We start from the raw sequence: 144,179 nt of genomic DNA on the forward strand, positions 1-144,179 counted from the left end.
TATATGGGAGAGGTCTTCTCATTCTTATTTATAGTTAATATTATTAAATCTTTATTTCCCTCTGGTATCTTTCCCCATTTGATCTTTTCTCTTTCCTTTCCTCTTGTTCCTGCTCACCAAAATTTTGCTCCCCTTCCCCTTTAACTTTTCTATTAAATTTTAACTTTATATACTTTTACATATACTTTTGACTTCTCATTCATCAGTCCCTTCTTCCTTTTTCTTTCCCTTAACCTCCTCCCCACCACCACCACCACTCTGTAGGGTTGAACATATTTTTAATCCCAATCTGGAATTTATGTTATTCACACTCTGGGTCAAATATATTGAGAAGTATTTACTCAAGGGTCATTCTTTCCCTGTACTATAATAAGACTTTGTGCCTCTTCACTTTGTGTCATTTATCCATTAATGCCTATCCTTCTCTTTGTTTTGTCCTCCTTTTTACTTAAGGCCACTTTGTCAAAAAATACTCCCTTTATCTGACCTAAAAGAAGTACTATAATTAAAGGCTGATTGATTGGTTGCTTAATTGCTTCTGTTCCATTATAAATACACTTCTCACCCTCCAGCCAAGATTACAGAGAGAAGACAGCCACTGTGCTAAGGTCTCCTGATCTTCCCTCATATATAATATGAAACAAGCCTCTTAACAGAAGTTTGATCAACAAAACACAGAAAAATAAGCTTGGAGAAAAACATTTATGAACAAAGTTAGTCTTTGGGGATTGTGAGTGAGTCTGAGAGCAGAGAGCAGAGGAGCCAGCAGAGCGGTGTGAAATCCAGACTAACCTAGGATCAGCCATGGAGGCATTGACTGTGGGAGCCATGGTCCAAGAGCCAACTGGTATATGGAGGCTTAGAATGTAGGATTGATGGTATTGGGTGTTTGGGTAGGACTGGAGGACAAGTTGCAACTCATAGAGTTACAGAGTATGCCTGGAAATCGATCTGCTAGGCTCCTCTGGAGGACCTCAGACTCTCTACCTTCATTTCAGTTGAACTCTCCTCCCAGAACAAACACAGTAATAGACAACCCACCTCCACCCCCAGGCTCATGCCTGGGCAGAGTTCCCTCAGCTGAATAGAGAGATTAATTACCTTGCCCTAGGGCACAGCCCACATTGTTAAAGGATAAAAGTATCCATCAGTGTTACCCAGCCCCTCCAGGCCAAGGGAGAGGGTCTCAAATTAAGGTATGGACACTCCAAAGAAAGCAACCATCATCCTCTACTGTCCTGCCCACTTGGAGTTATTAAACTCAGTGAACAAAGCCTCTAGAGATCTCAGCACCAAACCTCTGTGAACCAGCCCCTTACCAACATAAGGTCTTAGGAAAATGAAAGTGAAAAGGGATGTCCTAGAAGTTAAAGACCTTAATTCAAAGACATCTACAACCTCTGAGAACAATATTATTTGGTTTCTAGACCAAAAAGACTTACTTGAAGAAATCAGGAAGCAGTTTAAAAATCAATTGGAAAATGGGGGAGAGAAAATTAACACCTTGCAACAAGAAAACAAATACTTACAAAATGTAATTGGACAAATTCAAAAAGGAAATAACTCTCAAAACCTTAGTTGGTCAAATAGAAAACTCCTTCCAGGGGTGGCTAGGTGGCATAAAGGATAAAGCACAGGCTTTGGATTCTGGAGTACCTGGGTTCAAATCCAGTCTCAGACACTTAATAATTACCTATCTGTGTGACCTTGGGCAAGCCATGTAATCCCATTTGCCTTGCAAAAACCTAAAAAAAACTCCTTCAAAAATAGAATTGATCAATTGTAAAAGGGGTTAACAAAGATAAATGAAGAAAATTCTTCTCTAAATTAAAGAATGAAGTCTGTGGAAACTAATGACTTCATGAGACAACAAGAATCTGTTAAAGAAAACCAAAAAAAAATTGAAAAAATGGAATTAAATGTAAAATACCTCATTGGCAAAACCACTGACTTCAGGAATAGAACCAGAAGTGGCCTTCTAAGTCAATAAGATGAAACTGGCTATATCTCCAGCTGGGAGAAAGAATTAATTAATTCATCATAGATATTGACAATAATGGAAAAACATTCCAAAACCTATAGGATACATTCAAGGAGGTGGTCAATGAATATATTATGTCTTTAAATGCTAATGTGAATAAATTAGGGAAAGAGGAACCCAATGAATTAAATATGCAACTAGAAAAATTGGAGAAAGAAGAAATTAAAATCCTCAAATTATATACCACATTACAAATTTAAAAATTAAAGGAGAAATTTAAAAAATCAGAAGCAATAAAACTTTGAAATTATAAATAAATGCAAGAGTTAATTTTATGAAAAATAAATAAAATTGAAAAAGCTCTGGTCAATTTTATTAAAAAAAAAAGAAAGAAGAAAACCAGATGGCTAGTATAATAAATAAAAAAAGTTAAGATCACCCACAATAAAGGGGAAAATAAAGTAATAATTCCAAATTATTTTCCCCAACTCTATAAATTTGATAATCTATGTGAAATGGAAAATATTTACAAAAATATATGTTGCTCAGATTAAATGAAGAGGAATTTAAGTACCTTTAATAATGCTGTCTCAGAAAAAAATAATTTTACAAGCCATTATTGAACTCCTTAAGAAAAAATCTCCAGGGCCAGATGGATTCAAAAGTGAATTCTTATGCTTTTATTATGCTGTCTGGACCTGGATTTCACTGTGACTAAAAGACTCCTGCTGGCTTTCCCTGCTCTCCCCCCCTCATGGACTACTTTCCCCCTTTTACCCCAAAGAGACAGATCTTTACTGAAGATCCTCCATGATGTCTGCATTTGCAAACATCTTTGAATTTTTGCTTTTTCTTGGTGGGATGTGTAGTATGAGTGTCAAATTATAGGCTTCATGTAACTTTGATAGGGAAAGGCTCTGGGAATTTGTTCACTTTGAGCCACCATCTTGACTCCTGGATATAGTACTCTTTCTAATTTTCATTTTTCTCCCGAAGGTATCACCATCTGTCCAGCCATTCTTCCTCTGCTCTTAATTATTTTATTGATCATAAAGCTCTCCTTCTAATCAGTCAGGTTAAGAATTTTGAAATGGTCAAATAAATATAAAAGATCTAGTTTCAAACTTTGGTTCTTTATTCAAACTACCTGTGACCATGTCTCCTTGGTTTTTGATTTTATTTTTTTTTATTTCTCTGGATTTTATTTTCCTCATCTTTAAAATGAAGATATTAAATGAGATGACTTCTAGATTTCCTTCGGTGCTAAATATATCCTCTTATCTCAGCTATCCTTTTCATATTTTACTCATAAGAAAGCAAGCTTTGAATCATATGTGCTTTTTACTTACATAACTTGTACCTTCATTTAGCACTCCTTCACCTGTTTCCTGAACAATTGACAGAATTCTAAATGTTTCCTCTTCTGCTTAACCAATGAATCTTCCATCAAAGATTGCCAAAGAATAGGATTAATTACCTCTTCTCTTTCCTCATCAGCCTTCATTGGCTTTCAAAATCCTCTAGGATAAAATACATTTGGCATTTAAACTATTCACTATCTGATAACATTGTCTCTCCCACCCAGACTAATTTTAAACTATTCTGCTATTTGTTTTATAGTCTCCAAACCAAGTTACTTATTTTTCTCCTAATTTGGCAATACATTATGTGCTTCTCTGCCTTTTTACAATCGTTTTCCTATATTAGAAAAGTATATCTTCTTCTCATCTCAAGGGTATCCTTCAAGACTCCTTCAAGGTTCAGCTACTTGTCACCTTTTTTGGGAAATCTTCTATGATACCATTAAGGTTTAGGATACTCTTCCTTCTTAAATTATTTTTGATTATTTCATTTTGTATCTTCCATTAGAATGGAAAGTGTTGAGGGCAAGTGTTAGGGACTGTTGTATGTGGGGGCACTGTAAATTATCATCACCAGTCTTGAGCACCAGTCTTGTTTTACTATGTGCCATGGGAGTGGGAGTGGATTAGAGACTGGGAAGGATATTTTATCAATGGTATTTGTTTCAATAATTGGAGTACTTGGGGATATTGGAGAACTTGCCATCATTGTCTTCCTTTTCTCTGGCCCTTTCAATGCTTGCCTGGGGAAGATTGATGGAATCCAGAAGGGAACTTAACATAAAACATCTAAATGGGGATTCAACATATGGCACCTCTACAGGGACAGGAAGGTGGAGTGATCTGACTGAAGTTTGAGATAAGGACCAGCAGATAAAAGTAAGGAAAAATTACAGGTCCAATGACTTGGGAGAAGTTTACCATGGGGCTGATGTTAAGGAATTTGGTATAAGAAGGTGTGGAGGAAAGGGAAGGTAAAAGGAAAATGTATTCACATCCATGGCCTGAGGAAGAAGACATAAAGAAATATTATCAAGAAAAAGGCTAAGATCAGCCCTACAGCACCTAGGGAAGAGAAGTCAGCAGTACAAAAGACTATCAGAAAAGCAAATGATCAGGTATAAAGTTTGATGGAACTTACTAGGAACTCAGTTTCAATCATATCCTATATTGAGGAGCCAGATTGTTTTAATCCAGGAAATGTTAGGCAAAAACATAATCCACTAGATATAAAAGCAGTCAGAGATTTAAAGAAGGCAGTGGGGGAATACCGGTCAAGGTCATTTTGGGTCCAGCTACAATTGGATATTCTTGCATACTCCATATTAACACCTAATGATTGAAGCAGATAGTGAGAGCATGTTTCTCACCTGGCCAATCTGCTGTCTGGATGATGGAGTGTATAGAATAATGTAGACAGTACCAGGGGGTTGTGAATTGAACACTACTGCACTTCCTCTGTTGAGAACAAAAATGTTGCATGCTATCAGAAAATTTTAATGGTGTTGGCTACTGTTTAGAAAAATGCAACAACTCCGAATTATACTGTTGTAAACAACTCAAGTGATTACAAATGCTGTCTCTCATTTTCTGTCAGCCCTACCCTTTGCAGAGGGAGGGGGCAGGGAGAAAGGAAATCTTCCGTTTTGGAACTTTGAAACTCAAGCTTATGTCTTGGATGGAATGCAGGCTTAGCTACAAGGACAAGACTGCTCCAAAAACTTATTCCAGAAATAAAGGGACCCCCATGCCTTCTTTCTGGTTTGGGGAGGAAGGGGGCTGGGGAATGACTATGTGTTTCAATAGGTTATTGATTGGGAAGCTTCAAGGTTCAATTAGTTATGAGATAAGGGGAAGATAATTTTATTCTGGGACTGAGAAATTTAGATTTTGTCTTTTGAATGAAACCTGTAATTATGGCTAATATTTTGGTGTGTTATGTGTGTAAATGCATAGTTGAACATCTAGAGGGGAGCACCTAGGTGGCACAGTGGATAGAAAACTGGCCCTGCTGTCAGGAGTACCTGAGTTCTAAGCCGCCCTAAGACACTTAGTAATTACATAGCTGTGGGGCCTTGGGCAAGCCAAGTAACCCCACTTGACCTGCAAAAAATCTAAAAAAAAACATCTATAGGGCATTTTACATCTCTCTCTCTCTCTCTCTCTCTCTCTCTCTCTCTCTCTCTCTCTCTCTCCTGGTCTGGAGAGGTGGGAAAATGTTTCTATATTCTGAGATCTGGTACTAGCCAGGTTATCAAACTCAGTTTGGTGAATGTGATACAAGAGAGTTCTGTGTGTAATTCAGATCTGTAATAGTTAAATGTTACCTGAGTTCAAAGTTAACCTTTTTAGTTTGGAATTTGAATCTGATTGCTTTGAAAGATTTTTTGTTGGCAAAAGAAAAACTTTGTTATCTTTGTCTGTAAGTTTTGGATAAAATGTATTTCAAGGAATTTGGAAATATTGGTTTTTGCTATTTTTTAATTGATATTTTTTATACTATTTTGAACTTTTGTTTATAACTTATAGCATTCATTATGTAATAATTTTCTTTCAAAAAAAGACAAGAAAGGGAATATGTTAGGAACTCTTGTGTGTGGTAGCATTGTAAACTATCATTACCTTTGTCCTTAAGCACCAATGCCTTGTTTTACTAAGTGCCACTGGAGTGGTAGTGGATTAGAGACTGGGAAGGATATTTAAGCACTGGCATTTGCTTCAATAAATAGAATACTTGAGGATCTTGAAGAACTTCTCATCCTTGTCTTCCTTGTCTCCAGCTTCTTCAGTGCTTGCCTGGGGAAGATTGAAGGAGTCTAGAAGGGGACACAGCATATGACATCCAAACAGGGACACAACAGGCAAGGACTGTTTTTCAGTTTTGAATTCATGCCCCCTGTAACATTTATTGTTATTAATATGTAGTGGGTACTAGACTCATTGGTATTCATGTGAAAAGAAACTGTTAAATGATATGAAGAAAATTGGAATAAGAATAAAGGCTTACTTAAGTATTATAGGAAACAGAAGGAATTATTTTCCAGGGGGAATAGGGAGGTCAACAAAGAGAATAAGGAAAATAACTATATAATGAGGTAACCCCTGATCCAGATTGTATAGAAAGAGAAATATCTTAGTATGGAGAGAGAGAGAATTTCATACCAGATTTTTAATATGGATAACAGGAAGGTTAATGGTCATAAAGAGAAATAAGAAAGATAATATGAGAGGTAATTTCACAGTTTTGTTTGGTTTGTAGAAAGAGAATCAAATCACACCTATATTTGAATATGGTGAATTTCAGATAGGTTATTTGGGTTAATTTTTTTCCCCAGAAGGTAATTGGAAATGCAGTCATAGTTTCCATTGTGGAGACATATATAATATGGAGCTGGAGTCATACATAATTTCTAATGTATGTCCTAACTAAGGGAACATCTTAGGAGAGATGAGGGAAATAGAGTCTTGAGGAGAAGAATCTTGGGAACTAGAAAGATAAGTCAACAAAAAAGACAAGGAAGAAGCACTTAAGAGCAGTTCCACAAGAGATTAGGGTCATAAAAATCAATGGTAGATGCAACAGCAATAAAAAGGTGATAGGGAAGAGTAGCAAATGAATCAGGGTCACGGAAAATAAGTCATAGGATTAGTTTTTATCAGAGATGGAAGGGACATTAGATAATTTTGAATGCTCTTGTCATATAGATTTAGAACATAAAGTACCATTGTCAAATGAGTTGTCAAATATAATTAGTAAAATCGTAGGCAATAAACCAAGTAAGTTAAATGTGACAAATTAGGTATCTCTCAGAGAGTAGTCTAAGCAAATTGGGTCAATAATATATAAACAAGTGGAAAGAGATAAGACTCTAGAAAGATGAGAAGCAAAAATAGAATAACTTCAAGGGATATTAGTTATTGGTTTTGTGTGAATATTGATATAACTGAAGAAATTTAAGATGAGAGAAACATTATTAAATTTTATTAGCAGAGCTTGGTTAAAGATATTTTGGAAAACATGATATAAATCCTTATTAGACATTCTAGTTCAATTTGTCTGCATAAACACAAGAAATTAATAAGATATTTGGCCATCCAGTAGTCATAATCTTAATTCCTACTTGGGATAATTTATGTATCATCAATGGTCCTAATTTAAGTATGATTAGCAAAGTGAATTTGAGACTTTTTAGGACTGCCATTGACTTTACAACAAATAGATATGTTTTTGATTTAATTTTTTATTGTTTACTTTTCCTTTCAGATTTGTAGAGTATTTGCATGAGAACTGAGTTTGGCTTTACTCACATCAGGAAAAGAAAGAGGGCAACTTTAATGTCTTATGAGTAACTTATGGTTACCTGTGCCAAAAATTAGAACTATATATTTAAAAAAAAAACATAAAATTTGAATTCTATTGGTTAAATAAGTTCTTTAGAAGGGTGACTATAGTGTGTGGAAATGTGAGGTTTGATCATAACAATGTTCTCTGAGTTATTATCACTGTCATTTTCCAAGATGGATTTTCTATTGACTGCCATTATTCTGAGTCCCTATTTCTTATCTAAATTTGAGCTGTTGCCTGATGGAAATCATGCATAGACTGAAAAATTATCTGCTTGGATCCCAATACACTTGGAATAGAGAGGGATTACTTCTGTTTAGTTTCACATTCTGGAGTCTAGACAGGGCAAGTATATTGCCACAATACTAATATTAAAAATTCATTACCCTTGGAGAGTTGTTATAGTACTTTGTCATAAAATAACCACCTGGATCAGATAAAATAAATTAAGATCTTGAGGAGGACAGGGATATATGTCAGAAGAGTACGAACAGGTAAAATTCTAATCCAATGTAACTCATTAGAAAATTCAATTGAATTACTTTAAATGCAACAAACTAATATGAAATAACCACAAAATGCAGATACTATGCTAGGCAATGAGAATATAAAGACAAATTCCACTCTGATAGCTTACAAACTCTCCCTCCCCAAAAATTAAACAGATGACAGAAAAACAGATATGTTATTTTAAAATATATTTATATCAGTATCTTTATAATAAGATATATTTATAACTATATATACATATATAAATACAAGTATACCTCTAGCACTTTTTTAATGCTCTGGTGAATGACTCATAAAATGATATTTTGTTATTCTGGTTACAGTTAAATGTGGATAAAAATACATGTAAAAGTATTTTAGTTTATACAACAATAGTTACCAATCTCAATAAAAGACCAAAGTGATTTTTTTTGCAAATTTAAGCAAAACTATAGCTAAAATGAAATATGAGATCACTTTTATTCATTATTTTCTGCCACTGATTAGGAAACATTTTTCATTCCTTACCATTTCATACATGAGAAGAAGCTAAATAAAACTCAATTGAATCCTAAATAAAAGCAAAAGAAAAATCCAGGAGAAATAAAGAGGAAAGGGATGGAGGAATATTTTATAGTATATTGTATTATATATTATATTATATTGTATATATGTATATACATATGTATATGTATATACTATAGTAATTCCTTTGTTTAAGCTTAGTTGTTAGGTTCAAATGTTTTTTTGCCACTTAGTAATATTAATATAATAATAATAGGAACAATATGTGTAGTCTTCAAAATTTTTAAAGCAATTTACAGATAATATCCCATTTTTTTAGATCATCTCAACAACACCTGTATATTTCCTCGGGGGGGGGGGGAGGAAGATTTAATGAGAAAATAATCCCTAGAATGTTTTTTTTCATGGATTCAGCTAGCACTCAGCATGCTAAAGACATGAAGAACTTCCTTGCAGATACAAGAATAGATCAAATAATGAGTCCTGCAGCAATGACTGCCTGTTTCCAGATTCTTGATTTTGCAATAAACAAGTTATTCAAGGACCATTTGCTCATGGAAATCAATGATGACATTAAAACTAGAATGGCGAGAAATCAGCACGAAAATTTTGTAAAGTCAAACCTGGAAGAGGTTGTGACTTGGGTGAAGAATTCATGGCATAAAACAATTGACGGATATTTTGACAATGTAATATGAGTAGGCTAACTGGACAAGAAGTATTCATTTAAGGAGAGGTTTATTGCTAAACATGAGACATTGGTGCCAATGGTAATGGTTCTATAGGAAGCAGTCACAAGAAATTCAAGTTGGATTTTAGGGTTTGAAAAATTGCAATGAGGTTCCAGAAGAAGATGACATGATTATATTTGAATAAATGTAGCCTATAATACAAGAATTAATGTACACTTTTGTATATGAATATAGCTCATCATACGTAAAAAAGACATCCCATGAAAATAAGCCCTAATGCTTTTGGAGCAAAAACTAATATAAGAACCAATCTTTCTTTTTTTAATACTGCATTATTATCTCCATTTTTTAGATGGGAGAAAGATTAATGGAGATTATGTAATTTTCCCAGAGATCTGTGGTTAGGAAATATCTGAGGCTGAATTTGAAATATCTTCCTGATTGAGATCCAGTATTTAATGCTCTGCTGCACTTAGTTTCTCTACTTTTTCTGTATCACCTCTATTTTACCTTTAGATCCAATGCATAGTAAATAAAAAATAAGTATTAAATAATTACTTAAGTTGTCTTCTAAATTGAGATGGGGATTTTGATTTCCATTTTCCTTCTTTCTAAATTTTCCAGGACCCAAAAGTATAATGCCCAAAGTAGACATTTATTCTCATTATAAGCAATAGTAAGCTAGATCCAAGCAGGAAGCACTTTGAAAGTTGATCCTGGAAATAGGTAGAGACTACAAAAAAGGTTTGATTTATTCTTTTATTCTTTTTTAGGTTTAAGAAAGTCATGAAGAAAATATTAATTATGAATATTATGCTTAAAATTATGTCATTCAAAGAGAACAAGATAGTTTAGTTCATAGAGCACTGGGTCTGGAGTCAGAAAGACTCTAAATCTGATTTTAAATCAGTCCTACTACTTAATAGTTGTTTGTCCCTAAGGAATACATTTCACTTCTTTTAGCCTTTATCCATTGAAAAAGGAAATAGTAAACCATTCCAACATTTTTGCCAAGAAACCTTATGAATAGGATGTTCTATAGGGTCATGAGGAGTCTTAGCATGACTGAACAACAACCTATTCTTATAGCATTATTTTTTTTAGGAAAACTTAATTTTTTTTAACCAAGGTGAAATAACAGACATAGGCAATAGGAAGTAAAAGAAAAACTTGACCTTCAACAAATCATTACATTTTACACATCTATATTTTATGAAGTTGATTTCCTTATTGCTACATTTATATTTAAATTGAACAAGAATAATGATAATTATAAAACAATACTCCTTGGTTCCACTTAAATTTCTGCTGCTTATGAACATAAAAGCTTAATGTTATCCTGTAGATGTTTTGTATGAAATACTTGGTTTCTTGTGAATTTATTTTATTCTTAATGTCATTATCAATAAATGAAATTTTCATATTTACTTATTCACCAAATATATAAAATGAAGATAATTTAGAATACATATGCATAGAAACTGATAGAGAGTTAAATATTAAAATAGTGGATAGAAAAATAGTGGATAGAAAAATAGTGGATAGGGGTGGCTAGGTAGCTCAGTGGATAAAGCACGGGCCCTGGAGTCAGGAGTATCTGGGTTCAAATCCGGTCTAAGACACTTAACAATTTTGCGTGGCCTTGGGCAAGCCACTTAACCCCATTTGCCTTGCAAACAAACCTATAAAAAAGAAAAAAAAAGAAAAAAGAAAAATAGTGGATAGAAAAAAGATATTGAGTTGAAGACTAGAATTATAATTTCTTTTGTGTATGGCAGAACTGTAAAATAGAAACACAGCCTAAAATTGCCTGGATAGGGTCCTTGTTGAAATCGAAATTTTATTTTAGGGTCTAGATTATTAGTTTGTTACATTCATGGATACTTTTTTTTTAAGCATCTGATAAGAGTCTATGATGAATTTAGTTTGTGAAAAAATAACAAGCGTTGTTTTAGAAATGAGTTTCCCCAGTTCCATTTATATTTAGATGAGGAGAATAGGGCTTAAGGAAAATTATGAAAATAATGGTTATGCTACTCATTATTTTATTGATAATTGAGCTAGGTACTCAGAAAACTAGACCTAGATGTTTCTTAGGTCTTAAAATAAGATATTATTTTAACTGGAAAAAAATGACTTAGTTGTTGACCTTCAGAAAGAGAAAACTATTATTCACAATTGACAACTACTCTGCCATATGAGGTTTATTTTTATTTTATATAGATTATTCTTATTTTGTTTGTTTGTTTGTAGACTGGAAAGAATAAGAAAACACCAGCAGCATTGTTTAACTTTAATGAAGTATTTGGTATACACAAATAATGAACATCATTCTTGCTATTACATTCAAGTAAAATCATTATTCATATTTTATTTATGAATAATTTCATTTTTCCTAAATTTCATTTTTATCTATCTTTTTTTCATGTATTTTCTGCATTGATATGTTAAGGATATAATGTAAATCTCAACACTAACCAGCACAAGTAATATATACTCAACTTTAAGTCAAATTGAACTTATTATCATAATGCATGTGACTCTTAGAAAAACAGCTAAAGTAGCATTAGGTAAAGAAGGGGGCTTAACCCCACCCGATCTTAAATTATATAATAAATCATCAGTCATCAAAACTGTCTGCTATTGCCTAAGAAACAGAGTGGTGGACCAGTGGAATAGACTAAGTACAATAGCAGGAAAATATTATAGTAATCTTCTGTTTGATAAATCCAAAGAGTCCAGCTATTGGGATGAAAACTCTCTCTTTGATAAAAAAAAAAAAAAAAAAACTACTAGGAAAATTGTAAGGTAATATGGAAGAAACTTAGATTACACCAACACCTCACACCCTTTACCAAGAAAAGATCCAAATGGATACAGGATTTAGACATAAAAAACACTACTGTGAGCAAATTAGAAGATCAAGGACTAGTTTACCTGTCAGATGTATAGAAAGGGATGCAGTTTATGACTAAGGAAGAGATGAAGAACATCACTAAAAACAAACTAGATGATTTTAATTATATTAAATTAAAAAGCTTTTAAATAGGTAAAACCACTGTTTTATCAAGATCAAAATAAATGTAGTAAACTGGGAAACAATCTTTGCAACTAATGTTTCTGACAAAGGACTCATTTCTGAAATATACAGAGTACTGAGTCATATTTTTTTAAAAAAAGGTCATTCCCCAATTGACAAATGGTCAAAGGATATGCAAAGGCAATTTACAGATGAGGAGACCAAAGCAATCCGCAGTCATATGAAAAATTGATCTAAGTCATTACTTATTAGAGAAATGCAAATTAATGCTTCTCTGAGGTACCACCACACATCTCTCAGACCGGCCAATATAACCAGAAAGTATAATGATCATTGTTGGAAGGGTTGTAGGAAATCTGGGACACTATTACATTGTTGGTGAAGCTGTGAACTCATCCAACCTTTCCAGAGAGAAATTTGGAACTATGCCCAAAGGACAACAAAAATGTTCATATCCTTTGATCTAGCAATACCACTACTGGGTCTATACCCTGAAGAGATGATGAAAAAGGGTAAAAACATCTCATGTTCAAAAATATTCATAGCAGGGGTGGCTAGGTGGCACAGTAGATAGAACACTGGCCCTGGAGTCAGGAGTACCTGAATTCAAAGCCAGCCTCAGACACTTAATAATTACTTAGCTGTGTGGCTTTGGGCAAGCCACTTAACCCCATTGCCTTGCAAAAAGTAAAATAAATAAATAAAATATTCATAGCAGTCCTGTTTGTGGTTGCAAAGAATTGGAAATCAAGCACATGTCCTTCAGTTGGGGAATGGCTTAGCCAACTGTGTTATATGTATGTCATGGAACACTATTGTTCTCTTAGGACACCAGGAGGGATGGGAATTCAGGGAAGTCTGTAGGGACTTGCATGAACTAATGCTTAGTGAGATGAGTAGAACCAGAAAAACACTGTACACTGTTAACAGCAACATGGGGGTGATGATTAACCTTGATGGACTTGCTCATTCCATCAGTGCAACAATCAGGGACAATTTGGGGCTGTCTGCAATGGAGAATACCATCTGAATCCAGAGAAAGACCTGTGGAGTATGAATAAAGTCCAAGGACTATTTTATTTAATTTAGGAAAAAACCTGATATCTTATTGTGTAATCTTGTTATTTCTTATACTTTATGTTTCTTCCTTAAGGCTATGATTTCTCTCTCATCACACACTGAAACAATGTAAAGACTGACAAATTGCTTCCTGTGAGGGGTGGGGGGTGGGAAGTAAGATTGGGGGAAAATTGTAAAATTCAAAATAAATAAAATCTTTAAAAAAAAGATGGAAGCAGAAGAAATATTCAGAATAAAAATTAGCATGGCTACAGCCCTGCTTAAATTAAATATACACTTAAAAACAAACAAACAAAAAAAGACTATTAAGAAGCCATGCAATAATTTTCTGAAGAAGATCAACATTGTGTAATTTATAAATAGTAGACTAATTGCTATATAATTGGCATTATTTCTTTTGCGGGGGATGGCTAGGAGGAATAGTGAATGGACTACTGATATTATGGTCAGGAAGATCTTAGTTCAAATTTGACCTCAGACACTTACTTGCCATATGGCCCTGGGTATGCCACTTAATCTCAGTGTCCCTTAATTTCTTCAACTGTAGAGTGGGGTTAATAATAATGTCCACCTCTCAAGAATTTTGTGAGAATCAAATGATATAATAATTTAAAATGCTTAGCTAAGTACTTGGAATATTGTATTATATATATTAGATATAATTTATATTTAATAATACATATTATGTCTAAGTAGTAACTCAACGAAAATGACCATTGTTTTGTCCAAAATCTCCCTATTTTTCTCTTCTGATTCTATTTAGAAGTATTTAGAAACCTTTCTTAAGAACATAGCCTTCAAATATTTCAGAAGGAAGAACTTGCTATTTACTTAGAGGAACTCACATGAACTTATTTGAACATTTCCTATATTGGTATTTTTTTCAATATTTTCATAACTTGATTTAACTTCCTGATACTCCTTTTCAGTTTATTAAAATTTATCATTTTCCTGCTAACTTCTTCCTTGCTAACATGTAGACTTTTAATAAATATATTGATCTACATTTTAATCATGGATAATTTTATAAAGAACTAAGTTATTTTAAAATAAAACTTATCTTTCTCTGAAATATCTTTCACAGATTGTTAGGACATAAGTAAATTCTCTAATAAAATAATAGTTTTAGTGAATTGATGAATTAATTAAATTTCTATAAAATAACAATTTAATTAAATATATTTATAATAATATAAAATAATATTTCTTATGGATCATATATTTAATGTGATATTATTGGTTCCTGTAAATTATGCCACACGCTTTTCTGGACAACTATGTTTTCTGTATCTATTATCAGAGGTTTTTACTGGTAGAAAAGGAGAAATGGATGGGTTGGTGATTTTTCCATTCCACTTTGTTTGTATTTAGAAGTTGACTGAGTTCTGGTAATTTATTTTAATTAGTATTGCTTCAGTACATTTCTCTAGAATCTTGGAAGAAGAAAGTATGTGACAAATAGTGTTCTTTATCACATTAAAGAAGATAAAGTGAAATGAACCCCAGCTTCATTGCTATATCAGATTAAGTGCAGTCTTTGGAACCAGTAGTCTGAAAACTTGACATAACTACAAAAAATAATAGATACAATAAAAACTGTGTAATTGATTATAAATATTTTAATTCTTATGACTAATGATAAGGAAAACAATTAACCAAGATGAAATAACAGACAGAGGCAATAGGAAAATAATGAAAAACTTGACTTTCAACAAATTTAAATGTCTATATTTTATAAAGTTGCTGGTGGGGTAGAATTGGTGTACTCTGGTACTTGAATTTCCTCATTGCTATCCTGTAGATGTTTTGTATGAAATATTTGGTTTCTTGCAAATTTTTTTGTATTCATGATGATGTCATTCTCAATAAATGAAATATGCATATTTACTCATTCACCAAATATATAAAAAAGAATATAATTTAAATATATATATATATATATATATATATATATACACACACATAGAAACTGTGATAGTGAGTTAAATAAATATTAAAATTGGGGAGGCTAGGTGGCACAGTGGATAGAGCACTGGCCTGGGGGTCAGGAGTACCTGAGTTCAAATCCAGCCTCAGACACTGAATAATTACCTAGCGGTGTGGCCTTGGGCAAGCCACTTAACTCCATTGCCTTGCAAAAGCCAAAAACAAACAAACAAACAAACAAATAAATAAATATTAAAATAGTGGATATAAAAAGATATTGAGTTGGAGACTAGAATTATTTCTTTTGTGTATGGCAGAACTGTAAAATAGAAGCAGAGCTTAACAGCACTATGGCTTAGAAAATCATAAATTAATATTATCTAACTTTTATTGTATTTTTAAAATTTTGCTAAACATTTCCCAACTACATTTTTTTACAGTATGCAAAAGTTTGGCACCTTTGTAATAGAGTATTTCCTAAATGTGGAAATTTTCTATACCAATGCATGTCAGAAACATTTCCACAACTTTATAGGTGCCTAGAGGATTGAGAGATTGGTTAATTAATTTTCGTAGGGTCATAAGAGCAATGTGTGTATGTTCGCACATTAACATTTATTAAGTGGCAAGCAGTTTGCTATGCATTGTATATATAATGGGAATAAAAGCTGTTCCTGTCCACAAGTAAATCAAAATTTAATGGGGAGGATAGCAAACTAACCCATTTATAAGACTAAATTTCAAAACACATATGCAAATGTATCTATATTCAAAATCACATATGAATTCTTTACATACATAAGACATGCATGGGATGCTTATTTTTCATTTTGTTTTTTTGTTTTTTGATGCTTATTTTTCAATTTAATAATTTATTGTTTTGATGAAATTTATTTTTACCTAAATGCATCTTTCCTTCTCATTAGCAGGTGACCTAAATCTGAATTTCATAGACAAATAACTTTTAGCTATATTTTTACCCCTTAAAAATTCCAAAATGAAAATTCACAATGTTCCTTCTTCCCTGTTAAAATGAGGAACTATTATTTGATGGGTGGCTTTGAAGACATTTTATTTTCTTATGTTTGGTACAAATAGATATAAAATCTATGTAGAAAAATAAACCAACTATGCTACATGTTCAATTTCATCTATTACATGACCAAGAAAAAGAAAAGAACTACCATTATTTTCTCTAAATAGTTATTATTCTCCACATAATACCTTTAAAATTATAGCATTGCTTACGGTGTCTCATTTTATAAAATTGTTTTAAAAATTTTTTTACCATTATTTATTATTCCTCCACTGATATAGATTGCGGCTTTCTCCAGTTTCTATCAGCTATTCTTCACAAATTATATTTTCTGCTTGGAGCAGGTCAGACTGCGAAGAATTTAGTGGAGTTTATACTCTTTAGTCACAAATATATGTATAGAGTCAACTCCATTACTATGAGTCTTAAGATACATACATACATACAAATGCTCACTCATGCACACACACAGACACATAAACACCAGAAAACCAACTATAAACATTAATCTTAATGCTACAGTTATAAAATTAAAATCTTAGGATCATAGGAGAAAGAAGTAAATGAAAGAAATGATATAATTCATTGATTTGGAGAAATTTCTGTGATTCAGAATGCTTCAGTATATCATACCAGAACTTTGATGTAAAATAATGTAGGTATTTTCCTATTTCAACTACAGTCAATTCTCAGCATTTATAATTGCATTCAATATTGTGATTTTATTAGTAACCTCATTTTCACTATCATGTTGATAATGAAACACATTCACAGTCACCATCACAATCTCAGTCTCAAAGTTAAATGTGTACTTGTACTTGCTATGCTTGATATTTAAAGCATAGAAAGCAGAAATCACTGATGGTTTATGTAAGCAGGTGCATCATCTATGATATCCAATACCATTTATCATGAAGAACAGAGTGTTGGAGTTAATGATGACACCCTATAAGTCTTGGCATCTTCTGACAGCAGTTACTAAAATTCCCAAAATCCTCTCCTTTGGTTTGTAGAGGGTATCAAGTTATAGAGTGTTACAATAATAAATAGTATAAAACACTCATTGCTATTTGCCATAGAATAAGATAATAATCAGGTTAAAAATGTTAAGAATTATAACTGTCTTTAGTATATATGATGCTATATATTATAAAAATGAATATTTCCTGAATTTATTGTTGTCATTTTTATCATTGAGACAGCATTATTAAAGGTCATGGAATTCCAGGTAATTGCTACTAAGGAAACAAATGTTTTGCATGTTACCAATTTTATTTTGTGTATTGAATCTATAGGGTGTTTATGTCACTGTGGTGGAAATAATTGATATTGTCACATTCAGTGTTTTCTTTTAAAGAATTGCCTGTAACAGAATGTATTTTCATTGAAATTGTTTTCAAGTACCTGACCACTTATTTCTCAAAGGTATAATGTGTGAAGCTTAGCATTTTTGATTCTTCCACCATATTCTAGAAATATTGCCTTAAAAACATTGAACATTAACTACACACACACACACACACACACACACACACACACACACATATATATTTATAATATATATATATATATAAATCTTTTTTCCAATTTTTATATTAGAATCGAAAAGACCATACAGTATTCTTCATCACAAATGAAGAATTTAGCAGCAGAGAAAAAGGACAAACCAATCAATCAACAAAAAAAAAGTGGAAATAATGAATGTTTAGGATTAGAAGAACAATTTACCAGTTAAATGAATCTTCAATGGAAGCTTTAGATAGTTGCATTTCTCTTGTGGTAACCACAATTTATTTTAGTATCCTTTAAAAACAGATTTTTTTTTATATAGGATCTTTTTTTTCCCTGGGGAGGTGCAGGGAGAAAAATAAAGGATGTGACAAAATAAAAAAAATTAACAAAAACTATCCTTAAATGTAATTAATTCATGCTCTCCTTATTTGGTAGTTAACCATCTACATATTATCTCAAAGACAAAATTTACCTAAAACAGAAAGCATAAAGAAAGAGAAACAAGAGAGGGTACCATGTTTTGTGTATTATAAAAATGAATATATATATATATATATATAATTTCTTAAAATTGTATTATTATATAATTAAATATTTAAATTGAAGGGAAAACAGAAATGGAAAGGAATGGAATTTTGCATGAAAAATTATATATATAATAAATGACTGAGTTTGATTTCTTCATTATCAAATTATGATAAAAATAAGACATTTTAAGGAAGAAGTAACACATCATATTTAAAAATTTGATTTCTTAAAAGAATAAAAATAAATGAAGATACTATTATGACTTTTTCTGAGTGCTATGGAATACTTATATACTAAATTCTTAGTGATAGAGGAGTCAAGTACATCTAGAAGGGCATTTTTTTTATATATCACTGCATTAAAATAGAAAGAACACATAAACAAAGGAAAAAGAGACACACAACCTGGTTAGATAAATGGAAATGTTTAGTTACAGTTTGATCATTAAAATAATCTATATGACAGAAATGCAGAGGTCACAAAACCACTGTCAAAACAAAAAATTTTGAAAATTCAATTTTTTTAAACTTAAGACTTAGAAATAATAGTAGATGGAGTTAAAACATATTAAGGCAGCATGAGAATTTTTCTTTAATAGTTTAATAATAGGATTCTAATCAGAATGTGTTATTTTAAGAAATTATATCAAAAATTCATGAAAATATTAAAACAGAAAACAAAATACAGAATTGAATTGACAAAGCACCATTAGAATATTACCCTAATTCAATGCAACCTAGAATGTTGACTTTTTATATCAGACTTCATAATTTTAGTGTCAGACATTAAAAAGCTCCTAAGAATAAATACATCCTATGTCAAAAAAATATCTAATCAAATCCATGCTCTATATTCCTTCTGAGGGTAAAGTATGTTATAAAATGAAATTCAGGGGATATTGGGTTTAAATCCTAAACTGCCCATCCATTGAAATGAAATATATGATTTAATGTGAAAAAAAGAAATTTTAGAGTGACAGGCATATAAGAAAACCACAATCCCTGACCTCATGGAGACCACTTTCTAAGACAAAGGTGGGGAGCCTTATTTTCTGCCCAGGACCATTTGAATATTTATGACAACATTTCTTGCTACAGTTTATCAAACATTTAATTAATTTATTCCTAAAAATTTCCTTGATTTGATGTATTGTAATTTCCACCTAGTTACCATGATGGCATCAGACCAAATGATTTTGGAGTTCCCCATTCTTGTTCTAAGGGAAATATATTACATACAAATATTTTATCTATGATAGCAAAAACCAATTATTCTAAAAGGGAAATACTTAAAAATATTGATTTAAATATAATTGTAAAAACCTTAAATAACAAATAAAGTATTCAAACAATAAATGGATACAACAATAAACAAAAAAGAATAAAACTATAAAAGAAAAAAGAAACAAAAAAGGAACAAAGTAATAAATAGTATACATAAAGTTCTTTACAAACCACTAAATACTATGTAAATACCACTTATTGTTGTTGTTACATTGAAAATTTATGCCAAGTAAACATATGTTTTAGGGTCAAAACTTTATTTTTGACCATATATTCAAATTCAAAACATGACCTGAACATGTCTTCATAAAAAGAACAAAAGTGCATGAATTTTAAATTTAAAGGAGAACTGACAGAAAAAAAACCTATTAAATGTTGAAGAAGAATAATAAGAAAAATGGAGAGTATGTTTTCATTTTTAGCTTTTTTGATTAGGATTCAAGAATAGCATAAAACTAAATATCCAAGCATAAAAATTAGAAGACAAACATGAGGGTGAATAATAAGAAATGAATATAAATGATAAACATTATAGGAAACTATTCTACCCCAGAATTACAATAATGAAATTTAAAGTGATCAAAAAAGCAGAGGGATGCTAATAAAATAAACAACATTTTAACACAACAGTAAATAAATGTACTCAATCTAATAAAGAGAAATTCAGTAAACATAATTCAATTCCACCAAGGTAAAACATATTCTTTTCATCTCCACATAAAGACATTTTGAGTATTATTATTATTGCATTTTTTGGCAAATGAATTTTGTAAGCTTTGGAATTATTACCACCTTAGATTATTTTAGTCATACATAGGATATGCCCCTATAATTACTGAATTTTTCCTGTATTTCTGTCACAAATGTCATAATATTGACTCTATAGAAAAATCATTTGTGAGTCATAGGCTGATGATCTACTTTTTTATTTTGATATTGTAAATAATATATATGTATATAATTTTGAAAGTAGCTTTATGGAAATATAAAAATAAAGAAATGTGATTCAAATTTTAGTGGTTGATATTGAAATAATTATTTTTTATTATTTTGTAAATCTTTTTTATTAGTACTATTTAAAAATACAAATGACTTTGGCTATTAACTCAAGTGTATACTAGCAAATAGTTAATATCCATATCTCTGGGGGGGGTGGATGTACACATGACACAATTTTAAGTTTAATCTGCACTAAATTTATCAAGTTTAGGCATTCAACAAAAAATAAATTAAGCCATGAATTTGAATTTTCTTCATAATTGACCCTATGGAATCAACTGCTGTGGCATACCCTTTTATTTACATTGCATTGCATTTCTATCCCGCTGCCTGATAATTGTTTACAAATAACTTTGTATTTTTTAAAGCTACAAAAGTAGCATATATATATGTATATATATATATATACACATATATATATATATGTGTATATATATATATATATATATATATATATATATATATATATATATATATATATATACTGGAAAGTTCTGCCAAAATAAAGAAAAGAATCATTATAGTTAAGTCTAAAGGTGAGCCATGTGTATATCTATTATCAGATGACCAGCTTATATATGTTCAAATGGATTCCTCACTAACTAGTTAAACAATAAGTACTTTTACTTCATAGCAAAAGAAAAATTTTAAATTTCACATAAATTATATGAGGGTTGTAATCTGTAGTGAAGGTAGGCATTCTCCCTGACTCTGCTAAAATATTAAAAAAATATACTATTTTCCCAATTCATTTGTCTCTTTATTTAACATTTTGGTTGAATTTCAGTACACACACACACACACACACACATATATATATCATACATTTTTCTGATTTATTCCTATTACTTGTATGTATAAAATTTTGTCTACAAAAGTTTGTCCAATATCTTAAATATCTACGATAGACATTGCTTGCTTGCACTTTATCTGCAAACACCTGTGATGATTTTTACTGTATATATGTCTTGACTTCAGATAAGTATTTTATTATATTATATATTATCCTATAAAATTATCTTCCTTTTCTTACATTTTAAGGTTTCATAATAAATTTTTCCTGTTTTTTACCAAATTATGACTTTATGTGGCATTTAATGGCATAATCTTATACTTCATATAATTTTTGTTTATGTTATTCATTGACTGTCTATCTCATATCAAGCCATCCTTAAGAGGTCTTGCTACATCTTTGTGAGATGATTACTTAATGGCCTTTGATTTCTCATTTGTCATGTTGATTATTTTACATTCTTGTAGGTTCTCACATTTATTAACATATATCTTTTATGTTTTAATTTCCTTTTTAATAATTTCATTTTCTGTTTCTTATCCTAGAAATTTGAGTTTTCTCCTTTGGAAATTTAATCTACTGATTTTAAACCATATATCTCTCCTTTGACTTTCCATTGGATATAATAATTCTTCATTCTTTTCTCAAATATTTTTAAGGTAATTTCAGCTTGCAGGGATTCAACTTTATAACACTGAGAGATAAAAGCTTAAGTTTTCATTCTATAAAATTATGTGTGAAGTTTTAATAGAGTAAATATAATTGGTTTTAAAGTGTCTTCTTTATTTTAAGAATAGTTTAATATAGCCAAGGTGAAGATGAAATAAATTGTCTAACATCATACAAGTAAGTGATAAGTAAACCAACTTGGATTTAAATCTAGTAATTCTATTCCCCAATGCAATGTTCTTTCCACAACTTTATTCCGAGTCCTTATTAAAAGGCCAAGATAATCCCAATAATACTTAGAAAATGTAAGAATTTCAATATTGGAAAGACCATCAAATGCTTTATAGTTCAACTTTCATTTAATAATAATACATTCAGCAACAGATTGTTTTGCATGACCTGTATTCTGAGAAAACACCCTATTTGCTGAAACAACAAACAAATTGGAAGGAAGCCTAAATAAACCTCCTGGCAACCTTTGCTAATTCTTCTAAGTTGTCCCTTTGTGTGACAATGCTTCAATTTTTTTCAATGAAGTGGGGATACCAGTACAAATAATGAAACATTTTCCACACTAAAGGAGGTTGCAGTATGAAGGCATTGTGGAATGCTTAGAGTTTGGTCAGATACTGCATCTCAATTCATGACCACTTGTCCTGACTTTTATCTTGCCACTGAATTCTGCCTCAATTAAATCCAAAGCAAAAGAGTCAATATGTCACTACAGTGTCATTGGATCCTCTTCAATAATGAAAATAAAACCAACATTTTTCTTGGAATGTCAAGATGTTTTGACAGACATGGGACCTCATTATGTCTGAAGCTCTCTGGTGTTATCTTTATTTGAAATCCTTCTCCACCCTTCCTATAGTCTCTTTAGAAGCATAGCTTGGCATTCTTGAAGTTAGATAGGTAGATGTTATATTTTGATGTTGTAGACTAATACCTACCAACTATAAAGTTTTTAAAATGTTTTTTGTCAACTGTGAGCAATGCTCATGTTACTGCATATATAAGTATGAGTGTGTGTGTTTGTGAAATCCTTACCTTTTCTTTCCCAATTAACTTTATTTATCCCTTTCTTATCTTCAGATAAGTCAAAAAAATATGCCATTTTTTTCAGCACTGATTGACTTGTCAAAATATTCTGTGAAATAGTGTTTATCAAATACCTTTATTTCCAGGCAATAGAACAAGTCACATATTAATTTCACTTGGTTTTCATTGGACACTGCTCAGAATTTAAAGCTGATGTAGATGGCAGAACACACTTCTTCAAAACCAGATTTATGATAAATATAGAAAGGAAATCCATCACTGATAAAATTAGTCCTATAAAATAATCATAGAAGCAAGCTGTTTGGCTTTACTTTTTTGAAAATGTATGCCAAATGAATACAATCCTTCAAAGATTAAAATCTAAATATACTCCTGTTCCTATTCCTATATCTCTTTAGGACAAAAGAACAATAACAATTTGAGGTTAGGATTAATGATCACTTGATACCCTAATCACCAGAAAAATCTCCATGTTTTGCACATTATTGTTTAATTTGTCAGAGAATTATAATTTAGATACTTCAAAAATCTCCTGGAGGTCTTGCCTCACACCATTTATTTATTTATTTATCATTCCCGTTGATTTATTTATTTATTTGTTTGTTTGTTTGTTTGTTTATTTATTTATCTAGCTGTTTATCTATTCATTTATTTATTTATCCATTTATCTATTTATTTATCCATCCACCCACCCATCCATCCATTTATTTATTTGTTTGTTTGTTTATTCATTCATTTGTTTGTTTATTTATCTGCAGTGTCAGGAGTGGATAACATTTTTTAACATTTTTTTTCTAGCAATATATTAGAAAAATCAAGCAAATCCATTTATAAATGTTATGTAATCTTAATGCTATTGTACCTCTTAGGTACCATCTAATTTACTCAAATCAATTAAAAAATTGTTTCATTAACCCTTTCAGCAACTCCTTTAAAATATTACCATTATATTCTTATAGGTAGGAGACATTTAATTAGATGAAATTACTTATACCCCTATCGCACTGCTAATACAATAAAACTCACTGCTACTAATCATTCAGTCCAGTGTACTTGTCAATGGAAAAAGAAACATCTTTTCTAATTTGGTAATTAAAATGTATAATTTTTCATTAAATAGGAAACAAAAAAAAAAAGAACATGACAATAGGGTATCATTAGATTCAGGTTTTATGATACTGTTTATCACAATTGCTGGATCTTCAATTTATCTTCCATTCAGTCTCCAAGATGTCTTTGCTAAGTGGAAGTCTTGACCATATATGGGTATATACCCTCTTCACATCTTATAATCAGTAATTTCAGTGACTGCCTCTCATTTCTTGGATCAAATACGAAATCCCCAGTTTAGCTTTTAAAGTCCTTCACATCCTACCATCTCTCCTTTTTCTTCACGTTTTAGTGTTCTTACATTTTATTCCCTGGTATATATTCTTTCATTCACCCACATGGACCTGATAGCTATTCTACAATATTCCATCCAGGCTTCAGAGATTTTCTACTGGCTATTCCCCATGCATGGAATACCTCTTCATCTCTACTTCCTAATTTTCCTGACTTTTTTCAAGTCTCAACTATAAATTCATCTTTTAATGAAAGACTCTCTGGACACTTGTTAATTCTAGTACTTTCCATGTATTTATGTTAATCCTATTTTTTCCTCTTTCATATGTTTATAAATATTAGTTTGATTGTTCTTTCCCTAGTAGACTGAGTTTCTTGAGAAAAGGGATTACTTTGTTCTTTTTTTGTCCTTAGCACATAGTAGGTGCTAATTAAACTTTTCACGATTAACTGTTAATGAATCCAAAATGTCAAATGTTTTGATAAATAGATTTTTACTCTAAAATATATCTCATCATCCACCCTTTTTCACCAAAGCATGCCAATTCAGATTATGTATATTTGTTACTTTTTCTTTGACTTGTATCCTGTTATGTCAGAATAAATTCTTATTCTTTATTTTAGTTAAAATACACCTATACCACATGTTTGACGAATATAATTTTATCTCTTTCTTCCTACCTGTAATACAAAACCCACAACCTAAGCCTTAACAAAAACAATCGAATCTTGAATTATGAACAGTCTTGGAATTCTTTCATAAGACTGAGATGGAAAACTCTATGTTAATGACATATTTTCAGGTAAATGAAATATTTGCACAGAAGTAAATCTATTATTTTCAAACATTACACACACACACACACACATATATATGTATATATATATATATATATATATATGCAAGTACATGCATACATACTACATTTTTATATCATCAACATCAACTCATTAAGTCTTTATTTTAAGTTATCCTCATCAGAAAAATGAATCTATTGAGATTTGTATTTCACATTTTAAAAGTGACATAATATTTTACTTCTCTATGTGTTACAGAGATGATCTAATAATTTTCAATAGTATACAATATTCATTCCACTTAAAATGAAAAGTTTCTTTGGCATTTTAGCATTTTTACAACTATGAGTATAGATATGTGCTTAGAGTTCCCCAGTAACACACAAAAGGATTATCTGCAGGCACAAGATAAGTACAACTGCCTCAAGTAATCTGAAGATATAAAATAAAGAATTGCCTGAGGAACAGTAACTACATACTTATATATGTTTCATTTTTATTCTTTTAACCAAAATTAGCTGTTCAGGTATGAGACCTCATGTAGTCATTTTTAATGGATAATATCATTTTCTGGTATTATTTTTTGGCTAATTCCTGAGAGATTTTTTTTCTTCCCTAGAAATTTGAAAGAATATTGTCAAATTTCTATCTGAGTAAAAAGCTGTCAATAAGGTGAATTGCATAATAGGCAAAACATTACATGGGAAATCAAAATAGAATGAAAGATTATAGAATGATGAATGAAAGCTTAACAGCAAAAAAGTACCCAACTAGACTGAGGGTAGGGAATTGGATTTCAATCTCTACTCTGCCATTACCAAACTGTGCCAAGCATTTTTGTTCTGAAAGTTAGCTTTCTTATAACTGAAACATGAAGAGATTCAAGTTCTTCATTATTCATTTCAAAAATGTTTATGTAACCATATATATCATGTATTACTTCCTCTCATCTTAATAAAATATCATCTCATAAGACAAGTAGTGGTTTTGAAGAAGGGAAAAAATCAGCACAACTGATTTATGAATTGAAAAAGTCTAAAAATGTTCATTGTATAATACCACAAGTACAAAAATGGTTAAGTTGTGATTATCTTTTCATATCTCTCAATTTGAGTTCCATTTGACTTTTATGATAATGCTACACTTATGTTTGATATTTTATGTGCTGTTCTTTCCATTCATTCTATATAATAAGGCTTTTTTGACTCATTTTTAAGAATATTAGGGAAATGAGGTGATGACATGACGAGCACATGAATTAGATTTGAGTGAGGGGTGTTGAGGGCCAGCTACCATAGGAATGGGGACACAGATGTCTCTGGAACTAAGGACAAGCCTGTATTCTTGTTCATCAATGGATTGATTGGCTCACCAATGAACCTTGACCTAAACATCAGAAAAGCTAGAGATGTGGGGGAAACTTTCTGATAAGGAAGTCTACAGGCTTAAAGGATAAATATCTCCAATTTAACCAGAGAAACTATGCAGCTGACTTGCCATGTATGAGATAAGCTTTGTTATAAAAGTCTGGACATTCAACAATAAAGTCAATACATTGTTTTTATGATATTAAGTGCGGGTGCTTTCATAACATCTAAGTAAGTGTTTGTGGGAGATCTCTTCAACCTGGCTCTAAAATCAATGTTCAGATGCATACCTGAGTTGTCACAGGTGTGGGGTGCTAGGCTAAGTCACCAAAATAATTTTCTCCTCTAGAATTATCTGGGTCTGGGGACAAGATATGAAAAGATGACTGGGAATGGTTTTGAATGCAAGGCAATCAGGGTTAAGTGACCTGCCCAAGGTCACACAGCTAGTAAGAGTCCAGTGTCTGAACTTGGATCCCTGTCCTCCTGACTCCAAGGACAGTGCTCTATACACTGTGTCACCTAGCTGTCAGTGATATGTGTGTGTGTGTGTGTGTGTGTGTGTGTCTGTAATTTTCTTGACTTACTTCAGTATGTATCAGTTCATGAATATCTTTCCATGTTTCTACATATTCATCATAGGAATCACTTCTTAAATCAAAATAATATATCATTACTTTTATATTCTACATCTATTTTGCCAGTCCCTGAGTTATAGATATCTATTTTATTTCCAAATTTTATCCATCACAAGAAAGGTTTTGCTACAAATATTTTGGAACACATCAAGAATCTGTTATTATCAATGGCTTCTTTCAGTATAAGTTCCATAATTAAATTTCTGATTACATTTAATATGTACATTTTAGTCACATTATTTTCATACTTCCCAATTGCTTTCCAGAATGAATGTACCATTTCACAGTTCCACCAATAATATATGAGTTCAAGTTGAAGATAAAATGAATGTCTTATATTCCAAGTTCTTCTCAACCTGGCCACTTCTTATTTTCCCAGTCTGTTTATGTCTTTATATACATACTGTGTTTCAGCTACAGTGACATACTTGTTCTATAAACACAATGTTCCATCTTCTGTGCCTTCGTCTTTGCTCTTTCACATCACTTGTATTTGAAGACTTCTCTCTTCATATTTTAAACTTGTTCATACTTCAAGGACAATCTTAAGTAGTATTTTCTGCATAAGGTTTTTTCTTATTCCTCACAGGATACAACAGAATCCGCTTCTAAAGTCACCTTTTATCTATTCTGTATATCTTTTATGTGCCTAGTGACGTTATTTTAACTTTACAATTAGAATTAAGTTCACCATGGTCAGGGGAAACTTTTTCATTTTCTTTGTAACTCTGGTGCTGGAAAATAATAAGTATTTAGTAAATGCTGAATGATTGATTAGTTCATTGAAAACAATGAGGGAGATAAAAATTGAATTAGAAAGATACCCTTTCTTCCATAATTTAGTGGGGGGAAAAGATGCCATCCATGTAAATAATGAAAGAAGGAAGAAAAGACATAATGAGTATTACATAACATAGACCAGGAATTGTATTCAGTATTTTCTTTGGTTGTGTGATGCAAAGGTGGTTAAGTGACTTGTCCGTATCACACAACTTTTACATGTGAAATGTCTGAGAACTTGACTGCAATGTCATTCTGATTGCAGGGTTAGTTCTCTATCCAATGCACCACCTTAACTGTCCACTAAACACTTTTTAAAAATACTATTTACATCTTGTAATATGCTTGGAATTAGGTGATATTATCATCTTCATTTTATAAAAGAGGAAACTGAGGGAAAAGAAGGATAAGTGACTTCCTTAGAGTAATATATACTAAGTCTGAAATAGGATCACAACTCATATTTTCTTGATGCTAGACTTAGTGTTCTATTCAAAGACCCATTTAACTGTACAAAATGGAAACAAAATATTTTACATAGTTTTTAAAACATTTTGCAAACATTTTCATATTTTATACCCTCCAATGCTATAAGGTATTTAAGCATTCTGCATTTGATTGTATTCATTTATAGGTTTATATTGTTATTATTCAGTAACTTTTATCCATGTGCAAATCTTAATGAGGAGTCATGACCCCCCCCCCCTTTTTTGGCAAAGATACTAGAATGGTTGCCATTTCCCTTTTCTGGGACATTTTACAGATGAAGAAGTTGAAGCAAAGAATATTAAATCAATTGCCCAGGTACATACAGCTGTTGTCTGAAGTCAAATTTGAAATCAGGAAAATGATGCAATGTGACTCAGTGCTCTATATACTGTGCTATCTAATTGCCCATTTTATAATTAAGGAAATATATACAACAGGATCAGGAGATTTGCCCAATGGTTATACTTCTAGTATTAATAAAAGAATCTAAACTTTCCCTAAATTTTAATTCCAGTATTATGGATGTGATTATTCATAAGATGATTTTCTTTTGCTAAATTAGTCACCTGCACTCCACAAACAATTTTCCCTAGATTTTATGATAGTGACAGATGGATTATAAATTAACTCAATGTAATATAAGATATGATTGCTGAGAAAATATATATCATCCAAGTGGGTGTCAACAAGAGTGAGAAAGATCAAAAGTCACCTTGATATTGATCAAAGTCTTCATATGTCATTCCACCTATAATGTTCAATCCTTAACTGCCCAAACTTTGTGGAGACGTGTGAGTTCATATTGTTATTGATCTGATTCAAAGGATGTCTGTAAGCTCATGAATATATAATTTCTAGTCATGCATTATTCTAGTCATGTTGATTTTGGTAGAAAGGAATTATATCATGATAGATTGGTAGATTTTCTATAAAACGTGTCTTTGAGGAGTGGCAGCACCACTTGAAACAAACGTTATGGTCTTAATAGCTCATTAGAACTTAGCTTGTTTTAAGTGATTTGAATTTAATTTGGATGTCAGAAACTGCGCGATAATATTTTTAGGTGTTTTTCTCACTGTGACTGAATCATGTGCTTGGAATAAGAAATATTTTCACAATATCTGGAATTTCATTAGAAGGAAGATAGATGGAGCCATTAGTTTCCTTGGAAGTATGCATATCAGTGGTTTAGCTTGTACAGGTATTCAAGAAGATGAGTACTTTTGATATGAGGGTTGCCAAATCTTTTGAAGCCTGCTTTCCAATTTGAAGTCTGTTGTCCTACTACTTCCTAACTCTGACACATAAATCTTAACAGAAGGGGCTGTAGGGGAAGCTGGGTGGCACAGTGAATATAGCACCAGCTCTGGAATCGGGAAGACCTGAGTCCAAATTCAGCCTCATTTAATAATTATATAGCTGTATGACCTTGGGAAAGCCATTTAACCCCATTGCCTTGCTAAAACAAAAGAGAAAAAAGAAGAATGCACAGAAGTCAAATCCTGGTTAACTGCTTGAAGAGATGGGTTAAACAAGGTTGAGCATAACTAACTAATTGTCCAAAAATCCATCAGTGAGTTAGGGGGATGTCTCCCTAAAACATGTGGAGACTTCCCTGACAGAATAGGCAGGTATGAACAATTTATTCCAAAGGGCCATTAATAGGCATTGACAACAGGCACTGTAGAAAGCCTAGATCTTGATTAAGTATTGAAAATGCTAAGATCTTCCACTACATCCTGAACCATCTCATTTCCCTCTCTTTTGCCTTGAGACTCCTCTTTAATGATTATGGAAAACAGGCGCTTACAATTTTTGGCAACTATGTCTCACTTAAATTCAATTTATGTGTGTGTCAAAAGATATCACCTATACCATTTTACCATTTTTACCATTAAAACCCTATAATAAAGACCAAGTAATGAATCAACAAGTGTTAATAAATTGGAATCCATAATCACAATCTTGTACAAAATGTTTGACACCCACTTGGAAGTGGCCTGTGGCATAGGATAGTTTTCTTATTGGATGAAACAGCAATACAATCTGGTAGCCATTGGTGCTTGATAAGCCTGTTTATGGATGTCCCTACTCACCTTCTGGCATAAATAATAGACTAATAAAAATACCCTAATTTTTTTTTTTATTTCACCTAACCTTCCCTTGAACTGTTTACCACAGCAGGTAATAGTAAATTTATATCCTAAACTTATAAAAAACAGTTGTGAACATGATTCTGTTCACATTGATACATGGAATATGTACAATATTATGTATATGCAAGCTTATGTATATGAAATATAGTAGTCCTGAAGGAAAAATAGCTCTTGTAAGAGAACTCATCCATTATCACATACAAAAAGCAGCCCTAGGTGAAACAAGGCTAACAAATGAAGGCCAAGCTTATTAAATTTGGAGCTCAAAATACATTCCCCCCCTTCTGGAGGGGCCACAAGGATGCTGAATGCTGAGAATTTGGCAGAGATTTTTCAATCAAAACTAATCTTGTCAGCAAGGCTGGAATGCTACTCAAAAAATAGTGAGCAATAGGCTTATGATAAGGCATTCCCAATTGCAAGAAAAATTATTCTATGATCAAAAATGTTTATTTCCTCCATCATGAACTCTGTTAACATTAAGGAAAAATTTTTATAAAGATCTGGAAATCCCCAAACAGTGAGCTGAAAGAGGTTAATCTTATAATTCTGGGTAATGTGTACTCCAGAGTTGTTACTATCATCCATAACAGGAGTCATAGGAAAGAATAAGTTAGAAACAGTAAGAAGAAGGCTCACATACTACTGAAGACTTATGAATTTCAAGATCTTCCTATAATCAACATTGTCTTCCATGTAAATGCAACAAAATTTTATGCAACATATAATTCCATGTTAATACAACAGCCAACACTAGCTTTTAAAAAGCTGTCATTTAAAGGATAAGAGACATAAAAGATCTGAGAATGACAAAGTCATTGTGTGGTGGAGAGTGTTGTATTGATTATACAATTATCCTCTCTAAGCCAAGCATTCAAAAAAGCAGTGGTCCCAATGTAAATCTACTTCCGGAAGATGGTATCAGCAAATTAGAGTACTTCTCCATGCATGAAGAGTTGTAACTTAGAAGGATAGCTGAACCAATAGCACTGGCAACATTGGAGCAGAAAATGAGATTTTAGAGATTTTGTGTATAGCACCACATTTACTCATCTGGAGTGGAGTGTTTGCAAACATTAAAATGGGTTTGATGAAAATAATGGAGGAATAAAAATGTTTCTAAAAGAAAAATAAGAATTATTCAGTTTTTAGCAGAAGGAAAATTTATTATTCTTTAAGAACCAGGGTTTAAATTTTTCAAAAGTAGGGGTGCCTAGGTGGTGCAGTGGATAAAGCACCAGCCTTGGAGTCAGGAGTACCTGGGTTCAAATCCAGTCTCAGACACTTAATAATTACCTAGCTGTGTGGCCTTGGGCAAGCCACTTAACCCCATTTGCCTTGCAAAAAACCTTAAAAAAATAAATTGTTCAAAAGTGAAAAGGTGAGATAGATGTAGGTATCTTAGGTCAATAAAACCGATGAAATTCAATTTTACATAAATAGTAACAAAACAATTGCATTTATGATGTCCTTAAGATTTTTTAGAGGCAAGATCTATGGTGTAACTCAGCTAATAAGTGGTGATACAGTCATAATCCTAAAGCGATAGTCTTAACACTTCCATAGCATTTTTTATTGATATTTTATTTTTCCAAATAGATACTATGAAAGCTTTTCAACATTCATCCATATGCATATGGATATTTTTAAGTTACAAAATTGCCTTCCATCCTCCTTTCCCACCCCCTCAATTCAGTGGTGAACAGTTAGGTTATTATTGGACATACAAATTTGTGTTAAACATATTTATAGATTATACATTTTTTGATATGAGGAAATAGGATTAAGGAAAAAGAAAGGAAAATGTGAGAGGAAAAAACAAGAGACATTTAAAAAAAAGTGAATGTAGTAATCATAAGATTCCGAAAATTTTTTCCTTCTTCTGGATGGAGATAGCATTATCCATAGGTGATCTAATAGGACTGTCCTAACTCTCTGAACTTCTGAAAGGAGTACAATGATTTTGTTAGTGTGTGCATTGATTCTGCTTCCTCCCTCAGCATCAGTTCATGTAAGTAATTCCATGCTTCTCTAGAATCTGGCCATTCACATTTTCTTAGACAACAGCAGTATTCCATAACATTCATTTAGCACAACTTGATCAGTCATTCCCCAGTTGATAGACATCCCCTCTGTTTCCAATTCTTTGCCACTACAAAAAGAGCTGCTGTGAATATTTTGGAACTTGTGGGTTTTTTTCCCATTTTTAATGATTTCTTCTGGATATAGGCTTAGTACTGGAATTACTGGGTCAAAGAATTTGAATAGTTTTCTTACTTTTGGGAATAGTTCCATATTGCCCTCCAGAATGGTTGAATCAATTCACAACTCCACCAGCAATGCATCAAAGTCCTCCCACAACCCCTCCAATATTAATCATTTTTCCTTTTTGTCATCTTAGTCAATCTGATGGGTATGAGGAGCAGTCAGGAACAATTCAAGAATAAATGTCAGGCTAGCACAAGATTTAGCACACTCTCCATTAAAAGATAATAGAGTTTGGAATATGATATTCTGTCCTGGAAAGGAAATTTTTGTATTACATAATTTACATGTAAACAATATCCCCACTCTTTTTCCTAGTCCAGAGTTATGTAATTAACACCTTATCAAGAATATGGCAGCATTCATAAAGGGAAATAATTCAATTTAGCAATGTGTTATTCCATTTTTGGAGAGGCTATTAAAATATGTAATCCAAAAAATATAGAAGTTTGGGAATGTGAACATCAAGCATGTAAATACTGCTCATCATTCTTATTTTTAGTTTTTGAATCCTGAGTCAAGTGACAATGATGTAGAGACAAACAGATAGGTAAAGTCATACTCATTTCATTTATCTTATTTGTATTTTATGTGTGTGCAATTCTTTTTCTTATTAGAATGTAAATTCATTGAAATTTTGTTTTAATCTTTGTACCTATATCTAGGGGACTTTGCAGTGTCTAACAAACTCTAAGCCTTTAATAAATATTTTTTGAAATATTAACACATTATTACCAATATACATGCCTATAATGTAGAAAGTCTTGTATTTATAATTTTATATATAGCATGCAGAATTAAAGTGTCCTCTATCAGAAGCATATAGTGCTCTTTAGGGGTCATATACATCTGATTTTAGGAAGAATGATAACATGTTCTCTCCATGTAATCTCATTCAGTGAAAATATCATATTTGATGGATGTTCTTCAGGTGAAAATAAATTTCTTCCTTTTGATCTTATATTGCTGGTAACTGTCTTTCATTCCCAAACACACTATGACACTTTCACATACAGGACAATCAACAATGTATAAGAAGACACCCTTAAACTCACAGTTTCCTGAAAAGCAGTTTTTTGAATTTAAGACCTTAGAAAAATGAGTGGATGTTACAGAACCATGTATGAATTATATTGCACATTATGTACAGAAGCTTGCAAGTTTTTTGATACTTTGTCAATACATTTTTTTCATAGTAACTATAACTTTAAAAATACATGCAGTAATTTTGGTGTGTTCAATTATTAGGCATAGAATTAGTATTGTAAATTTATTTGACCTGTGGTAGCTAGCATGGTGTCAGATAAGGCTCTTGAATTTTTTACTCTAGAACTTTTTCCCTTCCTTTTGGTTGGAGAAATCATGTTTCTTCTGCTTCTATGCTCTCATGTTTAGTTTTATCCCTTGTTGGCTGAGACTTGAAAGAGACTCTTCTTCATTTCTCATCCCTGAGAGATAAAACAATAGGATGCCAAAAAATTTCTTCAAATTTACAATAATATTGTAGAAAACAATAATTTTTCTTCTTTCTATTTAAGGTATTTGGAAGACCTTGTAATCTTTTTTTGTCCTTATGGACAGGAAAACCACTGGAGTCAATGTATCAATATATTAATAAAAGAATATCTTATATGAGTAGGATCATCATCAAGGATTCAATTCACTCTATGGGAGTCATTTTGAGTAATTATTAGAGTTGATTATTTTCCTCTATTTTCCCACTTAAATTCCTAGGTTTCATTGAATAAAAGGTATGCAAAATTTAGCACCGGTGGATATGAAGACAAGAGGGCAAAGCAGAGAAAGTAGCTAAGCTCTCCCAACATTCCTCTTTAAACAACTTTAAAATTATGATTCAAATGAAAATTATAGAGCATCAGAGTCAACAAAAAATCTAATTAAAGCATTTTATAGCTCATGACAATAAAGAATATCACAAGGAATATTTGATACTAGGGTGAAGCCTAAGGTAGAAGCCACTTAGCAGACATACCAGTGGTAGACCTTGGAGGTGGCAACAAGCATCAGCAGTTTGAGGAGTTCTTAAAGGTTTAAGGTAAAAGTATGGGCAACTGATCAGAAAATTACAGGGAATCCTTCTGCTAGTTCTGGATGAAAAATGAGGCACAGTTTAGCAAATGCATTGCCTACAATCATTTCCAGGCTGAAGAGTGCAGTTTCTGGTCTCCAGAAAGCAAGGTACCTTAGGAAAAATATCAGTTAGAATTACAAATGAGAAGTTATAAAATCACTCCCCAGATCACATCTCCTCTGAGGCACTGAAAACTTTCAAGTCCCCAGAACTAGTTCTGAAAACAACAGTATGAAAAGTCTAAAAGATGATATAGTGCCTCTGCACCCCTAATCTTAGAACAGAGATCTACTTTAAAACTATATTCAAAGTCATTAAAGAGGATAGTAATTAAGCAAGCAAACAACAGCAACAAAAAAAAAATATCCCAGAGCACAAAAAGCTTGGTGAAAGGGGATAAGGTGATAAGGAAGATCAAAAAAAGAAACTTCGAAGAAGACATAAATGTCAAAACAGCTACAACAAAGTATCAAAGAAAAAAATATGAATGGAACACAAATCCAACAGCAAACCTTGGAAGAGTTGAAAATGTTTTAAAAATCAAGTAAGAAGGCAATGGGAATAAATTGGGAAAAGAAATGATAGCAATGCCAGAACATGATGAAAAAAAGGATAACTTCGTGAAAGAAGTTTGATGAAAACAATTCTTAAATTGAATTAACCAAATGATAAAAGGGTACAAAATTTGGTGAAAAAACATATACTTCCTTAAAAATTAGAATATGACAAGTGAAACCTATTAAATTCTTGAGATATGATGAATGAGTAAAAAATAGAAACAAAAAATATCACATCAGCCAAACAATTGATCTGGAAAATAGATTGAAGGGAGATAATTATGGAATTATTTGATTAGCTAAAAAAGATGTTCAAAGAAAGAATCTAGACATCATTTGCCAAGAAATTAGCAATAAAAATTGCCTTGATATTACATAATCACTGGGTAGAATAGTAATTGAAATAATTTTTCCATCTCCAACAACAATAAAATTGAAAATAAAAAGTATTCAATGATATTATAGTCAAAAACTCTAGAGCTCCCAAGCCACTGAGAACATGCTGCAATTAATCAGAAAAAAAGCATTTAAATTTCATGGACCCATAGTCAAAACCAGCAAAAATTTAGGACCTGCCAGTTTAAGAATCAGAGTTCCTTAAATATGATACTTCAGAATACAAAAGAACTAAGATTACAACTACAATCTATCAGATCTATCAAAATCCTTCAATCTATCAAATCCATCAATCCATCAAAACAAAATTTTATGACTTCATATAGGTATGATCTGAAAAACATCCCTTATGAATAAGAAGAGGAAGTAATGGGTAGTTTAATTTATTAAATCTGGTAGATAGAAAGTGTGAAGAACTATGGACAGTGCCCACAGTATTCACAGTATCGTAAAAGAGGAAGCCATAACAGCAACAACAAAAAGTATTTCAATGAAAAGTAAAGAAAGAAAGCAATATGGTTATGATGAAGTTTTGCAAATAGTTGAGCAAAGAAAGAGAAAGGAAAAAGCAAAAGCAAAAGGTACTCCCAATTGAATTCAGAATTCCAGAAAATAGCAAGGATTCCTTAAATCAGCAAAGAAATTAATAAAAAAATTATAGAATGGGAAATAAATCAAAAGATTTTCCTGGAAATTTAGATGTAAAGGGAAAATTGAATTCATAAATTCAAATGATAAAAATTAAAAAGATAAGGACTTAGAAGTAGAAGAGATCAAGAAGACATGACAAGGGCAGCTAGGTGGCACAGTAGATAGAGCACTGACCCTGGAGTCAGAAATACCTGAGTTCAAATCTGGCCTCAGACACTTAATAAATACCTAGTTGTGTGGCCTTGGGCAAACAAGCCACTTAACCCCATTGCCTAGCAAAAAAAAAAAAAAAAAAAAAAAAAAAAAAAAAAAAAACAGAAACAAAAAGAGAAGAGATGACAAGAGTATCAGGAAGAAATATATAAGAAAGATCTAAATATCACTAATAACTGTGATGTTATGATTACTGAAAGAGTTTCCAAAATAAAAACTACAAGGAACAATTTAGCCAAATATCAGAATTCTCAGTTAAAAGAGAAAATATTACAAAAGGTCTAAAAAGGAGTAACTTAAATACAAAACTATTCTGCAACTTCAGCATATTTATTCAGGGCTAATAGGACTTTAAAAATTTTCTGATAAAATTACCAGAACTGATCAGAAAATTCAGTGTTCAAATGTAAGACTCAGAATTTGTGTCAAGGGGCAGCTAGGTGGTATAGTGGATAAAGCACCGGCCTTGGAGTCAGGAGTACCTGGGTTCAAATCCGGTCTCAGACACTTAATAATTACCTAACTGTGTGGCCTTGGGCAAGCCACTTAACCGCATTTGCCTTGCCAAAAAAAAAAAAAAAAAAGTTGCGTCAAAATTTAAATGGAAATGTGGGAAAACATTAGTCAATAACATTAAGTTGGAAATTTCCCTACAGGGGAGGGAAGTACTTGTAATTCTTGAGAAGTTTCTTTTTTTCAAATAGTTAAAAGAATAATATTTAGAGAGAGTATATGGAATGGGATGACCATGAAAGTGATGAGTCTTTAAGCCAATACTTTGTAATTAGGGTTGAATATAGTTGGAGGGATTGTATTTAGAGGGTACAGGCATAAATAGATCATGAAGTGATTTTACTTACAGGGAGGCCTTGTACTTAGAGGATCAGTATAGAAATAAATCAGGAAATCATCTTGCTTTACATGATATTTTAGTTAGCAAGGTCTGGATTACTCTAGCAGCAGAGAAGAGGATTATAGTACTATAGGGAGAGATATTTTCTTAGAAGAGCTGGTCATAAATAGATCTTGAAGTGATCTTGCATTAATCCATACTCTGACTAACAAAGAGGGAGAGATTTCACTTGATTCTTTAGTTAATAAGAACTTTAGCATTAAAGGGACAGAAGGAGAGAGTGAAATCCATATTTTAGTTAATGAGAGTTGTAGTGCCTTAGTGGCAGAGATTTATTTAGAGGGGGTGGACATAAATAAATCTTAAAGTGATTTTATTTTACTTGATACTTTATTTACAAGTTGACAGAGTATAATTAGAGGGGAGGGTATAAATGGGTCATAAACTGATTATGCTTCACATGATATTTTAGCCCATGAGGATTGTATGGCTACAGATGATACTTGAAAAGAAAGGTGGGCAATAAATTAATTATAATTTGATCTTATTTATGACACTTATGAAGTTTATTTCTAATAGAAGAGGGGAGGGAACTTAGAAATAGGTTGTGGCTATATAGTGAGTATGCAGAATTGTTTCTTAAATATCAATCAATTCATCAATCATACAATGAGAATTGCATTTTACTCCGAAAAGATTAAAGGAGTATATTTCAACAAAGGATGAGGATACTGGGTTAAAACAATACAGACATGAAAATAAGAATCATTTTATGTTAAGACTACACATTAGAGAATATATAATACCACATGAAGAGGAAAAAGACTTATTATATCAGAGGGATAGAAGAGAGGATGTGAGCACTGAGTAAATCCTACTCTCAACAGATAACAGCACAAAAAGGATATAGCATAGATTCACAAATGGTTTGAAAAATCTAGCCTACCCTGCATAGAAGTTTGGGAGTGAAAATAAAGAAAGGATGGATGCAAGGAATGGGAAAGGGAAAGTAAAAGCTAATATAAAAAAAAAGCTAAATGAGAAGGGGAGCAAAACATTAGTGAGAAGGTTTAAAGGGAAAGGAAAGAGAAAATTATCAGCAATGCAAGATACAATAGAGGGAAATACAGAATTAGTATCTTAACTGTAATTGTGAATAGGATAAACTCTCTCATAAAACCGAAGCAGATAACAAAATAGACTGAAAATCAGGATACTATAATAAAGCAAAGAGATGCAAAATAAAGTTAAAAAAACTAGATCAAAATATATTTTGCTATAGTGGTAGTAAAAAATGCAGGGTAACAGTCCTGATCTCATACAAAAGAAAAACTAAACTAGATCTCATTAAAGGAAATAAAGAATGAAACCACATCTTCTTAAAATATCACCATAATAATTGAAATAATATTATTATTAATAATATATGAATTAATTGGGATAGCATGCAAATTATTTTATTTAATTTTAACATTTTATTTGTTTACCAATTATATACAATAATAATATGTACCTATCATTTTTGTAATGTTTTGAATTTTACAGTTTTTCACCCACCCTCCCTTCCCTCCCCCTCCCACAGGCTATCTGATAGTCTCTGTATTGCTTCCATGCTATACATTGATTAAATTGAATGTGTTATAAGAGTAAATATAAGAGTAAACATAAACCCCCTCCCCATATGAAGATAAGAAAATTCAAGAATAGAGAGAGAAAAAAAATGTATTTCAGTCTGTTTTCATATTTCAATGGCTCCGTCTTTGGGATGATTTGCTTTCTTTATCATAAGTCCACCAGAGAAGTTGCTTCAATATTTTTCCCCCACTTGCTATTACTAGCTGTACCTCCACTCTATTCCTCCCCACTCATTTATTGTATTCTCTCTCTCTCTCCTTTCTTCCTGGTCCTGTCCAAAATTGTGTTGAATCTGAGTACCCTCTCCCTCAATCTTCCCTTTCTTCTATCACCTATTCCCCCTTCCATCCCCCCATTCCCCCTTATCCTGTCCATTTCTTCTTATTTTTCTTTAGGGTAAGATAGATTTCCTCACCCTTTTAAGTATGTTATTTCCTTTCTGAACCATTTCTTATGAGAATGAAGGCTTGCTCTTTTCCTCTTGCCTTCCCCCTTTCCACTCTATTGACTCCTATGTGAAATTTCTTAGCTTCTTCTTCTTCATCTCCTTTCCCTTCTTCCCAGTACTTTTCTTTATCACCCATTGCCTCCACCTCCATATTTTTACTATATTATACTCCACTACTTCCTTTGTCCTGTCTATATATGCTCCTTCTAACAGCTCTTATAAATGAGAAAGTTCATATGAGTAATCAGTATCTTCTTCCTGTACAAGAATAAAAACAATTCAATATCATTAAGTTCTTCATAGTTAGTCCTTCTCGTCTGCCCCCTTGATGGCTTGTTCACCTAAGTCCTGTGTTTGTAGATCAAACTTTCTGTTCAGCTCTGGTTGTTTCAATAGGAAAGTCTGAAATTTCTCTGTTTCATTGAAAGTTCATCTTTTCCCCTGAAAAAGGATGTTCAGTTTTCTTGGGTAGTTCATTCTCAGTTGTAAACCAAGATCTTTTGCCTTCTGGAATATCATATTTCAATCCCTATGAGCCCTTAATTTAGAAGCTTCCAGATCCTGTAAAATCCTGACTATAGATCCTCTGTAGTTGAATTATTTGTTTCTGGCAGCTTTTAGAATTTATCTTTGATTTGGGAATTTGAGGATTTGGCTATAATATTCCTGGAAGATTTTCTTTTGGGATCTCTTTTAGGAGATGACTGTTGAATTCTCTTGATTTCTATTTTACCCTCTGCTTCTAGGATCTCAGGGCAATTTTGCTGTATTATTTCTTGAAAAAGGGAGTCTAGGCTCTTCTCCTGATCATGGCTTTCAGATAGCCCAATAATTTTTAAATTATTTCTTCTGGATCTATTTTCAAAGTTGGTTGTTTTTCCAAAGAGATATTTCACATTTTCTTCTAATTTTTGGCTTTTTTGGTTTATTTCTTCCTGATTTCTTGAAAAGTCAACAGACTTTTGGAAAGTCATCAGTCTTCAGAGAGCTTTTTTATCTCCTTTTCCAGCTGGCCAATTCTTTTTTTAAGGCATTCTTCTCCTCATTTACCTTCTGTTTTGCTTTTTTTTCCATTAGGCTTAAACTGGTTTTTAACATATTTTCTTCATTGCATTTTGTATATCTTTCATCAAACTTTTGATTTGGTTTTCATGGTTTTTCTGCATTGCTCTCATTTCTCCTCCCAATTTTTCCTAATCCTCCCTTAATTGCTTTTCAAAGTCTTTTTTCGAACTCATCCATAGTCTCAGACAATTTTCTCTTTCTCTTGGAGGTTTTGGATGCAGAAGGTTCAATTTTTTCATCACCTCTAAGTATGTGTTTTGATCTTCCATGGGACTAAAGTAATTCTCTATGGTCAGATTCTTCTTTTTATGTTGTCTACTCATTTCCTCAGCACAAGACTAATTTACAACATTTCCATGGTTTGGGTTTTTTTTTTTACATGGGACACCCCACTGGGCCCTTTATTCCTCCAAGGTCTTATGCTCTCTTGCCTGTGCTTACAAGGAGGATCCTGCTATCTTAGTATGGAAGCCCAAACTGCAACCTGGATCTGAGTGTATGCTTGCAGCAGAGTCTTACCATGAGGGAGAGCAGAGAGATCTCTGCAGATTTCCCGTACCATCTCTGGGGGTGCAGGCTGCTTTCTCCAGATACTTTATGCAGATACTCTACACTCTACACTCATTCTGGTGAATTCTGATACAGAGTTCTCTCCACACCCTTCCAAGATGTTACTGGTGATCTCTGGACTGGGTTAGGCTGTGCTGGACTGTGCTGGCCTTGCTGTGGCCTCAGGTTTTTTCCAACCTCCAGTCCTCGTGAAACACACCTTTCCTGCAGAACTTCTAAGTTACCTTGTACTAGGAAAATGTATCACTTAGTCTTTCTGTGGGTTCTGCTCCTCCAAATTTTGGATAGAGTCATGATTTGGGTTTTTTTTGGAGTTTGTGGGGGAAGGAGTTCCCAGAAAATTCTGCCTTCATGTTGCAATCTTGGATATGCCCCCAGAATATTTATTTTTAATTAATATTTTTAATTTTTGTACAAGTGATGTTTTAAATACATTACTTAAATATTCTTGCTTAAGAGTAAACATAATAACCCTCCCCCAAAAAATATAGACCCTCATGAAAAATAAAGTAAAAGAAAGAAAAAAGGGTTTCAGTCTGTGTTCTGATACCATCAGCTCTATCTCAGGTGGATCACATTCTTTATGATAAGTCCATCACAAAAAATACTTCCATATTTTTTCCACTGTTGTTGCTGATTGTAAATCCCTCCATCCATACCTCCCCAGTAACTTCTATGATATTTTTTTTCTCTGTTTTCACTCTCTCCCTCTTCTAAAATGTGCTGTAGGGTAGCTGAATGGTGCTGCTGACTGATCACTGGCCCTGGGGCCAAGAGACCCTGAGCCCACATACCTCCCCTGAGACCCATCAAACACCCAGCCCCGTGGTCCCAAACAGGCCAGCTAATCCCAGCCCCTTGCAAGAAGTAAAAAAGAAAATGTGTTATATCTGACTATTCTCTTCTATGATCTACCTTCTCCTCTATCACCCACATTCTTCCCCTTCCCCCTTTCCCCTTATTCCTTTTTACTCTAGATATCCATACCCTATTGAGTGTATGCTGTTTCATCTCTGAGCCATTTCCAGTGAGAATGAAGGTTCCTTCAGTCCTCCTTGCCAACCCCCCTTCCATATCATTGCAAAAAGTCATACAATAAAATAAAAAAAAATATTTTATATGAAATCTTTTAGCGTATTCTACCTCCCCTTCTCTTATTCCCCATATGTTTCCTTTGTAGTCACTGACTCTATTTTTACAATATATTATATATTCAAATTCAGCTCTCTCCTGTGCTTCATCTATAAAAAGCTCCTTCTATCTGCTCTATTAAATGAGAAAGTTCATATGAGTATTATCAGCATCATTTCTCAATGCAGGAATGCATGCAGTTCATGATCATTAAGTTTTTCATATTTTACCATTCACTTCTGTTCTCTATCCTTTATCTGAGTCCTGTATTTGAAGATCAAACTTTCTGTTTGGCCCTGGTTGTTTCAACAGGGACATTTGAAATTCCCCTGGTGCATTGAAAGTCCATATTTTTCCCCCTGTAAAAGGTTGTTCACTTTTGCTGGTTAGTTGATTCTCCATTGCATTCCAAGCTCTTTTACCTTCAGGAATATTACATTCCAAGCCCTATGAACCCTTAATGTAGTTGTTGCTGAGGCCTATGTAATCCTGACTGCAGCTCCATGATATTTGCATTATGTCCTTCTGGCTGTTTGTAATATTCTCTCTTTGATTTGGGAGTTCTGGAAATTGGCTACAATATTCCTAGGGGTTGATTTTTTGGATCTCATTCTGAAAGAGATAGATGGATTTTTGCATTCCTATTTAGCCCTCTGCTTCTGGGATATCTGTGCAATTTTCCTGTAGGAATTGATTAAAAATGAAGTCAAGGTTCTGTTCCTAATCATTTCTTTCATCTATCCCAATAATTTTTAAATTATCTTTCCTGAATCTGTTTTCCAGATCAGTTGTTTTTACAATGAGATGTTTCACATTTTCTTCTAATTTTTCATTCTTTTGGTGTTGAAATACTGTGTCTACAGTTCTTGCAAAGTCATCAGCTTCCTTTAACACCATTCTACATTTGAGGGATTTGTTTTCATCAGAGAGCTTTCTTATCTCATTTTCCATCTGGGTAATTTCGCTTTTTATTTTTTATTTCATTTATTTTTTTGTTTGTTCATTTATTCTTATTTTTGTACAAATGATACTTTTTTATATATTACTAAAATATTCTTGTTTAAGAGTAAACATAATACCCCCTCTCCCCCAAAAATCATAGAATCGCATGAGCGATAAAGCAAAGGAAAGAGAAAAAATTAAAATTAATAATAATAACAAGAATAACAACAACATTAATAATAATAATAATAATAATAATAATAATAATGATAATAATAATAATAATAGGTGCAGCCAGGTGGCAGAGTGGACAGAGCATAGGCCCTGGAGCCAGGGGCATCCATGTCCAAATGCAGCCTCAGACACCCAACAATCATCCAGCTGTGTGGCCCCAGGCCCCGAGCCCACATACCACCCCTTAGGCCCAGCCTCCACCCAGCCCTATGGTCCCTGATAAGCCATCCAATCTCATCCCCTTGCAAGAAGTTAAAAAGAAAATGTGTTATATTTGACCAATTCCCGCCCCACCACAGTCCACCCTCTCCTTCATCATTCACATCCCCCCTTACCCTGTCCCCTTTCTCTCCTTACTCTAGATGTCTATACCCCAATGAGTATATATGTTCTTTCTACTCCTTGCCACCTCTAATGAGAGCAAAGGTTCCCTCATTCACCCTTATCTTCCTACCTTCCATATCACTGCAACAGCTCATTGTAATAAAAAAATCTTATTATATGAAATATCTTAGCCTATTCCACCTCTCCTTTTTCTTTCTCCCATTACATTTCCTTTTTATCCATTGACTCCATATTGACACTATAATATGTCTTTAACTTCACCTCTCTCCTATGCTTCATCTATAAAAGCTCCTTCTACCTGCTCTATTAAATGAGAAGTTTCTTATGAGTATTATCAGTGTCATTTTTCTATGCAGGAATACGCATAACTCATCATCATTAAGTCCCTCATAATTTAGCCTTCTCCTCCGCTCTCTATGCTTCACATGGAACCTGTATTTGAAGATCAAACTTTCTGTTCAGCTCTGGCCATTTCAACAGGAACATTTGAAATTCCCCTGGTTCACTGAAATTTCATCTTTTTCCCTGGAAGAGGATGTTCAATTTTGGTGAATCAACAAGTTGATTCTTGGTTGCATTCTGAGCTCCTTTGTCTTCCAGAATATTATATTCCAAGCCCTATGAGCCTTTATTGCAGTTGCTGCTAAGTCCTGTGTGATCCTGACTGTAGCTCCATGATATTTGGATTGTGTCCTTCTGGCTGCTTGTAATATTTTCTCTTTGACTTGGGAGTTCTGGAACTTGGCTATAATAATCCTGGGGCCTGGATTTCTTGGATCTCTTTCTCAGGGAGATCAGTGGATTCTCTCAATTTCTTTTTCTTCACCTCTGCTTCTAGGATATATTGGCAATTTTCCTTTGAAAATGATGTCAAGGCTCTTTTCCTGATCATGATATTCAGGTATTCCAATAATTTTACATTATCTTTCCTGAATGTTTTTTCCATATTAGTTGTTTTTTCAATGAGATGTTTCACATTTTCTTCTAATTTTTCATTCTTTTGGTGTTGAAGTATTGTCTTGATTTCTCATAAAATAAGCAGCTTTCCTCAGTTCTATTCTACATCTGAGGGATTTGTTTTCCTTAGAGAGCTTTTTTACCTCTTTTTTCATTGGGCCAATTCTGCTTTTTAAAGCATTCTTCTCCTCAATAACTTTTGCACTGTTTTACCCATTTGACCTAAGCTGGTTTTTAACATGTTGTTTTCTTCAGCATTTTTTTTGATCTCCTTGACTAAGCTGCTGACTTCCTTTACATGCTTTTCTTGCATCTCTCTCATTTTTTTCCAGTTTTTCTTCTATCTCCCTCACTTGGTTTTCAAAATATTTTTTGAGCTCTGTAATAGCCTGATCCCAATTTCCATTTTTCTTGGAGTCTTTTTGATGCAGGAGCTTGTACTTCCTCATTTCAGATTGAGTATTTTGATTTTCTTCGGATCATGGTCAAAGTATTTCTCAATGTGTTTCTCTTTTTTTCTCTGTTTACTCATTTCCCCTGTATGTGCCTGGTTTTGGGGTGCTTCTTGAGTACCCCAAAGGGGTGAAAAAGGGTGAAATCTACTCCATTCAGGAGGAAATTAAAATAAGTTTCACAACACTTTTGCCCTACTGTATGAAAAAAAATTGACAATCTAAGTGAAATGGATAAATATTTTAAAAATCTAAGGTACTGAGATTTACAAAATAGAAAATAAAACCTGTAATAATCCATTTTCATAGAAAGAAATTGATGAAACAAACAAGAAATTACTTAAGAAAAAATATCCAGGCCCAGATCAATTTGCAAGTGATTTCTATCAAATATTTAAGGAGTAATTAATTCCAATTTTATATAAGCAATTTAAAAAAAATTTGAAGTCTTTGGGGTTAAGTGGCTTGTCCAAAGACACACAGCTGGGTAATAATTAAGTGTCTGAGGCTGTATTTGCATTCAGGCACTCCTGACTCGAAGACCTGTGCTTTATCCACTATAGAAGCAGTTATTAAAATAGGAATAGATCTGTGAAATTCCATTTAAGATACCAATATGGTGCTAATAATACATAAACCAGAAGAGCCAAAACAAAAGAAATATAGCGCTATCTCCTTAATTAACATTGATACAAATTTTAATAAAAATTATGCAAAGAGAATACAAGTTATTAAAAAAACAGAATGATCAGGTAAGATTCATACTCAAATATACACAGAATGTACTATATTAGGAAAACAGCAGCATAATACACCACATCTATAACTAAACTAACAGAAATAATATGATTATCCCAGTAGATGTTGAAAAGGCTTGTAGTAAAATAGAGCACACATTCTTATTAAAACAGTATAGTGAGGAATAAATGGAATTTTCCTTAAAATAACAATAAGTATTTATCTAAAAGGATCAACAAGAATTACATGTAATAAGAATAAACCAGGAGCATTTCCAATAAGGCCAGGGATGAAACAAGGATGATCATTATCAATGCTATTATTAAATATTGTATTAGAAATGATAATTTTAGCAATAAAAGAAGAAAAATTATTTTTAAAAAATGAGAATTGCAAATGAGGCTGCTAAATTTTCAGTATTTGCTCATGATTTGATGCTATACATAGAGAATTCTAGAAAATCGGGTTAAATTTGGAAGAATTTAAAAACTTCATCAAAGTAGCAGAATATAAAATATATGCACATAAAACATAAGTACTTCTATATAAGAACAATAAATTCCAAGAGCTAGAGATGGAAAAAGAAATTACAAATAAAGTAATCATAGGCAACATCAAATACTTGGTAATCTACCTCTTTAGACAAATCTTGAAATTCTATGAGAAGAATTATAAAATATTTTTTCATATAAATAAAATCAGATATAAAGATTTTGAAAAATATCAATTGGTAATATGCTGAGTTAATATAAGAAAAATTGGAAATTCCACCCAAATTAAATTAATTAGTCAGTGCAATACCAATCAAATACCAAAAATATTTTTCAGAGCTTGAAAAAGTAACAAAATCCAATTGGAGGAACAAAAGGTGAGTAATATTGAGTAAATTATTTTAAAAATGCAAAGGATGGTTTTATAACTGTACTAGGTCAAACATTTCATTATAAATTAGCAGTCATCAAAACTACCTGGTACTGTTTAAGAAATAAAATAATGTACTGGTGGATTAGAGTAGGTACAAAAGGAACAGGAATAAATAATCACAGTATCAAAGATTTTAGCTTCTGGACTAAGAACTCACTATTTGACAAAAACTTCTAGGAAAACTGAAAAACAGTTCAGCAGAAACTAGGCATACAAATACATCTCACACCTTAAACCAAAATAAAGTCAAAATGGGTATAGGATTTAATCATAAAGGGTGATATAATAAACCAAATAAGAAAACAAATACTGTTTCTGTCAGATCTTTGGAAATGGGATGTTTATGGCCAAACAAGAAATACAAAACATTATAAATTTTGCAGAATGAAAGATTTTGGCTATACTAAATTGTCAAAAAGTTTTTGCACAAATAAATAACTACAGCCAAGATAATAAGAAATGAATATAGCTGGGAAACAATTGTCATAATTAGTGTTTCTCATAAGGAACTCATTTCTAAAATATATAAAGAAGGGAATCAAATTCATAACATTAAAATCATTCTTTAATTGATAAATAGTCTAGAGAGTCAAAACTATTACAAGATAGTTTTCAGATGAAGAAATTAAAATTATATATATATACTCTGTCTTCTAAGGTGGAGCCAAGATGGAAGTGTGAATCTAACATACTCCCAGAGATTTTCTCTACACAATGTTAAATGAAGCCTCTACACAAATATTAAAGCTAAAGATCCTACCTCCCCAAAAGCCAGAATCAAAACAAGTTTGCAACTGTAGACATCATGGATTATATTCAATTAATATCTGTCCTTTTGGGGAAAAGGGGATGTAAAGCCCAGCTAGATGCTAGAGCAGGAAATCTAGTGGGAAGCATTTAGCCACAGTATAGTCTATCTCCTAGAAGTTTGACAACAGTAGAGGTCCTGCCAGCTATAAAGTAAGTGAACTGGGAAGGTTCCAACCGCAAAGCTTGAACCTTAAGAACCCTGAGGCAAAGACAGGACTGGATTTGGAATAAACTACTGCATAGGCAGAGCCTGGACATAAAAGAGAAAACCAATCTTTATATGGGCAATACCTGGGCTGCATCAGCATCATCTTGGCCAGTGATCAGCCAGATCAAGAAGCATGCATTTATACTCCCTATAAACCAGTAGCCAAGCTCAAAAAGTCAAAAGAGCGAAAAAGCTTAAAGAGCAATGACTATTAAAAACTATTATGCAGATAGAGATGATAAAATGTCTCTTCAGATGAAGAAAGAGTGAAAAATTGCTTATATGGGAAATCGCAAAGGAGTCTATGAATTGGAGTCAAAGACAAAACCTCCTACAAGCATTTTAAAAAGAACTTAAAAATCAAAGAAGAGGAAAGGAAGACAAATGAAAAAAAGAGTGTCATGCATGAAAATTATGAAAAAATGATCAAAGAAATTGATTCCTCTAAAAATAAAAAATAGCTACAAAAAGCATGTAGCTTCAAAAAATAAATGACCAACTGGAAAGGGAATGCAATTCTGCAAAAAGTAAAAATTAATCAACTGGAAAAGAAAATAAAAAAAACTAACTAAAGGAAATAAAACGCTAAAAATTAGAATTCAAAAAATAGAAATCATTGAAACTACGTGATACAAGATTACTTCAAAGGAATTAAAAAATTGAAGAAATCATTTAGGAAATACAAATGACCTGGAAAATAGCTCCAGGAGAGGTAATTTGTGAATTGTTGGTCTTCTAGAAAGCCTAGATCAAAAAAAGAGCCAGGAAAATATCTTTCGGGAAATTATCTAAATCTGCTAGATCAAGAAGACAAAATAGTCATTGAAAGAATACACAGAACTCTTCCAGAAAGAGACATCAGAATAAAAACTCTAAGGATTATCATAATGAAATGCTGAATTCTCAAAGAAAAGAGAAATATCACTGGGGTGGGGGGAGGGTAGAGCCAAGATAGCAGCAGGAGAAGAGCATCTATTAGGTGCTCTCTCCTAAATAATCCAAAAACATTAAAATTATAACTCTAAATAAATTTTTCGAGAGAGAGAGAGAGAGGGAAACCAGAGAAAGAGCAAGTGAGGCAATTCTCCAGACCAAAATAATCTGGAAAATAATAGAAAATCAGAGCTAAGGAACTTCAGTCTCCTGGGAACAGCCCCAGGGTGCCTGGGAGCTGTAATTCCTGGCAACAGAAGCAATTACCTGAACTGGAGTCTAGGGAGCACCAAGCACAACTTGGAAGATCAGCAGGGACAGCTCTTCCAGAGTGAGCACTAAGCCTGGACCCTCAACATGGCCACAGCACTCAGCACAGCCCAGGCATTCTGTGCAGCCCAGATCCCAGCAGCTGAGCCCTGAGGGCTCAGCCCACTGAAAGGGAGTGGAGGAGACTTGCTGAAGTCTGTCCTCTGTCCCTGGAACAGGACTCTGTGACTTTGACAGCATTCAAACCCTGGTCCATCTAGGCCCCCTAAAGAGCAGGGGCCCCCCATCACAGCCCCAGGGCAGAGGGGTGCACTTATGGTCATTCATAGACAAGGAGAGCAGTCAGCCTCACAAACTGAGGTCCTTGCAAGGGTGAGTGTCCCAATAATATTCAAAATCTCAGGAAGTACCATAAAACCAGGCACAGGCAGGAGAAGTGAGTAAACAGAAGAAAAAGGAAGCTGATCATAGAAAATTACTTTGGCTCCATGGAGGACCAAAAATATTCATTCTGAAGATGAGAAAGTATAAGCTTCTGCATTTAAAAACTCCAAGAAATATAGAAACTGGGCTCAGGTTTTGACAGAGCTCAAAAAAATATTTTGAAAATCAAGTAAGGGAATTAGAAGAAAAATTAGGAAAATAAATGAGCGAAATGCAGGAAAAATGATAATGAAGTCAGCAACTTAGTCAAAGAGATCCAAAAGAAATGCAGAAGAAATTAGCATATTAAAAACCAACATAGGTCAAATAGATAAACACAGTTCAAAATGTTACTGAGGAGAAGAATGCTTTAAAAAGCAGAATTGGCCAGATGGAAAAGGAGATAAGAAATCTTTCTGTGGAAAACAAATCCTTCAGAAGTAGAATGGAGCTAAAGGAAGCTGATGATTTTGTGAGAAATGAAGACACCATACTTCAACACCAAGAAAAATGAAAAATTAAAAGAAAATGTGAAATCTCTCATCGAAAAAACAACTGATCTGGAAAACAGATACAGAAAAGATAATTTTAAAATTACTGGACTTCCTGATAGTCATGATAAGGAAAATATTCTTGACCTCATTTTTAAAGTATTTGTAAAGGGAAATTGCCCTGATATCCTAGAAGCAGATGGTAAAAATAGAAATTGAGGAAATGCATTAATCTCCCCTGGAAAGAGATAAAAGAAAATAAAACCCAGCCCCCAGGAATAATGCAGTCATGTTACAGAACTACAAAGTCAAAGATAAAATATTACAAGCATCCATAAGGACGCAATTCAAATATCATGGAGCTGCAGTCAGGACTTAGTAGCTACCATGTTAAGGGCACTTAGGACTTGGAATATAATGTTCTGGAAGGCAAAATAGCTTAGAATGCAACTGATAATCAACCACCCAGGAACACTGAACATCCTCTTCCAGGGGAAATGATAGACTTTCAGTGAAACAGGGGATTTTCTAATGTACCTGTTGAAAAGACCAGACCTGAATAGAAAGGTTGACCTTCAAGTTTAGGACTCAGATGAAGCATAGAGAGGGTGTACAAGAAGGGTTAATTATAAAGGACTTAATGATGATGAACTGTATGTGTGTTCCTGCTTGGAAAAATACTGATAATACTCATATGAACCTTATCATTTAATAGAGCAGGCAGATGGTGCTTTTATAGATGAGCCACAGGAGAGAGCTGAATTTGGAGTTATATTGCAAAAATGGAGTCAATGGATGAAAGGGAGAAGTCTGGGAGAGAGAGAAAGGAGAGGTAGAATAGGTTATGACATTTCATATAAAAGATATTACATGTAGCTTTTGCAATGGATGGAAGGGGTATGAAGGGCAATGAGGGAACCTTCATTCTCCTTGGAAATGGCTCACGTAGGAAGCAGCATACACACTCAATAAGGTATAGAAATCTAGAAGAAAAAGGAAAGAGGGGGAATGGGGGAAGAGAGGGGGGTTATGGGTCATAGAGGAGAAGGTAGCTCATAAGAGGGGATAGTCAGATATAATACATTTTTTTTTTACTTTTTGTAAGATGTTTGGATTAGGTAGTCTGTCTGGACCACAGGTCTGGGTAGTTACTGGTCTCTGGGGTAGGATATAGGCTTGGGGCCTCTTGGGCCTCAAAGCTGGTGCTCTGTCTGCTGTGCCACTCATCTGCCCCACAGCACATTTTTTGAAAAGGTAGCAGATGAAAGGAGAAAGAAAATAAAATAGATGATAGTGGGGAGAAATAGATGGAGGGAATTGCAATCAGCAACAGCAACTGTGGAAAAATATGGAAGTAACTACTATGATGAACTTATGACAAAGAAAGTGATCCACCAAAGACAGAACTGATCATATCAGAAAACAGACTGAAACACATTTTTTTCTCTTTCTTTTACTTTATTTATAGGAGGGTTTTATATTTCTGTGGGGGAAGGGGGTATTATGTTTGTTCTTAAACAAGAATATTTTAGTAATGTGTAAATAAGTTAAAGAAAAATAAAAAATACATGAATAAAAAGAGAAATATTGCAAGTCACATAAAAGAAACAATTTGAATACAAAGTAAAAACAATCAGATTTACACAGTATTTATAAGGTTAAACAGTGAAGAACGAGAGCACATGGAATACCATAGGTCAGAGGGCAAAGGATCATGGATTGCAACCAAGAACTTACTACCCTGCAAAATTCAGTATATTTTGTCAGAGGATAGATGGAAGTTCAGTGAAATAGAGGATTTCCAAAATTTCCTGATTAAAAAACTAGAACTGAACAGAGAATTAAATCTTCAAATACAAGACCCAAGAGATGCATAAAAAGATAAACAAAAAACAAAAATTCAAAAGAAGTATTAGTCAAGATCATTAAATTGTCCTAATGGCACCCTGGCAAAAGAGTTAACATTTGAACATTTCTTAAACCAGAGGACAAAAGAGGTTAATGTTGCTTTAAAAAAAGAAATACTTGTTATATACATATATGCATACACACATATATCTATGTAAATATAAAAGTACCAGTTTTTCCTCTTTGGATGCAAAAATGTTCATTCATTTAAAACTGTTTAAAGAGATAAAACATGAAAAGGACTAGACTATTCGAGTCCACTTTTGTCTTCCAGACAGACATTTTTTTGGTATAAAAAAATAATTTGTACATGTAAAGATAACAACAAGGACTCTTTCAGACTTATAACTATACAACAGCAGCTGCCACATGGATGTTGGATATATATTGTAGTTTTGTTTCTTGAAATTTTTTTTCATTATTTTTCATCTAACAAAGGAAAAGAATTCAAAAAGGCTAAGAATTCCAAGGAGATGATTTTAACACACAAAGATGTCCCTGGAGTTTCTTCTTTACACTTGCTTTCTTTTCCCCTCTCTTTCCCTCCGTCTTCCACTTTCTGTAAAACTTGAAAACAGAAAGCAAAAAAATCCTCAAATGTTTTAAATCATGCAATTAAAGGTGATAATACTTATAAATATGAATTTTTGATCACTGTATAGACTGTAAAATTAATTTCTTATTATCTATGGATAAATAAACTGTGAGACAAAAAATCAAAAGCATTAAATTTTATAAAGCCGTACATGGGAAGGAAATAATTTTAACCCTTGAGAATTGTGTTTCTCTTAGGGTAGTTAAAAGATAGTTGAAAAGATTGAACTTAGAGGATATGGGTACAGTGGTTATTTTCCTTCTATTGAAGGAGACCAAAGTGGCATCACTTTGTTTGAGACAAATGAATTGCAGGAATTCTGACTGTGACTGATCAGACCAATACATGATCAAAATTCTCTAACACAGGTAAAACACAAATAGTTTAGGTGAAAGCTGGAGTAATTACTCTAAATGTATGTGTCTCATGTTTCTGTTGACCTATGTTAATTCTGTCTTGCTTTAAGATTTTTCTTTCTTTTTTTCTTTTTTTGCATTTTCTCTCATAAATTTATCTTATTCTGTGTGGTCCTGTGCCAGTGTCACCCATACTTTAAAATGAATTGTCAAGTTATTAAGAAAAACTTTCAGAGTTCCAACACATACAGTACTTAGAGACTCTATAGATAATTAAATCAGGAGTGACTTTACTTTATTAGTTACTTAGAGATTTGGAATCCCATGGGATGGATGGTGGGAACCTACTTAGAAGGGTTGAACATAAAGAAATTAGTAAGTGATCTTACCTTAATCCATACTTTAGTCAACAATGTTTTAGGTATCATGATGGTTGGGGAGCTAAAGGGTGTGTGTGTGGGAGAGAGTATCCTTGGCTCAGAGTGGGAGGGGTGGAGGGTATAAAAGGTTCATGAAGTGAATTGGCTTTGGATGATGCTTTGGCTCATGAAGATGGTGTATCCTTGGAGGGTACTTGAAATGTGGATAAGGTATAAAATGAGTATAATTAGATGTGATTCATGATTCTTAGGAATTATATTTATAATGAGACAGAAGCATGGAGGATACTTAGTGATTAAGAGGCAATGCATCTTATCACTCAAATAAGAAATCAATTAATCAACTTTTGATCTATAGTACTCTGATTTATCGTACTTTTCTTAGGTCAGAGAAAAGACGTATAATTTGAAAAAAAAGGGATGTAAGTGTAAGAAAGTGTTAAAACAATATGAAGATAAGGGGTGACTAGGTGGTACAGTAGACAGAGCACTGGCCCTAGAGTTGGGATTACCTGAGTTCAAATCCAGTCTCAGACACTTAATAATTACATAGCTGTATGGCCTTGGGCAAGCTACTTAACTCCATTATAAAGATAAAAATAAATAAAGGACTAGGCACTCATGGAGAAGTAAGACCAGGTGAATAGGCACAAAGACCTAATTTAGAAGAGGGAAAGAAGGGAGAGTGTGAAAATTGAGTAAATTCTATTCAAGGGATTTGGTTCAGAGAGGGAAAATGATACCTTCCCATTTGGGTTTAAAAATCTATCTTACTCTATAAGGAAGTTCACAGGAAGGGAAAGAAAAGAGAAGAAGGGACTGATAAAAAAGAAGGAGAAGGTATAAGTGAAAATAACCTGAAAGTTAAAAATTTAAAAGAAACCAAAGGGGAAAGGGAGAAACATTGCTAAGGAGGAATAAGAGAAAATGAAAGGGAAAATTATAAATGGGGGAAAAACAGGGAGGGAAAGGTTGACTTAATAATATAAACTGTAAAAATGGAAATGGATAGCAGAATTGATTAAAACCCAGAATCTACACATTTGAAGCAGAGAGGTACACTCAGGGTAAAGATAAAAAACTGGAGTAAAATACATTATTTTTCAGTCAAAGTAAAACTCCATGGGTATCAATCATCATCACAAACAGAAGCAAAAATAAATCTCATTAAAAGGGATGAGAAAGGAAATTACATCTTCTTAAAAGGCATCATAGGCAATACCTATTGGTATAACATTCAAATACATAGAGAAGAAGCTGAATGAATTACAAGGAGGCATAGACAATAAAACTATAATAATGGGGGACCACAACTTCCCTCTCTTGGAACTAGATAAACCTAATCACAAAATAAACAAAAGGAATAAGAAAATAAATAAAATCTTAGAAAACTTAGATATGATAGAATTCTAGAGAAAATTGTATGGAGATAGAAAAGAATATGTCTTTTTTTCTGCAGTGCATGGGACCCATACCAAAATTAACCATGTACTTGGGCATAAAAACCTTACAAACAAATGCAAAAAAGTAGAAATAATAAATGCATGCTTTTCAGATCAGGATCTAATAAAAATACATGAAATAAAACATCATGGAATGATAAATCAAAAATTCATTGGAAACTAAATAACTTCAATTTAAAGAATGAGTAGATCAATCAAGAAATCAAAAAGTAATAAATCATTTCCTCCAAAAAATGGTAACAATGAGACATCATGCTGAAATATATGGGACTCTGTAAAAGCAATTTTAAGGGGAAATTATTTAACTCTAAATTCTTATATTAATGAAACAGGTAAAGAACAGATCAATGAATTGGATATGCAACTAAAAAAGCTAGTAAAAGAACAAATTAAATATTCTCAATTAAGTGCCAATTTTAAAATTCTGAAAAATCAGTGTAGGCATTAATAAAATTGAAAGAAAGAAAACCATTGACCTAATTAATAAGACTAGGAGTAACTTTTATGAAAAGAACAATGAAATAGTCCCTTGCTTAATCTGATTTTTAAAAAAGAAAGAATAAAACCAAATTACTTGCATCAAAAATTAAAAGGATGAACTCATCACAAATGAGGAAGAAATTAAAATAATAATTTGGAGATGTTTTGACTAACTGTGCGCCAATAAATTTGATAACCTGAGTAAAATGGATGAATATTTCCAAAAATACAAGCTCAGTTTGATAGAAGAGAACATAAAATATATAAACATCTCCATTTTAGAAAAAGAAATTCAAGAAACCAGTAATATAGTCCCTAAGAAAATATCTCCAGATCCAGATTAATTTACAAGTGAATTCTTCTTTTTTGGGGGGGCAGTTTCAAGGCAATGGGTTTCAAGGAGTTGCCCAAGGTCACACAGATGTGTAATTATTAAGTGCCTGAGTCCAGATTTGAAGTCAGTTCTCTGAATTCCAGGGCCTGCACTCTATCCACTGTGCCCAACTGTGAATTTTCCCAAACATTTAAGAAACAATTCATTTAAATTCTATATAAACTCATTTTAAAAATAAGAGAAAAATAGTCCTGCCAAATTCATTCTATGCCTATTTTATTTTCATTTTATTTTATTTTGACAATTTTTCGTCTAAGCTACTCTTCCCCCACCCCCACAGAAGGCAGTCTGTGACTCTTTACAATGTTTCCATGGTATACATTGATCTAAGTTGAATGTGATGAAAGAGAAGTCATATCCGTAAGGAAGTAAAATATTGTGCCTGATTGTTGCACTAATGGAATAAGCAAGTCCATCAGTTGATCATCACCCCATGGTGCTGCTAGGGTGTACAATGTTCCTCTGGATCTGCTTATTTTGCTTGGGATCAGTCCATACAAATCTTTCTGCGTTTCCCTGAATTCCCATCCCTCCAGGCTTGTAATAGAAAAATAGTATTCCATCACATACATATATCACATTCTGTTAAGCCATTCTCTAATTGAAGTACATTTACATTAATGTCAAATCCTTTGTCCTCACAAACAGAGCTGCTATGAATGTCTTTGTACAAGTGATTTTTTTATACATTACTAAAATATTCTTGTTTAAGAGTAAACATAATACCCATCCCCCCAAAATATAGACCTTCATGAGATATAAAGTAAAGGAAAGAGAAAAAAATGTGATTCATTCTGTTTTTCTGATACCATGAGCTCTGTCTTGGGTGCATCACTTCCTTTATCATGAGTTCATTATAAAATTTACTTCCATATATTTGCACTGTTACTGTAGGTGATTGTAATTCCCACCATCCATTCCTCCCCACCATCATATATTGTATGTTCTCTCTGCTTTTACTCTATCCCTCTTCTAAAATGTGCTGTAGGGTGGCTGAGCACTGTAATGAACTGATCACCAGCCCTGGGCCCAAGAGGCTCTGAGCCCACATACCACCCCTGAGACCCAGCAAGCACACAATCCTGTAGTTCTGAACCAGCTACCTAATCCCAGCACCTTACAAGAAGTAAAAAAACAAAATGTGTTTTATCTAACTATTCTCTCCTATGATTTACCCTTTCCTCTGTCACCCATATCCCGCCCTCCCCCTTTCCCTCCCTCCTTTTTACTCTAGATGTCTTTAATGAATGTGTATGCTGTTTCTTCTCTAAGCCATTTCCAATGAGAATGAAGGTTCCTTTATTCCTTCGTGCCAACCTCCCCTCCCCTATCATTGCAAAAGCTCATTGTAAAAAATATATTTTATATGAAATATCTTAGCCTATTCCTACTCCTTTCACTTAATCCCAAAGCATTTCCATTTTAGCCATTGACTCCATTCTTACAATATATTATATCATCAAATTTGTCTCTCTGCTCTGCTTCATCTATAAAAGCTCCTTTTACCTGCTCTATCAAATGAGAAATTTCATGTGAGTATCATCAGCATCATTGTTCTTTTCAGGAATACACACAGTTAATCTTCATTAAGTCCCTCATATTTTACCCTTCTCCTCTGCCCTCTATGCTTCACCTGAGTCCTCTATTTGAAGGTCAAACTTTCTGTTCAGTTCTGGTAATTTTTAACAGGAACATTTGAAATTTCCCTGGTTCATTGAAAGCCCATATTTTCCCCTGGAAGAGGATTTCAGTTTTGCTGGGTAGTTGACTCTCAGTTGCATTCCAAGCTCTTTTGCCATCTGGAATATTATATTCAAAGCCCTATGAGCCCTTAACAAAGTTACTATGAAGTTCTGTGTGATCCGAACTGCAGCATCATGATATTTGAATTGTGTCCTTCTGGCTGCTTGCAATATTTTCTCTTTGACTTGGGAATTTTGGAACATGGCCATAATATTCCTGGGGGGGGGGTTGGGATCAATTTCTCAGGGAGATCAGTGGATCTTTTTTGCAAATAAGTTGTTTTTTCAATGAGATATTTCACATTTTCTTCTAATTCTTCATTCTTTTGGTGTTGAAGTATTTATCTTGATTTCTTTTAAAGTCATCAGCCTCCTTTAGCTTCATTCTATATGTGAAGGATTTGTTTTCCTAAGAGAACTTTTTTAATCTTCTTTTCCATCTGGTCAAGTCTGCTTTTTAAAGTATTTTTCTCCTCAGTAACTCCTTGAACTTTTTTATCCATTTGACCTATGCTGGTTTTTAAAGTGCTATTTTCTTCAACATTTTTATGGATCTCCTTGACTAAGCTGCTGACCTCTTTTTATGATTTTCCTGCATCTCTCATTTGTTTTCCTGTTTTTTCTTCCATCTCCCTTACTTTATTTTCAAAATATTTTTTGAGATCTGTCCTAGCCTGATTCCAACTTCTGTTTTTCATGGAGTTTTTAGATACAGGAGCTTGGGCTTCCTCATCTTCAAATTGAAGAGAATTCTTGGGATCATAGACAAAGAGTTTCTCAATGTTCCTCTGTTTTCTCTGTTTTCTCATTTCTCCAGCCTATGCCTGGTTTTGGGGTGCTTCCAGAGCTTTTGAGTAGTATTGGGACACCTGCTTGGGGAGTTTTTTGGGACACCCCAATGGGATTTTTATTCCTTCAAGGTCTTATTCTCTCTTGCCTGTACTTTGATATGTAGATGATCACAGTTGCTCCCCTCTGCCCTAGAGCTGTGAGGAGGTGCCCTGCTATCTTAGTATGGAAAGCCAAACTGCAACCTGGATATGAGTGTGGGCAAACAGCAGAGTCTGTCCCAGGGAGAGCAGAGAGCTTTTTGCAGTACCCTGTAAGCACCTTATCCCCTGTGGTCTGTGCTCTGGAGATGCAGGCTGGTTTCTCCCTATACTCCCTTCAGGTTCTAAGGCCAGTGCTCCTCACTCCACATTCATTCTGCTGTAACAGGGTTCTCTCACAGGCCTTTCAAGCTGTTGCTGGTGATCTCTGGGTTGGGATGGGCTAGGCTATGCTGCAGCCATGACTTTTTTCAGATCCCCAGGCCTGGTGAAACACACCTTTTCTGTGGAACTTCTAAGTTATCTCAGACTGGTAAAAGTCAGTCTTTCTGCAGATTCTGTCCCTCTAAATTTTAGCTAGAGTCATAATTTGGTGGTTTTTGGAGCTATGTGGGGAAGGAATTTCTGGGAAATGCTACTTTCACTTAGCCATCTTGGCTCTTCCCCCTCTCCTTTTATGACTATTAATACTAGGATATGAATTTTGAATTACTTTGCCTAATAGTGGTAATGCCCTTATTCATCCACATCTTCATAATATATCAACTTTTTATAAATGACACACATATGTAAGACATAGTGGAACGAAATTTATTCATATTGAAGAAAACACATCCCTACATGAGATCAGCTTATATATTTCATTATTGTTATCTTATTAAAACAAAATAGCCTATCAATGTAGACAGGAGATAAAAATATTTTGAATTATTCCTTAGAAATATTCATGAAAACTTTACTATTATACAATTACAACATGACCAAATTTTGATAATTTAAAATATCTACAATTTGCATTTATCCTCACAGTCCTGAACAATTTTTTTAAAGTAACTGTCATAGTTTGGTAACACAAATATCTGCTTTTCTGCTGTGTGCAAAATTCTACCCATCTTTTATTTATAAAACATAAAAGATACTAGGACATGAGGACATTAATAATAAATTTATTCATCTATGTTTTAATCTGACTTTGATCTTCAAATAGTCAGTCCATATTTGCCCAAGTATTTCTTTCTGGCTATTTTTATTTTTTTTAATAAAATAGATTTTCAATTTCAGGAAGGTTTTGCTGTATTCTTCATCTCTAGAGATACTCTATTCATTCTTTTGCTTGTTATTTACTATTTCAAGTGGAAATTTTGCACTGTATTTTAAGTTGAATTTGTAGTGCATATTTTTATTTTTCCCCTCAAGATAATGAATGCCTTGTTTATTCTTTACTCAGTAAAGTAAGTAAATTGAAAAAGAATCTATTTTTCAGATTTAAATAGTTCTTTTCCCTTTTATACAGAAAAATCATTAATAAAATTGAGAATAATTGGTCAGAAATCTTCAAGTATTAATTCATATACCAAAAAAAGTCTGAATTTAAGAAAATCAGAATATTTAAACTCTTAAAATAAAATAAAATCATTTAACCTTTTATAGATTCAGCAAATGACATTATTTGAAAAAAGACTCTGCAAATGTAGATGGAGATGATAGAAAGATATTTGAATGTTCCAGCATTTCTAAGACCTATAATCTATGAGTCCAAATTTAATGATTATTATCATTATAAAAACTATTAAGTATATTTAACATTAATTCAATTTGCTAAATAACATTATACTATTTTTTATCCATACCTGTTTTTAAAAAAGGACATCAGTGTCCATATTCTGAAATAGAAAAAGAAAGTATTATTCAGACAGTTAGGAGGGGGATTACAGACTGATAGAAGAGCAACTACAATGACACTAGAAATCAAAAATATGCATTTAACAATGTTTCTCAAAACAGACTTCTCAGTTTCCCATTAGCTACAAAATATTTTGGAATTAATCTTTTATTTAAACATCCCCTGCATTTCATCAAAATAATAAATAAAACATAAACTTGAGAATATATAATACAAAATATTAAATTTTTTTCAATAATTTCCATGTTATATCAGTAATATATGGACAGGTCCAAAATAATAAGGAAATTAAACATTTTTAATCCATTTATTTGTTGAATAGTTATCAGTAAATACTGGTGGAATGTAGTAGGTATTATGGAAAATACTGTTAAAAAAAAGAACTGAATGGATTTTCCATAAGAATCACCCCAGACATTAATTCTTTATGTGGGTAGCTAGATCCAGTACTTTTGAGTAACATCATTGTATTTGTTGGTGTTCTAATTTTTAACATTACTATATAAATGCATTATAATATCTGACATTTATTTAATGCTTGGATGTTTGAAAAGTTTTTGACAAATTTTATTTTCACAGTTTCCCTATAAGACAATTAACTGTGGATATTATTCTAATGTTATAGCTGAGTCTGAGAGATATAAATTGTCTTGCCTATGATTAAGACAGGATTTAAATGCAAATTTTCCCAACTTCAAATTTCTCAAGGCTATCGTCCTAAGTTTTCAATTTTCTTATAACTTATTCCCTCCAGTGTAATATCTGCCCTTCCCCCATGTCATAACTGCAAAAACTGACTGAAAATCCATTATATAATCATTAAGTATATATAGACATTTTATAGATATAAAAAGGTAAGTATAAGGTAAGCAACTATTGTTATCTTATGAGTAATTTTTATATTGTCTTTCTTTTAGATACAAAGAATAGTATTAACATATAAATTTTTTCTTTATACATTTGAATCTCAATTTTAAGAATGGTTTCTAAGTATTTATAAATAACATATATGTACATTATATATTATACACATATTTACCACTTCTACTTCTTACTACTTATGGGAGGAAAGATGGTAAAGAAAGCAATGTTTTCTAAAACTCTCCCATATTCAACTCCAAACAACCACCGCAAAAATCCCCAAACAAGTCCTGGAACAATTGCACCAGAAAAAATATTGGCTTAAACCATCTTTTAGCCCAAGAAACTTGAAAGAAAGTCAGTCTCAACGTTATAAAAGGGAACAGGGGAGCAGTACAATACAGGAAGTGTCCCAGTAAGTCATCAGTTAGCCTCACCACAGCAAATTAAAGAAGATCCTAAGTCCAAGTGTGATGGAGCAGTCAATTCCCAAGATCAAGATTCTCAACATGCTGTAACATAGCTGGGGGCATTAATAGACACCTGCTCCAAGAACCACATATTTCAGTGGAGCCCTGGGCAAACAGGCAGCCTCCAGTGGTCAGACTACTACATGGTTCAGTGTAGTCTCAGGGAAATGCAGAAACATTCCCCTGGATTCATATACCACTATTTAAACCTTACCTCAACACCAAGTTAGCTTCCAAATTTCTACAGCCTTCAGAGGTACCAGTCACCATCTACCTGACTCTCCTCAGTGCAGTACCAATTATCCATCCTTAATGGGCATTGGGTCAACATTTAAACATGCAGTATCTGTAGTCACTTGCACAAGAAGCTGAGAAAGTGCCCCTTCTGCCCTGGAAGCAGAGTCTAAATTTAAAAGAAAGGATAAAGATCAAAAAGAAAAGATGAGTAAAATGCAACAACGACAGTAACAGCAACAACAGCCAAAGATTTGACCATAGAAAATTTTTATGGTGATAAGGAAGAGAAAGACTTAAAGTAAGAAGTTGGAATAATATCAAAATACTTATGGCCAAAGCCCTAAAGAAAATCAGGATGTGGTCTCAAGTCTTTAAATAATTCAAAATGTATCTCAAAAATATTATCAGAGAGGTAGGAGATAAATAGGGATTAGAAAAGAAAATGATGTAACAGAATTCTATCAAAAAAGAGTCAATAGCTTGAGTAACTGCTCAAAAATATAATTGACCAAAAGGAAAAGAAAAATCCACCAAGGAAAATAATGTTTTAATGAGTTTATTGGACCAAATGGATAAGAAATTACTATAGTCATCTAAAGAAAGTATGGTATTAAAATTTAGAATTAGATAAATGAATCTAATGACTCTATGAGATATCAAAATTCAATCAAACAAACACAAAACAATGAAAAAATGTAAAATATCTCATGGCAAAAACAACTGACCTAGAAAATAGATTCAGGAGAATCAATATAAAAATCACTGGTTTACCTGAAAGCCATAATCTTTTGAGGACAAGGACATTTTAAGAAATTATCAAGGAAAACTATACTGATATACTGGAAAACAAAACAGCAATTGTAAGAAACCACCAATCACCTCAGGAAAGAGATCCTAAAATAGAAACTTCAAAGAACATTATAACCAAATTTCAAAACTATGAGGTCAAGGAAAAAAACAAACAAAGCAACAAACAAACAATTCAAGTGGACAGAAAAAAATTCAAGGAAGCACAAATAGGATAACATTGGACCTAGAGACTTGTAGAGTAAAAGATCAGAGATCATGAAACATGATATCTTAGGAGGAAAAGAAATTAGGATTATAGCTAAGAATTGCTTACTTGGAAATGTTGATCATAATACATCAAGGAAAAAAATGGTCATTAAATGAATTAGAAGAAATTCAAGCTTTATTAAGAAGACCAGAACTAAACCAAAATTTTAGCTCCAATATGAAAACCCAAGAGAAACATACACAGGCAATAAAGGAAGAGGTATATTAAAGGGATTCAATAGAAGCAACATGTTTAGAACTCTACAAGGACTGATGGCACTTATGATTCTGAAATATCATGTCATTACCAGGCTAGCTAGACAGAATATACATAGACAAATGGCATAAGAATAAGGGAAAGTTGGAGCAAATGACATAAAAATAATTAACAGAAAAGAAAGAGGACAATGTTGGATGCAGAAAGAGGGAACTGTAGAATGGAGATAATTATTTCATGTGAAGTAGCAATATATATTTACCTGAGAGGAAGGAAAGATGGGAGACTGGAAAATGATCAATCTTTGAAGCATGGTCTCATCACAATTGGCTACAAGAAAAAGAAAATATACACAGCCAGTTGATATGGAAATCTTTTTAACCTTAAAGGGAAATAGGAGGGGAAGAGATTAAGAAAAAGGATGTGGGGGGATACTTCACAGAAAGGTGGCGAGATCCTAGGATATTGTAGGGTGAAAGGAGACAGAACAAAAAGGAGGAAGAGTAGAAGAAATGAAAAGTGCAAGTTATAATTATAACTGTTAAAGTGAATGGGATGAACTCTCCCATAAAATGGAAATGAAATGCAGAGTGGTTCAAAAACATGAATCCTATAACATGTTGTTATAAAAAATATACACTTGAAACAAAGTGACACACAAGAGTTAAGGTAAAGAGCTAGAACAGAATCTATTATGTGGCAGTTAAAGTAGGGGGAAGAACAAATATGATGCAGATACTGAAGCAGGAAGAACCAAAACAAAGGAAATTGTAGAAGAATCTCCCTAATGAATAATGATGCAAAAATCTTAAATATTTCCAATAATATTAAGAATGAAACAAGGATCTCTATTTTCACTATTACTAATCAATATAGTATTAGAAATGGTAGTTTTAGCAATAATAGAAGACAAAGAAATTGAAGGAATTACAAGAGTAAAGAAGCAAAATTTTCACTCATTGCAGATGATGATAATAACATATACAAGAGAACCCAAGAAAGTCATCTAAAAACGTTTGAAAAATTAACAAATTCAGCAAAGCATCAAGATATTAAATAAACCTTTATAAATCATTAGCATTCCTATATATGGTCAACAAAGTACAGAAGCAGGAGAAAGAAAGAGAAATTCCAATTAAAGTAAGAAGAGACAGCATTAAATACTTGGGAATATTCTTCCCACAACAAACCTAGAAACTATTAAAATAAGTATAAAACAATTCGCACACTAACTAAACTAAATGATCATATCTAAATGAATAAGGGAGTCAAAGAACAAATAATTTAAACAATCAATAATTTCATTAAAGAAAAAGATAACAATGAGCTAAGATATCAAAATTTCTGGTATGCATCCTAAACAGTATTTGGAGGAAATTTCATTTTTCTAAACTCTTACATCAACAAAATAGAAAAAAAGTACTAAGCAAAGACTAAGTCCTGCAATTTAAAAGTAAAAAAAAAAACCTTTAAAAGCACAATTGAGAACCAAAAAAGAAATTCTGCAAAGCAAAGATAAGATTCATAAAGTTAAAAATTAAGATCAAGAGCAGTAAAAATCCAGACACTGATTTTTTTAGGGGGGGCAGGGAATAAGGAAGATAAGTCATTGTATAATTTGATCAAAAAAAAAAGAAAACAGAAAATTAAATTTCCAGTATCAAAAATGAAAAGACAGAACTCTCTACGATTGAAGAGGAAATTAAAGCAATCATTTGTAAATAATTTGCTCAATTAAAAATCAATAAATTTAACACTTTTTTAGTTTTTACAGTGCAAAAGTCACTAGTCTCAAGGTCATACAACTAGGTAATTATTAAGTGTCTGAGGTCATATTTGAACTCAGGTCCTCCTGAGACTCCAAGGCACATGCTCTTTTCAATATGCCATGTAGCAGCTCCCAAATTGAGCATTCTTAATGATATCAATGGATATTTGTTGATTATATATCACCAACTAGATCTAGAAATTGCATGTCTAAATATTACCTTGTTAGAAAATAAATTGAACAACCTATTATTGAATGACCTAGGAAATAATCCCCACCATCAGATAAGTTCAAGAGTGAATGCTCTATGTTGCCTCAATGTTAGGAAACTTCTGCAGAATTTTTCCTAAGCAACTTTGAATGAAGCCTCTAAATTGTTCCTGAATTCACAGAATCCCTTCAAATAAACAATGAAACCACTTTTCAATGAGATACCTTGTATGAACTACATGCAAATTTCTGTCTTAAGTAGAAGCCTCAAAAGAGTTTATGAATTGGTGTCAAATAAAAAATGAAAGTTTTGGAAGAGCTCAAAAAGAATTTTAAAAATCAAATGAAATGGGAAGAAGGAACATGGTGAAAAATGATTCATGTGGGATAATTATCAAACATTGACTGCAGCATACAATAATTTTAAAAGTAAGATTGATTAATTGTAAATTAAATTGGCTAATTGGTAAAGGACCCAAAAGCTAACCGAAGAAAACTATTAAACACTAAAATTGGACAATGAAAAACAAGAAATGATAGACTCTATGTGACAGAAAGATGCATCAATCAAAAACCAAAGGACTGAAATTTTTTTAAAAAAATGTAAAATACCTCTTAGACAAAAATAACCTACATGGGAAAAAATCCAAGAGAGATAATTTACAAATTATAAATTTACCTGAAAGTTATGATTAGAAAAAGAACATTATCATGCAAGAAATTATCTTGGAAAACTATTCTAATATTCTAGATCAAATAGTCCTTGAAAGGATCATCCCCACAAAGAAATATAAAAATAAAAATTCCAAGGAATATTGTAGTCAAATTTCAGAATTTTTGGCTAAAGGAGATAATATTGTGAATGGTCAAAAGGGTCAGGAAGTCAGAGTCAGGATTATAAAGGACTTATAAGTTTCAATATTAAATAATCAGAGGGATATTATAATAACGATATTCAGGAAGACATAGGAAAAAAGTGGATTTTCAATGGAATAGAGATATTTCAAATTATCTGCTAAAAATGAGAATTGAACAGAAAATTTGAACTTCAAGGACAAGATAAAAGGGACATAAAGAGAAAAATGTTAATATAAATTATCTATATTCCTACAAATGAAGACAATCTTTGGAACTCTTGAGATCTGCATTTCTCTTAAGACAGTTGAAATGAGTACACTTAGAGGGTGTGTGTAGAACTGAATGTAGTATGATAAAACTTACTTCCTTGTAGGATAGGTTAAATTTCTAAGACCATTTGGAAATGCATTTTATTTCCTCTTTTAAACAAATATTTTGAAAGTAAGATATATTCAATACTCATACCCTCCCTTCTTTTCCTCTACTGTATTAGGTCCTTTGTGCCTCTTTAAGTGTTGCTATTTATTCTTTTATGCCTTGCCTTCTACTTCTAGCAAAATCCTTTTTTTTTTCTGTCTAGATTGTTTTATAGTGTCTGAGGCTGGATTTGAACTCAGGTCCTCCTGATTCCTGGGCCAGCACTCTATCCACTGTGCCATCTAGCCGTCCCGTTTTATAGCTATCTTGTATCCATTCTCTTTATCAAATTATACTCCTTTCAACTATCCCAATAGAAGTATAATTTTTAAAAACCATAAATGTTCGCACATCAGAATCAATTTATATTGAAACTTTCTCTTGAAGTGCAATCCCTCCAGCTTTCCCCAATATAAGTACCAATTAAACTATCAGAAATTAATTTTAAAGTGCTGTGAAAATGGTAACAAAATTTATCTGGAGGGGCAAAAGGTCAAGAATATTATGTGGGGAGACTTCTGTCCAAGGTGGCAGAGAGAAGACAAGCTAGTGCTAAAGTCTCCTAATCTCCCCTCAAATATAATATGAAACAAACCTCTTAACAGAAATCCAACTCAGAAAGAGAAACTAGGAGAAAATTTACCTCAAGGTTTGTCCTCCAAAAAAGGGTCAAAGCCTGAGAACTCTACTAGCCTGATTAGTGGGGCAGACTAGATCCTGAGAGCCTACAAGTGTAGCAAGACTGATCAGCCATGGGGGTGTGGGCTAACTATGGATCAGAGGCATGGTTGGGCTACTGAAGGTCTGGAGCCTGCAGGCAAAGCTGGAGGGAGAGTTCCATTGCTGGAGAGCTGCAGTCATACTTTCATTTCAGCTGAAGCTTCTTTCCAGAACAAACAAAATTACAACCCACATCTGCCCCAGGATCAGGTGTGAGCAGCAGTGAATAGGGAAAGCAATTGTCTTGCCCTAGGGCAAAACCCACCATTGTTCAAAGATAAAAGTACTCAACTGTTTCATCCACTCCCTCCAGGCTAAGGGAGGGGCCACAAATTAAGGTCATAGACACTCCAGAGAAAGCAGCCAGGATCCCCTAATGGCCTGCACAGTTGGAGTTACTAAATCCAGGGATCAAAACTTCTAGGTATCTCAACACCAAACCCCTGTGAACTATCCCCTCACCAACATAAGGTCTTAGGAAAATGAAGAAAGGTCAGTGAAAAGGAAGATCCATAGAAAAATTCCTAGAAGGAAATAACCCTAACTCAGAAAGACCAAGAACCTCTGAGGAAAATATAATTTCGTCTACAGCACAGAAAGATTTCCTGGAAGAAAGCAGGAAGGAGATTAAAAACCAATGGGAAAATTTGAAAGAGACAATTAACACCTTGCAACCTACTGGCTGACACTTGGAATTACTAAGCCAAGTGAACAAAGCCTCTAGGATCATCAAAAGCAAACCTCGATGAGCCAGTTCCCCCCTCCCAGAAAGATGAAAAAAGGCCAGAGAAAAGGGGGGCCCATGGAGAAATACTTAGAAGAGACAGATTCTAACCCAGAGAGAGAGAGATCTAGTATGCCTGAGGAGAATATGAATTGATCTCTAGCCCAGAAAGACTTCCTTGAAGAAATCAGGAAGGAGTTTAAAAATCAATTGAAAAAATTGGGAAAAGAAATTTCCCCAAAATTAACACCTTGCAAGAGAAAATTAACATCTTGCTACAAGAAAACAAATCCTTGCAAAATACAATTGGACAAATAAAAAATGAAAATAACTCTCTCAAAACTTATTTGGGCAAATGCAAAAAGAAAATTATTCTCTCAAAACTACACTTGGGCAAATGGAAAACTCCTTCAAAAATAGAATTGACCACCTTGAAAAGGATTTGCAAAAGATAAATGAAGAAAAACCTCCTATTAAAAAAAGGATGGAATTGGTAGAAATTAATGATTTCATGAGACAATGAGATTGTGTTAAACAAAACCAAAAGAAAAAAAATAGAAAAAATGTAAAGAACATCATCAGCAAAACTGCTGACATTGAGAACAGATCAAGGCAAGAGAATCTGAGAATTATAGGCCTTCAAGAAAACATTGAAGAGAAAAAAAACACCTGGACTTAATATTACAGAATTTAGTGATGGAAAATTGTGCTGATATCATGGAATCAGAGGGCAAAATAGTTATTGAAAGAATATATCGATCCCCTCTGGAAAGAGATCCTAAAATGAAAAATGCAAAGGAATGTTGTGGCCAAATTCCAGAACTATCAGATAATAGAAAAATCCCTGCAAGCAGCCAGAAAGAAAAAAAAAGGAGTCACAGTAAGGATTATGCAGGAACTGGCCACAACAACATTAAGGGATCAAAGGGCCTGGAATGGGATATTTCAAAGAGCAAGGGAGCTTGGAATGTAGCCAAGAATCTAATACCCAGCAAAGCTGAGCCTTCTCTTCCAGGGGAAAAGATGAACATTTAATGAAATGAGAAACTTCTAATATTTCATGTAGAAAATGTCAGAGCTAAATAGAAAATTTAGACATCAAACAGGAGACTCAAGAGACATATGTAAAGGTTAAAAAAAAATGAACTTCTATTCAATAAAATGAAACCGGCTCTATGTGCACTTGGAAGAAAGAGTTTCATAACTCTTGAGAATTATAACTCTCATAGAGAGAACATACATAGCCTGAAGTGATGGACACTCATTATTTTTCTGTGACTCAAATAGAATTACTAAAAACAATACCGTCTTAAAAAAGGGGGACAGTAAGGAATAGGGAGGGTGGGAGGGAAACTGAAAGGGGCAAATCTCATGATATCAAGAGGTACAAATGACTTATTGTAATTGAGGGGAAGAAGGGAGGACGTGAGAACCACCTGAATGTTCATTGTATCAGAATTGGCTTAAAGTTTACTTAGACACACTTAGTAAAGTTAAGAAACTTATCTTACCTTTCAAGCATTAAAAGGGGAGAAGGGGAGGGGAAACAATGAAGGGGAGGAAAAAGGGACCAAACAGAAGGAAGGGAAGAAGGGGAAAAGGGAAAGGGGAAAGAAAGGGGACTGGGGGGGGGGGTTGATGTAAGAGGGCAAACACACTGTAGGTGGTGGTATTCAGAAACAAAACATGGGAATATGAATGAAGGGGGAAAAAGGGGGAAAATACAAACAGAAGGAGGATAGCATGGAGGACAATAAAAAGATGGTAATTATAACTTTGAATGTGAATGGATTAAACTTTCACTTAATATATAAGCAGATATCAGAGTGAATTAAAAACCAGAACCCTACAATATGATGCTTGCAAGAAACTCATTTGAAGCACAGAGATACATATGTAGTAAAGGTAAAATATTGGAGCAAAATATATTTTGCTTCAGCTGAAGTGTAAAAAGCAGGGGTAACAAACCTTATCTCAGACAAAGCAGCTGTAAAACTAGATAGCATTAAAAGAGATAAGGAAGGAAATTATATCCTCCTAAAAGTTTCCATATAAAATAAAGTAATTTCAATACTAAAAATGTATGCATCCAATGGTACAGCATCCAAATTCTTGGAGGAGGAGGAGGAAGAGTTGAAAGAGCTACAGGAAGACACAGAAAGCAATACTCTACTGGTGGGAGACTTTAACCTCCCACTCTCAGATTTAGATAAATCGAATCATAAAATAAACAAGAAGGAAGTTAAGGAGGTAGGCAAATACATTGTTAGAAAACCTAGAAATAACAGACCGTGTGGAGGAAACTGAATGGGCATAAAAAAGGAGTATACTTTTTTTTTTCTGCAGTACATGGCACTTACATAAAAATTGAATATGTACTAGAAAATAAAAACCTAATGATCAATTGCAGAATGGCAGAAATAGTGAATGCACCTTTCTCAGGTCATAATGCAATAAAAATCATATGCATTCCTGGGCCAGAGAGTTATAGACCCAGAACTAAATGGAAATTTAATAGCCTCATTTTAAATAATGAGTGGTTCAAGCAACAAATTACAGAAAACTTAATTATTCCATCCTATATAATGACAATAATGAAACAATATATGAAAACCTGTTTGACATACTCAAGGCAGTTGTCAGGGGAAATGTTATATCTTGTAATATATATCTATATATTTATATCTATATCTCTTTCTCCATATATATGTATATTACATGAATAAAGTAAAGAAAGAGGAAATATGCAACTAAAATTAGAGAAAGAACAAATTAAAATCTCCAATTAAATATCAAATTTGAAATTCTAAAAATTAAAGGAGAAATTAACAAAAGCAAAAGCAAGAAAACTATTTATGAAAAAAACAACAAAATTGATAAACCTCACATGTATTTGATTTAAAAAAAGAATGAAGGTAACCAAACTGATTGGATCATAAATTTAAAAGGTGAACTCACCACCAAAAGGATGAAATTAAAGTAATAATTCTGAATATTTTTGACCAACTATATACAAATAATTTTGACAATCTAAGTGAAATGGATTAATATTAACAACGATGTGTGTCTCAAATTAAATGAATAGGAAAGTAAAAACCTAAATAACCCTATCTCAGAAAAAAGAAAGTCAACAAGCCTTTATTGACCTTTCTAAGAAAAAAATCTCCGGGGCCAGATGGATTCACAAATGAATTCTATCAAATCTTTAAGCAACAATTGGTTCCAATTCTATATAAAATCTTTGGAAAAACAGGTGAAGACAGAACTCTGCCTAACTCTATGATACCAATATGGTGCTGATATCTAAACCAGGAAGAGTTAAAACAGAGAAAGAAAATTATAGACCTATCTCCCTGATGAATATAGATGCAAAAATCTTGAATAATATCTTATCAAAATGATTTTAACATGTTATTACAAGGATAGTACATTATGATCAAGTAGGATTTAATCCAGGAATGCAGGGTTGGCTCATTATTAGGAAAATTTTTAGTTTAATTAATTATATCAATAACATACCTACCAGAAATCATATGATCATATCAATTGATGCTGAAAAAGCTTTTGAAATAATACAGCACCAATTCCTACCAAAAACTAGGGAGTGTAGGAATAAATGGTTTGTTCCTGTGAATGAAAGCAGTATCTATGTGGAACAATCAACAAGAATTATATGCCTGAGGATAAGCTTGAGGCATTTCCAGTAAGATCATGGGTGAAACAAGGATTCCCATTATCATCACTACTATTCAATATCACTTTAGAAATGTTAGCCTAAGCAATGAGAAGAAAAATAAATTGAAGGAAGTTGAATAAGGAAGGAGGAGACAAAACTATCAATCTTTGCAGATGACATGATGGGATACCTAGAAAATCCCAAAATGTCATCTAAAAAACTGCTGGAATTAATGAGCAACTTTAGCAAAGTCACAGGATATAAAATAAACCCTCATAAATCCTCAACATTTCTATATATGACTAGCAAGATAAAGTAGATAGAGCTAGAAAGAGAAATCCCATTCAATGTAACCTCAGACAAAGTATAATGCCTAGGAGTATACAAGGCAAATTTAAAAACTTTTTGAAAACAATTACAAAACATTTCTTTCTCTCTCTCTCTCTCTCTCTCTCTCTCTCTCTCTCTCTCTCTCTCTCTCACACACACACACACACACACACACACACACACACACACACAATAAGATTTAACTACCTGGCCAAGCATCAATTGCTCATGGATAGGTTGATCAAATATAATAAAAATGACAATTCTACCAAAATTAAACTATCATTTAAAATTCCACAAAAATACTTTAATGAATTAGCTAAAGTTGTGAGTAAATTTCTATGGAAAAATAAAAAGTCAAGAATTTATAAGGATTCAATGGGGAAAAAAAACAGTGAAAAAGACACTGGCTTAGCCTTACCAGATCTAATATTATATTACAGAACATCAGTCATCACAACTGTGGTGGACCAGTAGAATAGAATAGGTGTAATTGCAGGATATGATCATACTAATTTGCTGTTTGATAAGCCCAAAGCATTCAACTACTGGGATAAAAATTCTCTCTTTGATAAAAAATATTCTTGGAAAATTGGAAGTTATTACAGAAGAAACTTAGATCAGACCAACACCTCCCACCCTATACCAAGATACGATCCAAATGCATACAGGATTTAGAAATAATCAAACTAGAAATTCAAGGAGTAGATTACCTGTCAGATCTATGAAAAGGGAAGCAGTTTATGAACAAAGAAGAGATGGAGAACATCACTAAAAACAAACTAGATAATTTTGATTGCATTAAATTAAAAAGCTTTTGCACAGACAAAAACCACTTTAACCCAGATCAAAACAAATGTTGTAAATCATGAAATAATTTTTACAACTAGTATGTCTGACAAAGGAATCATTTCTAAAATATGCAAAGAACTGAGTCAAATTTTCAAGAAAAACAAGTCATTCCCCAATTGACAAATAGTCAAAGAATATGCAAAGGCAATTTACAGCTGAAGAAATCAAAACAATCCATAGTCATATGAAAAATTGCTCCAAATCATTACTTATTAGAAAAACACAAGTTAAAAGCATCTCTGAGATCCCACCTAACACCTCTCAGTATGGCCAATATGACCAGAAAGGATAATGATCATTGTTGGAAGGGTTGTGTGAAATCTGGGACACTATTAAATTGTTGGTGGAGCTGTGAACTCATCCAACCTTTCTGGAGAGCAATTTGGAATTATGCTCAAAGGGGTATAAAAATGTGCACACCCCTTAATACAGCAATACCACTACTGGCTCTTTATCCTGAAGTGATCATGCAAAAGGGTAAATACATCACTTGTTCAAAAATTCATCACAGCCCTGCTTGTGGTAGCAAAGAATTGGAAATAGAATTAATGTCCACCAGTTGGGGAATGGCTGAACTAATTGTGGTATCTGTATATTATGGAACACTATTCTTCTATTAGAAACCAAGAAGGATGGGATTTCAGAGAAGCCTGGAAAAACTTGTATGAATTGCTGTTGAGTGAGATAAATAAAACTAGAAGAACATTAAACATAAAGCAATGGGTGATGATCAGCCTTAATGAACTTGCTCATTCCATCAATGTAATAATCCAGGACAAATTTTGAGTACCTTCAATGGAGAATAACATCTGTATCTGTAGAAAGAATTGTGGTGTTTAAACAAAGACCAAAGTCTATTACCTTCAGTTTTTTAAAGTGTCTCATTTACTTCATAACTTTGCTACCTCTAATAATTTACTTTCTTTTCAAATATATGATTTTTCTCTCAATACATTCAATTTTAATCAATGTATAACATAGAAACAATATAAAGATTATTAGACTGCCTTCTTTGAGGGGATGCAAGGGAGGGAAGTGAGGGTGGGGAAATAATTGAAAAATTCAAAACCTCACAAAAACTTTACAAAAAATTACTATTGTATATAATTGGAAAAAATAAAATATTGAAAGAAATCAGGAGGTGGTAGCTATATTAGGTACCTCTAGAAAACGTAAAAATGGAAGATGGCGACAAGAAGGGATCGAGTCTTAGGAGCTCTCTGATAAAATTCATCAGCTAAGGACTCTAACTAAACTTTCGAGAAACAGAACCCACAAAGGGTCCCAGTGAGGCAGTTCTCCTACTCAAGGTAACCAGGAAAAGAGCAGAAAGGCTCTGCTCCCCGGGATTGGAGAGGCGGCCCACCAGAGGGGTTGCCCTCGAGAGCCAAAGAACCTCAGCCTCCCGGAGGCAGCCCCAGGGCGCTGGGGGTCTCAGCTCACAGCAGCGGGGGAGTCTCCTGAGCTGCACCCCAAGGAGCACTGGGCACAAAGTGGGGGAACAGCAGGGGACCTCTGCCAGAGCAAGCACTTGGAGCCCAGCCCTCAGGGCACACAACAAGCAGCATCTTCTTTCCCTAGCCCTGATCCAGGAAACAGAAGCAGGGGGAAGAGGTAAGCAGGAGCCCCCAGGGCATGAGCCCATTGAGCTGAGGGAGGGGAGTGAAGAGAGACTGCCTAGCTCTGTCCTCTGCCCCTGAAACAGGACTCTGGGGCTCTGACCACATTAAGATCCTGACCACAGTCTAGGCCCCCCCCATAGAACAGCAGCCCCCCCCCACATCAGCCCCTTGGCAGAGGGGGGCGCTTATGTTCATTCACAGACCAGGAGGGAGGACAGAGCCACAAACACTGAGACCCTTGTGGGAGTGTCCCAAAAGCTCAAGAAACACCCCAAACCAGGCCCAGGCTGAGAAAATGAGCAAGCAGAGAAACAAAAAAAGACTATTGAGAAATATTTTGCAAATGAGCCCAAGAAGGACCAAAATACTCAGTCTGAAGATGAGGAAGCACAAGCTCCTGCATCTAAAGACTCCAAGAAAAACAGAAATTGGGCTCAGGCTATGATAGAGCTCAAAAAAGACTTTGAAAATCAAATGAGGGAGTTGGAAGAAAAACTGGGAAAAGAAAGGAGAGAGATGCAGGAAAAACATGAAAATGAAGTCAGCAGCTTAGTCAAGGAAATCCAAAAAAATGCTGAAGGAAATAGCATTCTACAAACCAGCTTAGGTCAAATGGATAAAACAGTTCAAAAAGTTATTGAGGAGAAGAAAGCTTTAAAAAGCAAAATTGGCCAGATGGAAAAAGAGATAAGAAAACTCTCTGAGGATAATAAATCCTTCAGACAAAGAATAGAATTCAGGGAGATTGATGAATTTACCAGAAATCAGGAATCAATACTTCAAAACCAAAAAAATGAAAAATTAGAAGAAAATGTGAAATATCTCATTGAAAAAACAACTGATATGGAAAACAGACTTAGGAAAGATAATTTAAAAATTATTGGAATACCTGAAAGTCATGATCAGGAAAAGAGCCTTGACATCATTTTCAAAGAATTACTACAGGAAAATTGCCCTGATATTCTAGAAGCAGAGGGCAAAATAGAAATGGAGAGGATCCACCGATCCTCCAGAGAAAGAGATCCCAAAAGAACAACCCCTAGGAATATTATAGCCAAGTTCCAGAACTCCCAAGTCAAAGAGAAAATATTACGAGAAGCCAGAAGGACACAGTTCAAATATCATGGAGCTGCAGTCAGGATCACACAGGACTTAGCAGCAGCTACGTTGGAAGCTCATAGGGCTTGGAATACCATATACCAGAAGGCAAGAGAACTTCGAATGCAGCCAAGAATGAACTACCCAGCAAGGCTGAATGTCCTCTTCCAGGGAAAAAGATGGACTTTCAATGAACCAGGGGAATTTCAAAGGTTCCTTTTGGAATGGCCAGAGCTGAACAGAAGGTTTGATCTTCAGATACAGGACTCAGGTGAAGCATAGAGATTGGAGGAGAGGGGGGGAAATATGAGGGACTTAATGAGGATTAACTGCATGTATAGAAAAATGATACTGATAATATTCATATGAACCATCTCACTTAATAGAACAGGTAGAGGGAGCTTTTATAGTTGAAGCACAGGAGAAAGCTGAATTCGAAGATAAAATATGGTGTAAAAATGGAGTCAATAGAAAAAAAAAGGAAATGGAATGGGAGAAAGAAAAAGGAGAGGGGGATAGTCCAAGATATTTCACATAAGATTTTTTTTTTTATTACAATGAGCTATTGCAATGATATGGAAGGGGGAGGCAAGGGGGAATGAGGGAACCTTTGCTCTCATCAGAGTGGCTAGGAGAGGAAATAGTAAATATACTCAATGGGGTATAGACAACTGGAGTAAGAAGGAGGGGGGAGCAGGAGGAAGGGGTGGGTATGTGAATAAAGGAGGAGAGGATGGACCATGGGGAGAGAGTGACCAGATATAACACGTTTTCTTTCTTACTTCTTGCAAGGGGTTGGGAATGGAAGGCCTGCCAGGACCACAGGACCAGGTGGATTCTGGGCCTAAGGGGTGGTATGGGGGCTCAGGGCTTCTTGGCCCCAGGACCAGGGATCTGTCTGCTGTGCCACTCAGCGACCCTACAGCAGAGTCAGAGTGAAAGGAGAGAGAAAATAGAGTACATGGTAGTGGAGAAATAAGAAAGGAGGGAGTTGCAATCAGCAATGGCAACTTTGGAAAAATATGGAAATAACTTTTGTGATGGACTTATCATAAAGAATGAGATCCACCCATAACAGAGTTGTTGGTGTTGGAACAAAGACTAAAGCACATTTTTTGTTATGATTAATTGGGGGAGGGTGCAGGGCAAGTAGGGCTGGATGGCCTGCCTGGGGCCACATAGTGGAGTGATCTTTGGGTGTCTGGGGCCGGATTTGGACCCAGGTGCTCTTGGCTCAAGGGACAATGCTCTGTCTGCCACCCAGCCACCCCTACTATTATTACTATTTTATTTTATTTTGGGTCTTTTTTTTCTTTCTTTTTTTTTTTGGTTTTTGCAGGGCAGTGGGAATCGGGTGGCTTGCATGTCACACGGCTGGGTGATTGTTGGGTTTACGAAGCTGGATGTGGACTCGGGTGCTCATGGCTCCAGGGCTGTTGCTTCATCTATTGCGCCACCTGGCCATACCTACAATTATTACTATTATTATTTTTTATTTTAATTTTTTTCTCTCCCTTTTCCTTTTTTCGCCCCAAACAAGTCTATCTATATTCATGGGGGAGAAGGGTTATTTTGTTTACTTGTAAATAAGAATATTTTATTAGTGTAAAAAAACTTTTCTACAAAATGAGAATAAAAAATAAATTTAAAATAAAAAAAAATGACACTAACTTTTTAAGAGAAGAAATGGTTGATTATAAATGCAATAGTCAGATCAGTTAACTATACTTAGTTTGTGATAATTACAACAAAATTCAAGATAAATATCAAAAACATAAAAAGTTTAAAAATGATTAACTGCTTTTGTAGCAGATCTATCTTATTTTAACAATATGTTTATGTTTAAAATGAGAAATAGACAAAAATTAAAATTTCACTGCCATTTATCTCTTTTTCTTAGATGAATTACAAAATCACTGAAAAAAATGAAGACACTGAGAGAACTCAGAAATTATCATAAAAATAAATATTCAATATATTTGACCAATGTAGACCAATGCCCTAAATCAAGAGCAGCAATGTTTCAGAATTCACATTCACTTTCTTTTGTTTGATTTTTTTGTAGGGCAATGGGATTAAGTGACTTGCCCAGGGTCACACAGCTAGGTAATTATTAAGCGTCTGATGTCATATTTGAACCAGGTCTGCATGACTCCAGGGCCAGTGCTCAATCCACTTCACCACCTAGCTGCCCTCAAATTCACTTTCAAAACAATAAGGAATAGAAATTTATGAGCCACTTACTCTTACAAAATAATGGAAATCATTTAATTATATAAAAATAACTTTGGAAAGCGAGTGATACAACAGTTCAAAAACATTTGTGCAAGGTACCCAAAATCTTAGTATGGGTTTAATGATTTTTAGGATGCCTTATATAGTAAACTAAAAATAGGATAGTAAAATTATTTATAATAGAAAATATTTACTTACATTTTTATAATGATGCATGTTAGTTGATGATAAAAGTATTACATTTAAACTATCATTTCAGGATTTCATATACTAAGCAAAGCTCAAGGAAATTTAAGAGAGTATGACTAGAACTGATCAAATATAAATACTCATATGAACTCATATATGGATATTTGGCATGTCCCAGAATTTTTATTGCAGTTTGAAGCTAATAAAACAAACCTAGCTTGAAGGTTAAATCAAGACGGCATATGAAGGCAGAAAGCCTCTTAAATTAACCTTCCAACAATTATTAAAAATAATACCTTGAAACTAATTATGGAGTTATAAAAATCAACAAAAGGGCAAAGTAAAATAATTTTCCAGAATAGGAAAACTTAGGGAAAATATGTCACCCTACCTAATAGGGTAGCATAATCCTGAGCAAGCAGTATTCAAGTAAACTAGCAGGAGACTGCATTCTAGGAAGTCAAGAGACAGACTTAGAACCTGAGGTCAGGCTAGTGGCAAGGGTTCACTGACTGGCACAGGCCAGTAGAGAGATCCCTTACTCCCTGCTCTATGATGAAGATCTGTGACTTCTGACATAGTGGGACCTTATTGTTCTGGTACAGAATTTCATTGGGGCCACATGGTCTGAGGCTCAAGTTTAGACTAGTGGTGAGATTTCATGTCCCTTCACAAGAAATTTTAAATACTGTTCCCTCTACCACAGGAAAAAAATAAATGTCAAAAAATAGGCTGGAAAATAAGAAAAAACAAAAAAAAGCAAACAAAATTTTTAAAAGTACCTGAACATAGAAAGATACTAAGGTGAAAGAGACAAGCAAAGCATAAACTCAGAAGACAACACTGTCAAAAAGTCTCCATGTAAAGTCGTAAAGAAAATGTGAATTGATCTTAGATCCAAAAAAAGTCTAGATTTCAAAAAAAATTTTTGAAGACAAAATTTTTAGGGAAAAATAAGTGATATAAGAGAACCAGGAAAAAATTCAATAACTTTGTAAGTGAAAAATAAAAGTGGAAAAAATAGAGGAAAATATTATTGAAGAAAATAGCTCCTTAATTAATAGAATTGGCCAAATCAGAGAAAAAAGAAATACAAAAATTCACTGAAGAAAAATTCTCAAATGTTAGAATTAAACAAATGAAAGTTAAAGACTCCAGAAGACATCAAGAAACAAGGAATCAAAATATTAAAATCTTAAAACATGAAAGAACATGCAAAATATTGAATTTAAATAACAGTCATCTCAGAAAATAGATTCCAGAGAGAAAATTTAATGATTTTGGACAACCTCTCAGCCATGATTTAAAAAAAAAAAGCTTTGCACATCATGTTTCAAGTAAATATCAAGAAGAAATTGTACTGAGTCTAGAACCAGAAAGTGACAGAATCCACCAATCAACTCCAGAAAGAGACCTCAAAATATAATTCTCAGGTCAAATTCCAAATCTCTCAGGTCAAAAAGAAAATAAAGATAATATTCAGGAAAAGATGATTCAAATATCATAGAGCCGAAATTAGTCTTACTCAGGATTTAGCAACATCTACAGTACATTAAAGGATCAGAAGACAAGGGAACATGATATTCCAGAAGGAAAACAAGTTGGAATTATAACTCAGAGAAACTTGAGTACAATCCTTTGAGGGAAAAGGAGAGAAAACAGATATTTAAAGAAATAGAGAACTGAGCAGAAGAGAAAAAATATTTTTCAGGTTCAAGTTTGGAGCATTAAAGGGTAAGCAGGATAGAGAACACATATGGGATAAAATGGTCAGTTAAAACAGTCAACATTCTTGCACAGAAAGAGAATACTTGTAACTCTTAAGAATTTTATCACAATTAGGGTAGTTTGAAGCAATACACATACTTGTATATGTATATAGCATATATTGACCCAGAGAGACATAGAAAAAGAAAGAGATAGAGTGTGTGTGTGGGTCTGAATTTGCGGATTGGTTAATATCAACAATATATATATATATATATATACATGTATATATATATATATATATATGTATATATATATGTATATATATATATACATATATATATATAACTAAATAAAGGAGTCAGAAAGGAATGCACTGGAAAAAGAGGGAAGGGAGAGAGGTACAGTGGTATATATTTTCTGACATGAAGATGTTTGAAAGAGCTATTATACCATAAGGAAGATGAGGAAATGAAGGACAAAGCTTGGACCTTACTCTGATTGGAATTGGATCAAAGAAGATGTAAGGTGCATACTTTAGAAAACTTTCTTCCATGGCAGCTAATTAGTGCACTGGATAGAACACTGGCCTTGGAGTCAGGAAGACCTGAGTTCAAATGTAACCTCATATACTTAATAATTACTTAGCTGTGTGACCTTGGACATATCACTGAACTCCATTTCCTTGAAAAACCCTCCAAAAATAAAAAAAAATTGAAGAAATTGTTCTTCTTTTATAAATAAATTGGATGAGAGTAGAATATGAGAAAGGGTTGAGTGACACAAGGGATGGTGGCTTATGGGAGGTCGTTGTCAGAAGTAAAATATTTGTGGAAAAGGGAGGAAAGAAGAGAGAGAGAGAACAAGAAAGAGATAGATGATAGAGAGAGTGATAGACAATAGCCACAGAAACAGAGACAGAAAGATTACTGGGAAAATTGGGTACAAGAAAATACAAAGTAAGTATAACTGTGAATATGAACAGAACAAACTTTTCCATGAAATAGAAGTAGGTAGAAAAGTTGATTAAAAACTAAAAACTTACAATATTTTCTTTATAAGAAGCACATTTAAAGCAGAGATACACATTGAAAGAATCAAGGTAAGACTGGAACAAAATCTATTACTATTCAACTGACGTTAGAAAATTAGTAGGGGCAACAATCGTGATGTAAGACAAAGAAAAGGTAAAAATACATCATATTAATAGATAAGGAAGAAAGTGACATCTTGCTAATAGGTACCTAAAACCTAACAGATTTCAATAATAAACATGTATACAAGAAATGGGTTCTACAGCATCTAAATTTTATGAAGAACTTAAATGAGTTAAGGAGGAAATAATTGTTTTTGTTTGTTCTTCATTTTCAAAGGGGAACATCAATGTGACATTGTGACACTGTGACATTGACATCCTTGTGACAGCTTGACTGGATTTTAGTGAGGCATAGTCATGCAAAGTCATCATTCTCGTTATTTCTAAGTCATTGCTGTTCAGTGGCAAGACAAAAGTCAAAATGAATGACAATGAGCTGGATGAAGCAGATGATGGTGTCTTTGATACCTGATCAGGCTCTAAATGCTCTAAAGTATCTGCTGTAACTGACTTCATGAAATAACTTGTTACATTCCACCAGGGTAAGTCTTCACATAGTAGAGATATATATTTCCCTAACTCACCAACAGGCTTGAGTCTTATCAGTTACCTTTGGCCTGGCATAGCAAAGATAGTTTGCAGGATGTGTACACCTCACATGCTACAGCTCCTTGGAGTAATAGATGTGTCAGGTGTATCAAGTGAATAACAAAGGTAGATGCCAGTCCTGAAGATGACTTAACAAGACTTCACAGTAAAGGTGAAGAGGCGAATAGAGTGCAGTCCTGGAGTCAGTAAAGAATATCTTAGTGAATTCAAATCTGGCCTCAAAGATTTACTACCTGTATGATCTGAGACAAGTTATGCAACCTAGTTTGCCTCAGTTTCCATGTCTCTAAAATAAAGTAGAAAAGGAAAAAAGGAAACCACTTCATAAATGGAGAGTAAAAAGATATTAGAGGGGGAAAATCAATCACCTCTCTCAGAATTCAATCACTCTAACCAAAAAATAAACAAGAAAGAACTAAGGAAGGCAAACACTACTTTAGCAAACATAGAGATGATAGATTTCTGCATAAAAGTGAAGGGAAATAGAAAGGAATATACCCTTTTTATCAGATTACGTGGGACCTATAAAAAACTGATCATATTTAAGGGAATAAAACCTTCACAATCAAATCAGAAAACAAACATTAATTATTTAATATTTTAATTACATTCTTTTTTCATCATGACATAAAATACTTTCAATTAAAAGTCATAAAGATAAATTAAAATTAATTGGTAAAAAAATAATGTAATCCTAAATAATTAGTTGGTCAAAGAAAAAATCCTAGTAATAATAACAATTTCTTTAAAGAGGATAAAAAAGAGATGAAATTCCAAAATAAATGGGATAAAAGTACAGCAGTATTCAGTGGAAGTTTTGTTTTTTAGTCTGTTGATTCTGACATAAAGAAAAGTGAGAAAAAATAAATCAATGAATTTTGTGTGCAAGTTATGAAAATTAGAATCAGATGAAATTAAAATATCTAACTGAACACCAAATTGGAAATCATGAAAATAAAAGGAGAGATTAAGAAAATTGAAAGTAAGAAAACTGTTGAACCAATGAATAATTCTGGGATTTGATTTAGGAAATAAATAGATAAATCATAGATTAAATTGATTTTAAAAAGAAAAAATAGTAAATTACCACCAGTAAAAATGAAAATATGATTTTGTTACCAAAGCAGTTATTAGGAGTTATGCTGCTGAATTATATACCCATAAATCTGGCAATCTAAGCAAAAGAATAAGGAAGAGATGCCATTTGAACAGAGGAGGAAAAAGAATATTTAAGTAACTGAATCATTACAAAAGGAAATCAAATAAATCATCAATGTACACAGTAAGGAAAAAATGACCAGTACCAGATACCTTGACAAGCGAATCCTATAAACATTTAAGAAATAATTAAAATATTATATGAATTATTTTTAAAAATTATGCAAAGAAGGAGAGCTGGAATCAAGATGGTAAAGACAGAGACTGACCCAAACCTTGACTCAAATCATTCCAGATACCTTTAAATAATGTTTTTAAACAAATTCTAGAATGAGAAATCCATAAACTGAGTGGAACAGCATTGCAGCTAAAGACAACTTGGTAGATTGATTGGAAAGACATGTTGCACTGGAATTAGAAGGGTGCCATTGTAACTATGACCCACTGAAGCAACCCAGCTCCAGCAATCCAGGAATAGAATGAGATTGACTGGGTCAGTGGCAGGGTGGCAAATGTGGTCTCCAGACCTTTCAACCCGGGGACTGACAAAGACAACTTAGAAGGTCACCAGGAAAAATCTGGATGATAATGGAGTACGATCTAGTGCAGGCCTCATCAACATAGACCTGATCCAAGCAGACCAGATGCAACCTTGAGGACCACTTAATCATCATCAGTAACTTGTTCCAGAGTTATCAGCCCATGGACTGTAAGTAATGCAGAAAGAGATTACAGAGGACTCATTGCTATCCCTGAATCAAGGTCCTCTTGCTTTGACCATACTCAGAACTTAGTCACAGTGAGGCCCCCAGTCCCAGGAAGAGGAGCAGAAGTACAACAGATCTTAATGCCTAAGCAGAGCAGAGACCTTCCTCACAATTCAAGGATAGAAAGGACTGCTTGCAGTCAATGAGGAACCAGAGAACAGACCAGGAGAGCAGTCATGATCTCTCATAAGATCTTGGAATAATAGAAAACTTGCAGGTACTCAAAAGTATGCCTGAAAACAACAAACAACTTCACAACTCTTAGAATCTTGGGGAAGTGCATCCTCTATCCTGGAACTAGACTACATTTTATAAAAAGTTAAAAATCAAGGCTGCGTATATGAACAAGCAACAGAAGAAAAATAATCTGGCTATAGACAATTTCTATGGTTATAGGCAAGATCAAAATACACATTCAGAAGAAGATAGCAAAGTCAAAGCCTTCAAGAAAAATATGAATTGTTCTTACAACATGGAAGAGCTCCTAAAGGATTTTGAAAACCAAATCAGTGAAGTAGAGGAAAATTTGGGAAGAAAAAATAGAGGAATGTGGGGAAATAAAGAAAATTGAATCTGAAACTTGGTGAGAGAGAAACAAAAAGTACTGTAGAAAATTTCTTAAAAATCAGACCAGATCAAATGGAAAAATGATGTCCAAAAACCAGTGAGGAGAAAAATGACTTAAAAAGTAAAATTAATCAGATGGAAAATGAATTACAAAAAGATTCAAAAAATAATCTAAATAGAATAATAACTTAAAAATATGAAATGAAGTAAAGTGAAGGTAATGACTTTGTGAAAAATCAGGAAACAATAAAACAAAACAAAAAGAATGAAAAACTATAAAAAAATATGTGAGATATCTCAATGGAAAAACAACTGACCTAGCAAAGAAATCCAGGAGAGATAATTTAAAAAGTATTGGACTTCCTAAAAGCCATATCCAAAAAAAAGAAACTAAAGATAATTTTTCAAAAAGTTATTAAGGAAAACAATTCAGATATTCTATAGAGAGGATAAAAAAAAAGATAATGAAAAATCCACTCATTGCTTCCTGAAGCAGACACCATCTGCCAGGAATATTATGGCCAAACTTTAGAGGTCCCAAATTAAGGAGAAAATATTGCAAACAGCCAGAAAGAAACAATTCAAATCTTGTGAAGCTATAGATCGGATAATATAAGTTTTAGTAGTTTCTACTTTAAGAGATCTTAGGACTTATGATATTCTGGAATGTAAAAGAGTTTTGATTACAGCCAAGAATCAAATATTCTGGCAAAACTGAAATTATTCTTTCCTGCTAAAAGGTGGACATTCAATGAAATAGGGAATTTTCCAACTTTCCTGATAATTAGAACAGAGCTGAATAGAACATATGAGCCTCAAATACAATACCTAAATGAAGCATAAAAAGGTTAACAGGAAAGGCAACATGTAAGAGACCAAATAATGTTGAAGTTCTTATATTCCTCCATGGGAAGATGATACTGAATGAATTTCATATGAATTTTATCATTTATTAAGGCAATTAGAAGGAGAAGATACAGACAAAGTACAGGTGACAGTTGAATATGAAGTGATATTAGATTAAAAAGATGGAATTAATGATGGAGAGAACAATGTACTAAGAGAAAGTCAAAGGGTAGGCAGAATGTGGTGAATTATTTAACATAAAAAGCCAAGAAAATGCTTTTTCAGTGGAGTGGAAGAGGGGAAAGGTGATTGAGAGTGAGTGAGCCTTACTCTTATGGCAATTAATTCAGAGAAGGAATAAAATACACATTCAATGGGGTATGGAAATTTTCCTTACCTTAGAAGAAATTAGGATAGGAAAGGGCAGGGTGAAAAGGGATAGAAAGTGGGGGCCATAGGTGAAAGAAAGGGGAAAAATTGTGGAATGGGATAGGCAGATGCAAAACTTTTTCTAGGAGGGATGGGATAAAAGAATAGAGAATAGAATTAATGGAGATGGAGAAATGGAATGGTGAGAAATACAGTTAGCATTAGTGAGTATGGAAAAAATATTGAAACAAGTTTCTCTGATACAAACCTCATTTCTCAAACAGAGAACTGTGACAAATTTTAAAGAGCCATTCCCAAATTAATAGATGACCAAAGAATGTGAATAGTTTTCAGATAAAGTTATCAATGTGATCTATTTAAATCATTTTAAAATGTCCTAACTCAATAATAATAGGAGAAATGGGAGTTGGAACAATTGTGAGGTATTGCCTTACTCCTATTGGCTTGGTTTATAGGAAAGAAAGAGAAATTGACAAATCAAAGCAATGTAGGGAAAATGCGAGAGTAATGCACTGTTGGATGAGTTGTGAAATGTTTCAACAATTCTGTAGAATTATGTTGTAATTATGCTCAAAGGACATAAAACCATGTCTACCCATTGACCTAGTTATGCCATTACTAGTTCTATATTCCAGAAGAGATGAAAAACAGCAATGAAAAGCATATATATGTATATGAATATTTATAGTAGCTATTTTATGACTAAAAGAACTGGAAATTGAGAGGATTGCCATTAATTGGGGAATGACTGAAAAAATACAATATGTTATTAAAATGAAGTGACATTCTATCATAAGAAATGATGAGCATGATGTTCTGTTAAAAAAAAACTTGTATGATGCAGTGGGAAATGCACTATTTACAAAGTAATAGCAATGGTGTAGGATTATCATCTGAGAACGATTTGCCTTTTCTTAGCATCAGTCTGCCCCAAGAAAACTCTGAAGGACTTATGATAAAGTATATTATCCATCCTCAAAGACAGAGATGAGTACAGATTGAAGTATGCCATTTTTAACTTTATTATTTTGAAATTTCTCTTTGTTTGGGGATGTAGTTTATATTTACCTTTACAAAATGATTATGGTAATGTTCTTCATGACTACAAAGTTTCAACCTACAACAAATAACTTGTTTTCTTAATGAGGGAGAGAGGAGAAAGGGAAAGAATTTGAAAGTCAAGGTTTTATTTATTTTTTGATTGATATTTCAATTTTTTCCATTTATACCTTCTGAATCCTCTTCCATATTTATGTTGCACATTTTTCTATGAACCTCCCTTCCCACCTGAACCCTCAGCAAAGAACAATCTAAGCAAAAGTTGCACATATTCATTTGTGTTTAACATGTTTACAAAGCAGTCATTTTGTGTATGAGAAATAAGGACTAAATATAAAGAAAGAAAACCATGGAGTAGGAATAGAAAAATATAAGTTTAGAAAGTGAACACAGGAAACATTCAGATAGCATGAAGGTTTATTTTTTTGTTTTTGTAGTTTGTTTTCCTTTGGTTTGTTTTCCTTTGAATCTGTGAATGTGTTGTCCATAACAAGTCCTGCATGGTTGTCTAGGATCTCTGAACTGTGGAGGGCAGTTGCATCCATCATTGGTCAACTCACAATCTTGTTGTTAATATGTGTAGAATGTTCTCTTGGTTCTTCTCCTTTATTTCAGCATCAGTTCATGCAATTATTTCAATGCTTCTCTAAAGCACAACATACATGGTTACTTGTAGAATAATAAAGCTCTCATACCATAACTTTTTCAGTCATTGACCAATTGTTTGACATCCCCTCTATTTCCAATTCTTTGCCTTTAAAAAGAGCTGCTATAAATATTTTTTAATTTGGGAGATTTTTCTCATTTTTGATGATTTGTTTGGATACAGGACTAGTATTGATGTTAGATCAAAGGGATTGGTCAGTTTTAATGCTTTTTGGGCATAGATCCATAGTGCTCATCAGAATGGTTGGATTAGTTCACAACTTCATCAGCAATGCACTAATGACCCAATCTTCCCACAAGCCCTTCAAAATTGAATATTTTCCCTTTAAGTCATTTTAACCAATCTGATAGGGACAGGTGATATCATCTCAGTTGTTTTAATTTGCACTTCTTTAATCACTAGTGACTTGGAGCAATTTTTGTATGTTTATATGGAGCCTAAATTTTTTCATTTGAAGACTGCCTGCTCACATTTTTTGTCCATTTTCAATTGAGAAATGATTTTAACTTTATCAATTTGATTCAATTTTCTATATTTTAGAAATTAGAACATTATCAGAGCCCTTATTTGTGAAAATTGTTTTCCAGATTTCTGTTTTCTTTATAATCTTGGCTGAATGTATTTTATTAGTGGAAAAACTTTTCAATTTAATATGGTCACTATCACCTATTTTGAAATGCCATTTTTATTTTATTAGTATGGCCTAACCATGAGCAATTGATGTTTTTTCCCAATTGCTTAGATCTGATTTTATTTGTGTGAAAAGAATTTTGTATTTGTGTTCATACAGCTTCTGGGTTTCCCTTGGGAGGTAGATTCCCAAGTATTTTATATAAACTGTTCATACAATTTCTTTAAATGGAATTGCCCCTTTTATCTCTTGCTCTTGGACTTTTGAGGATTTATTTTATATCTTGTATTTATTAGGCCAATGGCCTTCTTGCTTTTGATTTTATTAATATCTCCATTGATTTTCAGAATTTCTAATTTGATTTTCAATTGGGGATCTTTAATTTGCTCTTTGCCTAGCTTTTTAAGCTAGAGGCCCAATTCATTGATCTCTTCCCTCTCTATTTTATTCATAAAAGCATTTAAAGATATAAAATTTCCCCTAAAAAGTACTTGGCTACATCCCTTAAATGTTGGTATGAGGTTTCATTGCTGACATTTTCTTGAATGAAATCCTTGAATATTTCTATGATTTGTTGTTTGATGTTTCATGTATTGTTTATATCCCTCGCTCCACCCCCAAGCACACACCTTCTAATTGTAGGCAAAGCATCATTCTTTAAAATTAGATTATTTTATTTCCAATTAATTTTTGGTATATCTTTCCATGGCCCTTTATTACAAATAATTTTTAGTTCATCATGATGTGAAAAGCATGCATTTATTATTTCTCCCTTTCTTCATATTAGTATAAAGATCTGGTCAATTTTCTTATTGATACCATGGACTGCAGAGAAAAAAAAGTGTTAATATTTTCTTTCTCCATTCAGTTTTCTGCAGAGTTCTTTCATATCTAAGATTTTTTTAAAGATAGTACTCATTTTCTTAACTTCCTTCTTGTTTATTTTGCAGTTGTATTTATCTAATTCTTAGAGAGGGAGGTTGAAGAATTTAGTCAGCTTCTACTTTAATAATTTGAATGCTGAATATGTTGCTCTTTTTTTGGGTAGGGGTTAATAAAGCCAAGGGGTTAAAATGACTTGCCCATGGTCATGAAGCTAAGTAAGTATTAAGTGCCTGAAGCTTGATTTGAAATCAGGTCCTCCTGACTCCAGGACCTGTACACTATCTGCTGCACCACCCAGCTGCCCTGTTCTATTAGAAAATAGGAGGAATGGGATTTCACAGAATATACTTCTCAAAAGTCATTAATCACATCAAATTAAAGTTGCTTTATATTGCCCCTACTTTTCAAGTACCCTCCATTGTTATAGAGTCCTCATGAGTCTAAGTATTGTTTATATCCCCCCTCAACTCCTCCCTCCACCCCCAAGCACACACCCTCTAATTGTTGTCAAAGCATTAGGCAATGCAAAATCACTTCATGTTGTTCTCATGTCTTAGTATAATCTTTCCCAATTTCTCTATAGTACTCCAACCATAGCCCTACAACTCTCCTCAACCAAATTGTTGGGTAAATGTTCTCTCTCTGTCCCTTTAGCACTACAATCATGGTACTATAACACTTCATAACTAAATTATGGATTAAAGCAAGATTGCTTCCTATTTTATTTATGTCCCAGCCTTCTAAGTATGCTACCCTCTCTGTCCCTATTTTACTGCAAATGTCCTTAACTTAAGTATCTAGTAAAGTAAGGTCATTTCATAAGTTAATTGTGTATAGAGGCCCTAAATACTCTAAGTACAGTTACATAGGTTCTCTTAAGAACTTTAGAATTGGTTATATGGCATCAGAGACATTGCACAGGACTACTCACTTCATCAGAGGGGGTACTGTACTTTATGTGCAAGACGAATTAAAGCAGTTCAAAGGAAATATGAGATATGCACGTTTAGAGTAAACACTCCAGGTATTCCCATAATTATTTTTGCCTGACCGTGATTATTCTGAGCTCATATTGGTCTGATCAACCACAGTCGGACACACAATAATTTTTTCTCAAAAATACTAATGTCATTTTAGTCTTCTTCAATAATGAAGGATAAGAAACCACCATATCCAAATCCTCTAAGGTTACAATCACTTCAACTATATTCAACCCTTTAACAAGCCTAAGAGAAATAAAATTCTCAAGAGTTACAAATGATATCATCCCTTGTGGGAATGTATACATAGGTTATTGTTCTTGAGTAGAGATTGTTTTTGTTTCCTCCTCTTTCTCATTTCTTTTTTCATATTTTTCTTCTTCCTCTCTTCCTTGGTTTTTGAAATCATTTTGAATAACTTCCATAATATTTTGGATTTGAGTCCTATTCATATACTCATTTTAGACTTATAAGGTAGATAACTTGTCACTGCGCTCTCTTTTGAGATGTCATTTTTATCATCTCTATTTAAGTTCCTATGGTTAGCACTTCTTTTGGATTTTTACTCATTTTTATAGTTGAGTTCTGTTCTTGGGATATAGGGGGTATAATCCCAAGGTTTTTGTACTGAGATTCAGAATTTATTCCTGGTTTGTTGATTTCCAAGATGCTACCTATGTAGCCTAGGCTTTGCCTACACAGAGGTTTGTTTCCTCCTTTATGACAGTTTATGGTGATGTAGTGGTTTGTTACCAGGGTTCAGACTTTGTCTCCTTGGGACCTTCCTTTCTCGCCTGCCATCAAGCTGAACCAGGACCTGTCCTGCTGACTAGTTGCTGGGATCTGGGTTGTGCTGTGGCTAGAAGCCTCCTGTTGTCTTTCCTACTCCCCTAACCAGCTAGTTTCTATTTATTCTTTTCTTTTAAATATGCAACTTCCACTGAAGACCTTCCTGATGTCTAGAGTTGAAAGTTTGTTTAATATCTTTGTAGAAATTTCATCTAATATTATATGGACAAAAACTCAAGAGTATATTACTTTCATGTTGCCATCTGGGCTCTAACTCAGAAACTGGGACTAAGGTTTTAAAACTGAATGTAACTGGGCAGAAAATGAAATAAAATGAAATGAATCAATGGGTACATTAAATAGACAAAAATGTAAAAATAATGTTTAAAAACAAAGAATTAATTCATGCAAATACATATTAAATACATATTTTCATTTCAACTGAAGCATAATATATTCTGCCCCTACCTTTTACATATACTCTATATGTATCTCCCTGCTTCAAATGAATTTATTGTAGGCAGGATATTGTAGGATTCTGGTTTATAGCCCACTCTGCCATTAACTTACATTTTATGGGAAAGTTCATTCCATTCACATTCAAAGTGAAGATTACTAAACTTTTATTGCTCTCTATGCTATCCTCCCTCTGTTTATATTCCCCCCCTTTTTTCTCATCCATATTATCCCATAATTTTCTTCAGAATATCATTGGCTTCTGAGAGTTTGTCCCCTTATATCCCCTCCCCTTTCCTTCCCCTTTACTTTGTATCTTCTTCCTTCACTTCCTTCTGTCAGTTTTCTTTTCCTCCCTCTTCCCCTTTCCCCTTTTAATCCTTAAAAATTAACTGAGTGTATGTATGTTAATTTTAAGCCAAATCTGATGAATGTAAAATTCAAGCTGTTCTCAAATTCTCTTTTCTTCCTCTCTATTGTACCACTTTGTGTAATGTTATTTACTTCATTCAGTCTCTTCTTTCCTCCCATCTCTTTTCTCTCTCCCCACCCTTTAAAGGTGATTTTGATTTTAAATCATTCTTTCAGCATCACAGCCAAGTCATGAGCATCCATTACTTCTGGATAAATGTATTCTCTCTAAGAGAGTTACAGTCCTCAAGAGTTATGAGAATCTTTGATCCCAGGTGGGGACAGAGCCAGTTTCATCTTATTGAATAACAGTTTCTTTTTTCTTTTCCCTTTTTTATCTTTTCATGTATCTCTTCAGTCTACTGTTTGAAGGCCAAATTTTCACTTAACCTTTGGTCTTTTCATCAGAAAAATCTGGAAGTTTCCTATTTCATTAAATGTCAATTTTTTCCTCCTAGAAGAAAAGGCTCCGTTTTGGGAGATAGTGAATTCTTTACTGCATTCCAAGCTCCCTTGCTTGTTAGAATATCATATTCCAGGGCCATTGATATAGTCAAGTCCTGTGTAATCTTTACTTTGGCACCATGATATATAAATTTTGGCCACAACATTACTTGGTGTTTTCATTTTGGGATTTCCTTCAGGAGGGGCTCGATGTATTCTTTCAATAATATTTTTTTTTGCCCTCTAGTTCTGTGATATCAGGCCACTTCTCCTTCTATACATCCTGAAGTAAAGAATCCAGGCATTTTTTCTCCCCAATGTTTTCAGGAAACCCAATGATTCTTACATTGTTTCTTCTGACTCTATTCTGTAGGTCAGTTATTTTTCCAATGAGGCATTTTACATTTTCTTCTATTTTTTTAAAAAAATTTGAATTTGTTTCTAGATTCTTATTGTATCTTGAATCATTAGTTTCCACAGATTTTAATTTTTTTTCCAGAGAAGAATTTTCTTCATTTGCCATTTGCAACTCCTTTTCCAATTGGTCAAATTTTTGGAAGGAGTTTTTCATTTGTCCAGTTGTGTTTTTGAGAGAATTATCTTATTTTTACACTTGTCCAATTTTGTTTTCATTTTCTTGTTGCAAGATGATTATTTTCTCTTCTTTTCCCAATTTTTCAATTTGATTTTTAAAGTATTTTTTTTATTTAAGGCAATAGGGTTAAGTGACTTGCCAAGGTCATCTAAGGCCGGATTTGAACTCAGGTACTCTTGACTCCAGGGCCAGTGCTCTATCCACTGTGCCACCTAGCTTCCCAGGACCCCACTTTCCACTGGCTTTTCTTTTTTTTTTTTTTCAAGGATCTTGTGCTGGAGGAGGGGCTGATTCACAGACCTTTGGTTTGGAAATTTCTAGAGACTTTGTTCACTGTGCTTAGTAACATCAAATTGGCCTGCCAGTAGGGGATGGTAGACAATTTCTCTGAATCATCTACAATCTTGATTTGTCACCCAGTCCTTGTCCTTAGGGAGTGGGGGGTGGGTGGGGGGAGCTTGATTGTCCCTATGCAATGTGGAGTGGACCCTCAGGCCTTATAGTTAATCTCCTTAATCTTCACTCAGCACTTAGTGAGATCTGTTAACCACACCTGAGCCTGGGAAGGGTGGGGTGGTTATTACTCTGTTTGTTCTGGAAAGAGGTACTTTCTCCCACAGGGATGAGGGGTAACTCAACTGGAAAAATTGTGCTTCCACTTAAAACAGATAGCTCATGGTCCTGGTCTTCCAGACCAGCTGAACTGACTAGATTGCTCTCTAGCCTTACTCTGTAACTTTCCCTCCAAAGCTTCTGCAGTTATTTTCAGGTTAATTTGCAGACCTCACCCCACTCTCCCTGCTCTGACTTTCTTCTCTCTGCCACCAGCTCACCCATATTCTACTGAGAAAGACTTTATTGATATGTATTCTCCAAGATTCTTTTCTGGGTTTTGTGGATACAAATTTTGTTAAGAGGCTTGATTCATGTTAGTTCTGAGGGAAGGCCAGAAGAGTTTAGGACAATGCCTGGATTCTTTCCACCATCCTGGATAGAAGCCCTTTAAAACACATTTAGAAAATGATGAAAATAGACTAATAACTCTTTTGAAATGAAAACAATTGGAATTGCACATGTCCATCAATTAGGGAATGATTTGAATCAGTTGTGGTATTTGATGTAATAGAATGCAATTTCTCCAATAAGAAATAATAGGGAGGATGATTTTTAAAAAAGGTAGAAAAACTTAAATGATATGAAGAAATGTGAACAGAACCAGGTGAACATATATATATATATATATATACAATAACAATATTATTCAAAGATCTGTGAATATGAAAGCCAACTATTCTCAGCAATACAAAGATTCAAAATGATTTCAAAGACCTCAAGATACAAAATGCTATTCATCCTCAGAGAAAGAAATAACAGACTATAGAACAAAGTCTAATATTTTTCACTCTTATTTTTTGATACTTCCCTCCCCCCACCCCCCACTGAAGGCAATTTGTCAGTTTCCATAGTATACATTGATCTAAATTGAATGTGATGAGAGAGAAATCATATCCATAAGGAATAAACATGAAGTATAAGAGATAGCAAGATCAGATAATAAAATATTAGGGTTTTTTTTTCTGTTAAAGGTAATAGTCCTTGGTCTTTGTTCAAACTCCACAATTCTTTCTCTGCATACAGATGGTATTCTCCATTGCAGACAGACCCAAATTGTCCCTGATTGTTGCACTGATGGAATGAAGGAGTTCATCAAGGGTGATCATCACCCCTATGTTGCTGTTAGGGTGTAAAGTGTTTTTCTGGTTCTGCTCATCTTACTCAGCATGAGTTCATACAAATCCCTCCAGACTTCCCTTAATTCCCATGCCTCCTGGTTTCTAATAGAACAATAGTGTTCCATAAAATACATATACCACAGTTTGCTAAACCATTCCCCAATTGAAGGACATTTACTTTATTTCCAATTCTTTGCCACCACAAACAGGGCTGCTATGAATATTTTTGCACAAGTAATGTTTTTACTGTTATTCATCATCTCTTTATGGTATAGAACCAGTAGTTTTATTGCTGGATCAAAGGGTATGCATATTTTTGTTGCCCTCCCAGCTCAGTTGCAAATTTCTCTCCAGGAAGGTTGGATGAATTCACAGCTCCACCAACAATGTAATAGTGTCCCAGATTTCCCACAACCCTTCCAACAATGATCATTATACATTCTTGTCATATTGGCCAGTCTGAGAGGTGTGAGGTGGTACTTCAGAGATGGTTTAATTTGTATTTTGCTAATAAGTAATGATTTAGAGCAACTTTTTATCTGACTATGTGTTGCTTTGACTTCCTCTACTGTAAATTGTCATTGTATATCCTTTGACCATTTGTCAATTGAGGAATGGCATTTTGTTTTTTAGAAAATTTGATTCAGTTCTCTGTATATTTTAGAAATGTTTCCTTTGTCAGAAAAATTAGTTTTAAAGATTGTTTCCCAGTTTACTACATTTCTCTTGATCTTTGTTACAGTGGTTTTGTGTGTGCAAAAGCTTTTCAATTTAATGTAATCAAAATCTTCTCGTTTGTTTTTTGTGATGTTCTCATTGGATAGAGCACTGACCCTGGAGTCAGGAGTACCTGAGTTCAAATCAGGCTTCAGACACTTAATAATAATTACCCAGCTGTGTAGCTTCCTTAGTCAAAAACTGCTTCCTTTAACAGAGATCTGACAGGTAAACTAGTGCTTGATCTTCTAGTTTGCTTATGGTATTGTTTTTTATGTCTAAAGCCTATATCTATTTGGATCTTATCTTGGTATAGGCTATGAGGTGTTGGTTTAATCTAAGTTTCTTCCATACTAACATCCAATTTTCCCAGAAGACTTTATCAAAGAATGAGTTTTTATACCAATAGATGGACACATTGGGCTTATCAAACAACAGATTAATATAATTGTTTTCTGCTATTTCACCTAGTCAATTCCACTGGCCCATTACTCTATTTCTTATTCAATACCAGACAGTTTTGATGACTGATGCTTTGTAATATAATTTTAGATCAGGTGGGGCTAAGCTACCTTCTTTTATACTTTTTTCATTGAATCTCTGGAAATTCTTGACTTTTTCTTTCTCCATATTTATTTACTTAGAATTTTTTCTAATTCATTGAAGTAATTTTTTGGAATTTTGACATTAAACAGGTAGTTTAGTTTTGGTAGAATTGTCATTTTTATCATATAAGGTCAACCTATCCATGAGCAGTTGATGTTTACCCAGTTATTTAAATCTGATTTATTTTGTATGATAAGTGTTTTATAATTGTTTTCAAAAAGTTTCTGCCTTGACAAATAGACTCTCAGATATTTTAATTTGTCTCAGTTTACTTTGAATGAGATTTCTCTTTCTAGTTCTTAATGCTGCATCTTGCTAGTCATATATAGAAAAACTGAGTATTTATGAGGGTTTAATTTACATCCTGCAACTTTGCTAAAATTGCTAATTGTTTCCAGTAGCTTTTTGGATGATTTCTTGTGATTCTCTAGGTATACCATCATGTAATCTCCAAAGAGTGAGAGTTTTGTTTCTTCATTCCCAATTCCAATTCCTTCAATTTCTTTTTCTTCTCTAATTGCTGAGTTTAAAATTTCAAGTATGATATTGAATGGCAGGGGTGATAATGGGCATCCTTGTTTCACCCCTGAACTTCTCAGGAATGTCTCTAGCCTCTAACCATTGAATGTAACTATATTTATTTTGATCTTGCTTACAATGGTTTTTGTTGATGTTTTAATATAGATATTGTTTATTTTTCTAAGAAACTGCATTTATTCCTAAACTCTGTAGTGTTTCTAGTATGAATGGGTGCTGTATTTTGTCAAAAGTTTTTAAGCATCTGTTGATATAATCATATGATTTCTGAGATGAATGTTATTGAAATAATTAATTATATTGTTTTCCTAATATTGAATCAACCCTGCATTCCTGGGATGAATTCTACTTGGTCAGAATATATTATCCTAAGGATAACTTGTTGTAATTATTTTGCTAAGATTTTATTTAAGATTTTTGCATCTGTATTCATCAGCGTAATAGGTATATAGTTTTTTTTCTCTGTTTTAACTCAACCTGGTTTAGGTATCAGCACCATATTGGTTTCATAGAAAGAGTTCAACAGAGTTCTGCCTTCTCCTATTTTTCCAAAGAGTCTATATAGAATTGGAACCAATTGCTGCTTAAAAGTTTAGTAGAATTCACTTGTGAATCCATCAGGCCCTGGAGATTGTTTATAGGGAGTTCAATGATGTGTGTTGAATTTCTTTTTCTGAAATAGGGTTGTTTATGTACTTAATGTCCTCTTCATTTCACCTGGGAAAATTATATTTTTGTAAATATTCATCCATTTCACTTAGATTGTGAATTTTTTTTTGCATAGAGTTGGGCAAAATAGATCAGAATTATTTCTTTAATTTCCTCCTCATTGGTAGTGAGTTCATGTTTTTCAATTATGATATTACCAGTTTGGTTTTCTTCTTTCTTTTTTTTAAATCAAATTGATCTGAGTTTTATTACTTTTATTTTTATTTTCATCAAACCAACTTTAGGTTTTATTTATTAATACAATAGAATTATTGCTTTTGATTTAATTAATTTCTCCTTCATTTTTTTAGAATTTCTAATTTAGTATTTAATTGGGGATTTTTAATTTGTTCTTTCTCTAATTTTTTAGAAATATATTTAGTTCATTGATTTCCTTTTTGTCCAATTTATTCACATAGGCATTTAAAGCTATACTATATCCCCCTGAGAGCTGCTTTGAGTGAATCCTATAGGTTTTGGTATGTTGTTTCATTATTGTCATTATCTAGCATAACGTAATTAATTCTTTCTAAAATTTGTTGTTTGATCGACTTATTCTTTAAAATGAGATTATTCAGTTTCAATTAGTTCTGGGTTCATATCTCCCTGGCCCAATACTGCATTTGACTATTATTGCATTCTAATCTGCGAAAGATGTATTTACTATTTCTGCCTTTCTGCAGGTGATCATTAGGTTTTTATGCCCTAGTACATGGTCAGTTTTTGTATAAGTGCCATGTAATGCAGAGAAAAAGATATATTCTTTTCTAACCCCATTCATTTTCCTCCATAAGTCTATCATATCTGGTTTTTCTAACAATCTATTTATCTCCTTAACTTCTTTCTTGTTTATTTTATGATTCAATTTATCTAGATCTGAGAGTTGGAGGTTGAGGTCTCCCACTAGTATAGTTTTGCTGTCTATGTCTTCCTGTAGTTCTTTCAGCTTCTTCTCTAAGAAATTGGATGCTATCCCATTGTGTGTGTGTGTGTGTGTGTGTGTGTACTCAGTGTTGACATCACTTTATTGTGTTATTGGGTATGGTACCTTTTAGGAGGATATAGCTTCCTTACATATCCCTTTTAATGCTATGTATTTTTGAAGCTGCTTTTTCTGAGATAAGAATTGGTACCCCTGCTTTTTTCACTTCAGCTGAAGCAAAATATATTTTACTCCAACCTTTTACCTTTACTCTATATGTTTCTCTCTGCTTCAAATGAGTTTCTTATAAGCATATTTTAGAATTCTGGTTTTTTAATCTCTTCTGCTATTCACTTATCTTTGAAGGGAGATGTCATTCCATTTATATTCAAAGTTATAATTACTAATTCTTTACTGCCCTCCATGCTATACTCCCTCTTTTTGTACTTTTCTCCTTTTCTCCCCTTTATCAGTATTCACCAGTATTTTGTTTCTTAATACTACACCCTTCAGTGTGTTTGCCCTCCTATATGAACCCCCTCCCCTTTCTTTCCCAATTCCCTTTTTCCCTTTTCCCTTCCCTTCATTCTCTTAGTTCCCCTTTTTTCTCCTCTTCTCTTGCGCTGCTCCCCCCTCGCCTTTGCTGCTTTTAATACTTCAAAGTTTATTTGTTTTTTAAGTTAACTGAGTATGTGTGTAAGTTAACTTTAAGCCAAATCTGATGAGAGGAACATTCAGGTGTTTTTAAACCCCTCCCTTCTTTCCCTCTAATGCCATAGGTATTTTGTATCTCTTAATGTAATGAGATCTACCCCAGTCAGTCTCCTCCCAACTACCATCTCCTTCTTGTCCCCTTATTTAAGGAGACAGAGTTTTTAAATAATTCTATCTGAGTCATAGAAAATTCTGATTATCCATCACTTCCAGCTAAGTATATTCTATCCAATAGAGTTACAGTTCTTTTTTTTTCAGGTTTTGCAAGGCAAATGGGGTTAAGTGGCTTGCCCAAGGCCACACAACCAGATAATTATTAAGTGTCTGAGGTTGGATTTGAACCCAGGTACTCTTGACTCCAAGGCTAGTACTCTATCAACTGTGCTACCTAGTAGCCCCTAGAGTTACAATTCTTGAGAGTTATTAGAGTCTTTCTCCCAAGTAGGTTTGTAGGCAGTTTCATCCCAGTCTCATGAATAAGTCATGAGTGTCTATCACTTCTGGCTAGGTATATTCTCTCTGTTAGAATTACAATTCTCAAGAGTTTATTAGAATCTTTTTCCCATGGTGAGTTATAACCTGTTTCATCTGAGTGGATAGCAGTTTATTTTTCTTTGACCCCTTTTTTATACCTATTCATGTGTCTCTTGAAACTCCTGTTTGCCATCCAACTTTTCTATTTAGCTTTGAACTTTTCTTCAGGAATTTTTGGAATTCTTCCTTTTTGTTAAATGACTATCATTTCCTCTGAAAAAGAAGGTTCAGTTTTACGGGATAGTGTATTTGTGGCTGCATTCCAAGCTCCCATGATCTTCAGAATATTTTGTTCCAGGCCTTTCAATCTCTTAATGTTGCTGCAGTCAGGTTTTGCATAATCCTTACTGTGTTTCCTTGGTAATTAAATTGTTTCTTTCTGGTTGATTGTAGGATTTTCTCTTTTATCTCTTTTTTTCTATTTCATCTTTATTTACAGTTCTGGAAATTGGCCACAGTATTCCTTGGTGTTTTCATTTTGAGATCTCTCTCCAGAAGGGATCAAATGTATTCTTTCAATAACTATTTTGCCCTCTGGTTCCATGATACCAGGGCAATTTTCCATCACTAGGTCTTGCCATATTAATTCCAGGCTTTTTTTCTCTTCAACGTTTTCAGGAAGTCTAATAATTTTCAGGTTGTAGTTTCTTGATCTATTCTCAATGTCAGTGTTTTTTTGGATGATGTATTTTACATTTTTTTCTATTTTTTTCTATTTTTTTCTTTTGGTTTTGTTTAACAGGCTCTTGCTGTCTCATGAAGTTATTAGTTTCCACAGACTCCCTTCAATTTTTTTAGAGAGGAGTTTTCTTCATATACCTTTCGAAACTCCTTTTCCATTTGATCAGTTCTATTTTTGAAAGAGCTTTCCAATTGACCAATTGAGGAACCTGAGAGAATTAGTCTTATTTTGTATTTGTCCAATTGTATTTTCCAATGATTTGCTTTCTTGTTTCAAGGTGTTAATCTTCTCTTCGGTTTCTTTTCCCAAATTTTCCAATTGAGTTTTAAAATCCTTCCTTATTTCTTCAAGGAAGTCTTTCTGTGTCGGATACCAGATTATATTCTCTTCAGAGTTTCTAGTTCTCTCTGAGTTAGGGTCTTTTCCTTCCAAGAAATTTTCTTCCTATCCACTTTTCCACTGACCTCTCTTCATTTTGCTAAGACCTTGAGTTCGGGAGGGGCTGCTTCACAGAAGGTTTGGCCTTGAGATCCCTAGATGCTTTACTCACTTAGTGTAATATCTCCAGCTGTCCAGTAGGGGGTGATAGAGGATTTCCTCACTGAGTGTAATTTCTCCAGTTGGCTAGTAGTGGGAGCTGCTTGCTTTCTCTGGAGTGTCTGTGACCTTGTTTGAGGCCTTCTTCCTTGGCCTGTAGTGAGTGACTAAAGTTGTTAAATACTTTTGTCTTCAATCAGTGGTGGGCTCTACCATTCTGTGAGTCCATCACTCTCCGTATTGTCAGCTGGGGTGGTAATCTTCTGCTCACACACCTGTGCCTGGGACAGAAGGTGTGTAATTTTATTTGCTCTGGGAAGAGACTTCAGTGGAAATGGAGGCATGAGCTCTGAGTTCCTCTGGACCAGAGGACTCCAGAGTTGATGTCTGCAGCTGTCCTACAATGGAATTCTCCACCCCAGTCCTGTTGCCAAGCCCCGGGTGCTCAGCACCCACACCAATGCCTCTTCTCCCTGGTTGACCCAAGCACCTGTGGTCGAACCAGGCACTAGTCCTGCCAATGTTCAAGCAGGTATGGTTCTTTGGCCCTTGGACCCTCAGGCTCCAGGGGCTCCAACCCTCTTCAAATCAGGCTGATCTGCACCTGATCAGATCAGTCTCTGCACCTGGACTCACCCATGACTACAGAAGACAAATTCTGAAGTAGATGTTCTTTCTCCTCACTTTTCTTTCTGTGTTTTGTGGGTTGTATTTATGTAAAGAGGTTTGTTTCATATCATATATGAGTAAAGATAAGGAGATTTTAGAACTGTGACTATCTTCTCTCTGCCATTTTGGCCCTGTCTCTTGGAATTTCTAACTTCATTCAAGCACTGCTCAAGTTATCTTTTAATTAGTTCTTTGCTCAACTCCAAAACTCTTAGTTTACTGCAACCCAGTGTTATATTTACTCCCAAATTAAAATGCAAACTTTTAAAGGCAAAGTTTGCTTCAATTTTTATTTATGTACTTTAACTTAGTGTCTTGTGTTGTGCCTCATGTATAAGTAAGTTGTTTATATTTTATATAAGTAGTTTATAGTAATTTTTTTAATTGAATTCAGTCAACTTCATAGAAAGGAACCAAATGTACATGTTTCTTCCCTCTTTGCTAAGATATATATTTTAAGTAGAAGAACATATAAAGTCATTCAGTGCAACCTCCTACATAATGAAACTGCCCTGACAAATAATCATTCATTCTGAATTTATAATTTCAGACACAAGAAATTCATTATTTCAACAAAATTCACTCCATTTTCAAATGATTTAACTTCCTTACTTTGAGCCAAAATTTGACATTTGACTTTTAAAAGAAAGAGTAACCATATTCTCTCTCTCTCTCTCTCTCTCTCTCTCTATATATATATATATATATATATATATATACACACACATATACATATGTAACAATCATATGACTTTATGATCCAGTATTTAGAGAAAAGTCAGTGCAAACAGAGCAGACTTTCAGCTCTAACATGTTGGTTGGTTTTGCAATTAACAGATAATTGTAGATGTTCATGCATAAAATTAGAGCTCCTGGATTTTTTCCATATTTGTCTTTTTGAATAGTCTATATGCGAATTAATGGATAAAAAGTCAAATACTAACAAATGATATCCTTCTAGTATTTTCCTAATTTAAAAAATCTGTCAAAGTTCCCTCAATGTCACTCTCTACAGCAAATTTAGAAAGAAAAGTTCTAAATGAAAATAAATGAATTCATCATTTTCTACATTCTACAAGTTTCATATGCTTCCAGTGATCAGAAACTCACTCCTGTACTAAATAGTACATTCTATTTTTGGAAGGCCCTTTAATTAAGAAGCATTAATGATGTCACCATTGTGACTATTCACTTTTTTATAGTTAATTTCAAAAAAAAATTAGAAATTTTTCTTTTTATTGGAAAAATATATTTTTTCATTTCTTCTAGAGGTTTGAGTTCCGTATTCTGAAATCACCCAAAACACATAATGTTTTGTTGTTTCTTTCAATCTCATCCCACATTTCTTGTCCAGGATATTCCTTTTATCTTCCATTATTTCTCATATCACATGATATTATGTCCTTTAATCACCTGGATGGCCCTCCTTTGAATTATTCACTTTACCAAAATCCTTTCTAAAATCTTATGCCCCAAACTGAAGTATAATACTCAAAAATCTGATTTTATTGATATTTAATCAAGATTGATACTTCTTATTGGAAGTATTTCTAATATTAGTGAGAACAAAGTATTTTTGTTAAAAAAAAATACATGGTTCATTACTTATGGATTTGAAAATTACCGAAATTTTTAAATATTTTTTTTTTATTTCTTGCGAGGCAATGGGGTTAAGTGGCTTGCCCAAAGCCACACGGCTAGGTAATTAGTAAGTGTCTGAGATTGGATTTGAACCCAGGTACTCCTGACTCCAAGGCTGGTGTTCTATCCACTGTGCCACCTAGCCACCTCATTTTTAAATATTTTAACATGAATTAGATGGATTGTTGAATTAAAGTTAAATAGATGTCTGTAACTGATTTTATTTAATCTACATACAATACTTTGTTTTTGTGAACTGTTTGATATTGGCTGCCCATCAAGATATTTTTCATTCTTGAAGTTCCAACTCAATTGTTATGTTTCTTTTCATTCATTAAGTCATACCTAATTTCTTGTGACCTCATGGACCATAGTGGACCAGAGTCTTCTCTTTATCACTGTCTCCTGAAGTCTGTTCAAGTTCATTTTTATCATTTCCATGGTATTATCACTATATCACATTCTCTTCCATTATTTTTTCTTTTTGTTTTTGTTCTTTCCTGAATTCATTGTCTTTTTTAGTAAGTCCCATCTTTTTATTATGTGATCAAAATATTTAAATTTCAGTTTCAGCTTCAGTTCTTGACCTTCCAGTGGATATCCTGAATTTTTTTAAGTTTTGACTGATTTTATGTTGATATTAAAGTGATTCTACGAAGCCTTTTCTAGTGCCAAAGTTCAAAAGCATCAATTCTATGGTGCCTAGCTTTTCTTAGAGTCTACCTCTTTTAGCGATAAATTAAGATTAGAAGAACTATAGCTTAGACTATATGGATCTTTGTTGGTACAGTTCTATCTGTAATTTAGTATGCTGTCTGGATTTGGCATATCTTTCTTTCCAATGTGGAAATAAAAGTAAAAGTATAATACATTTAACTAATAACACAATTTATTACTTCAAGGTTTCTAAATAAATAAAGGAATGAATAAATAGATGTGTATGCATGTGTCCATATATATGTGCGTGTGTTTGTGTGTGTGTGTGTGTGTGTGTATGTGTGTATGTGTGTGTGTGTGTGTGTGTGTGTGTGTATAATTCTGGTTCAACAGCCTTTCCAAAGCAATGAGTAACACAAAGTAAAAAAACAGGATATAAAGACAGACAAAATTAAATGACTGGTTAAAAAAAGATGAAATCATATATGTGTTCATAGTTAATTACATTAACATACCCACAATTAATCATTAGCATTTGTTCATTGAAGAAATCTGTGTAATAGTGTGTATTATGTTATTTGAACTAATTTGCTACATTTATCAGGTTGCCTAGCTCATTCTTGTCATTTTGAAACAGTCTTAAATTCTTTTTCAAGTCTTCAATAGGTTTCCATGGCCACTCTCTTTGTTGACCAAAACAATCTGTCTCCCAGGTAATGTTTAAAGATTTCCATAACATTTATACTTATGGAAAATGAGAGAATTCCAAGATGTAAAATTGAAGCATCATCTTTTAATCCCCTAATTGTTTTAGACTTGGGAGAATAGATGGATGACAATCCTAAAAATCAATGGCCATTATTAAATTATATTGCAAGTTATCTTGCTTCATTGTTTCATGTATAAATATATATATGTTCTTATTCTTTCTCTTTCTCAAAAATAAATTCTCAGTGGCAGCTAGATGGCACAGTGGATAGAACACTGGCCCTGGAGTCAGGAGTACTTGAGTTCAAATCTGGCCTAAGACAATTAAAAATAATTACTTAGCTGTGTGGCCTTGGGCAAGCCACTTAAATCCATTTGCCTTGTACAAAAAAAAAAAAAAAACCTAAAAAAATAAATGCTCATTTATTTCAATGGGGGCAGGATCAGTAAGTTAAATTCACAGAACATATTTAAATTTTATGTTATCCATTAGTTTAATTGTCCTCCCATAAAATGTCTTTCATTCCAGATCTACAAAATGTAATTGATTGTTTTCACTGGTACTTCATTTTGTTTTCTTTGGGTTAGGTACAAGAGAAAAATAAACTAGCCAAAATGTCAATAACATGAATAAATTATCTTTTCTTTCTTTTCTTCCTTTTATCTGCTTATCTTTTTTGCCTTCCTTCATTCTTTGCTTTTTTCTTACTTTCTTCCTTCTTTCATTCCTTTCTTTCTTCTCCCTGTCATCTCTTCATTTCTTTCTCTCTTTCTTTGACTTTCTGTCTGTTTGTATGTTTGTTTGTTTCCTTGTTTCTTTCTTATTTTCCCTCTCACCAAGGCTAGAAATGTGATCTGATACCAATGACTTTAAATGACGCTGAAATGTTAACTTATTGCTATATTTTAAAATGAACAGATTCACTACTCTTTAACTCATCCAATCCTGAAAGATCACATCTTTTCCTCAGTTAGTGGTGATGCCTTTTTGCCTGTAGCCCTGCTACAGCAGAATTCTTTAAGTCAAATAGTCCACTAGTCTCAGTCTTTCCAGGAGTCTCAGAGACTACAATATAAACTCTTCCTGGCTATAAATTGCTTTTTTATTAGTATTACTAGACAAGGGAATGTGGGACACATAAAAATAGCATATCTGGATTTGAATGAAGAGTTTGAACATTTAGTCAAAATAGATCAGGGCTCATAAGATAGGTCTGGTAGTGAATTTCAAGGCATTTTTATCCTTAAAATTAATTTTCCTCTCATCCTCCCCTTATGCATTATATATATTACATATATATTAAAACTTAAGCTTCATGTTGTGGGAGTTAGTAAGTGCTTAATAAATGATTCTTAACTGACTAACTACATTTGATATCAAAAGACATGTGTTTAAATTATAGCTCAGCTTAACCACTTCATTTTAATTTATTTAACTAAATCATGTTAGTTCTGCATTAGATAACCTCTATTGTCCCTTCCTAGTTCAAATCAGAGAATAAACTTTTTGTTGATTACAAGTACACTATGAATAAAATAATTGAGAAACTCCCATATTCTTTTTCTTTGCTTTATTTCAAAGAATTGGTACCATTAAGTCTTGTAACTAGTTACTCACAAAAGTATTAACGATGCTAGTTCTTCAGCTAAAATAATCATCATATTTATTGGGCTGGTCAATTAAGTATTTTCTAATTAGGATTCCTAACATTCCTAGGTTCACAGGTTTATAAAGTTAATGCAGAAATACATTTAACTTTCCCTTAAAGGCCCTATTGCCCCATGCCCTAACTGTGAAGTTAAGAAACCAAGTCTTGGAGCAGCTAAATGTCATGCAGTCATTAAATATTTGTATATTTTAAGTGTCTCAGAGAGACCTTGTTATCTACACTTTGCGGAATGGGCAGCATGCTTCTTCAATGATTTCTTGATTTGTAAATAGAGAAGGAAGAATTCAGAAATATTAAAAACATTATACTATTTCATATATTAATTATTTCAGTGGGATAGAAGATGTATGAAGAACAAATTACCAAAGTTGTTTTAGACTGTTATATAAATATTTATCTTTCCTAGGTTAAAGAATTAAAACCACATGCACCTATTATACAAAAGGTACAAACTTCTAAATTGACTAAATGTGTTCTTTCATTGCTGATCTACCATATTAATCATTAGAAAGAACTTATCAACATATTAACAATTAGAACATTCAGTCCACTTCTTATCCTTTATACTTCACCTTAAATTTTTAAACTTGTTATCACCTCCTATATGTTAATTGAATTAATATATGAATATTATTCAAAAATAAATTCTTTGTTGAATGCAATCTTATTAAAAATCTAAAAAGCTGAGACTGATTTTAACTCAAGAGTACAGTTCTATTCTTCCTTCTACCATAAAACTTTTGCGATTTGTACCAATGACAAAAAAATTTTGCGCAATATATATTGAGCAGAAATATTTTGTGCATATTTTAGATCTAAAAATTGGCAGCATTTTTATCCTAAGACTAACCCTTGGAAATATTGATATGCTGAGGCACATGCCATTCTAAGCCAAAAATTGTTCTACACTATTTCTATGGAAATTCATATCTTAGTTAAAAAATATCTTGTCAGGCTGACGTCAGAAAATTAACTTTGCAAGAAGCTAGATTGTCTTGTATCTTGTACTAGAAATGGTTATGAAGAAGGATAAGGGAACTGTGTAATATGTTACTCAAGACCCATATCTAGAACTAGCCAAACATCTTTCATGGAAAAATTAAATTATTGCTTTAGAGAGTAGTTTTTTTCATTATTTTAACAATATTTCTTTAAGTATGCCTCAGAATTCTTCATTTTGGGAAATGACTTTAAATATATTATCTAATGGCCTGGAAACAATTCTGATAAAGAAAATATTTTAATAGATATATACGAGAATAATGACATAATCCAACAATGGATCTATTTTTTTTTCTGTGTGAAGTGGCCAAGAAGACTAGGTCAAAAATCCATATTTATTTCATTGGATTAAATCAGAGTAGAAATAAAATCTTTTTTATGGTGAATTGTTTTTGTAAATGTCTATAGGTATTCTCAATATAACCTTTTACAAGTATAACTCCATGTTAATAAATTATAATGAAACTTTCCAGACATTATTGTCTCAAAAAACAATTATGTAATCACTTCAGATTTTATGACATTTTAGAAAGAAATTCTATCTGAATGTTAAGCACTGGACTGTATTACTTATGAGAGCTATAATGATCAGGCTAAATGGATAAAGCAATATAACAAGAATTCTATGAGGGATATTGTTGAAAAGATTAACTGACATGACTTTTTTCATCTCTTGACATATCCTGTTCAACAAAAGGAGTCAGTTTTACTAAATTAGCAAATGGAGTAATTTCTCAAGATACCTTTTTTATTTCCACTCAGATTTCTACAATTGATGTCTTTGAGGGTTTTTCACATATGTAGTGCAGTTGAGTCAGATTTGTATTACCACTGGATCAATAGACCCTAAAGTGTAGTTCCTAAGATATTTTGAGAGAAGTAAAAAATGATAGAAATATGTCTTCAAGAGTGATACACAACTGATTTTAAAATTATGCCTTGTAATATCATAAGACATAGGATTATCAAATTAAAGTTGGAAAAGACTTTGTTGTAGAAGCCTTCAGATCTAACTACCTTATTTTAAAAATGAGAAAATGCAAATCTGAGATAGATTCGGTGATATGTTTATAGTCACCCAATTATTTTAAGATTGACTCTAAACTCAAAGATTCTTGTTTATAAGTCAAGAACTTTATCTACTTTGATACCAATTATCCCAAGACTTTACCAGAGTCATGAAGCAAAGAGAGTACCAATTTTTCTTTGGTTACAACTATTAAATTATGTTCCCAATGGAGAATACAGGGAAAATGTCACAGTAGATCAAAGATATCTAGGTTCTTCATGTTTCTTTCATAAACAGACAGAAAATTGCCACAAAATGAAATTGGAGTATGACAATAGTGAGATAAAGCAGTTATCTTCTTAAAACAACTTGAGAGCAACTCAGAAAAGACAGCTGAATTTGGCTATTTGGCCATAGTGTACACATATACAGGTCAGTTCTATTGAAGTGCTCAACAGAAAGCCAAGAAGCAGGTTTGTCAGTCAAAAAAACCAACCAAACAAACAAAAACTAGAATATTTCCCTCCCAAGAATTCAAGAATTTCAAGAAATTCAACTTAACTATCACCTAATTTATAGTGTCAGAAAATTTTACCTCATGAACATTTACCTAACAAACTTTCAACTAATGAATAGCAGACAAATAAATTAGGGGAAAATTGACGGATGCCTTGTGGTTTCTGGAAGCCAGACCTAGTACTTAGAATTCAACTTAGAATTCAAAACTCAAATAAGAGAAATTGGGGATAAAATAAAAGCAACAGAAGAAATTTATGAAAAGAAATCTAATGGGGGGGAAGAGAAACTAAATCTTGACAAACAAAATAACTCCTTTGAAACTAGAATTGGACAAGATGATTCAAATTACATTATAAGAAACCAAGAAATAATAAATCTAGAAAAAAGAAAATTGCAACCATCTAATTAATAAAACAACAGATATGCAAAGCAGATGAAGGAGATATAATATAAGAATTTTGAGACCACCAGAGTTTTATGATAATAAAATAATCTGAATCCAATATTATAAAAATACTTAGAGAACATTACCCTGAATTTCTAGAAAAAAGGAGAAATAGAAAAGAAAAACAAACAAGCAAATTTCCATTTACCATCTGAAAGAGATAACAGGAAAAAATACCTAAGGGAACATGATAACTTAGTTTCGAAACTCTGATTTGAAGAGATAATATTGCAAGAAACAAGAGGAAAAACAAAATGAAGGATTTAGTTTTGCATGGAATAATAACTTAACTTATCCAGTAATGATGAGCATAACTCTGAATGAACAAAGAAATGGTTAATTGATGAATCGAAATATTTTCAGATATTTATATCAGACCAGGATTTCAAGAAAAGTTTGATATAAAAGATCCAGAAGAAATATGAGGAAAATATTAACAATTAATTATAAGGTACCTATTAACATAAATCTGTTCACACACATATATATATATATATATATGTATGTATGTTAGTATATGTACAAGCATATACATATATACATAAATATATACAAAGGTTATGAATATCCTTAAAGCTGGCATCATTATTAATATAATTTGAAAGAAGGGTAGAGCCTGAGATATGTATGATGGGGTGATTGTAAAACACAAAATAGGGTAGGAAGAGGTTAAATGGAGCAATTATCTTATTAAAAGGGCATTCAGAAGGAAGAACTAATGCAGTTGAAGCAGGTGGATATGGAGAATTGGTAACATGAGAAACTTACTCTCATCTTTGTTGAAGAAATAGCTTATAGATCTGGAAGTGTATAGAAATCTTGGGAACATGTAGAGAAGAAGGAAAACTGAAGGGGTGAGATAATTTTAGAGGGTATGTAGACTGTGATCGAAAGGATGAGGGGAAAAAGGGAGAGGCATTCTTGAATGGGGTAATATTTAGTGATAGAGTGTGGGGAAGAAGGTAAGGTAATTGAAAAGATAAATAGAGAGGCTGAAAAAGAATATAGAAATTTTAAAATGGAGGAAAATTCACAAATAGTGATTATAAATTTGATGTGACTAGGATGTTTATAGCAAATTTCTTTATGTTGAAAAATAAGTGGAAATTACAAGGTTCTCTATCAATTGAGGAATGGCTCTACAAGTTAAGATATGGTTATTATGGGATATTATTGCTACATAAGAAATGATGAGTTCAGTGTTCTTAGAAAGCTATGAAATGACTTGTAAAAAATGGCAAAGAATGAAGTGAGAAGAACCAAGGAAATATTGCATACATTATCAGCAATATTATTTTAAGAAGGCCTTTGAGGGTGAGAGACCAGATGGTGGAGTAAAAGCAGGGAGTTATCTGAGTTTTCCTGAAAAGCACTCCAAATACCTTTAAATGATGTCTCCAACCAAAGTCTAGAGTGAACCCACAAAAAGCCAAAGAACCTACAAAAAGACTAAGTGAAATAATTTTCCAGTCCAAGAAAATGTGGAAGATGCACAGGAAGGGTCTGCTGCACTGGGGTTAGAAAGGGCTATCAGTTCAACCTGGACCATACCAGAAGTGAATTGGCTACTGCCATCCAGCAACAGCTGGAAAATAACTGACCTGAGAAACAGATCCAAAAAAGATCATTTAGAAATTATTGGACTACCTGAAAATCAAGACCCCTCCCCCCAAATAAAGCCTAGATGCCATTTTTCAAGATCGGAACCCGAAACTTGTTCATGATATTCCTATAAGTATTTTACTGTTATCTCTTTCAGATGGTAAATGGTAATTTGCTTGTTTGTTTGTCTTTACTATTTCTCCTTTTTTCTAGAACTTCAGGGTAATTTTCTCTAATAAGTTTTATAATATTGGAATCAGTGGTGGCTTACAGACCTCATCCCAGGAATTTCCAAGGATAACTTAGATTGTCAACAGAAATATTCTGCCACACTAGAGTGAGAGCAGAGCCAAGTCCAGCACAGGTCTCAGTGCAGACCTGGTCCCCAGGGGAGCCACCTGGCAGCTGCTTCCAGTGCACACAACTCACAATTGGTAAGAGGATCACAGGAGATTAAAGAGGTATTTTTGCTACCCATAAGACAGGACTCCATTGTTTCACCTATGTTCAGATCCAGGTCACAGTCTGGGGTTCCAAGTCCAAGTAAGAGGAGTACTTCCACAACAGAGCTTACTGACCTAGCATAGCAGAGACTCTCCTCAGAATTACATGCCTGAAAGGAATGATTGGGGTCATCCACAGACTAGAGCACTGACCAAGGGAGCAATCAAAGTCTCTCCTAAGACAATGGGAAATTGAGAAATTGCAGATTCCTAGGTGCTATCCATGGAAACAACTACAAAAAACCTTCAAGGGTTTGGGAGTCTGACCTCCACCCTAGAAACATTACTATAACTTAACAAAGAGGAAAAAGCAGGTCATAGGCTGGGAAAAATGAGCAAGCAATAGAAGAAAAAAACCAAACTTTGAAAATTACTTTAGTTCTATGGCAGATCAAAATACACACAGAAAACACAACAAAGTCAAAAATTCTGAATCCAAAGTCTCGAAGAAAAAAAATTGAGTTGTTCTCAGCCTATGGACAAAGTAAAAAAGATTTTGTAAATCAAGTAAGGGAGGTAGGTAGAAGAAAAATGGGGAAAACAAATGAGAGCAGTGTGGGAAAATTAGGAAAATCATGGCAGCAGCTTGGTGAAGGAGATAAAAAAAATTACAGAAGAAAATAATATCTTAAAAACCAGTTAAAATTACTTAAAAATCAGAACTGGCTAGATGGAAAAGGAGATATGAAATGTCTCTTAAGAAAGCAATTCCTTCAAATGTAGAATGGAGCTAAGAGAATTTTATGACTTTGTGACATATCAAGAAATCAATAAAACAAAACCAAAAAAAGGAAAAGCTAGAAAATATGTGAAATTTCTCAGCGGAAAAGCAACTGATCTGAGAAACAGATGTAGTAGAGATAATTTAAAAACTATTGGACTACCTGAAAGTCATGACCAAAAAAAATAAAAATGTTGATGTCATTTTTCAATAAATTCTTCAAGAAAACTGTCATGATATTCTAGAAGTTGAAGGTAAGATAGAATTTGAAAGAATTTACCAGTCATTTCCTGAAAGAGATCCCAAAAGGAAAATTTCCAGGAATATTATAGCCAAATTCCAGAACTCACAAATCAAAGAGATAATGTTATAAGCAGCCAGAAAGAAACTATTCGAATATCATGGAATCAGAGTCATGATAATACACAGTTTAGCAGCTTCTAAATTGAGGGTTCATAGGGTTTAAAATATGATATCCCACAAAAGGAAAAGAGATTTGATTATAAAAAAGTATCAACTACCCAGCAAAACTGAACACACTCTTTCCTGAATAAGATGGATTTTCAGTGAAATAGAGGACTTTCAAATTTTCCTGATGAAATGTCCAGAACTGAACAGAGCATTTGAACTTTCAATACAGGATTCAGGTGAAGCACAGAGAAGGTGGATGGGAAGATCAAATTATGAAGAACTTAATGATGTTGAACAGCTATTCCTGCATGGGAAATTAAGACTGATAACTCATTTTAAATTTTAATTATGTATTATTTTCATCCATATGCACATGTATGTTTTTAAGTTACAAAATTTCCTTATACCCTCTCTTCCCAACCTTTTCCCTTCAGCAGCAGTCAGGTTAGCATTGTAGATAAATATTTTGGATAATGATTTTTGCATGTTAGTATTTTCAGTATGAGAAATTAGGATTAAGGGAATGAGATACATAAGAGATAATTTTTATAGTGTTCATCAGATTGTGAAGGATTGTTTTTGTTTCATTTTGTTTTATTTTTCATTCTCTGAATGGTCTAATATGGTTGGATCATGGCTGGTCTAATACGGTTGTCATAGCTCTCTGATCTGCTGAGAGGATCTGGAATCATCATTTCTTAGGGTTGTTAGAAGGAGCATACATAGAAAAGTCATAGGAGGGAGTTGAATATAAAAGTAAAAGATATTAAAAAGATGATGATAGGGGTGACTAGGTGGCACAGTGAATAGAGCACCGGCCTTGGAGTCAGGAGTACCTGGGTTCAAACCCAACCTCAGACACTTAATAATTACCTAGCCATGTGGCCTTGGACAAGCCACTTAACCCCACTGCCTTGAAAAATCTTAAAAAAAAAGATGATGTTACTGGGGAAGAAAGAAAAGGGGAGGAAGAATGGTGTAAGTTATTTTACATAAAGGAGGCCAAAAATACTTTTGCCATAGATAGGAAGAGGGAGAAGGTAAAGAAAGGGAAGTGAGTAAGCCTTACTCTTATTGGAAGTGGCTCAGAGAGGGAATAACATACAGACTCAATAGGTTATAATAATCTATCATACTCTAGAGAAAAATGAGAGGAAAATGATGGGATAAGCTAGAGGTGAGTGGGGTGCAGGTGATAGAAGAAAGTGAAGATCATGGTAAAGGGTAGTTAGATACAATATACTTTTGAAGAGGGACAGGGTGAAAGGAGAGAAAGAATAGAATAAAGGTGGTTGGGGTGAATATGATTGAAGGAATTATAGTTAGGACTAGAAACTGTGGTATAAAAGAAGTTGAGACAATTTCTCTAATGAAATCATTTCTTTTAGATCATGGAATCTAGAACTTTCAAAGCTTTTTAAAAATAATTAATTTATTTTCACCCATATGTACATGCATATTTCCAAGTTACAAAATTTTCCTCTACCCTCCATTCCTAACTCTGTCCCTTCAGTTAGATTAGTATTTTACATACATATTTTGATAAACTCTGATGAACTTATGATAAAGAATGTTAACCATCCCAAAGGCAGAACTCATGGTTTCTGAATACAAACTGACATTTTTTTTCCCTCACTTGATTTTCCTTGAGATTTCTCTTTCTTTGTGGGGAGTAGGGGTGTTAGGTTAAATGACTATTTTAATAATGTTTTTCAAGTCTACACATTTTTTTACCTACACTAAGTAATTTTCTTATTCAATACAAGGAATAGGGTGGGAGGAAGGGAGAGATTTTGGAACTCAAGATGTTGGAAGTAAATGTTGAAATATGTTTTTGCATGGATCTGGGGGGGAAATTTAAAAAATTAAAAATAACCAGTGACTTTGAGTATGTAAAAGTCATTTTGACTGCAATACTCAAATTAAAATTAAAAGAAATAAGTATAGAGAGGTTTTATGCATCCAGTGAAAGTACTGATAAATAGAATTATGTATAGCACAATTTTACATATATATATATAAATAAATACATATACATATCTGTATATATATTTATACTTACATAGATGTGTAATATATATGTATATATATTTTACTGGTATGTTGAATAGCAGTCTTCTCTAGGGCAGGGTAGGAAGACAAAAATGAAAATAAAAAATTATGTTATTTGATAACTTTATTATATATTTAAAAGAAATAGTAAGTTGTACATGATAGATATTCAATTTCATGTCTAATTTTCTTTTTTCTTTTGATATGCTGTAGAAAAAATTGTTTTAATCCATAAATTTATAATGCAGTAAAAAAATAAAAATGAAGTTTTATTTCTATGCTCTCTAGTATAACGACAACCAATGTACTCACCCCTCTCATCCACTGAAGGGGAAAAATATTATCCTCTACAAGTGAAAGGATGACAGGGGTATTATTGGACTTTTGCTGTTGTTGAATCATTTTTATTGTGTCTGACTCCTCATGACCCCTTTTGAGGTTTTCTTGGCAAAGACACTGGAGTGGTTTTTTTACAGATGAAGAAACTGAAACAAACAGGATCAAGGGGTTTTCTTTGGGTTACAGCTGCTAAATATTTCTTACAGCTACTAAATATTTGAGGAGCTAAGATATCAAGTATCTGAGGAAAATCAAGAAAATTAGTCATCCTGACTCCAGGTCTGGCAGTCTATACACTGTGCCACCTAGTTACACCTAACAGTGGGCTAGATTGGACCTTTTGTTCTATTATAGTCCTATTATTGTTTGATTACTATGGGCTTCACATAGTTGTGTATTGTAGTAAATTTTAACATCATTTTTTGTTTATTTTTTCTAGTACTTTATTCCACAGAGAAAATAGTATCTCAAACGAAACTCAGAGGATATCTAATGCAATCTATAGCTGACTTGCTTTTCTGGAGCTTAGGAACACAAAAAATTACTATTGTGCTGAAAATTCTTTGCAAAATAAGATTTATAGCTCTCTGACATTTTTCTTTCTGAAGTCATCAATGGAAAAATGGTATTTTTCTCTCTACTTGAGTGGGATAATAATATAAATTAATGGTAAGCAAAACTTAGAGTCTTGCGACATGCTTTCAAAACTTGGCTGTGATAAAGATTAGAGCAACCTCATGCGCAATTTTTATGTGTAATACATTGATTAGTCAATTATCTTCTATGACAATGCTTCTTAAATTTGGATCTGTGAACATTAAAAACTTTTTCTAATTATTTTAAATATAATTGACTTTCTTTGTAATATGTTCATTTTAATACATATAAAAATATTTTTGACAAGGGATTCATAGATTTCACTGAAATAAAATGTAGGTATAAACTCCAGTCTATTCTGTTCACCTCCAGTATCAAAGGTAAAATCCTCTGGCATTCAAAACCCTTCATAACCTTCATCTCTCTTTACATATTTTCCTACACCTTGTATCCATATAAATTTTCTTCAGTGTTGTGAAAATGGCTTCCTTGCTATTCTTCGAAAAAAAATTCCATTTCTCTCATGCCAATATTTTCACTGACTACCTGCCATACATGATATGCCCTTCTTTCTCTTCTCTTCTATCTGGCTTCATTAACTTTCTTCTAAAATTCTAGTTTTTTTTAAGTTGTTCTTTTTTCTTAAATAGTAATTTTGTTTGTTCAAATAAATACAGTGGAAGTTTTTGTCAATCATTTTTGCAAGGTTTTGAGTTTTACAATCTTTCTCCCTCCCTTCCCTGATCCCCTCTCCTCCACAAAAAACCTATTGGTTATAGGCATTTTGTTTGTAACCATGCTAAACATAGACTGAAATTGAAAATGTAGCAAGAGAAAAATCAGATCCAAAATAAAGAAAGAAAACATTAGAGATAACAAAAAGATATAATAAAGAAGACAACTTTAAAAATTGAGGATAATAAACTGAAGTCCACAGTTCCTTCTCTGGATGTGGATGATATTTTCCATCACAAGCATTTTAGAATTGCCTTTGCTTATTGTAATGCTAAAGCTAGGACAACTGTATTAGACCAGCTATAGACAATGTTATCCCCATACAGAGGAAGAAAAACAAAACAAAACAAAACAAAAAACAGACACACACAAACACAAACACACACAGAAATAAAAATAAACAACCCTTTAGGATCTGTTGAAAATTTTATAAAAATTATCTCGTGTGTATCTGTTTCCATTAATCCTAATTCCTTATACTGAAAATAACTAATTTGTAAAAAAAGTGTATCAAAACTATGTATGTATAATGCTAACCTAATTGTTGGCCTCTGAGGGAAGAGTGGTAGGAAGGGAAGGTGGAAGGAAATTTTGTTACTTAAAAATATACATGAACATGTAGATGAAAATAAATAAATTTAAAAAAAGATTATTGTACCACTAAAATGAACAAGTCCATCATTGATGATCATCACACCATGTTGTTGTTAATGTCTATAATTTTCTTCTACTTCTCATTTCACTCAACATCAATTCATACACGTTTTCCAGACTTTTCCGAAAACCCATCTCTCATGATTCTTATAGAATAATAGTATTCCATTTCACACATTTACCACAATTTCATCAGTCATTTCTTAAATGATGGGAATCCCCTTAATTTCCAATTCTTTGCCACTACAAAAAAAAGCTACTATGAATAATTTTGTAAACGTGATATTTTTATCATGATCTCTTGAGGATACATAAAAAATAATAGTGTTGGATGAAAGAATAAGCACATTTTTATTGCCCTTTGGTTATAATTCTAAATTGCTCTCCAGAAAGGTGTGGAACAGTTCCCAACTTCACCAACAATGTATTAGTGTCTCAGATTTCCCACATTTGTTCCAACATCTATCATTATCCTTTCTAGTCATATAGGCAAATCAGAGAGATGTGCAGTGGTACCTAAGAGATGCTTTAACTTGTCTTTCTCTAATCAGTAATGATTTAGAGCAATTTTTCAAATGACTATAGATAACCATGGTTTCTTGGTCTGAGAAATGTCTTTACATATTCTACTCTATTGCACTGATTCACCACTTTATTTCTTAGCTGGTACCAGGCAGTTTTGCTGACTGATGCTTTAGAATATAACTGTAGATCTGGTATTGTTAGACTGCTTTCCTTTGCAGTTATTTTTTTCATGAATTCCCCTGATGTACTTGATATTTTGTTCTTTCATATGAATTCAGTTACTATGTTTTCTAGCACAGTAACGTAATTTTGGAAGGTTGATTGGAAAGACAATAAGTAAGTAATTTACTTTAGCTAGAAGCATCATTTTTATTATAAGTTTGGCTTTCTTATGTGCAATTGATATTTGTCCAGTTATTTAGATTTGAGTTTTATTTGTGTAAAAAGTGTTTTAGTTCTTTTCATAGAGTTTCTGATTCTGCCTTGGCAGGTAGACTCCCAAGTATTTTAAAGTTATCTGAAGTTATTTTAATATGATTTCTCTTTATATCTGTTGCTCTTATATTTTGTTGGTAATATATATGGAAATGCTGAGGATTTCTGTGAGATTCTTTTATATCCTGAGACTTTGCTAAAGTTGCTAATTGTTTCCAATAGCTTCTTAGACGATTTTCCAGTGTTCCCTAAGTATACTCTCATATCATCTGCAAAGAATGAAAGTTTTGTTTCTTCATTACTGATTTTGATTCCTTCAATTTCTTTTCTTCCCTGTTAAAACTAACAATTTTTTAATATTCAAAGCTATAATTATTTTTATATAAATATTATATTTGTTTTCTAGTTATATACAATAGTAGTTTCTATCTGTCATTTTTGTAATGTTATCAATTTTACAAATTTTCCCCCTCCTTCCCTTTCCTCCATCCTCCCCCCAACAGAAGGCAATCTGATAATCCTCACATCATTTCCATGTTATGCATTGATCAAAATTGAATGGATTGAGAGAAAAAATATATTAGTGGGGAAGAAATAAAATATTAGGGATAGTAAAATTTTGTATTTCACAGGACAACTTTTTTAAAAATTGAAGATAATAATCTTTGGTCCATAATTATTTCTCTGGATACAGATGATATTCTCCATCACAGATACACTAAAATTTTCTATGATTAGTGCAATATTGGAGTGATCAAATCCATTAAGTTTGATCATCATCCCCATGTTGCTTTTATGGTGTACAGTATTCTTCTGGTTCTGCTCAACCCACTCAGCATCAGTTCATGAACGTTTTCCCAATCTTCTCTGAAATTCCATTCTTCTTGATATCTAATAGAATAAGAGTTTTCCATCACATACATATACCACAATTTGTTTAGACATTCCCCAATTGATAGACATTCCCTCCATTTCCAATTCTTTGACACTACAAATAGAACTGCTGTGAATATTTTTGTACAAGGGATATTTTTACCCCTTTTCCATGATCTCTTCAGGGTAAAGATCCAGTAAAGGTATTGCTGGATAAAATGTTATATACATCTTATTGTCATTTCTGTATAATTCCAAATTGCTCTCCAGAAAGATTGGATTATTTCACAGCTCCACCAGCTATACATTTTTGTCCCAGATTTCTCACATCCCTGCTAACATTGATCATTATCCTTTCTGGTCATATTGGTCAGTCTGAGAGGTGTGAGGTGGTATCTCAGAGATGCTTTAGTTTGAATTTCTCCAATAAGTAGTGATATAGATAATTTTTTTATATGACTACAGAGTGCTTTGATTTCCTCATCCGTAAATTGCCTTTACATATCCTTTGATCATTTGTCAATTAGGGAATGACCTGTTTTTATTTTTATAAATAAATTTGACTAGGTTATCTATTTATTTTAGAAATGAATCTTTTGTCAGAAACACTTTTTCTGTAGTTGTAAAAATTGTTTCTCAGTTTTCTATATTTTTTTTATCTTGGTTAGAATGGTTTTTTTTGTGAAAAATCTTTTTTAATTTAATGCATTCGAGATTATCCAGGTTTTTTTTTTTTTGATGTTCTCTATCTCTTCCTTGCACATAAACTGCTCCTCTTTCCATAGATAAGACAGGTAAACTATTCCTTGTTCTCCTAGGTTAAAACTAACATTTCTAATGCAATATTAAATGTTGATATCGGGGATCCTTTTATCATGCCTGGTCTTATTGGTAATTCTTCTAGCATAGCCCCTTTACATATAATTCTTGCTGATGGGTTTAGATTATGTTTATCATTTTAAGAAATAATCCATTTATTTCCACGTTCTCTATGTTTTAGTAGAATAGGTATTGTATTTTGGCAAAAGCACTTTCAAAATCTATTGAAATAAACAAAATATTTGTTAGATTTGCTATTGATATTATCAATAATGTTGACAATTTTCCTAATATTGATCCATCCATGCATTCCTAGGACAAATCCTGCTTAATCACAGTATATTATCCTGGTGATAACTTGCTATAATATTTGTGCTATTATTTATTTAAATTTTTTGCATCCATGTTCATTAGAGAAATTGATTTATAATTACTTTTTGTCTGTTTTGACTTTGGTTTAGTTTAGGTGTGAACACCATATTGGTTTCATCAAAGGAATTTTACAGTTCCTTCTTCACCAATTTTTTCAAGTAGTTTATATAGAATTGGAATCAATCATTCCTTGAGGGTTTGCTAGAAATTACTTCCGAATCAATTTGACGCTCCAGATGTTTTCTTTGGGAGTTCATTGAAGACTTATTGAATTTCATTTTCTGATATAGAGTTATTTAAATATTTCATTTTCTCTCTTTTAATGTGGGCAATTTATATTTTTTGCAGATATTTATTCATTTCATAAGATTATCAGATTTATTACTCTAATTTCCTCCTCATTCATGGTGAATTCCCCTTTTTCATTTTTGATATTATCAATTTGTGTTTTTTCATCATTTTTAATTAAATTAACTTGTTTTATCTATTTTATTGATTTTCTCACAATCCAAACTGGGGTTTATTTATTATTTCAATAGTTTACTTGCTTTTGATTTTATTAATTTTACTATTAATTTATAGAATTTATAAGTTGATATATAATTTGGGATTTTTAATTTGTTCTTTCTCTAATTTTTAGCTTTATGCTCATTCATTGATCTCCTCTTTCTCTATTTCATTCATGTTACAATTTAGAGATAACATCTATCTCACAATAACAAATTTAGTTGTATCCCATAAGTTTTGATATGCTCTCTTGTCATTGCCATTGAATGAAATCATTAATTCTTTCTTTGTTTTGTTGTTTAATTCATTCTTCTTTATGCAATTAATATTTTATTTTTTGTATTACATGTTATGAATTTATTTCAACATTCATCCATATGCATATGTAGTTTTAAGTTATATAATTTCTTTCCTCCCTCCCTTTCCAATCCCCCTCCCTTCAGTGGTGAGCAGTCAGGTGACTATTGTATATACACATTTGTAATAAACATATTTATATGATTAGCCTGATATAAGAAAGAAATATATAAGAGAAATTTTCTAAAAAGTGAATATGGTATTCATTCAGATTTTGAAGGGTTATTTTGGTTTGGTTTTGTTTAGCTTTTTTTGAGTTTTTTCCTTCCTTTGGACAGGGATAGCATTGTTCACAGCCAGTCTCCTAGGATTGTCCCAGCTCTCTGAACTGCTGAGAGGAGCTACATCCATCAAGACTGATAAATTCAAAATGTTATTGTTAATGTGTACAATGTTCTCTGGGTTCTGCTCCCTTCCCTAAGCATCATATACTGTATTTTATTAATGTTTCACTAGAGTCCACCCATTTATGGTTTCTAACAATAGAATTCTACCTCATCCATATATCATAACTTGTTCAATCATACCCCAATTTATGGACCTCCCCTCAATTTCCAGTTCTTTGTCACTACAAAAAAGAGCTGCTAGGAATATTTTGGAATATTAGGGATTTTCCCCATTTTTTTATTATTTCCTCTTTATTGGAACTTATGGGTCAAAGGATATGATCACTTTTATTGCCTTTTGGGTATGTATTGTGATTTTAATGAGGTTCTGTTTCGTTCCTGTAAGTGATGCTCTCACACAGTTGAAAATGAAAGTATTTTAATAATGCAAGGAATAGATTGCTTACAATAATATTCTATATAGAAAATAATATATATGTACACACACACACACATATATATATATATATATATATATATATATATATATATGAGAAAGGATTATTAATACTATAACAAAAGTAGAAGAGAAAGATAAAAAAATATCACCAATTCGGGGAAGCACCAACTCTTAATCGCTTTGGCTGGATAATTCTGGTTCGACAGCCACAAGTCCCGAATGGGAGAGTCAAAGGCAGAATGTCTTCTATATGAATGGGATTCCCTTTCTTCTGCTCCTTCTCCTTCTTCTTCTTCATAATGAATGATTGGAATCTTAGGATATTTATTAAGGGAGAACAAAGGTTTGTTGCCAAATTCAATTGGAAAGGATCCCAGAGTTCTTATCATGAATGTAGAAAGTCAATAAACGTTATGATGTTGGGAAGATGTCACATGGGGCTGCAAGACACAACATAATTAAGGTCAGTAAGCCAGTTCTTTGCAGTACTTTTTATGTTTCAAGGAATGGCTAGTTCCTGGGACTCTAAGAACACAGTCAAATTACATAGGACATGTTCCAGGGAGAAGGACACGTTCTCATACAGGCTCAAGTGAACTTACTCACATAAGAATTTCATCTTCTTATACAGGGTATAACTCCAAATTTCTCTCCAGAAGGGTTGGATCAGTTCACAACTCTACCAACAATGCATTAATGTCCCACTCCTCCCACAACCTCTCCAAAATTGATCATTTTCCTTTTTTTATCATCTTAGTGAGGTAATACTTCATAGTTGCTTTAATTTGCATTTCTCTAATCAGTACTGATTTGGAGCATTTTTTCAAATCATAAAAGTTTTGATTTCCTCAAAGGAAAATTGCCTATTCATGTTCTTTGCCCATTTATCAACTAGACACGACTTGGAACTTTATAAATTTGATGCAATTCTCTATATATTTTGGAAATGATTCTTTTATCACACTATAGCTGTGAAAATTGTTTCCCAGCTTTCTGTTTTCCTTTTAATTTTGACAACATTGGTTTTATTAGTGCAAAAACATTTTAAATATAGACAAAATCATCTATTTTGCAATTTACAATGTATACTACTTGTTTGGTTATAAATTTCTTCCCTTTCCATAGTTCTGACAGTATTTCTCAGTCTGGTAATTGAGCAATGATATCACTCATTATGTCTAAATCCTATTCCATTTTTGATCTTATATTGGTAAAGGGTATGATATGTGGTCTATGCCTAGTTTTTGCTGTACTTTTATAGTTGTCTCAATAATTTTTGTCAAATACTGAATTCCCATCCCAGAAGCTAATGTCTTTGGCTTTGTCTAGCAGTAGATCACTGTAGACATTTACAACTGTTTCCTTTGAACCTATCCTTTTCCACTGATCCATTTCTCTATTCCTTAACCAGTACTGGTAAGTTTTGATGACTGTTGCTTTATAGTATAGTTTTAGCTATGGTAGAACTATGTCACCTTCCTTTATATTTTTTTTATCAGTTTCCTTCCTATTCTTCCAGATGAATTTTGTCATTCTTTTTGATGGCTCAGTAAAATAATTATTTGGCAGTTTCAATGGCATGATACTGAATCACTCATTCTTTAAAATTAGGTTCTTTAGTTTCCATGGCCCTTTTTTGAATTTTACTGCATCATGATCTGAAAAGGATGCATTCAATATTTCTGCTTCCGGTTATGAGCTTTTTATGCTCTAATACATGGTAAATTTATGTGGAGTTGCTATGAACTATGGAAAAAGGTATATTATTTTCTATTTCCCTTCAATTTTCTCCAGATATCTATCATATCTAAGTTTTCTAACATACTATTCATATCTTTAACTTCACTCTTGTTTATTTTATGGTTAGATTTTCCTAATTTCTAAGAGTGGGAGACTGAGATCCCCAGTAGAGTTTTGCTTTCTAGGTCTTCCTGTAATTCATTTAGTTTCTTCTCTAAGATTTTGAATGTTATACTGCTTGCTACATACATACTTAATATGGAAATTACCTCAATGTCTATCATATATTTTATTTATTTTTTTAGGTTGGTTTTTTTTTTTTTTTTGCAAGGCAGTGGAGTTACGTTGCTTGCCCAAGGCCACACAGCTAGGTAATTATTAAGTATCTGAGGTCGGATTCGAACTCAGGTCCTCCTGACTCCAGGGCCAGTGATCTATCCACTGCACCACCTAGGCAGCCTTATCATAACTGTTAGGAGAATATAGTTTCCTGATCTGTTTTAATGAGAAATATTTTTTCAACTGCTTTATCTGAGATAAGAATGTCTTCCCCTGCTTACTTTCTTTCAGCTGAAGCATAATATATTCTGCTCCAACTTTTTACCTTTATTCTGTATGTATCACTCTGCTTCAGATGTGATTATTTAAAAGCAGCATATTTGGGATTCTGGCTTTTAAACCCACTCTTCTATCCACTTTTATTTTATTAGGAAATTCATCCCATTCACATTCAAATTTATAATTACAATCTTCTCATTGCCCTCCATGTTTATCTACCCTCTTTATCTTCCCCCTTCTTTGAACTTATCTCTCCAGTCCAATATTTTGCTTCTAAATACTGTCTTCCTCAATGTGCATATCCCCTTTCATCCACCCCTTCCTTTTCTTTCCTCTTTCTCTTTGCCCCTTCTCCCTTTCCTTCCTTCCTTTTATAAGTTCATTCTTCCTTCCCCCTTTCCCCCTCCTAATATTTGAAATGATAAAATTCTAAACTCAACATATTGGGTGTTTCTGTGTGTCTTAATTCCTTTTTAGTCAAATCTGATGAGAGTAAGACTGATGCAGTTCTCACCTCCTCCCTTCTTCACCCTATTGCAATAGGTCTTTTCCATCTTTTCATACAATGTAATTTAATTCATTCAGCCTCCCTCTTCCTCCTGTTTCTTTACTGTTCCCCCTTTTTAATGAAAAATTTTAAAATCATTCCATCTAAGTCATAAATGTTCATACCTTCAACCTAAGTATACTATCTCTAATAAGAGTTACATTTCTCAAGACCTATGAGAACATTCCTTCTAGATAGGTATGAAACCAGTTTAATCCTATAGGATAACAGTTTTTTTTTTTCCTTTCCTCTTCTTTTTGTTAAGAGTTTTGCAGGGCAAATAGGCTTAAGTAGCTTGCCTAAGGTCACACAGCTACGTAATTATTAAGTGTCTGAGACTGGATTTGAAGCCAGGTACTCCTGACTCCAGGGCCAGTGCTTTATCCACTGCGCCACCTAGCCACCCCTTTTCTTTCCTCTTCTTGACCTGTACTTGTACCTCTTGAGTTTCCTGTTTGAAGATCAATTTTTTTTGTTAGTTCTGGTGCTATCATCGGGAAATATTGAAGGTCATTTATTTTGTAAAATGTCCATCTTTTGCCCTGAAGGAGAAGGTTCAGTTTTGCTGGATAGAGGACTCTTAGTTGTATTCCAAGCTCCCTTGCTCTCTGGAATATTATATTCTTTTCGGTTTCTTAATATTGATACAACCAGGTCTTGTGTAATCCTGACTCTGATTTCATGGTATTTGAATTGCTTCATTTTAGCTGCTTGCAGAATTTTCTCCTTGATCTGAAAATTCTACAGTTCAATACTGATATTCCTTGGCGTTTTCATTTTGGGATCCCTTTCAAGATGGGATTGATGGATTCTTTTTTTTTTAGGTTTTTGCAAGGCAAATAGGGTTAAGTGGCTTGCCCAAGGCCACACAGCTAATTAATTATTAAGTGTCTGAGACTGGATTTGAACCCAGGTACTCCTGACTCCAGGGCAGGTGCTTTATCCACTGTGCCACCTAGCCACCCCTGATGGATTCTTTCAATGTCTATTTTACCTTCTGTTTCAAGGATGTCAGGCCAGTTCTCCTTCACTATATCCTGCAGTATGGACCCAGGCTTTTTTCCCAAGGTTTTCAAGTATTCATTTGATTCTTCAATTGTCATATCTGGATCTATTTTCCTGATCAGTTTTTTTACCAATGTGGCATTTTAAATTTTCTTTGATTTTTTCTTTTCTTTCCTTTCCTTTTTTTTGATTTTGTGTAACAGATTCTTGATGTCTCATGAAGTTATTAGTTTCCATAGATTCCAATCTGTTTCGGGGAGAAGAATTTTTATCATTTATCTTTTGCATCTCCTTTTCCAAATAATCAATTCTACTTTTAAAGGAGATGTTATGCTTTTACAAATGTTCCTTGTGTTTTTGAGGGAATTATTTTCTTTTTACATATGTCCAATTATATTTTTAAAGGATTTGTTTTCTTCTATTTTGTTTATAGGATATTAATTTTCTCAGCATAGTGTTAAATTTCTCTTCTGTTCCTTTTCTCAGTTTTTAATCTGATTTTTTAGTTCTTTTCTGATATCTTTGAAGAAATATTTCTTGGCTGGAGACCAATTCATGTTCTCCTCTGAAGCTTCACCCTTTCTGCCCTTTTTTCTGAGCTAGTGTCCTTATTTCCAAGGTACACATTTAATAGATCTTGCTTTATACTGGCCTTTCTTCATTTTGGAATTTTGATTTTCACTAGCATCTTGTGTTAGGGGAGGTGCTGGCTCACAGATCTTCACTATTGAGATGCCTAGAGGCTTCTCTCTGGAGTAAGGAAATCCCAGGGGTTAATTAGACAGCCATCCAGTAAGAAAGCAGAAGTTTTCTCTGCATTGCCTATGTCGGAGACTTCAGTGGCTCAGCCAAAAAGCCTGGGTTGGATCTGTAATGGATTCATATAATGCAGGCGAGACCTGCTAGGGCTAGAAAAGCCAGAGGTTCTCTCTGCGTAATCAGTTCTGAGGAACATCTACCACCCATTCCTGGCTCTTGGGCCAAGGTGAAAACACCTGTGATTGTTTCTTTGTTTGTACTGGAGTAAATCAGACACTCTCACAAGAATAAGGGGGGGCTTAGTTGGAAACATGGAGACTTGAGGCCCAGATCTTTCATAACAACTGAACTGGCCATATGGTTGTCTGGGCAGTCATGATGGAGCTCTCCCCATCTGCCAACCATAAACATAGCAAGGTCTTCCATCATTGCAGTTGAACTGAGTCTCTGCTCCCTGACCTGGGAAGGCCAATGCTCCACTCAAGACAGATTTTGCTGGAAGTTGTTTATCTCATCCTTCTGTGGGTTCTATTAATCCAAAATATGTTAATAACCTTATTTCAGGACTTCTGGCCAAAATGGCAGAGAGAAGACAGGCATGGAATTACCTGCTCCTGATTCCACTGAAAAATTACAGTAAAGAAACCTCTTAACAGAAATTTGATGGACAAAACCCAGAAAGAGAAGACTGGAGAAGAACACCTACCAACAAAGTCTGTCACAGGTTACCATGGTGGGTGAACCAGGAGCTGAGACCAGAAAGCATGTGCAGGGACAGCAGCCAGGGGAAGCCAGAGGACAGGCATTACTCTCAGAGGTTTTGGTGTGGCAGGTGCAAGAACCACCTTTAGCTATGGAATTTTTGGTTGGGGGAGAAGAGCTATGGGAGGGTGAGTTCCAGTACAGAGAGCTTCAGAGCACACTTGGAAAAAGGCCAGTTGGGTTAGGAGCTGAGCACCATACTTTCAGTAGAGCCCTCTCCCTAGAAAAACTGATAAACAGCATTCACCTGCTCAGTCTCAGGTATTGGCAACAAAGTTTACTCAACTAAAAGGGATATCAGTTCCCTCCTTCAGGGCACAGTCCATTGTTCATGGTCAACTGAGACCCTGTGGCTGATGGCCTAAACCACCCAGAGAAAACAACCAGCCCCCCCACTGGCTAATCCTTGAAATTGCTGAGCCAAATGACCAAAGCCTCTAGGATCTTCAAAAGCAAACCTCTGAGAGCCAGCTACACCGCCCCTAACACAAGATCTTAAGAAGATGAAGAAAGGCCATGGGGAAGGAGGGACCATAGAGAAATACTTAGAAGAGACAGGTTCTAACCCAGAGAGATATAGCACATCTGAGGAGAAAGTGAATTGCTCTCCAGAACAGAAAGCCCTCCTTTAAGAAATCAGGAAGGCTTTTAAAAATCAATTGGAAAAAATTGGGAAAAGACACTCAAGAGAAAATTAATAAATTACAAGAGAAAATTAACACCTCACAAAAAGAAAACACATACTTGGAAAATACAATTAGATAAATACAAAAAGAGAATAATTTTCTCAAATCCTCAATTGGGTAAATGCAAAAAGAAAATGATTCTCTCAAAACTACACTGAGCAAAAGAAAAATTCCTTCAAAAATAGGACTGAGCAACTGGAAAAGGAGATGCAAAAGGCAAATGCATACTTTTTTCTGTAAAATAAAGAACAGAATTGGTGGAAACTAATGACTTCATGAGACAACATGATTCGGTAAAGCTAAAACAAAAGATTGAAAAAATATTTAAAAAATGTAATATACCTCGTCAGTAAAACCACTGACATCTAAAACAGGTCAAGAAGGGACAACCTGAGAATTATAGAACCTCCTGAAAATAGTGAGGAGTAAAAACACCAGGACTTAATATTACAGGTTTTGGTGATAGAAAATTACCCTTGGGGCTGCTAGGTGGCAAAGTGGATAGAGCAACAGCCCTGGAGTCAGAAGTACCTGGGTTCAAATCTGGCCTCAGATATTTAATAATAACCTGGCTGTATGTCCTTGGGCAAGTCACTTAATCCCATTTGCCTTGCAAAATACCTAAAAAGAAAGAAAAAGAAGAAAATTGTCCTGATAACATGGAACCATAGGAAAAAATAGTTATTGAAGCAATACATCAATCCCCTCCAGAAAGAGATCCTAAAATGAAAACACCAAGGAATGTTGTGGCCAAATTCCAGAACTATCAGACAAAAAAATCCTGCAAACAACAAGAAAGAAACAATTTAAATACCAAGGAGCCACAGTAAGGATCATGCAAGAAAGGGTTGAATCAATATTAAGGGATCAAACAGCCAGGAATGAGATATTCTAAAGAGCTAGGAAACTTGGAATGCAGCCAAGAATCCATAATCCAACCAAGCTGAGTCTTTTCTTGCAGGGGAAAGGATAGACATTTAATGAAGTGGGAGACTCCCTTTTCTGATGAAAAGGATGGAGCTAAATAAAAAATTTGTATATCATAAAGGAGGCTTACAAGACACATGAAAAGGTTAAAAATGCGTAAAAAAACTTTAATGCAATAAGATGAAACTGATTATGTCCCCACTTGGGAGAAAGATTCTCATAACTTTTCAGAAATGTACATCTGTTAGAGAGAATATACTAAGCCAGAAGTGATGGTCAATAATGATTTATCACTGGGCCTGTTATCCAGTTTGATGAACCTGGTTAATCTGTATGTGGGAGGAAAGACTCTAATAACTTTCAAGAATTGCAACTCTGTAAGAGAGAATATACTTAGCCAGAAGTGATAGACACTCATGACTTTTCTGTGACTTGGATAGACTGATTTAAAATCAATACCTCCTTAAAAGGGGGACAGTAAGGAGCCAGGAGGATAGGGGAGATTGAATGGGGTAAATCATATTAAATTAAGAGGTTGAAAAGACCTATTGCAATAGAGGGGAAGAAGGGAGAAGGTGAGAACAACCTGAATCTTCTTCTCATCAGATTTATTTAAATTTAACTTAAAAACACTTAGTTAAGAAGCTTATCTTACCTTTCAGGTTTTAAAAGGGGAAAAGGGGAGGAGGGGACAGGGAGGGGGAAAAGGGTAAATTACAGAAAGAAGGGAAGGAAGAAGAGGAAAAGGGAAAGGGGGAAGAATGGAAAGGGTGGATTGCCATAAAAGGGAAAACACACTGAAGGAGGCAGTATTAAGAAAAAATAATGAGAAATATGAATAAAGGGAGCAAAGGGGGAAAATACAGGCAGAGGGAAGATAGCATTGAGGGCAATAAAAAGTTAGTAATTATAACTTTGAATCTGCATGGGTTGAACTCTCCCTTGAAATGTAAGTGAATAGCAAAGTGGATAAAAAACAGAATCCTACTAATGCTGCTTACAAGAAACTCATTTTAGGCAGAGAAATACATATAGAGTAGTGGTAAAAGGTTGGAGCAAAATTTATTTTACTTTAGCTGAAGTGAAAAAAAGCAGGGCTAGCAATCCTTATCTCAGATAAAGGAGCAGCAAAAATAGCTGTAAAAGAGATTAGGAAAGAAATTATATCCTCATAAAAGATACATAGACAATAAAGTTATTTCAATAATAAATGGATATGTACCCAATTGTAACACATCCAGATACTTAGAAGAGAAGTTGAAGGAGTTAAAGCAATATACAGACAGCAAAACAGTACTATTGGGAGACCTCTAGCTCTCAGATTTAGATAAATCTAATCATAAAATAAACAAGAAGAAAGTCAAGAGGTAAATAGATTGTTAGTACACCTAGATGTGATAGACACATACAGGAAATTGAATGGGGATAGAAAGGAATATAACTCTTTTTTTCTGTAGTACATGGTGCTTACACAAAAAGTGACCATATACTAGGGTATAAAAAATGTAATGATCAATTGCTCAAAGGCAGAAATAGTGAACACATCTTTCTCATAAAATAATGCAATAAAAATCATATGCAATATTGGGTAGGGGAAATGTAGACCCAGAATTAATTGGAAACTTATTAACCTCATTATTAAAAATGAGTGGTCAAACAACAAATTATAGAAAGAATTAATTATTTCATCCTAGATAATGAAAATAATGAAACAACATAAGAGAACTTATAGTATACACTCAAGGCGGCTATCAGGGCAAATATTATATCTTTAAATGCTTACATGAATAAATTAGAGATAGAAGAAATCAATGAAATATATATATGCAATTTAAAAAATTAGAAAGTAACAAAGAAAAAAAATCCAATTAGATACCAAATTGAAAATTCTAAAAATTAAAGGAGAAATTAATAAAATTGAAAGCAATAAAGCTATTGAACTAATAAATAAAACCAAAAGCTGGTTTTATGAAAAAAATAAAATTGATAAACCTCTGGTCAATTTGATTAAAAAAAGAAAGAAGAAAACCTAATTGCAAGTATGCTAAATGAAAAAGGTGAAGTCATCAACAAAGGGGAGTAAATTAAAGTTATAATTTGGAATTATTTTGCCCAACTCTTTGCCAATAAATTTGACAATCTAATGAAATGGATGAATATTTACAAAAAATATAAGTTTCCCAGATTAAATGAATAGGAAATGAAAACCCTAAATAACCCTATCACTGAAAAAGAAATTCAACAAGCCATTATTGAACTTCCTATGAAAAAATCTCCAGGACCAGATTGATTCACAAGTGAATTCTATCAAATAATGAAGTAACAATTTGTTCCCATTCTATATAAATTCTTCAGAAAAATAGGTGAGGACAGAACTCTGCGAAACTCTTTATATGACACCAATATGGTGCTGATACCTAAACCAGGAAGAATTAAAACAGAAAAAGAAAATTATAGACCTATCTCCCTGATGAATATAGAAGCAAAAATCTTAAATAAAATCTTAACAAAAAGATTACAAGTTATCACTAAGATAATGCATTATAAGCAAGTAGAATTTATCCCAGGAATGAAAGGCTGTTTCAATATTAGGAAAACTGTTAGTATAATAAATTATATCAATAACAAACCCACCAGAAATCATATGATTATATAAATTGATTATGAAAAAGCCTTTTTTAAAAGGTTTTTGCAAGGCAAATGGGGTTAAGTTGCTTGCCCAAGGCCACAAGGCTAGGTAATTATTAACTGTCTGGGGATGGATTTGAACTCAAGTCTTCCTGACTCCAGGGCCAGTGCTCTATCCACTGCACCACCTAGCCATCCCCTGAGAAAGCTTTTGACAATACATTGCACCCTTTTCTACTAAAAATCTGGAAAGTTTAGGAATTAATGGATCTTTCCTTAGAATAGTAAGCATTATCTATTTGAAACCATAAACCAGTCTTACATGCAATGGGGATAGGTTAGAGGCATTCCCGATAAGATCAGGTGTAAAGCAAGGATGTCCATTATCACCACTTCTATTCAATATTGTATTAGAACTGTTAAATTCAGCAATAAGAGAAGAAAAATAAATTGCAGAAATTAGAACTGGGAAGGAAGAGACAAAATTCTCACTTTTTGCAGATGACATTATGGTTTATCTAGAGAATACCAAACAATCATTTAAAAAACACTACTAGAAATAATTGGCAACTTTAGCAAATTTTCAAGATATAAAATAAACCCTTACAATCCCCCAACATTTCTATATATGACTTGTAAGATACAGAAGAAAGAGCTAGAAAGAGACAAATACAATTCAAAGAAACCTCAGACACTATAAAATACCTGTGGTACTACCTGCCAAGGCAAATTCGGAAACATTTTGAAAACAATTACAAAACACTTCTCACATAAATCAGATTTAAATAACTGGTCAAACAACAAATGCCCATGGATAGGTCGAGTTAAAATAATAAAAAATGACAATTCTACCAAAACTAAACAACTTGTTTAGTGCCCTACTAAGCAAAATTCCAAAAAATTGCTTTAATGAATTAGAAATTTTGTAAGTGAATTCATATGGAGAAATAAAAAGTCAAGAATTTCCAGGGATTAAATGAAAAAAAGTGCAAAAGAAGGTGCTTTAGCTTTACCTCACATAAATTATGTTATAAAGCTTCAGTCATCAAAACTATCTGGTATTGGCTAAGAAATAGAGTGGTGGATCAGTGGAATGGAAAACATGCAATAGCAGGAAATGATTTAATAATCTGTTGTTTGATAAACACAAGAGTACAAATATTGGGATTAAAAACTCTGTCTTTGATAAAAACTTTTTGGGAGAATTGGAAGTTAGTATGCAACAAACTTATATTAGATCAACACTTCACACCCTATACAAAGTTAAGATCAAAATTGATATGATTTAGACATAAAAATATTATTAAAAGCAAACTAGAAGATCAAGGAGTAGTATGCCTGTCAGATCTATGAAAAAGGAAGCAGTTTGTGACCAAGGAAGAGATGGAGAACATCACTAAATACAAACTAGATAATTTTGATTATATTAAATAATTTTTTTGCGCAGACAAAACCATTGTAACCAAGATTAAAAGAAATGCAGTAAATTGAGAAACAATTTTTATAAGTATTATCTCTGACAAGCAACTTATTTCTAAAATATACAGTGAACTGAGTCAAAATTTCAGAAAACAAAAGCCATTCCCCAATTGACAAATGGTCAAATGATATGCAAAGGCAATTTATAATTGAGGAAATCAAAATTATCCATAATTATATGAAAAATGCTTTAAATCATTACTTTTTAGGGAAATTAAAATTAAAACATCTCTGAGGTAACACTTCACACCTGTCAGACTGGCCAGTATAACCAGAAAGAGTAACTAACGATCAATGTTGCAAAGGATGTGGGAAATCTGTACATTAATACATTGTTGTTAGAATAGAATTAGAATTTTTCTAGAGAGCAATTTGGAGTTATGCTGATAGGGCAAGAAAAAATGTGTACTTTTTAATCTAACAAATCACTACTGAAGTGATTACGAAAGCATAAAAGCATCACTTGTACAAAAATTTTCATAGCAGCCCTGTTTGTGGTGGCAAAGATTTGGAAATTAAGGAATTGTCCTTAAATTGTGGAATGGATTAACAAACTATCGTGGAGCTCTCTTGCTCTATCAGAACCCAAGAGGACTGGGAATTCAGGGAAGCCTGGAAGGATTACCATGAACCGATGCTGAGCAAGATGAGCAGAACCAGAAAAAAACTATACACCCTAACAGCAATGTGGGAGTGATGATCAACCTTGATAAACTTGCTCTTTTCATCAGTGGAACAATCAGGGACAATTTGGGACTATCTTCAATGGAGAATACGATCTGTATCCAGAGAAAGAATTGTGGAGTTTGAACGAATACTAAAGACTATTACCATCAATTTAGAAAAAAAAAAAAGTTATCTTTTGTAATTTGGCTATCTCATACTTTTTTTTCTTCCTTTAGGTTATGATTTCTCTCTCATCACATTCAACTTAGATCAATGCATAGCATGGAAAAAAATTTAAAGACCAATAGACCATCTTTTGTGGGGGTGGGGGTGGGGGAGGGAAGCTGGAATAGGGAAAATATTGTAAAATTAAAAATAAATTTTTCTTTGAAAAAAAAGAGCTTTATTTCATGCCGGTTCAGAGGGAAAGCCAGGAGAGCTTAGAACATCATCTGGCCCCTTTCTGCTATCTTGTTTGTATACCTGCAAAGTTACTTTTTTTTTGCAAGCAAATGGGATTAAGTGGATTGACCAAGGCCACACAGCTAGGTAATTATTAAGTGTCTGAGACCAGATTTGAACTCAGGTACTCCTAACTCCAGGGCCGGTGCTTTATCAACTTTGCCACCTAGCCACCCCTTAAAGTTACTCTTAATTTAGGTCTTTGCCTCTGATAATAATTTCCTTTTTCTCCTGTATTTAACTTATTTGTATATGGTTGTTTTCATGTTATCTCTTCCTTAGAATGTGAACTCCTTCAAGACAGGAAATGTATTTTGTCTTTACATCTCCAGGATTTAACAGAATGTCTGGCATGTGTTAGGCACTTAATAAGCATTTATTAACTGACTGAACTGTCAGAATTACTCACTTAACACACACACTCATAGATACACACATATGAATATATACACATAGATTCATATATTATTATTAATCTTTGTTTGATAAATTTCAGTTATTATGTTATCTTGTTATATACACAAAGCATCTGTAAAATGGAGAAAATAATTTTATATTATTTTTTATTACAAGCCCATCATGAGGATGACACTTTGAAAACTTTAAAGACCTACATAAATCTCATTATTAAATGACTGGAACATTGAGATGAGGACTTAATTTTATTAAAAAATGAATAGTTAAAACATCTGTACAAAAGGAAGAACTTTGTAGCAGTGGTAACAGGAGAGTCATTCAATATTGTTGGCTAATACTTGCAGAAGTTGCTTTTTGTTAAATAAAATCTCTGCAGGACAATTTATCTTGTTTGCATTTTTAACTGACAAATGTATGGTGACTCTGTACTCTTTGAAATAATGTTTCCCATAAAGAAGTTTAAAGTCAGTAACTTATTTAAATTATCCTTCATTATATGACTTAATAAATTCACAGTCATTGTTCCATAAAAATGAATTCCTTCCATACTGACCAAAATAATATAGTAATTCCCTTGATCATGTATAGAATTCTGTAAATACTGAACACTATTATTAAGACAAATATTTCAAGAGGAAATCAATTCCTGGAAAGATTTTAGTGATATTTATTTTTGTTTGATAATAATTTCCTGCATTGCCAAGAGAAAACTGATTCATTTAGAAAAGTAAAATTAAACACTGTTTTCTGAGTAGAATAAGTGCAAGTGCTCAAGGCTCCAGCATAAAGGGAATACCTTCATTGTCCCAAGAAGGCTTTTTACTGTCCCTTCAATCATATTTACTAGACACCCCAGTCCTCCTACCTATCAGAGTTATCAGTGATAGCTAACAGCACTTCTTCATTTCAGTTCCTCCAGGACAGTGAAGTAGAAACTCTTTTACTTCACTTTCATCTTTTATTGCCTACCAAAAAACAGAATACTTATATAGGTAGATGCATAATTTCTAATTCCATTTTTATGCTATATCTAGCCTTCTAAAAAGAGTAGATGCACCAATCATTTCTAACCTTTGCAATTTGACATCTGTCTGTTAAAACTGTTCTGAGTACCTTCCTAACATCAAATTATAATATAAAGATAGGTTTTTTTTTTAACATACCTCACACCAATCACACCATTTATTTCAGTCTTCACAACAAGCCTTGGAAGAAGTTTTCAATCATTAACCCCTTTTTTACTTTTGAGAAGATAGGATGAAAGTTTCAATGACTTATCCAAAGTCATAGATGTTTGAGGCATGATTTGAACCTACATCTTTCCACATTCAAATCCAGTATCCTATGGATTGCTGAGCTGATTATGCAATGCATGATAATGCCATCAATTCTTCACTGACTCACTGCTGCTGTATCCTACTTTTAATTCTAACTTTTTTGACTATTTTTTCCCTGTTTCAGCTCTAGGTTTCACTTTCATTTCCTGGCACCTAAGCATGGAAATGCTTTAAGACTTTCTCTACAACTCCGTTCTCTTTTATCTCTGTGTTCTTACATATCATTGACATATCTTCCACCCTAAATATTTCACATAAAACCATATTAAATTGTATAGCCTTGAGTTATCCCTATTTTTATGATCTCACATTTCTTCAAACCCACATGCCAAAATGGATTTTATACTATTCACCCCAAACCATTTCTATCATTTCAGTTTTCCTTGGTTTTTGAGAGCACCACTCTTCCCTTCATTGTTCAAGCTTAGTATTTTGATCATCATTTATGTGCCTATCTCTTTATACTTCTACATAGTAGTCAGATACATGCATTCTACTTGTGAAAAATTTCTCATAACTGACCTCACTTCTACTTCTACTTGTACAGGTCCACATTACCTATCACCAGAACATTTGAAAAAATTCCAAGCATCTTTTCCTTCCTCCATTTTTTATATTGTTTTGAAATAATCTCCTATTATATAATTCAGATCACTATCTCTCAATTACTTAACTCTTTCAATAACTCCCCATTAGTTGTATTGAAAATAAATTAGCTTGAAAATTAAGGCCCTTAATAATCTGATTTCAACTGCTTGATACAAATTAGATGATCCCTGAGATCTCTAAGTCAATGATCCTTAGATGATAAAAGAATCTTTCTCAGATTCCTACATGAAGTGTTCTATGCTTCCTCACATTTTTTTATCATACCTTTACTGGAATTTTCCTGGGTATTTAACAATTTTTTTGCATCTTTTACTTGTCTATATCTTATCTATCTACATACTTCCTTTAGCATATTTATGGAATGAAATATATTACATATGTTTTATATCACCTCTATCATCTAGAACAGTACTTGGTTAAACTGAAATAAAAATCTGGCATAAGGAAGGATCAGACTGGAGAAACCCAGGCATTTTGTGGTTAATTGAGAAAGCCTCTAAACCAATGGCTTGTTTCACTTCTATCCTACAATCCCAAATGCATACATGTAATTCAAGGGATGTAGTACTGTGTAACCACATATTTCCAAGTTATCAATTCTTATCAAGAAGGTGATCTGAGATACACCCCCACCCTTCAAATTGAGTTACATGAACATTATTTCATGTATTTGCCAGTCTGAAATTTACAATGTTATTCTCTATCACTCTCACACTCAGGTTTAAGTTTAATGAAATATGAGGATCCAGCTTTAGCTGTATAGTAGAAGGGATGGTAGGGATTGTAAATCATGGAGATGAGAGATCAAGTTCACCAAGTTTCCAAATACAATAAATTGTAAACAATTTCAATTAGTCTAAATAAAAGAACTGAAATGTCAACAGTAGATGCTAGGACTATGAGTTGGGAAACTAGAGTCATGGTTTTAAGAAACAAGCGGTCAGAAATTTAAAGCACAATTCTAGCAATAAAAGATCCAGTGACAAAAGGATTGACATAATGAACAAGAATAAGCATTCAGATTGGTATGGAGATATGGAAACAAGGATTAATTACAAACATAACTCAATGGTCAAAGGCATCATTCTAACATGAAGAAACTTTGTACTTATCTTTAGAAACTACAACTTTTCTGACTCTTTTGTCCCTAATTTTATAATCTATTACTCTGATCCAAAGATCTATTTACCATCTATCCTTTCAAGGACAGGCTTAAAGAATAAATAAATATTTCTTTTTAAATTTTAGTCCAATCCAAGGAAAACAAATAATAACTTTATTAAAACTTGAAAACAATATAATCTATCCATTGGATAACATAATATTAGGCATATATAGTTAGCTCACTCCAGAGGGAGGCAGAAATTATCTTTCTGCCTTCCAGGGCATGTTTTCTACTTTGGTTCTTTGCAATCTTGCCATTGCCTTCAACAGTTACCTACTCTTTTCATATCTTTGCTCTGTTTGCAAATCACACTGGAATTTTTTATTCTTTCTTCAGTTTTTCTCCTACGTTCCCTTGTTCTTCTTAAAACTTACAATACAATGTTTTAGGACTTCTGTATCTTAGTTTATATGACTATGCCCAAGAAAGAATTATGCTCTAGGTGTTTACCCTTTGGCATACCTCTGGGAACCTCTTAACTTTCTAAAGATGTCTACTGTATTCTATGTTTTATTATTGTGGTCTTTGCTGGCCTTCTGTTTTTTTCCATTTTTTCTTCATTATCTAGAAGTTAGTCTTGAAATATTTTCAGATCAGGGGATTAATAGGAAAAAGTTAATCAATTTAAATGCTTTCTGATAGTATCTTGGCTTGAAAGAGGTAAGTACTTGGCCACAGAAGTATAAATACTCTCCTCCTATATTTTCTTGGGAAATTTCATGGGCTATTCTTGCCCATGATTATAATATTAGCTAGATTGATAAAATATTGTTTATTCCATATCTGCTGGTGTTTGGATGAGAGTCTTAGTAGTGCATTAAATTATATTTTGGAATATTGAAGAATGAGAAAATATCAAACACATTACCATTTTTATCAACTGAGAGAAAAACTGAGAGATCTACCGTTGAATTAACAGGAGAGGGAATGAACAGTTCTATGATACTGAGATTTTTTTAGAAATTTTTTCTAAAGATTTCCATTCAGGAGTAAGAAATTTTCTATATTAGGGCCCTTGAAAATTACAAGGCAATCGATCATCACAGAGTGCTAGATAGTTGAGACTATGTTATTTATCATTCTACTGAATAAACCCAGAGAACAATTGTAGCTGGACAAAGCTGATACATCTTATTTTGTTGAAACTGGAAGAATTCTCAGGTCAAAAAAAAGTCAACATCCACTAGTGGTAGTGAAATAATCTGGCATAGAGGAAGATCTACATGCTATGAATATAGACCAGAATCCTGATAGAATGGAAACTGAATTTAGCTCTCCATTACTGAGTGTCGATAGTTGTCAGAGTTGTTCTATAATAGTTGGCATATACCAAAACAAGGGAATGCTCTTTCTACAAGGAATCTTACAAGGCATAAAGAACTTATTCTTTATGAGTTCTGCGCCAATTACCTCTTTCTTTTACATGTGTACTTCCTAGACTTTGAGCTACCTGTAGAAAAAGGCATTGCTCTCTGTATCCATTTTGTTCTGGGATGGACCTAACAAAGATCCATTCCTGAGTAGCTAATATTTGATATATGATTAAATAGTCACATTTATAAGTCATTCAACAATTAAATGAAGATGCAAACAAAATGAAAACATTCAGAAAACATTCAACAGTGAGCAAAAAGTTAAGCTATTGAACAGGAGAAAGATATGTAACATAGTTTTATTTTGAGGACACCTGGAAATGTTACATATGAGTGAAGTTCTTTTGCCTGTGAAACTATCAAATAATTAGTAAAAACCTGAATTTTCATGAATATTTATATGCAGAGGATCAGAAAGTGATGTCATCAGTCTGAATTTTGATTCTTGGGGAAAAATCTAATCTCAAGAATAGTTTCCATAGCTTTTAAGGAAAAAATAGTACAAGTCTTATGGCTAGGGATCCTGATCCCACCATACTTTAGTTTTCATTGTCATTATTTTTCCTGATTCTAGAATATTTTCCTATCTCAGAAGTCAAAGAACACCTTCTTTTGAGATTGTTAGTTCTTACAAAACAATTTCTTCATTACTTCAGTATCATTCTCTACTCACTGAAATCACTTCCTATTCAAGCTAATCTAGTGTCTGCTTTGTAAGAAACTAATGTATATTTATATATGCAATTATTCTCTAATGTTAACATATGAGTAGAGGGGCTATTTGAAGTTTTATTTTTATTGAGAAAACAACATAATAAATGCATTAAATACTTAATAGAGTATTATTGATTGATTTTGTCTTTTTAAAATTTGTTTTATTTACTTGAGAGGATATACTCTTTAATGACAATTTTTCTTTTTGTTTTTGACTCTGTTCCCAGAATTTAGTATAGTACATAGAAGAGATTAGGTACTTATCAAATGGAGGTTGAACTGAATTGAGTTTCTTAGATGGTCTAAGTGATTTTACTATTAGCATAAAGAAATAAAAACACAAATTTCAAAACTTTAGGTATTATAAAATGACTCATGCACTCAGGATTACATATATATTATTTAATATAAAAAAGCCATTGATGAAATATGACTTTGACCCCTCTCAGAATTTCTTTTGCTATTAACTGATTTATTCTAGCTGATTCATGGACTTGCTCTGCTCCGGTCATATCTGGATTAGATATAAAAGTCAGCTCTTAGGTTGGCCAGATATCTCATCTTCTCTCTATAGGGCATTTGAGGTATGGAAATACTTTTCCCTATCTGGAATCAAAACCTATTAGTCTACAGATTGTCATTTATCTGGGCTTGACAACTGTTTCATTGCTGTGACTGGAAGGTTAATGACCCAGATTTCTTTGTTTTATATTTAGATCTTAAAGAATGTTATAAAGATCCTCATCCCCATTTCTTCATTTTCCAGATGACAAACTTGAGACCACAGGGATAAAGTGACTGACTTGTCTAAGGTCATAAAAGTGTAAATAGAAGAACTTAAATTTGACCCATGCTCCTAACTTCAAATCTAGTGCTTTCTCTACTAAAACTTTCACTGCTAAAACTTCCACATACTTCCTCTCATTCCTTTCTTATCCTTAATACCTTAATATCAAAGGCTCTTCCTCTCTTGAACACCTGTTTCTTCTTTTGTCTTGAGATTCTTATACACTGAATTTTTTCAGTCATTTCTTTTTTCTTTTATCATGCACACCAATGCCTCTTGATTCAGGTCATTATTTTTTTAAGAACAAAATCTATTCAGAATAATTCAGATTAGATTAAAATTTCACCTATATTTCAGTAACTTTTTTTTAACAAAATACTTCAGAGAAAAAATTCTTTGTAATATATTTTAAGCTGACAAAATGTAAATTATGAAGACATTTTAGGATTTTGAATATAAAACTCAAAAACACTTTAGACTGTTACCTAATCACCCAGATCCCAACTGGGGATCTTAAGTCCTCAGAGGTATTAAGGCAAAGAACCAGGACTGGAACTCAGATGGGGAAACAGAAACTCCAACCCTCTTATTAGTATTAGGATACGAAAAGGTTATAGACAAAAGATTCTAGTATTTTATTTCATTTTTAAATATTCCTTCACATGCAATATGGAGCAGAAGCAAAATGAAGTTAGCTATTCAGGAATTCTTGAAGCAGCATCAAAACTACTGATATATTTCAACAAAAGATAAGTTCAGATTCAGAGCCCAAAGGCAATTTAATATGAAGGTTTTATTTAGTAACATAAGTCCAGGCCATATGAGAATGTTAATACTCATATAAAATAGGAAAAGCCACACAGGGGTGTCTGTCCTTCAGGCTTCAAATGTTCTCAGACATAAGATGCATCATCATTATGATACAGGTAAACAGAAGAGGGACTGTGATATTCATACATCATCTTGAACCTTTTTCTCTCTATATTATGAAAAATTCCTGCCTGATGAAGGAGAAAAATCTACTGCAGCTTTCTCATGTGCTGGAGTCCCACTTCACCACATGAATAGCAATGTAACTCCCTGGCTTGTTTTCAGAGAACCTTTCTTAAAATCTCTTATCTAACTTAGGTATGCATTATGTATATTAAATATTTTCAAAATATTATTAGCACTGAACAAATGATTTTACCCTTTAACAAATTATTCAATCAGCAATTATTACTAGGCAACTTGGTTGGTCATGTCAGCTCATGCTTGCCTCAAGTTCCCCAATTATAAATAAGAATAATAACAAAATCTACTTCCCAAGATAGTTGTGCAGTTCAAATGAGATAATATTTATAAAGGACTTACCATTGTTCTTATACATAATAGGCATTTAATAAATTCTTCCTAGAAAATGCTATCCACATCCAAAGGAAAAAGCTATTGAATCTGAATACTGGGCTGTGTTTACTTTTTTTTTAGGTTTTGTTTTTGTTTTTTTGGTTTTTGTTGCTAGGCAATAGGGTTAAGTGGCTTGCCCAAGGCCACACAGCTAGGTAGTTATTAAGTGTCTGAAACTGGATTTGAATGCAGGTACTCCTGACTCTAGGGCCAGTGCTTTATCCACTATGCCACCTAGCTGCCCCTCCCCGTGTTTACTTTTAAAACTCCTTTTATGTTGTTTGTTATTTCTTGTGATCTTCCCTCATTATTTTAATTGCTTTTCCCAGCACATCTAATCTCAAAATATGTCCAGCAAAACTGTACAGTTACAACCTTTATAAGATTGCTTTTGCTTTTTGCTTCTTCTTTACAAGGCAATGTGGTTAAGTGACATGTTCAAGGTCACACAGCTAGGCAATTATTAAGTGTCTGAGGCCACATTTGAAGTCAGGTACTCCTCACTCCTGGGTCAGTGCTCTATCCACTGCACTACCTAACTGCCCCCTTTATAAGATTGTTAACTTCCAGAAGGAGAGATGAGGGAAGGTGGTAGAAAACTATAAAATTCAGAAACTTGCAAAAGAATGCATGTTGAAAACTATCTTTGTATGCAAAATAAAAAGGGAGGAAAAAAATGCTTCTTCCTACTTGAATAATACCATTCTAGGCACTGAGAATACAAAGAAAATGCTGATATATTGTTGGCATATAATCAGATTATGGTTAAAAATAATGCACATAATTTAACTAAAAAGGTAAAAAATGAGTCTTTGAGGAAATAACTCATGGTAAATGAGCTATTTAGAATTTCAGAAGTAGACTGCTTGGAAAGAACTTAGGAATTCAGAAACTCAGACATGAATAGGAAGAACATCTCAGACATCAGTGATCACCAATGCAAAGAACAGCAATAGTGCATGGAATAGTAATAGATTTTTTTGTTGTTGACTAAAAGGGATTTCTCTGGTTCTGGGAAAATACTGCAATTTTTCCATTTAAAAAAAAAGAGATGTTAGAAGGAGCGAGGGATTGAATATTGGTGAAAACTGAAAATCTGGAACTAATTTGTGACAGTATGCTCAGTTCTGTATTTCATTTTTCTTTCATTTCTTTTTTTTAGAATGGTATTTTTAGGAGGAGCAAGAAGATAAGTTAATTTGAGGGATAAAAGATGAATAGCCCAACTACTGCTCTGCACTGGGTATACTCCTGACATGTGGACAAAGTAATGAAGCTCCCCTGCATCACCTTACTTTCCCCTAAAAAATTAGGTAGAACCACTGTCTAAATTTATAAGAGAACACAAATAAGAATCTTGAAAGTTGAACAGGCATGAGAGGAAATATGACTCCATTATTAGAGGAAAATATCAAAATCAAAACACATTAGATATTCAGTTAACTGTGCTTATGGAATATGTTTTTCAGCTTAAACATTTAAGAGAAATAAAAAAGCCCAACAATTAAAAGTTTACAGGAAATAAATGTCACTAACATTCAAATTAGTATTTAAATTTTTGTCTCATTTATATTGGGAAAAAGTAGAAATCCATCATGTATAGGGAAATATCTAATTAAATCTTTATATCTGAAAGAGACCTTAGAGATCATCTAGTACAATCCTTTCCTCTTACAAGTGAATTAAAGAGTGGCTAAATGATTTGACTAAAGAAAAAAAGCTATCACTTATGTGTATATTCAATAATTTTTCAGCCATGTCTGACTCTCCAGTACCCCATTTGGACTTTCCTTGGCAAAGATGCAGGAGTGACTTGCCATTTCCTTCTTCACCTCATTTTACAAATAAGGAAACTGAGGCAAACAGGATTAAATGACTTCCCTAGAGTCATATAGCTAATAAATATCTGAGGGTGGGTATGAACTCAGAAAGTATATGTGGGTATGTAGAAATATATATATACATATATATATGTGTGTGTGTTTGTGTGTGTGTGTGTGTGTGTGTATGTGTGATTAGGGACTTTCACAAGGTTAAAGTCAAAGCATTGTGAGAGAATTGAAGAGATCAGTTGGACTAACATTCTGCTTTCATATGGCAGAATAAATGACTAAGAAGTACTGGCTTGCCTGCAGATGTTTGTGAAAAAATATGTAGCTAACTGATAATGACTTCATAGTGTTTGTTTCTCTAATAAGAATGTACAGGGCATATTCTAAATGATGAAGCATATGTGAGACAGCTGGTTCTAAACTTAACAAAAATAAAGTGTAACATTGTGCCTGTGAATACTGACAAATATGGAGGGATGATGAAGATAGTGATTAAGAAGAATTGACTGTTTAAGAGTCAAAATGTCGCAGATTGAAAATCAAGCAAGAGAGAGAAAAGAACTTAAATGATGAAAAATGGTAGAGCATTCCTTTCCAAAGTAGGAACTTTTTTACATTCTTATTCTGATGTGTCTCTACAATCCTACTTTGTTTTTTGTTTTTTTGCTGGCGGGGGTGGGGATAAGTCATTTGGCTTCTTTATCCTCTATTAATTTTCATTAAAAAACAGCAACTTGATCTGTATTTCTTAAATGAAGCGCTTTAAGAATGTAGATTTCATTTTACTAGAAAGGATAACTGTCAGCAGAAAGAAAAAAAATAATATTTTAGAAGTGAATGTTTAAAAGTATTTTGCTATTTTTCACTCATATTTGACTGTATGTAACTCAACATACACTTTTTTTGCAAATATATTGTAGAGATTTGTTAATTTTTCCATAATATGCCCCTATTTTACAGATAAGGAACTGAGGCAAATAGGGATTAAGTGTCTTGCCAAAGGTCACACCACTACTAAGTCATTGAGATTGAACTTTTAGTTAGAACTTCCTGACCCAGTACTCAACCCACTGGGCCTCTACCCCCTACTTGCTACTCAGAAGAAATAGATGAGTAATAAAAAAAATATGCTTCTATTTCAAACTATAGCAAAAAAGGGGAAAAAAGTTAAAAGCTATTTTCTATACAGTGTTATTGCATATATTAGTGTATGATGAATTGAAGGTAAAAGAATCGCTATGGTGTACTCAGGCTGTTATTATTTTCCCTGAAAAATTTAAAGACATTATGGATATTGTTGTGCATGGGAATTTGCTCAGTGATCACATTAGAGAAGTCGATGATACAGCAGGCAGTTTTTTTTCCACCTTAGAACTTCTTATGGTGAATCACTAGAAGAGATAAATTATTTTTCCCCAATGCCTTCATATAATTGTTTTGTATGGCATGGTCAATAGTTCTGTAAAGATTCCATACTATGCAGAGAAAAGTAATAGTTTTTTAAGGTTTTTTTAAGGTACATAAGAATGTTCTGGCATTTGAAGGTATTTCTAGAAAAGGGTCAGCAGCTAATTTAGCCTTGAGTGCTACCAACATGAGTGAGCAAAACTTGTTCATGACACTTAGAAAAGACAAAGACAATCAAAAAAAAAAGAGAGAGAAAAGAGAAAAATAAATTTAAGGGCATTCTAGAAGATGAGACTGAGACAGACAAAAAGGCACATAGAGTCAGATAAAAAAACTGACAGAGAGGTAGATAGAAGATGAGAAGGAAGGCTAGGGAGGGAGGAATTTTTTTAAATGAGTAGAAAAATTTAAAAGTTGAAGAAATGTACTCTAATTTTAAAAAATATTCTTCAGGATGAAAAAATCTTAGAGAGGACATAATAAAGATTGCAAAA

The sequence above is a fragment of the Macrotis lagotis genome, chromosome 7, assembly GCF_037893015.1.
Source record: "Macrotis lagotis isolate mMagLag1 chromosome 7, bilby.v1.9.chrom.fasta, whole genome shotgun sequence".
Classification (NCBI taxonomy): domain Eukaryota; kingdom Metazoa; phylum Chordata; class Mammalia; order Peramelemorphia; family Peramelidae; genus Macrotis; species Macrotis lagotis.